The sequence below is a fragment of the Myotis yumanensis genome, unplaced genomic scaffold (assembly GCF_028538775.1).
Source record: "Myotis yumanensis isolate MYYU_CA2020_CCGP unplaced genomic scaffold, mMyoYum1.0.hap1 SCAF_7, whole genome shotgun sequence".
Lineage (NCBI taxonomy): Eukaryota > Metazoa > Chordata > Mammalia > Chiroptera > Vespertilionidae > Myotis > Myotis yumanensis.
In genome coordinates, this window is record NW_027223758.1 from 6876282 (window position 1) to 7018086 (window position 141805).

The window sequence follows — 141805 nt, forward strand, 5'->3', positions numbered from 1 at the left end:
TTACTAATTGTTCTCTATCAGCACAACAATTGATTTTCCTCACATGAAAGACTGAATCTGGCTTAGTTGGCAGATGGCATTTTTTTCATTTTCATTTCATGTGCTCTTTTGAGTCACAAGATAAAAAATAGACTTTATGATTAGTTAGCTCAGTGGTCGGCAAACCGCGGCTCATGAGCCACATGTGGCTCTTTGGCCCCTTGAGTGTGGCTCTTCCAAAAAATACCACGTGCGGGCGCGCATGTACAGTGCGATTGAAACTTCGTGGCTCATGCGCAGAAGTCGGTTTTCGGCCTGGGCGAGTCTATTTTGAAGAAGTGGCATTGGAAGAAGTGGGGGGTGTCGGTCAGTCGGTCGGGCGACGGGAGACGTGGCATGGGGGAAGCACGCGCGATTCATGCACGAATTGAGGATGGCAGAGTTGGAAGAGGTCGACCTCAGCGAACGTACCTCAAGCAGATTGAGGACGTTTTTAGCAAAGGCCAGCTTAGGAGTACCCTAATTAAGTTAATAACAATGTACTTACCTATATAGTTTAAGTTTAAAAAATTTGGCTCTCAAAAGAAATTTCAATCGTTGTACTGTTGATATTTGGCTCTGTTGACTAATGAGTTTGCCGACCACTGAGTTAGCTTATTAAGAGATGTCAGCATGAGTAATTATGGGAACACTCCTTAAGAGGCTGCTTCATCAGAAAGTCTAAACTCTTTCTTTTATTATGAAATTTTTCAGATATAGGAAACTGGAAAAATTATACAGTGAACACCCATATCCCATGGTCTAGGTTCTATAGTTAGCATTTTTCTAAACTTTGCTTTTGTCATATCTATCTTTCCATCATTCTCTCCACCCATCGCTCCATGTAATTTTTTTGGAATTATTTCAAAGTAATCTGCAGACATTAACATAAGGAAGTCCAAGTTTAAATGTTATTGTAAAAAGTTTTAGATAAATGCTGAAATTTACTAGGGTAGTAGATCAAGGTTCTATAGGATTAGGGTGGACAGTTATATCATTCACTCATTTATATTTTCTTCAATCCTCACTTGAGGATATGCTTATTGCTTTTTTTAAATTTAATTTTATTTTTTTTAATTAAATCTTTATTGTTCAGATTACATTTGTTCCTCTTCCCCCCCCCCCCCATAACTCCCCTCCTCCCAGTTCCCGCCCCACCCTCCGCAATCACTCCTCACCCATAGGTGCACAATTTTTGTCCAGTCTCTTCCTGCATCTCCCATTCCCCTTCCCCCCCCAAGAATAGTCTGTCCATTCCCTTTCTATGTCCCTGATTCATTATAATCACCAGTTTATTCTGTACATCAGATTATTTATTCACTTGATTTTTAGATTCACTTGTTGATAGATGCATGTTTGTTGTTCACAATTTGTATCTTTACCTTTTTCTTCTTCTTCCTCTTCTTAAAGGATACCTTTCAGCATTTCGTATAATACTGGTTTAGTGGTGATGAACTCCTTTAGCTTTTCCTTATCTGTGAAGCTCTTTATCTGACCTTCAACTCTGAATGATAGCTTTGCTGGATAAAGTACTCTTGGTTGTAGGTTCTTGGTATTCAGCACTTTGAATATTTCTTGCCATTCCCTTCTGGCCTGCAAAGTTTCTGTTGAGAAATCAGCTGACAGTCGTATGGGTATTCCCTTGTAGGTAATTGAGTCTCTTTCTCTTGCTGCTTTTAAGATTCTCTCTTTGTCTTTTGCTCTTGGCATTTTAATTATGATGTGTCTTGGTGTGGTCCTCTTTGGATTCCTTTTGTTTGGGGTTCTCTGCGCTTCTTGGACCTGTAAGTCCATTTCTTTCACCAGGTGGGGGAAGTTTTCTGCCATTATTTCTTCAAATAGGTTTTCAATATCTTGCTGTCTCTCATCTTCTGGCACCCCAATAATTCTGACATTAGTGCGCTTGAAGCTGTCCCAGAGGCTCCTTACACTATCTTCGTATTTTCGGATTCTTTTTTCATTTTGCTTTTCCGGTTGGGTGTTTTTTGCTTCTTCGAATTTCAAATCTTTGGCTTGATTCTTGCGCTCCTCTGGTCTGCTATTGGGTATAATATTCTTTATTTCAGTCCATGTATGCTTAATTTCTAGTTTCTTTATCGTAGCATCGAGGGTCTCATTAGTTTTTGTGAGGCTCTCCACAAGTTTATTGCAAGCCCTCAAAATTGCGTTTTTTAGCTCCATATCCTCCATTTCTGTCATGTTTTTTTGTCTCCGCATTTTTTCTGCTTTCTTGGTGTTCCCCCTTGTGGTCTTTGTGCGCAGTCTTGTTCTAGTTAAGCCTTGATTTTTTTAGTTAATACTGAGGGATTTGACCACCAGGCTGACTGGCTGTGAGAATCAGCTGTGTGGAAAACTTCTGTCCTCTGGGGAGGTGCTAATCTAGCCTTTGCCTGAGGCGATCCGGCAAATGGCTCTGCGCAGGGCTTGGGCGGGGCGGGTCGCACGGGATCAACAGGGCGGGCGGAGGGAGCAGTTATGGCTGCTCTCAGTCCCTTCCCAGAGGCTCTGCTTCTCAGAACCCCGGCATCCGCTGCAAACCTCGGAGAGAAAGCTGCCCTCAGATTCCAACTGATTCCGGACAATCCCGCTTCTCCCGTCTGAGTCTGAGTCCCTAGAGACTCGCCCGGAACTGGAGCCCAAAGTCTGAGACTCACTCCCGACCGAAAAATGACAACCGTGGCCCTCAGCCACCAGCCCGCTTTGCGCGCACACCTCGGTACCTTTGCATTTTCCACACTGCGCCTCCTCTGAGCCTCGGTTTGCTGTTCTCTTTCCTTCTAGTTGAAGAGTCTCTCCTCAGCCAGCTTTCCTGTGGTTCTGGGTGATGTCTCTTCCGTCTTTTAGTTGTATTTTTGAAGTGGTTGTTTGTGGCAGCAGTCTCCGGTGTTTACCTATGCCGCCATCTTGGTTCCTCCTATGCTTATTGCTTTTAGAGAGAGAGGAAAAGAGAGAGAGAGAGAGAGAGAGAGAGAGAGAGAGAGAGAAACATTGATGTGAGAGGGAAACATTGATCGGTTGCCTCCCATACACTCCCCAACTGGGAATCCAACCTGAAATCTAGGTATGTGCCCTGACTGGGAGTCGAACCTGAAACCTTTTCATGTATAGGATGATGCTCCAACCAACTGAGCTACCCCACCAGGGCTCTCTCACTTACATTTTTGTAAATGTGTTGTCATTGTCTTCTAGGACAAGTCTATATCCCAACTCGTCCAACAGCACATCTACCAGACTTTAGACACAGGAGTTGAAAGCATATGACAAAAATTGTCATTCACATTCATCGGTTCACTCGTTCACTCCTTCAGAAATACTGGCAGAAATGTGGTTCCCTTCAGGTGCCAGGCACTGTTTTAAGTACCAGCTGGCATCCCTGGACTTGAGCAGTTGAACAGTGTGTCGTATGCAGAAGATGCTTGATAAATACAGGGTGTCCCCCCAAAATGTATGTACACTTTGAATAAGTATTAACTTCGGTGGGTTAGATCTGAAAAGAAACATCAATTGAGCTATCAGATGTGAAAGTGTGTATTCATTTTTTTGGGACGCCCTGTATTTTTTGGACAAAATGAATCTCTGAAGAACTTGCATCAGTGACATGTTTGGATGTCAGTTGGTTTATTTATTGTTTTGTGTTGTGATGGTTTCAAAATATAATGAGTAGAAACTCCAGCTTTCACAATTTGTAAAAAGACTAACTTGTACAAAAAGATGTACACGTTACAAATTTGTAAATTCTGCCATTTACCATTTGCATGATTTGGATAAATTATTTAAATTTCTGAGCCTCAGGTTCTTCACTTATACTGTAAAGAGGGAATAATAACGTAATCCACAGGCTTGTTCAGGAGATAAAGCGAGCCTTATGAAGTGCTTTGCACACAGGCCTGCCTATAGACAGCCTGTGATAACACTCGCTTTAAATATACCTTATAAGAATAGATCCCGGAAACCAAGATGGCAGCATAGGTTAACGCCGGAGTTTGCAGCCTCGAACAACCACTTCAAAAATACAACTAAAAGACGGAACGGACATCATCCAGAACCACAGGAAGGCTGGCTGAATGGAAGTTCTACAACTAGGAGGAACCGAGAATCAGAGGAGGCGCAGTGCTAAAGTAAAATACTAAGGTGCGGAGTGCGCACGGCTTGGGCTGGTGGCTGAGGGCGTGGTTGTCTGTTTCAATCCAGAGGGAGCCTCACACTCAGAGCTCCAGATCCGGGTGAGTCTCTAGGGACCCAGACTCAAACAGGAGAAGCAAGACTGTCTGGCTGCGGTCCCTCCGAGGTTTGCAGCTGTTGCTGGGACAGAGAGGCAGAGCCCCTGGGGACAGACTGAGAGCAGCCATAACTGCTCCCTCCTCCGCCCTGTTGATCCCTGTGGGACCCGCCCTGCCCAAGCCCTGCACAGAGGCATTTGCCGGATAGCCTCAGGCAAAGGCTAGATTAGCACCTCCCTAGAGGACACAAGTTCTTCCACTGCAAACACAGCTGATTATCACAGCCAGTCGGCCTGGAGGTCAAATCCCTCTAGTATTAACTATAACAATCAAGGCTTAACTACAACAAGACTGCGCACAAAGACCACTAGGGGGTGTACCAAGAAAGCGTAAAAAAATGCGGAGACAAAGAAACAGGACAAAACTATCAAGGGAGGATATTGAGTTCAGAACCACACTTTTGAGATCTCTCAAGAGGCTTCTAGAGTCTGTCGATAAACTTGATGAGATGTACAGGAAATCTAATGAGACCCTCGATGGTGTGATAAAGGACCATCTAGAAAGTAAGCATACACTGACTGAAATAAAGAATATTATACAGACTCCCAACAGCAGACCAGAGGAGCGCAAGAATCAAGTCAAAGATTTGAAATGCGAAGAAGCGAGAAACACCCAACCGGAAAAGCAAAATGAAAAAAGAACCCAAAAATACGAAGATAGTGTAAGGAGCCTCTGGGACAGCTTCAAACATACCAACATCAGAATTATAGGGGTACCAGAAAATGAGAGAGAGCAAGATATTGAAAACCTATTTGAAGAAATAATGACGGAAAACTTCCCCTACCTGGTGAAAGAAATAGACTTACAGGTCCAGGAAATGCAGAGAACCCCAAACAAAAGGAATCCAAAGAGGACCACACCAAGACACATCATAATTAAAATGCCAAGAGCAAAAGACAAAGAGAGAATCTTAAAAGCAGCAAGAGAAAGAAACTCAGTTACCTATAAGGGAGTACCCATACGACTGTCAGCTGATTTCTCAACAGAAACTTTGCAGGCCAGAAGGGAGTGGCAAGAAATATTCAAAGTGATGAATGCCAAGAACCTACAACCAAGATTACTTTATCCAGCAAAGCTATCATTCAGAGTTGAAGGTCAGATAAAGAGCTTCACAGATAAGGAAAAGCTAAAGGAGTTCATCACCACCAAACCAGTATTATATGAAATGCTGAAAGGTATCCTTTAAGAAGAGGAAGAAGAAGAAAAAGGTAAAGATACAAATTATGAACAACAAATATGCATCTATCAACAAATGAATCTAAGAATCAAGTGAATAAATAATCTGATGTACAGAATGAACTGGTGATTATAATAGAATCAGGGACATAGAAAGGGAATGGACTGACTATTCTTGGGGGGAAAAGGGGTGTGGGAGATGTGGGCAGAGACTGGACAAAAATCGTGCACCTATGGATGAGGACAGTGGGTGGGGACTGAGGGCGGAGGGTGGGGTGGGAGCTGGAAGGAGGAGAGTTATAGGGGGGAAAAAGAGGAACAAATGTAATAATCTGAACAATAAAGATTTAATAAAAAAAATAGAAAAAAAAATAAATATACCTTATAGCCTGGACAGCTCTGTGCCATCTCATGAGTTCTGAATGGCTGGGAGAGAAAGTGTGTCGGAGGGAGAGGGAAGGAAAGGAAGATTATGACCCCTTTCACCTTCTGTCGCTGTCTGCTCTTTCCTCTCTCACCTTGAAGCAGCCGTATCCCAAGGTGGAAGAGCCTTGTTAGCTCAGAGCCCAAGTCTCCCTGGTCTGAGCAGCCAGTAGGCCTCTCTAGGTGGCCAGTGGGCGGACACAGGCACTGCAGGTCTTACTCCTTGCCTGCCTGCACCTCTGAATAGCAAAGCATATCCTAGCCCGGCCCACAGATCACCTGCGTCAAAGTCACACTTGATGCACCAAGGTTCCTTTTGCAGAGTACTGTGACAGCCCTTTCCAGGTCACTGCAGTGGAATTTGACCCTGGAGCCAGGCTCCCTCCTTTCCAGAGTCAGACTATTATACGGGTCATTCACCCCCTCTGAGCAGCTCAGTCTCTGCTGTCCTCTGAGGAATGCAGTTACGGCTGCTCTCAGGTCAGCGAGTCTTTATTATTATATTGTCCTTTTTAGATTACAGAAATCCCATATTCTCATTGGAAAAATATTGAAACATAAATGTAGAAAGAAAATCGCTTTTCCCAGAAATGAGTAGTTTGTGAAAATACCTTTAGAATTTTTTGGCATATCCTGACAGTATTTTTTAAACAAAAATGGAATAACTTTATGTATATTGTTTAATCTTTTTTTTTAACTTTAGGCACATCTTAAACATGATTTCAAATCAAGTCATTCTGTTCTAACACCTGCAAAGAGTCTGTTTATAGTACATTTCTCCTCCCCTGTGGGTAGATACCCAGGTTGTTTCTAATTCTTTGTTATTACACATACTTGTGCATATATTGCATAACACTTGAGGAATCGTAAATTAACATTGGAATTAGAAAAGTAGAATCACTGGGTCAAATAATAGATATGATATTAACCAAGCACTTACCAGGCCCCAGGCATTGTCTAAAGTGCTTTCCGCTTATTACTTAATATAATCCTAACAGCAATCTCTGGAACAGACAGTTATTCCAGTTTACAGGTGTGGAAACTGAGGCACAGAGGTGCAGTAATTGAGGTCACACAGCTGGTAAAAAGTGTGTTTTAAATTTTGAGTCATATTCCATTATTGACCTCTAGTAAGATGGGATCCACGCGCTCCTGCCCATGAGCCCCGTGTCCCTACTCTCCAACAGCAGGGGGCCAAGGACCAGAGCTCTTAGCCTCGGAGCCCTCACCTGTTGTAATCTTCACAACCTCCATGAGGCAGGAGCTCCTACTGCCCACTTTACTGATGGGGAAAACCAAGGCCCCATAGAGGTTAAATGCTTGCTTAAGATCACCAGCTGGTACAGGGGGATTGGGGATTTTGACATCTGTTTAATTTTCAAATGAAAGAAAATTTACATGGAAATGGTCTTAAGAATTCCATGGCCACCCAAGGGGTTCCTGGGCTGCTCAGGTGACCTTCTCCCCAGTCATTTCCTGCATATGTTGATGGTTGATTTGGTGTCAGCAGTGGATGGCAGTGACAGTGCCTTTGGAGGTCTGGGGGTGGGGGTGGGGTTGGCTGGGATGATCTGGGCACAGTGCTCAGCAGAGTTCCACCCACAGAAGGGCAAGACTCCTCAGGGTGAGGCTTTGATGTCCGTAGCAGGAAGGGGGTGGGGGCAGAGAATCCCTGCAAAGGTGAAGAAGCAAGATGGGAGTGACCCTTCCCCTTCCAGCTGACATCCAGGTGGGCCCCTCTGGCAGTTTCTAGCACTTCTAGAGCAGCCACCTTTGTGCCTCCCCATTGGGGTCCCCCCACTGCACACTGGCCTGGACTCCTCAGCCTCCCTTTGTGGCCTGAAGACACCCACCTCCAGGTGAGGCCTATCAGTGGTTCACATCTTAGTGTCAATTGCTTTACTCAGCCAATTAGATCAGCACCTTGTCTCCCAGATGCCCGGACTTCCCCTTGGGGCTTATCAGGAAGGAGACAAACTTGTTTCTGAGGGAAGGTAGCCCCAGGCAGAGTGGGGGTGACTAAGCGGTGAATGTAGAGACAGCTCCTTGGGGAACTCCCGGAGGAAAAGAGTGGACCTGAACCTGGGGGGAGGGATGATTTCCTGGCCACTTAGGAAGGTGGTTGGGATGATTGGGGGAATGAGAGGGGACCAGATGCTGGACTTGGGGGTGGCCTGGAGGAGTTGGGGGATGGCTTGCCCCTCTCCCCCCAGTGGCCTGTGAATCCCTCAAGTGACAAGGCCACTACCTTTACTACATCAGAAAGGCCTATGGCTGTCCCAGCTAGAATGTAACCCCACCCCTGGGAACGGGTCCTATGCACCCAGCTTTGTGGATTCTATGTGGCTCCTCTTGGGCACGTCTTCACCCACTGCCTGCCTACTCCCTCTCTACTCTCTTGGAGTGAAGACAGCAAGCTGTGGGGCCAGGCACCCCACGTCCCCTGCACCATTCAGTGCAAACTGCTTGCTCAGCACAGTGGACCTGGAGCCCACAAACCTTCCCCTCGTGCCTCCCCTCAAGTCCCCACACACCCCAGCTCCAGCTGCACTGCCGGCCTTGTCACTTGAGGGCTTAGGACAAGCTGTTCCTTCCTCCTGGAATACCTTTTCCCTGGGGATAAGGTAGGGCTACCCTTTCCTGTGGCCACATTCCCTGACTTACCCACTCACTCTGGGTGGAGCCCAGCTGCTGAATTTGTGAATTTGTAAAAGACGCCCTGCCGGGGGGGGGGGGGGGGGGGGGGCAGTGTGAGTGACAACCAGAACTCTACTGTTTTTGCAACTTTGATGCAACTCTAAAATTACTTCCAAATCAAGAAAAGGCACCCATTCCTCCCAGCAGAGCTAGTGGACTTGATTTCAGGCCCCACCTGCCCCATGGGTGGGGCAACCTGTGTGACCAGACCTACTGGTCCTGTGGGTCAAGGTGTCTCCTTTGTCAGTCCTCCAGCCCCGTGTGGCCCCACTAATGCAAGGCATGGCCTGTTGGAGAAGCTGCTCAAAAGGCACACAGGTTGACACGCTGATAACCCAAGTGTGGGCTTCTCAGAACTTGAGCACAATCAGTTTGCCCCTAACCTGCTGTTTGAAACCACTTTGCACAGTGTCTCTGTTAGCGTCCTCTGAAGCATGTGCCTGTGGTGCCTGTGTTTACTGAGGACGTGTGCCCAGCTGGACAGGGGCGGGAGGAAGCCAAGTTTGGGGGTGGCTTCAGGCACAACACCAGGCTCAGGATCCCGCAGGGAGCAAGGGACTGTGAATGGCACTCAGGTGGGGCGGGGCTTTCGGTCACTGGCTAAGGGCTGCGGCATCTGCATCCAGGTGCTCCCTGCTTCCTACTCCTGCGGGTGGAGCAGCAGCCCAGGGCCTCCTCTGAAAAGAGCAGCTGGGAGGAGAGCACAGAACAGAAAGGAGGCCTGGGCAACTGCTGGCACTTGCAGTTGAGAGGACTGGAGGACAGTAGTTGAGAAGGGAAGGTGGGTGTAAAGTGGGGGCAGCAGGAATGTGCTGGAACCCATGGGTCTGAGCTGGAGCCCACCAGGACACACTGGACCTGTGCCCACTCCTGTTCTCTCTGACCATGGTGACGAGGGTCCCGCAGCCACTGGGCGCTTCTCCAGGAGCTGAACACATGTTTTGTTTGGGAGTCAAAGCTGAAGGAGGAGCCAGGGGAGGGGTTAGTGGCAGGCCTGGTGGTCACCTGGTGCCAGAGCTGTGAGCCAGCAGGTGAGCGATGTATGTGAGCCACAGCATTCTGTGGCTCCACCTGCTCTCCAAATCTCACACAGGAATCTATCTTATGGGGCCCCCTATTATGGGTTGAGTTGTGCCCCCCAAAAGATACTTTGAAGCCCTAAGACCAGATCTCAGAGTGTGACTTCATTTAGGAATAAGTTGATGTGGATGCATGTAATTAGTAGAGGTGAAAAGATGAAGTCACATAAGAGGAGGGGCTCCTAGTTCATTAGGATTGGTGGCTTTAAAAGGAGAGGAAAGTTCGGACTCAGGCACATGGAAGGAAGACAAGGGATGTGGAAATGGAGGCAGAGACTGGAGTGATGCCATCATAAGCCAAGGAACACCTGGGGCCACCAGAAGCTGGAAGAGGTAGGAGCACAGCCCTGCCCAAACCTTCATGTTGGACTCCTGGCCTCCAGACTGTGAGAGAATACATTTCTGTCACTTTAAGCCCATCTTAGTCCTTGGTCCCCTGTTATAGCAGCCCCAGGAAATGAGTGCCACCCTCCTCGCACACCCACAGAGAAGGGGGTTCTGGGAAACGTGGCCTGGCCACATTGGTACAGAGAGTCCCCAGCCTCCTAGGTGAATGGCACCTCCTCACAGAGGACCCCTGGGCCAAGCTCTGCCCAGCCCCTTCCTGGGTGCTCACCATAGCACCATCCAGCCCTGTGCCGGTCACTGGCTCCCCTGGGAGCCCTTTCCCTCTGTGGAGATGAGGGTGCCACCATCTGGCTCCTTCTCTGTGGTTGCCCAGGTCTAGAGAAGTGCCTGCCACATGAGAGGCCTTTGTGTAACTGACAGAGAGGGCAGGGGGTGGCAGGAAGAGGGGAGTGCCCATCCTGGGGGTGGCACTGCAGCCAAGGTGGACAGGAGTGGGGGCCCAGTGGGTGGGAGCTGGGCCTCCTCTAACCAGACCGGCACTGGTGAGCAGACATTTCTCTGGGCTCAGGGAGAACCAGCTGTTCTTCCTCGCTCCTGTGGGACAGAGGCCCCAACCCTAGCTGACTGTTCATTTATCAAGACGCTAATAACCTCCGAGATGATTGACGGTTTGGAGGGACACCAGCCTGCAGTGGTGGAGCTGATAAGAGTTTATTACCTACTTAACCATTTAATTCAAACAAAAAGAAAAGCCTGGTTGCACAAAAGGTGATGAGTGTGTCTGTTAAAACCCTCTATTAAAATGATTCATTAACATGACACAGAGCCCCCTGGGTCTCCTGACCCAACTGAGGTTGGACTATCTCACCAGACCAGTGCTCTTGGGGGGGGGGTGGGGGGGGGGGCTGCAGGAATCCAGCATTTGCTTCTCCTCTGCTGGGGGGTGGGGCTGGGGGCATGTCTGCACAGGTTGCAGCTGGGCTGCTTGGTGGGATTTGGTGTGTTTTTTAAGAACCCTGACCCCTGTTCACTTCTGACAGCAACACCGCAGGCTGTATTGTGGAGGGAGTAGCGGTAGAAGAACCTCAGAGGTTTCCTCAAAGTCTTCTTATTAAATCATTTCTAAGCAGCAAAGGGGTCAGGGTTGTGCTGTCCAGTGGTGGTGTTAGGCCGCTCAGCAGTGGGCACAGAGGAGTGGATACTACACCTTTAGCAAATAGAAATGTGTCAGGAAGTGACTACAGTGGAGTGATGGACAGCTGGGCTGGGGAAGTGGAGAGGGCTCTGTGCACTGGCCTTAAAACTGAACCTGTTCCTAGAGTTGTGAAGGTTAAGTGAGAGAATCCTAGCAAAGTTCTTGGGTGAATTCATGGGCAGAGCTTGGCACACTGCCTGGCACAAAGCAAATGCCTGTAAAGTAAACCTGGGGCTATCTTCAGGCCGTGCCGAGAAATTCCTGTTTCAGTAAAGACACGTGGTGCTCTCCAGCACCAGCCAGCCTCTGCGGTTCCGCTGCCTTGTTACTGTTGTTGTTTTTTGTTTTTTTTTTAAATATATATTTTATTGATTTTTCACAGAGAGGAAGGGAGACGGATAGCGAGTCAGAAACATCGATGAGAGAGGAACATCGATCAGCTGCCTCCTGCACACCTCCCACTGGGGATGTGCCCGCAACCAAGGTACATGTTCTTGGCCGGGATCGAACCTGGGACCCTTCAGTCCCCAGGCCGACGCTCCATCCATTGAGCCAAACCAGTTAGGGCGGTTTGTTTGTTTTTTAAATATAGATAACATTTATCCAGTACTTCCTTGTCTTTCTCCCTTCTTTCTCACCACAGCCCCATGGGCATGCACTGCCATTAGCTCCATTTTCCAGATGAGGAAAGTTGAGACTCAGGGTTAAATGACTCATTTACGATCACATGACCAATAAGCAAGATGAGTGCTCAATATGAACCCTAATCTGTGTGAATTGTTTTTTTGTTGGCATCTAGAGATGTGTCTTGCCAGCTGGGAGAGGTGGAAAATGGGCAAATGTTTCCTAAGAAATCCCTTACCAGAATCTCATACCCTTTATCTCATTGAATCACTTCAAAGTAGGTATTTTGTTGGTCTTGATTTATAGCTGCTTGCTCAGAGTGTTAGTCCTCCGTACAAGGAGTGACTCTGGGGAGGCAGGCAGCTTTGGAGGCAAATCACATTTGGATTCAGCTTCACTAGGGAGCTGTGTGACCCAAGATAAGTGGCGTAACCTCTCTATGCCTCAGCTTCTCCCTCAGTAATCCTGACACCTGCCTCCTAGGGTGGTTTGAGTTTCATGACTTGGTGTCTCCATGAGGGGTTCACGGTCAGGGCTTGGTTCTTGTTTCCCATGAATATTTGGCAGCAGTGGCTTAATTTTGGCAATGCTAGTCTCTCTGCCATTGCTCAGTGCATTGCAATGGTCCACTGGAAACCGTCCACATTGGTCTGACCCCACTGATAACTACTCCCTGCAGCACACCTCCCAAGCCCTCTTTTATTTGAAGATGAAATTCATATTTATACTATCTACTAGAGGTGTGTCTGAGAGCAAACATTTTTTAGAAAGTACTTTAAAAGCCTGGAATTCAAAACCCTCCAATCTTTGAAGCTACAGCCAGCTGAAAAAATTGTAGTCAACCGTAGTCAGTCCTGTTTATCAGGGAGAGAAAAAAGATTCGCTCCAAACAAAGCCACTGACCAGGGAGAGGGAAAATATGAGAAGTATTTGGTCAAACGCTTCATTAGCTTTGAGCCTGCCTCTGAGCAGCTTAACCAGCAAGGCCTCTCACCCACTGGGGGCTCCGCTCCCCCCTCCCAGCAAGTTATTAAGTTGAAAATAATTAAGGTTGCTAAGCGATTTCACCCCTTGTGAAACTGCTAGAAAGGAATCCTGTCATTGTTTAATTAAAAAATGAAGAGAAAGAAGAGAAGGAAGGAAGGAAGAGAAGGAAGAGAAGGAAGGAAGGGAGGGAGGGAGGGAGGAAGGAAGGAAGGAAGGAAGGGAGGGAAGAAGGGAAGGGAAGGAGGGAGGGAGGGAAAGGGAGGGAGAGGGGACGAAGGGAGGGAGGGAGGGAGGAAGGAAGGAAGGAAGGGAGGGAAGAAGGGAAGGGAAGGAGGGAGGGAGGGAAGAATGGAAAACGTGTGATATGTTTGGAGGATGGGGTTCCCCTGGGGGCTAGGTAGGAACCTATCTTGTCACAGAAGGAGTTCATTTCCTGCTCAACTGGAAAGTGGTCCCTGCCATGGCCCTCCCCCTACTGCCCACCTTCTCCTTGCTGGCACCTCTGTTTTGGCAGATGCCTCCTTCCTGCACCCAGGGGAGAACAAAGGGATTCTGAAGTTCTCTTGGCATCATATGCCAACTTCTTTAAAGGCCCAAAATATCCCAGTTAGAACACTGAACAGAAGTTTTAGATTTAAGACTGGCTCCAGTGTTTCCTGGTTGTGTGGCCTGGGGATGGTCCCTGGCTTTTGCTTGACCATGATTTCACTTAGGTACAAGATCAGTAATATACTTGTCCTGCCTACCTATTTAGACCTATGAAACTGCCATTTTATTTTTTATTATTTATTTCAATTTTTATTAATTTCAGAAAGGAAGGGAAAGGGAGAGATAAAAACATCAAAGATGAGAGAATCATTGATCAGCTGCCTCCTGCATGCCCCCCACTGGGGATTGAGCCCACAACTTGGGCATGTGCTCTTGACTGGAATCGAACCTGGGACCTTTTAGTCCACAGGCCGATGCTCTATCCACTAAGCCAACCTGGCTAGGGCGAAACTGCCATTTTAGTAGGTCAGAAATTGTTGAGAATCATCTATATCAGGGGTCCTCAAACTTTTTAAACAGGGGCCAGTTCACTGTCCCTCAGACCGTTGGAGGGCAGGACTATAGTTTAAAAAAAAACAACTATGAACAAATTCCTATGCACACTGCACATTCTTATTTTGAAGTAAAAAAAACAAAACGGGAACAAATACAATATTTGTATTTGCATGTGGCTCGCGGGCTGTAGTTTGAGGACCCCTGATCTATATATATGAAAGGCTAATATGCTAAGTGTCCTACCGACCAGTTGCTATGACACACACTGACCACCAGGGTGTAGACGCTCAACGCAGGAGATGCCGTGACATGCACTGGCTATTTACAGAGAAACGGCACTCGGACCTGGCACCCACAAAGCAACACTTGCCTTCCCCCAAGTGGGACACAGGCCTCGCAACCACCCCGGAGCGACAGCTCACCAAATCACAGCCCACACTGCTGAGACCCCATGGTGCAAAATGTGGCCCACAGCCCAGCCCAGCCCAGAAACAGTCACTGTGGGTACTGGGTAATGATGTCATGTAGCAATGCCCGGCTTCCTCTCCCTAGCAGCTCGCCTCCTTGGAGTTTATTCAGCCCAGGAATACAACTTGCTTTATAGCCAGGTGCAAACATTTTACACTGTAACCAAATGTCTGTGAAGTGTTTTCTGTGCCTCATTTCATTTGATCCTCACAGAAGTCCTGGAGTAGGTAGATAGGAGACTCAGTGGAATCCATTTTCTTTTCATTAGCCAGAAAATGGATATTTAGAAAGCTTAGAAACTTGACCCAACTGAAAAGAAGTAAGACATGGTGGACCTTGAAAATGACTTTCGGTTTTCTCACTGCACAGAATATAATCAAACACTGCTGCAGTTAAATATTTTACCCTTTGTTCTCCCTGCGTGATCTACAATAATAATCTGCTTCATGTTGATATTTACTGCTGTGTTGCTGACAATTACCTGAAAGAGAAGTTGGGGTGCTTTACTAGGCTGGAAAAGGTTTAGCTAAATCAGAAAGCAGGTCTAATTAAGCAAGTTAATTCTCTATATATAAAAGGCTAAATTGACTCGCGCATGTGCAATACATATAAAGCAAAGCTCTTGCTTGTGCCAATCACACGCATGTGTTTCGATCTGTCATTGTTGATCTTGAATTTGATTGACACTTTTATTATAGAGAAAGGGTGAATGTCGATATTAAAATACTTTTCTAATTAATTTCCTTTCATTGTGCATGAATCTGTGCACCAGGACACTAGTAATCCCATAAGGTTCTTCTACTTGAATCAGTGGAAAGAATGTGGGAGTGTATTGAGTGATTGTTGTACTAATAAAAGACATTAACTCATTCTACAAGGAGTCACTGTCTCCAGGATGCTGGCCCTGGGCTAAGTTGACATGTCCTGTAGATACTGCTTCATTCTTGCAATAACATCCTTGAAAAACTGCCCTTATTTTTGTAGATAAGGAAACGGATGCTACATGGCTAAACTTACATACCCGAGCACATTTAACTAGAATGTGCAGCTATCAGGATTTGAGCCCAGGCACCCTGGCTTCAGAATTCAGACTCTTCACTGTTAATTAATCAGTAGTCAATTATTTAAATTAATCTATTCACTCAGTAAGTACTTACTTAGTTTTGTTTTAAATGAGCCATTCACTCTTCTAGGCATTAGGAATATAGCGATAAGGGAGATAAAGTCCGTGCTCCCATGGAAAGAAAAATACAGCACACAGCAGATGAGTAAAAGGTATTATAGATAATGGTGTTATCAGAAGGGAAGATAAGGGGGTGGAAAGGCTGTAATATAAGGAGAAATATATATTTGGTCTTTATCCCCCATTCCTGGCACAGAGCTCTTAAAACCTTTGGAATTTCCTGAGTAGTAGGGGTGATAGGAGCATCTTTTGTTCTAATATTTGGTCTTTGCCTCTGGTTCCTGACACAGAGCTTCTAAATCCTTTGGAATTTTGTGAGCGATAGGAAACTATTTTCTTCTAATGAGGCAACTCTTGGCAGATTCCTAAATAGCTTCATTATGGGGGTAGGTCATAGGAAAGACCAAATCTTGATTAGAAGCTTGGAACTTTAGTCCCAACCCCCAGTCTTAGTGAAGGAAAGGACCAGAGCTTGAGATAATAATTGATCATACCTACGTGATGAAACCTCTGTAAAAAACCCTGAATGATGATGTTCAGGGAGCTTCTTGGTTGGTGAACACATCACTTACTGGGGTGGTGATGCTCCCCAACTTTACAGAAACAGAAGCTTCTCATTTAGGTACCTTTTCTATGTACCTCTTCATCTGGCTGTTCATTTGTATTTTTTATAATATCCTTTGTAATAAACCAGTGAATGTGAGTAGCTCTTCCCCTGAGTTCTGTGAGCCATCATAGCAAATTATTGAACCTGAGGAAGGGTGGGGATCATGGAAACCCCCAATTAACAGCTAGTTGCTCAGAAGTACCAGAGGCCCAGGACTTGCAATTGGCATCTAATGTTGGGCAGTCTTTAGGGATGGAGCCCTTAACTTATGGGGTTTCTGTTAGCTCCTGGTAGTTAGTGTCAGAATTAAATTGGTATCCAGAGAGTTGGAGAATTGATCAGTGTGGGACAAAACCCACACAGATTTGAAGTAGAAACAGATCATAGTTGGTGTCAGAAGTGGGATTTGTTAGAACAGCCCTGGCTCATAGAAACATGTGACTTGAGAAGAGAAAGGATGAAAGGGAAGAACATGAGGGACTTTTGATTCTTGGGTGGCCATGTGGTCATCCCTGGTGGGGAGCAGCAGCTGTGCTGTGATCTTCTACAAAGATAAAGTTACCAGTGGGATTAAGGGCTGGATCCAACTCTTAGGGAGCTGGTTTACTAGATACATAAAGAAGTGCAGCCTGATAAGAAAATGAAAGCATCCTATCTAATAAAGAGGGAATATGCTAATTGACTGCCATGCCCTCAAAGATGGCGGTGCCCACAGCCACAAGATGGTGGCACCCAGTCCCCTCAGCCCTGCCGGGGTGGCAGGCTTGCCAGCCGCTCTGCGTGCCTGCCTCCGGAGACCCCCAGTCCCCTCAGCCCCCCAGCCGCCCAGGGCCGGCCCAAGGCACAGACAAGCCTCGGATGGCAGCTGCCCAGCCACCCAGGGCCGCCTGAGGCTCAGGTAACCGGGGCCGGCTGAGGCTTACGCTTCCCCTGATCACTGGGTCACCTCCCGCCCCTGAGGGCTCTCAGACTGTGAGAGGGGGCAGGCCGGGCTGAGGGACCCCATCTCCAGTGCATGAATTTTTATGCACTGGGCCTCTAGTAGTATATAATCCCTTGGTTCTTGTTATGTGTAATAGCTAAATGGTATTAAAAGGGAATGTTGGGTTGGACCTTGATGCTAGCTAGGTAAAGCACAGATTTCAGTCAGTCTGAGATTGGCCACTAGCCTCAAAGCCACCCATAAAGGGGGAAATAATGGGGGAACAACAGAGAGTATCCCTAAGACCTCTGATAACCAAAAAGCTACTCCATGTGAGAGGAGAGAAAAGCCAAGAACCTATGGAAACCAGGGGATATTATGTGATGGAGTGATCTCATTTTGTGGAGTGGTATCATCAGCTTCCTGAAGAGCCTTTACTAAAATGGATTTCGAGATTGACTAACTTGGGGGGCAGTGTCCTCAGTTTGTAATGCTGCAGAGTAGAAGGGGCTACTTTAATAGGGTGGTCTGGGGGGTGATGTCTGAGGAAGTAGCCAAGGTGGCTGGAACATCAGGGTAAGGGTCGCCAGAAAGGGGTCAATTGTGGACTGTGGCATGGGCTTCTGGGGAAGGCTGGTGGAGGTTGGGGGGACACAGCCGCCATTAGGCAGAGGTGATGCTGGCCTGGATTCAGGTGCAGGTGGGAGAACTGGGTAGGGTCTGACTCCATCTTGAAGGTACAGGTGGCGGGACCTACTGATAGATTAGGTGTGCAGAAGGGAAAGAGCTGCTTTTGTTACTCCAAGTCCACAGCTAGGAAGTTGTAGAGAAAGGACTAGAAATCCCAGCTCTTGACATTGATCAAATGTTCTCTTTGCCATTCATTCACTGCATAAACATTTATTGAGTGCTAACAGTGTGCCTGTGCCAGGCACTGAGACAGACCTGCTCTATACTCATGGAGCTTACATTCTTAAGAGGGAGACAAACTCCAATTCCTAATGTCATTAGAACCAATATAATCACATGGGTGCAGAGCATGAGGGTGCTCCAAAAACACATGGCAGGGAGACCGTATTATTCCAGGCTTTGTAGAACCTGCAGAGGGACAGAGCTGGACCATAAAGATAGCCAACATCTTCCCAGGTCCAGGCAGTGAGTGAGAGAGCAGTTTACATCCATGATTGCATTTCAGTCTTGGTAAGAATCCTAGGAGAAAGGAACTCTAATTATTTCCCTTTTACAAATGAGACAACCCAAGGTTCAGAGAAGGGAGTCAGGTTACTCAAGGTCACACAGCTGGCAGAGCCAAGACTCAAACCTTGGGACTTGGATCCCAAGTTTCACCCTCTTCTTCTCTGTTCAGAGTTCTCTATCAGCTCCTTCTCATTATTTCTTGGAGGAAAAGAAACATGACTAATAAATCAATATGTCAAATCATAAGCACGCTCTGCCTCCAGACAGTCCCCTGTGATAGAAGCAGGTGTGTTTTTTGGGAGGAGGTGCGCACGAGAGAGACGTGATGAAAGTCCACAATTTTCCCCATGAAGTCCTCATGACCTTTAATTACTTACAGATTTAATGGAATATCATTCCACATGATTTATTCCACTGAAAGATTGATTAGTAATACAACTTGAATTGTATTCCATTTCCCATGCAATTTAAGATGATTTAGTGCCAAATAAAGACTACCCAAAGCCCTTGCTTCAAAGAGCCGCAGTCCTCTTGCTGTTGTAATGCATCACGAAGAGAGAAACTATGCCTCCCTCCACCAGGCAGAAAGCAACTCCGTCTTTACTAACCTCCAACTGAATGAGCATCCAGTTGCTTCCAATCTGCAATGGGCGGGAACTCTACCGGGTTTCTCAACCTCAGCACTAGGACATTTGGGTCGGATCCTTCTCTGTTGTGTTCTGTGAGTTGTAGGATGTTGATCAGCACCCTTGGCCTCTACCCTCCAGATATGAATAGCACCCCCTCCCAAGTTGTGACAACTAAAAATGTCCTCGGATATTGACACATGTTCCCAGGGTGGCAGGATAGCCCCTGGCTGAGAACCCATGATGTAGACTTCCACTAATACGGGGGGACCAAAATGTGTTCTTTAGAAAAGAACAAATCAGCACATTTAAAAATCTCACTTGCATGTGTACAGTTAAAAGTGGGGGGGAACTTTCCCCAAGGGAAAAATTACAGCTTTTGTTTTCTTATCTCTTAATCCCTGTTGTTACCTGACAATATCCTACATGTGCCACCTGGGAGACCCTCAGAGGATGAACACTGTGGACGCCGGGTTTTTAACGGGTGTTGAGCAGGCAGCACGTTGTGCCCTATGACTTGTTGGTACATTTCAGTCCGTTTCTCCCTTCTGCCTTCCAGATTTGGCATGAACCAAAGGGGCTCCCGAGACTTCCAGATGAAAAGCAGAGTGGTCAGAAATGAGGCTCCCTTAATGCAGCCCAAGTTCTCGGGGCAGGGGAGCACACGTCATTCCATTTAGTGGATTTGCTTTACCAGCTTCTGGGTTTTCAGGTTTTAGGAACCCCTGTCCCTTCAGGATGATGTTGGATGTTACTCTGCATGCGTGCATGCGTGTGTGTGTGTGAGTGTGTGTGTGTGTGTGTGTCTAACACTTTGCAGGCACTAATTACGGAAATTTGTGGGACAGTCCTGCTCTGGCCCACACCTCCCTTTTCTATCTCAGACAACAAATAAAATAGCCCCGTTCTCCTTTGCGGCAGGACCACCAAGGCTGAGCAAAGGGCCGCCCGCCCCTCCCGAGGGTTCCCCTGTGCTCTGCTCCACTTGGCTCTTTCAAGGACGTCTCAATGAGTGGCCTTGTTGAGACTTCCACTAAGGCCCGGCCTAGAAGGGACCATTAAAAACAGTTTAATCCGAACAAAAGAAGTTCTGTTCTTATTGTCCCCCTGGTTGCCGGTTGGGTGCAGCAGCTGAAAATCTATCTGCACCAGCAGCAAACCTGGGCCCCGGGCTGCGCAGCTCACCCTCGCAGAGATTCTGGATGGATCCTTAGAGCAGATAATTTACAGCTGAAGCAAAACACAGAGAGAGGCCCTTCTCTTTGGCACAAATGTTTCCTATTAAAAGCCTTCGAAGCCCCTGGTAACTGGAGCTCTCTTCTTCCCGCACAAGCTCAAGGTGATGGTATTTACGCACACACAGTCCCTTAGAAGAACTCCTGGTCTGGGTGCTGGTCCCGTCTGCAAGGAACAGTGTGCAATTGGACTAAGAAAAAGCACACGGAGGCAGAAGCCTGTGAAAGGGGAGTGTCTTGGGGTTGATTTTAAATGCCTGCCCTGGAAGCTTGGCGGTTGGAGATTTTCTGCTGCTGAGAAGCTCCAAACAGGCAGGGGCATTTGTGGTGAACCTCCAGAACCTTCCAGAAACAAAGATAATCACCCCAAAGCAGAGCTGTTTGTGTGCCATGGAGGAAGGGACGTTGTGGCAATCTTTCTGGGACATCAAATGAGTTCAGTGCCATCGATTCTTTGGAATAGACCACCTAAAAGAAGTTATTTAAAAATGTTTTTTAAAAACCAGTTGTTTTTTTTTTGTTTGTTTGTTTTTCTGTATTGGCAAAGATGAAATTTCTAGGGATGGCTAGGTTCAGAAGCTCATTTGTTTGACCTCTGGCTTCCTCGGCCGGATTTCCAGAATGGTGCGCCCATGGGGCTGTGGGCTGTTGTTGTGTGGGGCCTAATGCAGTTCAGGACCATTTTCATTCAGACTCCTGAGTAGATCTAAACAAAAGCAGTCAAAGGAACAGGTTGGGGGGAATGTGCCTGCTGAGGCTCAAGGAGGCCCCTCACATGCAAACACCCAAGAACTAGCCAGAAAGCTCTATGGGAACAATTAGACAGAAGCATTACTGTGTTACAGCAAATAAAAGCCCCAGAGAGAATTTAGTCCCAGATTGATGTCACCAGTTTTCCTCTCCTGGTACCCAGCAACCAGGGGACGCCAGGAGCCTGTCTTCTTTATCCCCAGAGGAATTCGTAAGTGCCACCTGGGAAATGTAGATCATGAGGCTGACATGGAGACCAACACTAGAGATTAGCTACCATTTCTTAAGGAATTATATGGCACTTTCCACGGATTATCTCCTTGATTCTTCCTGGCAGCATGAGGGAGATAGCAGAGAAAGGATTCTGGCCATTTTCTAGGTGAGAAAATGGAAACTCAAGAAGGTTCTGTGGGTTGTGCATGCTCACCTGGTGGGTCAGTGTCAGGTTCTGCTCAGCATGCCTGGTGGCCTGAGATTCTGCCGCTGGTACTGCTGCTGCTGCTGCTGGTCCACCCTCTACACACGAGTGGTGCAGATGTAATGCAGGAGTCGGTGAAACATTTGCTGTGAAGAGTCAGATTGTAAATATTTTTGACTCTGCAGACTCTATGATCTCTGTCATAGCCATTTGGCTCTGCCATTGCTGAATGAGAGCAGCCATAGGTAACCTGGGAACAAGTGGCTGTTGCTGTGTCCAAGTAAACCTTATTAATTAATTAGATGACCGAATGTGGCCAGTGGCCATAAGTTGCTGAGCCCTGATCTAGTGGATACTAACTCTGTGCCTCACAAGGATGTTGGCAAGATGAATTGAATTAAGCCTGTGGTAGATATGCTGAGGCAGATACTGCTGGTGGTGATCCATTCTCCCCTCCTTCTTTCGTATCAAAATCAACATTGTTCCAGTTAAAAATTCCCACTGATTAGCCTCCCTTCAGCTAAGGGTGCCTAAGGTGACTGATGAGATATGTTGACATTAGGCAGGAAAGGCTATTGTTTCACCTTGTGCTTCCTCTTCCTTCCTTCATCCTGCCTAGAAGAAGCAGTGATGCCTGGAGCTGGAGCAGTCACACTGCAACTGCGAGGAAGCAGACTGCGGGCTAAGGACTGCAGAGCAGGGAGCTTAAGAGGAGAAAGGTGCTTGCATTCTTTTCTGAGAAGCTGCATTAGCCATGGACTTCCTACCTGTATACTTCCTGCACCATCCCCCCCGCCTACCCCCCACCCCCGCTTTGGTCAAGCTGTTATGGGCAAGTTTCTGTTACGTTAAAGCCAAACTCTATCCTACCAATTTAAATACTGAGTCCAGGGCTGGGCACCTACTGAGTACCTAATAAGTGATTATTACTTAGTGTTAGAAATGTAAGAAGTGAAATCTCCGACCTTCTTGGCCATCTTGGATGATGGGTAGCATGTCAAGGTGATATGTTTTGGCATGGAATCAATTTTAATGCCTATTTTCCCAGCAATTAGGAGGCTGGGCAAAGAAGTGAAAAGAGCAACATCTTAATACTTTTCTGCCATAGTATTTTTTCACACTGTCATAATTGTGGCTGTCTCTTCTTCCCCGAAAGACATAGATAACCTCTTATTTATCCCCATGCCCTGGTACCGGGACCTGAAATTCAGCCACCACACCCTTGGAGAGGCTTGGGGTGGAGCCTTCTCACCCCCTGTGATGGTTAATTTTGTGCCACCTTCGTCATATTCTATTGGTTGGAAGTAAGTCACAGGTCTCTCCCATGCTTAAGGGGGAGGGATGACATGGGTGTGAAGTCAGGAGGTGGGAATCTTAGGGGAATCATAGAGTCTCTGCCACAATGGCATTCAAAGCCCTCCGTGACATGGGTGCTGATCGGATCTCTGAGCTAAGACCCTAACTTTCCATCTCTTCTCTACTGCTCCAATCACAGGGACCTCAGGCTGCTCCTCAAACACCAAGCAGGTCCTGCCTCGGGGCCTTCGCACTTTCTGTTCCCATGACCTAGAATGCTTTCTCCAGTGACGTGAGCAGCCCCTCCCCACTGCCTCCAGGGGCCTTACCTGATCACAGTGGCTGAAGTAGCACCTTGTTTCTCTGAACCCCTGTCTGACAGCCCTGTTGGTACGGAAGCTCCACAGCCCATGTTGTTTGCTCCTATGCCCACCACTGTCAGAACAGTGCCTGCCTGGCATGTGGCGATGCTCAGTAAATACCTGTGGCATGAAGACAGGATGGACCTAGCAGGAGGAACCCTTCCTCTTGAAGACAGGAGTTTAGAATGAAGGGTAGGAACAAAGACAGGGAAAAACAAACCAAGACACAAGCAAAACCCTTTGGCAAATGACATCATTTCCTGACTCACCTCCTACTCCGTGCCAGGTGCTGTCGTGAGTGAATAAGGCAGGTGTGCTTGCCCATCAGCAGGCAGCCTTTAGTGAGGAGCTGGAGAGGAGACCAGGAACAGCACTGAAGTGACACAGTTAGGCTGTGAGAGGAGACGTGCAGGAAGACGTGTGGGGCTCTGCGAACTCCTGTCAACCAGGGATTTATTGAGCACTGACTGTGCAGAGTCCCGACACAGAGAGCATAGAACAGTGGCACAGAGCATTCTCTCTGGGACCTCCCAAACCAATGGGCACGTGGCATCCAGTGCTGAGGATCTGCCAACAGCCCAGCAAGGGTGGAGTTTGGAGGGTGGAGTGATAAGTGCTGGCTCCCAGGGCATCTGGCTGCAGAGCCCCAGCTCAGCTGGATGCCTGATCAGACTTGGTGCTGGCATCTGCTGGTGTGCCCACTCTGTATTCCCTCCCCCCACCTTTTTCTGTTGACAGCAATCCCCTGTTTTGGAGCTACTGCTCCTGCCCCACAACATGAGTCTCAGGTGTTCCATCCCTGGTCCAAGAAGTGAGCCAAGAGCTGGATGTCCTCTCTCAGGAGTGAGTGGAAGGAAGAAGTTCACCATCTCCCTCAGGGTCACCCCCTGACACTGTACGTCTGGAGCAGTCAGCCACCGAGTCCCCTTGTCCTGCAGAAGAAGCCTGTCCGTGGTGGGAAATAATGAAGCCAACATTCACACAGATGCCAAATTGAAAGGTGGAGACAGAGAGCACCAGAACCATGGAGAAGAGGTCACCCTGTGGGCCCTGGGGCCCAGCACTGCCAGATGGACCCCGCCTGAGGACTCCAGGCTGACTTGGGCTTGTATCGCTAGCACTGGAGAGGCCCCTGACTTAACTCTAATTAGAGACTGAGAAGTCCTGCCGGGAAGAAACCTGTTTAACTTTCTTGAGCTCATCACTTCTTAAACCTACTTGACCAGGAAGTCCTTTTTCCATGCAAACATTTTAATGACCAGGGAGAAAGAGAAAGGGCGTTCCAGGAGATGGATCAGCAGAGGCGTGGAGGTGATATTTGCAACATCAAACTCATCTAGAAAATGGGGCTTCGAGGAGGCTGCTTGACACCAGACATAGAGAACAGCGCAGATCCCCAACCCTTCCTGTCTGCTGGAGGGCTCGGCTCCTGCAGCAGATCTGTGTCCACATGGGGCCAGTTTCACAAATGACTTCTCTGAGTCACGTTCTGTTGTTTTATCTATACAAATTCTGCCTCGGAGACAGACCCGCTTTTTAAACACAGGCTGGTTTTATCTGCTTGGCCTGTTTACTGCTTGATGCCAAGAAGGCTTTCTGAAGTCCCAGATGCCTTGAACTAACCTCCAGGGAAGGGGGACCCACAGTGTGGCCACACTCAGTAGATTTTTTTCTTCTCCTTCAAAAATGGAAATGAAAGAACCAAATGTCTGCAAATTAAATTTCCTGGTTATAAAGAGGCTTTTGAACCCCTGTAAATCATCCTTTTGTTTTTCTGGTTCCCACCTCCCACCCCCAGCAAATTCCCATGAGGCATTCGAGAATCAAGAATATTACCCCACAAAAACAAAACCAGGGCCATAGTGCCAAAGATGTGGAGGGCCATGGGGAGCCACAGATTATGGCATTGGAGGAGGGGTCGGGGGAAGGTTGGCTTGAGGCGTTGGTAGCTTCTACCCTTCATTGGAGCCTTAAGGCAAAAAACCTCAGACTTGCTATCTGAACAGCAGCTACAGGAAGAGGTCTGGGACTGAGGTGACCGCACTCTTTGCAACCTCTTTGATGTCTGGGAACATTATACTTCCTGGTTTTGCAACTGCAGATAGTTTACTGGGAGCAGACTCTTTAGAGGTGGCTGGGGAAGGGTCTGACTGATGAGGACGCTGAGCTTCAGACCAGGAGAAATGGACCAGCACCCAGCAACACCCATTGTCTGGACTGCTCAGGGACAGGGGCCCAGGTTGGAAGTTTGGGCTGAGTTCTATTGGCTGTAAGAATTAGGTACCTCGTCAAGCCTCCCCAAGAAATGGGGTGGTATCATAAAGACGTCTGCATCCGGGGATCTGGGAACCATCAGGCCTCTGGAAAAGCTGGAGTTAGAAGGTCTAGTAGCTTAGGTGCCCTTGGGACTCACCTCAGGGCCTTTGCACTTGCCGATGCCTTCACTAAGAACACCTTTCTGTGTTTGTCACATGCCTGGCTTCTCAGATGTCATCTTTTCAGAGATGCCTCCCCACCTGCTGCTCTCAGCCTCTCTTGGCTTTCTTTTCCTCTGTGGTACTTGTTACTCATTCTTGTTTCTCATTTGTCTCCTCCACCTAGAACAGTGGTTCTCAACCTTCCTAATGCTGCGACCCTTTAATACAGTTCCTCATGTTGTGGTGACCCCCAACCATAAAATTATTTTCGTTGCTACTTCATAACTGTAATTTTGCTACTGTTATGAATCGTAATGTAAATATCTGATATGCAGGATGTATTTTCATTGTTACAAATTGAACATAATTAAAGCATAGTGATTAATCACAAAAACAGTATGTAATTATATATGTGTTTTTCGATGGTCTTAGGTGACCCCTGTGAAAGAGTCGTTCGACCCCCAAAGGGGTCGCGACCCACAGGTTGAGAACCGCTGACCTAAAACATAGGGATTTGGAATGTCTTTCCACCTCTGCTTCCTCAAGGTGTGCTAGACTGCTACATGGTAGAAACTAGGTAAATATATGTGAATGAATCAAGGAATAAATAAAAGCCCAGGCTTGCCAGGTACAGCTTCTCAGGGTGTACACTGCACAACTCCAAAGACCACCAATCTCAAAGGCTAGGGTGGGCATGGTGATGCAAGGGTTTGTAGAGCACAGTCTGTGACACTGGACTTTGTGGCCCTGAGCTGCCTTATAACCATCTTGCTCATCATCTATCATGGCCATGCTGGCTGCACTTTCTACCTCTTGACCCATCCTTACTCCAATTTTTCTCACAATGAGCCTCGTTTTCTCAGAATCTTCTACTTCAGATACCAAGAGAATGAGTGTGATAAATCTGGCTAGTTGTCTTGCTCTAAGCCATGTCATTGTCACTCTCACCAGCTTGAAATGGTGGCCTTCAGGTGACCTTCTTTAGTATAATCATCTCTGTCTCAGGAGGGGACTAGGTTGCCTATGGCAGGCACCCATGTTTATCACCTGTCCTGCCCAAGCCCATGAAGTACTTTACATGACATCCCAGCAAGGCAGCGCCACTGTTATACCTGTTTTACAGGTGAGGAAATGGGCTTGGAGACTGACATCCGGCTGTTTGTGTTCATATTTGACTCCATTGCTTTCTCATAGTGTAACCCTGGGAAAATTGCTTAATCTCTCTGAACCTCAGTTTCCTCATCTGTAAAATGGGCATAAAGATAATGACTTCAAATGAGTTATGAGGATTAAATGGGGTCATGAAGACAGCTGCCTGGAGACCTAGAGTATTAGCTATGTTGATATCATGTCTGCAAGTGTGTTTTCCTTCACAGAAAAAGTACTTGACATCGAAGCTTGCACACATTCTAAGCAATAGATAAAAATGGGAAAAGCTGGCTTTTAGGGTTTGTGTCCCTGGGACTTGTAGTCTGGGGGCATGAGTCCTTGAGGAAGAAAAGGAAACCACACTTGAATACTTGAACAGTGGCCATTCTAGTCTGTATCCAACTGTCAAGGCCGTCATGCCACCTGATCTCCCCAGTGAGGTGGGGCTATGTGATGAGCCGTCACTCAGCACCTCGATGACAGGGTGCCAGTGACAATCCCAGCTCCTGATTCTGAGTCAGACAGAAACCACGGTGTCTGTCAGGGAGTTCACTCAGCAAGTATTTGTTGAGTGTCTACTACATACTAGATACTATTCTGGGCTCTATTTACAGTAGTGAACAAAGCAGATCAAGATCCATGCCTGCATTGCAGTGGGGCAGCGAGACAATGAACAATAAACACGAAACTAGGTGACATTTCAGGTGGTGGTACGTGTTAGAAAAAGGTAACATGGCCAGGAGGGTAGGAAAGGGAGGGTGGGGGACGTTGAGATTTCGGTAGGGTGGCTAGAGAAGGCTTCAATGGTGAAATGACATTTGAGCAAAGATTTGGAGGGAGTCATGTGGATATCAGCAGATGAGCCTTCCAGGCAGATGGAAGAGCAAGTGCAAAGGCTCTAAGGTGGGCATTTAACTACAAGGCAGAACCTAGGACCAAGGTGATGATTCTTGCTTCACTCAGAAGAGCCCTTTAGTGTAGGAGTGCCAGGTATAAAATACAGGGTGCCCAGTTAAATTCACATTTCAGATAAACAATGACTAATTTTTAAATACAAGTGTGTCTCAAGTGGGGGACAATTAGTCATTGTTTATCTGAAATTCGAATTTAACTGGGTGTTCTGTATTTTTATTTGCTAATTCTGGCAACCTTACTCAGTGGTCAGTCATCATGTGAGCTCTGGAAATAAAAGCTGTGGGCAGGCTTTATGGAAAGGTGTGGCTGGAAGGAACAAGGGAGTCAGAATCAGGTTGCCCAGGCTCTGAAGGTTGGCGTTTCCTCCCTTAGCTCTGTTGTCTTGGCCAAGTTCTTTGACCTCCGTGCCTCCATCTCTTCATCTGTAAAATGGGAGACATATTAGGGCTGCTGGACCATTCAAGATACCCTGCAATGTGCTCAATAGCAGAGAGCGTTCATTCATGCTAACCTAACTCTTATCGATCTTCCCATCCTATGTAAGATGAGCCAAATCTATTCTACTTCCCCCAATTTTTTTTTTTACATGAGTTAGGACTAACCTATTTAATGAGATTTTCCTAAGGGGGAGACAATAAAGATAAAACCCAAAGTAAAACAAGGGATAATTTTTTTTAAAGGGCATTAACACATGAGGGAAGCAAGAGAAGAATTAGGGTCCAATTTTGCGGGGCGGAGGCTGGTCTTTTCAACCTGTCACTCAGTGATCCTTTCATAGTGAATTAAATGAAAATGTGTGAAGGGCACCAACCTCGGAGCTTCTTTGGTTCTGGTCAGGGAAGGCCGAAGTATCCTCCAAACCCATCAGAGCCCTCTGTAAGGCCGGGGTAAACCCATTTCACAGAATCTGACTGGTAGATGGGTTTTCTTTGGTTTGATGGTTAAAAAACAAACTGAGTGATTTGCCAACAAATACACATTGAAAGCTGTCACACACAAACCCGGATTCCCAGCTTCTCTTGAAAATTAGAACTGTCTGGTGACATTGGCATCCAATTCCTAAAGGGCAGCACCCATAGGAAGGTGGTTTCTGGCCCCCCCACCCCCACACCCCGGTCCCTATGTTTCCATATCGTATCTGGGCCTCGTGTCCCTCCCACCTGTCATTGTGTCAGTGTTCAAGGTCCCCATTAGTGGAATTAATATGAAGGCTATTCCTTGGGCCTCCTGTCTCGGGTCCTGTGTCTCTGTATGTTACCTGGCTAGTGCCTGTAGACACTTTAAGTGCATAAAGAAGGAATTAAAGAGGAGCTCAGAGGTACTCTGGGGACTTATCAATACTCCTCTGCTGGCCCTGGGAAATACAGATAGGACCAAGACAAACCCTCTCTTTTGGTGTGCACCTGGGTTTATGGACTCAGGCCCTTGGACCAGACAGTCTGCATTAGAATTCTGATTTCACCACTCAGTCTCCAGCAGTGTGGCTATGAGCAGGTTCCTTCACATATGTGAGTTTCAAGTTCCTCATCTGTAAACTGGGGGTTAATAATAATGAATATTTTACAGGACCATCACTTGGAATAGTAGCTGGCAGATAGTTAAGCTGTAAGTTGGAGCCTCAATCAATTGGTTGTAACTTCAGGAATGTAGAGCCTTGCTCTTCCACAGCCAGTCCTTGGACCAGCAGCATCCACACCTCTGGACCTGGGTCAAAGTGCAGAATTGTAAACCCCTCTCAACCGGCTGTGGGGAAAGCTGCATTTTGACAGCTCCCCGGGAATTCACCTGCATAGTCAGGATGGAGAAGTATTGCCTTAGGATCAAATAAATGGGAAAAGGTCTTCTCCCAGGCTACTAAACCACCAGATGGCTGAGAGCCTGGACTGTATGGACGGATGTGGCTTGGGATAACGGTTTCATCAGAGATGAGCTGTGCGGCTTTGAGCATGTCACTCTCCGAATCTCAGGTTCCTTCTCTGTGGCGCAAAAAGCAGAACAGGCTCCTGCACGCTGGAGGGTGATGTGGGCTAAGGTTGCACGGGGCTTGGCAGGTGCCGAGTGGACAGGAAATGCTTTGGACTCGTCAGCCACCCTCATTCAGGTCTGGGAAGGAGGAAAGGGCTCCCTCCAAAGCTGAACCAGGAGTAGTAATGCTCAAAATCAAACCAGATTTCCTCCAGTCAAGGAAGAAAGGACAGTAGTAAACAAAACCGCAGCTTCTCCCCAGCCTGGGCCATGCAAATCCCGCCTCGGCCATCAGCTTGCTCTGGAGTGTGTGTGTGTGTGTGTGCGTGTGTGCGTGCGTGCGTGCGTGCATGTGTGTGTGTGTCTGTGTTTTCCATTTGGAACTGTGGCTACTGCCACGTGTACTTGAGACTGATTGAAGCTGTTTAGTATCCTACTCCTCTGTTTAAAAAAATGTGCAAAGAAAGCCCCAGAGTGAACAAGCAAGCAGCCTGCATCTGCAGTACAGTGAAAGATTTGCCCGGAGAGCACCATTTCATTACAGGTGTGCTAAAACCATTTCCTCTCCAGGGTGGATCTCTTTGCAGACAAGGGTTTTAAAGTCTGTGTGTGAGGAGGCTGCTGGCTCCCTATTCCCTGCTGGGGTCTGAGGCCCAGGTCAGCAGGCCTCGGCCAGGTGGTGGACAGAGGGGCAGCCCACGGGGTTCCTCCGCTGTGCGGGTACCTCTGGGGAGCCCCAGGCCAGCTGAGCTTTCTCCGGGCAGATGGTATAAGAGTTCTGCTGATGAAGATGAGGTCCCTGCCTCCTGCTGAATGTGTGTGTCAGCAGAATTCTTTTCTTCTTTTTATTGCCTTTGAGACATATGCTGACTTGGTCAAAATCGCTTAGGCAAGATGTGACTGATGATGTATGAAATGAAAACTCCTTGCCCAGTGCTGGGAGGCCAGCGAGAGAGGGGTGCGGACACTCCCCCAGGGCGGGCCAGACACAATAACGCCCCTCACATTTCCAGGCCATCTTTCATCCAGGGGAGCGGGCCCCAGGTGTGGAGCAGACTGGGGCAGATCCGGTTACAGCCCAGGAGTCCAGCACTGGGTGCCTGTGCTTGGGGAACCACAACTGGGGGTGAGTGGATGGGTGGGAGACTGGCTGCTGGGGGAAATGGGATAGGCCCCGGGGAGCTCCTGGGCCCTGGATGGCATGGGGGTGGGGGAGTGGCTGGGGGACAATGAGAGGACGGAATGGAAGGATTTTCCTTTCACCTCTCATTCCACTTGCCTGCTCTGCCCGCTCGCTCACTCAAGCTGGATCTCCCAGAGTCAGGATAAATGTGCTTTTCTCTGCTTGGCCAAAAAGCAGACCATATGAAACATTTGTTGTTATTCTTAAACTTAGGAGGCTTTCCTGTTAACATATTTTCCTTTTCTTACTGATGCTGGCTAACGTTTATCAAGTGCTTTCTCTGTGCCCCAGGCCCTTACAAAGTCCTTTACGCGTAATGAATTAAGTTCTGAATCCTCACGCCAATCCTAGGAGACAGGCAGTATTACCACCACCTCCCCCCCCCCCCCCCCCAATTATACAGACGGGGGAACTGAGGCACGCAATTGCAAGTGGCATGGCTGGAGTGTGAAACAGGTGGGAAGGCTGCTGTCTCCCACCCAAGACTTTCTCTAAACAATTGTGAAGCCTTTGCTATGGCCTCAGCTCTCAGAGCAGCATCTGATGTAATCCCAGCCAGATATTTCCTGCCTGCACGTTTGCATTCATTCATTCATTCAGCAAGCATTCACTGAGGGGTTGGTGATTTCTTGGGGACTCCTTTCGGGCAGAAAGAAGGGAAAATAAAGAGCCCACCCCTTCCCCAGCATGGGTCACAGGAAAGATAAGGCTAAATAGGGGGGCTGTGGGAGTTCAGAGGAAACCTTATCTCTTCCAGATCTCAGGTATGGAGAGCATGTTGTCTCTTCATCTTGTGTGAGAAAAGATGGCTTCTCAGAGGAAGGATGGTGGGGCAAGGGGACTGGGAGATGCCTTAGTCTGGCACCTGCACAGTCAGCCCTCAGTCCACCATGCTCTTAAGTACTGGCTGTGCTTATTACTATTCATTCAGCAGGTACTTATTGAGCACTTCTGTGTTCCAGACTCATGTGGGCTCGGGTGAGATGCACAGAGGGGTAGACTATAATCCTTCCTTCAGGGCCTTCACAGGGTTGAAGGGGAACAGGACAGATGCTGACCAATCAGCTATCATATGCAAATTGGTAGTAACAATACCTGGCACCCTCACCCCAGCCTCACTTGCTGGTTAAAATCTCCCCAAAAGATTTGATACTGGATTCAAAGCAGAGAAGGCTGCTGCAGAAGCGTAGCATTTTAGACTTTGAAAGAAGCAAGCACCTTCATCCCAGCTGGCATTGGAGGTGGCCAGGCAGTGGCGTCAGCTTTGCCCCTGGAAGGCCAGCCCTGGGAGGTACCGGCAGCTCGGTGGCCTGGTTTCTGCTGCTTGCTCTGCAGGGCCTGTGCACCTGCTGGTCACTCTGCTTGGGATGCCTTCCCGGGGAAAGCTTTCTCTTTCTCATCTTCCTGGGACTCGGGTCAATGGCAACTCTTCCAGGAGATCCTGTTCCCACCTCCTACCATGTCACCTTGTTTATTTCATCCTGTCACTTACCACAGGCTGAAATGGTCTGGGTTGCACACTCTCCAATGAACACCGCACGCCAGCCGGCACTCTTCCACCTGCCTCAGTAGGCCTCATCGTCCACACTGCCTACCCTTGACCCTCCTGCGTGCCCCACTCCCCCGGGCTCCAGCAGTTAAGCACAGCGCCCCCTTTTCTGAGAGAATCCATGGACAAGCACAGCCTCCTGTCCTACCCCAAACTGTACTTAGGTTCTTGCTTTGTCTCCCCTGGCCTGAAAGCCAGCTCTGTGATGAAGGCCACTATGTGGACTCACTGCTGCACTCTCCAACCCAGCACTGTGCCTGGCACCAGGATGGTCCGCATGACTTCCAGGGTCCAGTACAAAATGAAAGGGGGGAGGGGGGGCTTTGTTCATAGGTTATAAAGAATTGTAACATGGCAACAGCAGAGCATTAAGCCCAGTGTGGAGTCCTTCTGATTGTCGGGGCCTGGGCACCTACAAGGGTTGCAAACTCATGAAGCCCACCCTGCCTGACACCCAGGAAGTGCTCAACAAACTGTGCTGAGGGAAAGAGTGATGGATGAAGGGCAGGTGAAGGGTGCCTTTCAGAGTGCTTTGACTGACAGGTGGGCAGAAGCTCAGCCCTGGGCGTTGGATTCAGGGTTCCTTCTATCTCAGCCTGGGTGGGCCTGTGCAGCAGGGCCTGCCTGTGGGATATGAATGGCTAGGACCTGCAGCCTTGCCTACTCTTCTCTTTGCCTGGCTCTGGCCTCTCCTATGTCCACCCATGTGGGCCGGCAGGCTGCCATCTTTTCCAAAAGTCCCAAAGGGATTCCTGGCAGAAGCACCTCTGCTCCAGAAAAGAGACAAGACCAGGTTCCTTCGTACCAGCTCTTGGAGCTCTCTGCTGCCCAAGGTGAGGCTTAGCCGGACACCCTCCCAAAGGAAACCCCATCCCCAAATTCAGCCCTTCACCCTTCATCCCAAATGCCCTGAGCTGACATCTAGCCCCTCACATGGACACCACTAGTTTGTAGGTTTGCCTCTGGGGCAGCCCCAGGAGGGAAGGAGGCAAGCTGAACTTTGCCCCACATTTCTCACTGCCACTCTGGGCAAAGAGTTACATACAGTAGGTCCTCCTGTTTCGTCGGAGATCCGTTCCTACGGTGCAACCTAACGCGATTTTCCCGTAAGTCAGAACCCACCTATATAAGCACCTACGTCACTCACATAGAGTACATGAACAGCAGTAATGAAGTGAAACATTAAAAATATTAAAAGAAAGATAATTCCTGACCTTTACTTGTGGTAAATAAATAATAAAAAAGCACATATGTACACACATCGAAATGACAGAACTTTTTTTTTAAATAAATAAATGGGAGATGGCAACGTAACCACGAAACGACATACATCGAGTCCAACGTAAGGAGGACTGTCTGTATTTTGATCCCATATTTATTGATCAAGAAACCAAGGCTCTGAAGAGCATCAATTCACTTAAAGTCCCATGGCAGGTTCTGAGTTGTCTGGGGAGCCTGTTCCCGTGGGAACCTGCCTCTCAGTGGGTGGCTCACTGTAGTGTTTGTGGGATGAACAAATGGGGGGGGGAGGGCGCGGCGAGGGAGACCAGTGAGATCCAGGCATAGACCCTCAGAGGTGAACTTGATGCAAACTGGATGCCAGGCAGGGGCTGAGGGGAAGGCTGGACAGTGGTGGGCCGGGTACCTGGTCTCAGGCTGAGGTATGGCTAGAAGCAAACAGAGCCCAAAGCGGGAGGAGTCCTCCAGCTCACACAATTTCACTTATTCATTTAACAAATGAATGTGCAGCCACAGTGGCTGCCGGGCCCTAAGTTCAAGGTACTGTGGGTACAGGGCCACCAAGAAAAGCACCAGCCTGGGCCCCCAGAGTGATTCATTTCCAGTCAGGGAGGCAAGACAATAAAGAAAGCATGAATAACTCAGTCATTCCAGATGGTGGGAGGAGTTAAAGAAAATAAAACAAGTGTGTGGGAATGAGCAGGGCAGTGACCTTAGCTATCTGTGCTGGTCTCGGGGAGGAAGTGGCACCTGAGTGGCACCTGGAGGAGGGCCAGCTAAGTACTGATGAAGGTAGTGGGGGAGGAATCAGGGTAGGAGGGAATTCTAGGCAGAGGGAATGGCAAGAGCAAAGACAAACGTGACCAGTTGGAGAGACACCTGAGGGGTCAGAGTGGAGTTCATGGGACAGAGCATCTAAGGGGCTGGCGGATCCCCCTGGGGAGCCTTCACTGACCAGCGCACCATCCACACTCCCCCAGCTGCTTCCACCGCGGTCTGAATCCCACGGTCCCGCTCAGACTGCCAGTGCGGCGGGGAGGGCCAGCCTGGATTCTTTCCTCCGCACCCCGTGGCGCCGGGCCGGGCGCTGGGCACCCCGGGGGCACTCAGTAAATATTTGTAGAGCGCTCCAGAAGGAATGAATGAACCCATTGGGCGCAGCTGGGGGGGAGGGCGGGGCCGAGGGCAGGTGGGAGGCCGCGGGCGCGGGAGGGGCCCCTGGAAGCCCGTCCTCCTCCACCTCCTCCTCCTCTCAGGCCCCAGCGCGTACCACTCTGGGGCTCCCGAGGCGGCTTCTCGAGCGATCAAGGGCACGCCAGCTCTGGAGAGCGACCTGGGGCCCCTGCTCTCGGCGCTGGAGTTGGAAAGAGGGTGGTTCGCCACCGCCCGAGGGCTAGAGCGCAAGAGGAGCGGGAAAAGGAGCGCTCGCCCGCCGCCTCCCCGGCGCTCACTCACCCGGCTCCTAGGGTTGCTGGCTGCTCCTCCCACCCGCGCCCGCCTCCTTGCTCGCTCCTCGCTTGAGCCGGTTTCCAAGCCGTTCGGTGTGCCCGGGCGAGTGCGGGGCGAGGGGCCCCAGGGCCAGCACCGAGCCGGGGGAGGGGATCCGGGCAGAGAACAGGGGGGCGGGGAGGGGCCATGTCCGGCGCGGGCGCCGCGGGACCCGTCTGCTGCAAGTGACCGAGCGGCGTGGACCGCCGCCTGCTCCCCTCCGCCACCTGGGGCGGCGCGGGCCCCGGTGCCGGGTGCCCGGAGCCCCGGTCGCGCGTAGAGCCGGCGCGATGCACGTGCGCTCGCTGCGCGCCGCGGCGCCTCACAGCTTCGTGGCGCTCTGGGCGCCCCTGTTCTTGCTGCGCTCCGCCCTGGCCGACTTCAGCCTAGACAACGAGGTGCACTCCAGCTTCATCCACCGGAGCCTCCGCAGCCAGGAGCGGCGGGAGATGCAGCGCGAGATCCTCTCCATCTTGGGCTTGCCCCATCGCCCGCGCCCCCACCTCCAGGGCAAGCACAACTCGGCGCCCATGTTCATGCTGGACCTATACAATGCCATGGCGGTGGAGGAGGGCGGCGGGCCCGACGGCCAGGGCTTCTCCTATCCCTACAAGGCGGTCTTCAGCACACAGGGCCCCCCTCTAGCCAGCCTGCAAGATAGCCACTTCCTCACCGACGCCGACATGGTCATGAGCTTCGTCAACCTAGGTGAGTGAGAGCAGGACGGTCAGAAGGCGTTTTGGAACTGGGAGGAGAGGGGGTCACTTCTTACATCCACCCCACCCATCTTTCCACCCTGGCCTTTTGCAAATCGTAGTTCCTGGCCAAGGTTCTCCTACCCCGGGGTCCTTGTAGACCCCCGCTGTGCGCGCCAGGTGGGGCGAGCCAGGCTCTTTTGGCCTGTGGGAGTTTTGGGGGTGAGACGGACTGGTCCGAAGGCCCCTCCGGGTTCAGTTGGCGGCCGTACCTCTGGGGCTGGAGGCGCCAGGCGGGCCGCGGCGCAGTTCAAAGCGCGGGGCTCGGTCATGTGAGCTGTGCCGGGCCGGCGCGTCCCGCGCTACCTGTATTTAAAGGGCCCTGCTCGGCGAAGCTGCCCTCCCGCCCTCTCTGGGCCCCTCTCAGCCCTGCCTGGCCCTGGCATCGCGGGCGTCGCGCCCCCTGCCTCGCCTTGGCGAGTCCTACCCTACCTGTCCGCTCGCGGTGCGCCCGCCCTACCACGCTGCGCGCCCTGAGCGCCTCGGGGCCCTTCTCCCCGCCGCCAGGCGCTCCCTCGCTTTCAGTTCTGGCTGGAGCTGGGGAAGAAACGTTGCCATTGCGAGCTTTCTATTTTAAATATTTAATGATAGGTCCCGGGCGGGCAGAATCCATTTTCAGCGTTTATCACATGTGGTGTGCAAACCACGGCTTTTGGCGATTGGATGGCGCGGGATCTCCGAGCAGACGCTGCCCGGGGCGGCTGGGGGACCCGGCTCCGGACTGGAGCCGCGAGGGCCGGGGAGACCCGAGGCTGGAGCTGAGGCTGCGGCGGGGTGCCGCCTCCTCCATCTGTGCACGCACACTCCCCAGACTTGCTCAAACTCACCCCCGGCAGCGCTCTGTAGGGCTGATGATCAAATATTTGGTTTCCGAGATAACACGCCCCGAGAGCGCTGTTTCCTGAGCCGCTTTCATTCTACACGTGTAACTTGCTGTGAAAATCCGAACCGAGTCAAGACAGCAAACTCACGCCCAGGGGCGCTGTGTCAACATGGAAATAATGATACTCAAGCCCCCCGCCGGGCACTGGGGGCGTGGATGGAGGGCTCAGGGAAGCCCGGTTCAATCTTAATGCTTCCCCCTTTAGATAAGGTCCCCGGGGTTCCCGGAATACCATTGTCTGTCCTAAATAACAGCCAAAAGTCAAATAGTGAAACGAGTCTCAGCCAGCAAGGGGTGGGAGGTTTGGATGCCAAAATAATTTCAAGAAAGTTTAAATTCTATTAGGCAGCCTGTTAGAATGCGGCAGCTGCATATGTCCTAATTTAAGACAACTTCCAAGATGTATGAGGTGGAAAAAAGCAAGGTGCAGATGAGTGGGGTTACATAATGTGCTTGTATATCATCCCTTCCCACTGGAAGAAGACGCCAGGAACTAGAGAGTTCCCTAGTAATGGATTTACTGGGTCGGGGTGTTGGGGGGGGGGGGGGGGCAGGACTGGGGCTGGGGCTTAGGGAGTATGAGCTGAGGTTTGATCTTTCATTGTCTGCACTTGTGTCTGTGTGATTTTTTAAAAATGTGTATTTATGACCTATACCAGAAACTAAAGAAGAAATTCCAAATACAAGTAAATAAGTAAATGAAAGCAGAGCTCTGTAGCTGTTCTGAGGTTGGGGTTAACCAGGCCCCTTGCTCTGGCTGGGATTTATGGCATCCCACTCTGTGTTCTGTTGGGTACCCGTGACTCCCAGTGAACACAGCAGGTCCCAGCGGCTGCCTTCAGAGCCTGGCTAAGGTCATTAAAAAGGTATTTGTAAGCCCTGGCTTTGCAAATGCCATGCAAAAAGTACTCAGTAGCAGGGCCAGACCTGGGCACCCCACCCCCTTCATTGGAGAAGGACTAGGTTGCCAACTGGGTGCCCCTGGGGATCTTGGGGCAGGGCTGTTTGCTCCCCTTGAAGGTGGGAGCAAGCCGGAGCTTGTTTGGGAAGGCCAGGCCTGGGTGGTTTTCCTCCTCTGCTTGTGCACACACCTTTCAACCCCCTTAGTCCCATTTCTTTCATCTTGAAAGGACAAAGACCGGCTTGTCTGAGCCTCCTAATCGTCCGGCTGGCTTTGGGGTTTGTGGGACAGTGCTGACTTTCTCAGGTCCTGCTTTCGGGAACGTCACTCCAGATTAGATGGCAGCGTAGCTTTTTAACAGGGTGCACTGACCTTGTTTTCTTTCTCTCTCTGTCCCTAAAACTTGAGGACATTAGTTGAGTGAAGACCCGGACTGCAGTTTGGCAAGACTCTTCTGTCCATGCTTCTAAGGTTGACCTATTTCTGCTCAGCACAGGAATAAACTGCCCTTCCATTCTGTTGTGGTCCTGGAATTCCTCCCCAGGAGACGCTTGGGGGTGGTAGTGGGGGTGGGGAGGGGGGCAGCATGTAGGAAATGTGCCTGGAAGCTGAGTTTGCTGAGAAAGCACATGATTTCCCTTGGATTGCAAATCATATTGATCGGTAACCTACAAAGTTTTCTAAAGGTGTGTTTAGTCTCACACTTCACCTAAGAGTGAGAAAATGTCACATCCATATCAAACTTCTGCTGGTTACCATGCAGGGGACCTGGGGGCTTGGGAGGCCGTTGGTGGAGATGGTGAGGGGAGGCTGACTCCTCACCGCCCTCCTCCCTGCACTGATCCCTCGCTGTCCTGCAGGGCCCCGAGACCTCTGCCTGGATGCTGAAGGCTTTTGCAGACCTGGTGCATTTGTTCTTCCTTCTCTCTGTAGCCAAACTGGCTTTTGTTCCTATAAGTCCTCGGAATTCAAGCTCTTTGCCAGGCTGATTGGGATCTAAACTAGAGAGGGAACTAGAGGAGAATTTATGACAAAACCAGGTGCTAAGAATGAGGACTTCAGACCGCACCTTATGACAAAGACCAGCCTGAACAATAAAGCCCAATAATGCCCAGTGCGATGCTGGTTGAGCCGACGGACTGAGACTCCCATCTTCCCAACCTGGGCCCCTTAAGTTCAAAGGCGAGATTTGTAAACTGGTTTGGATTAACAAGCCCCCAGCCCCTCTGTGTAGACTTAATTTTTGGAATTCAAAACAGGCTACCCTCTCTTAAATAGTCCCCAGGCAATGTGAACTCTCTAGACAAATCCCCAGATATCTTGGCCCCTCCCCCCAACCCCTTTCTTTCTTTGGAGAAATCCAGCAGCTTCTTCTGGAATCTTCTAAAGAAGCCGGCTGGCATGAGGGGTGTGCAATGCATGTTTATCTCTGGTTCCAGCCTATGAAGCAACCAACTTCGTTTAATCTTTGAAGCTAAGTTAAAAAAAAAAAAAAGAGAAAGTTGGAAACCTATCATTATCGGACCCCATGTATAAAAGTGGCTTTTGTGAATGCAGCCGAAGAGCAGCAAGAGGCCTTGCTGTTTGACTTTTCCTTTGTACCATCTGGCTATCCTTTTTGTTGACAAGTGTTTGGCATTAAGATCTCTCCTTTTGCCCCTTAAGAACAGGCCCTACCACTGTAGAGTATTAGAAAAAGATTCTGTTACAGTTTAAAAATTTCCTTCAGGGAGTGCTCCGGGAAGGGAGCAGGCTGCAGGCTGTGCAGCTGTAACCTGGCTTGTGTTAAGATTTGGAAGGGGCTGTTCCACATTCCAGCACTCGGAGCGCCGGCCCTCACTGGGAAGCAGCCAGAGGTTAATATAGATGTCACCCAGGCTTTCCCTTCCTTCATTCTTTCTTTCTGCAGAGAGTCTTCACTCGAGGAGTGCACCAACAGCTGTGTTTTTAGTAACCCTTTCAAAATCACTTCTTTTAAACCTCATTTTCCTGCTTCTATAAATCAAAGATCTTTCCCCCCTCCCTTCTCCCTAGGATATATGTGACCCAGATTTGAACTTTTTTTGATCTTTGTATTTCTCTTCTGGAACCGAAGCAGGTTAAGGCAGAGCCCTGGATGCCAGCTTGGGTGGCTATTTTTAGTTTTTATTCCAGGCTTGTCATTCGGTCGGGGAGTGGCCCGCGGAAGGGGTAAAGGAGGTGGCCCCAGATACAAACGGATTCCCGGGCAGCCCAGGGATGATGCTCTGAATGCACGGAGAGAAGAAACTGCTTCTGGGATGCAGCTCCTGCGAGCCCCAGCTCGGGGCCTTCTGTCGGGGAGCAGGCGCTCAGCCTCCGCTGAGATAAACACAGCTGGCGCTCGGGCCCTGACCACCGGCATGCCTGCGCCGTGAGCGCGCATCACATGGCCGTGAACTCAGAGACAAGTGATGACTTCATTCCAGGGAGAGTCCATCTGAGTTGATTGATCACCCCTATTACTTTAATTTTCTCCCCCTATTGGGTAAGGTCATTTTTGGCCCATGGCAAGAATCAGAGTGTCCTGACACTCCCCAGCCCCCACCCTTCCCCAGCCTGCCCATCCGTTTAACCAGCTGCGTATTTTGAATGGAGAGTCCTTTGCACCAAATGTTTCGCCACGTTCATTTTTTCACAATCACTCTTCAGACCTGGCTGGGGGCTGTTTTTTTGGCGAGTCGCTGCCACGCTTCTGCTTAATGCATTCTGGCAGTGTCACCGGGGTTAGGGCACAGGCAGGGATGTGTGGGACCTGTCATGTATTGTCAGAAGGAATGTGAGGATTAGCCTTTAAAGTGTGGTGGTGGGAGAGCCTTGCAGCTGTGTACACTTATTATAAAAGATCTAAGTCCCACTGGTAAAATCAATATATTGAATTGCATGACCCTCTGCTTTTAATTAGTTTAAACCAAACGTGCCGGTGTCATTTGCCTCCTCTCGCCTTCATGGGGTGAGGAAATACCAATATTTACATAGAAACTGTTAATGTGTGGTGAAAATGATAACACATTTAGCTTTACACACCCAAATTGCCTCGACTTGATGGATCCCAGATCAGCACGGAGTTGTGGGGTGAGGTCACAGGGCCAGGGAGCAGGGCGGTGGGTGACATCAGGGAGGGCGGCTTAGAGCCTGGATGCGGATGCAGGTGGGTATGGCTGCGGGTGAAGCGCCTGAGGATGCTAGTCTTTCAAGAAACTAGCCGACTCTTTCATTGTCAGCCAGACACGCTGAGAGTCACTCGCGCTGTATCTAAAATCTTTTCCCTTAAGCGTTCTTGCAAAATGGGGAAGCGGGCCCTCGCCTCTCCGGTGGTTTGGAGTCTGTCCTCCCGGCCCGCTGGGTCCGTGGCACGGGCAGCTCAAGGCACAGGGCTTCATTTATATGCGAGCTTCAGATGCCTTGCTCCCCAGTTGCAGGAACAGGTTATAGGAAGGGTTCCCGCACCGCACACCACCGCACACCATCCCACGCCCGACTGCGCGGATTACGTGAACCGCCCAGTACGAGCCGTGTGCTCAGCTCCACATTCTGGGTTTTGCAGCAAATGGCATTTGACAAATAATATCGGACAAATATGTGATTTGGTATTTCTTAATATGGAACAGATATTTCATAGCTAACCTTCACCAGTGAGAAATTGCGAGGACCCAGTGGAAAATGGCAGCGCGGTGAATACCAGGGCTGAGCCCGTGCTGTCCGCTCCCCAGCGGGCGTGTTGATGACTGGGGGGACGTGGGGAGCGCAGGGAGTTTGACACTTACTTATGTGAAACCCCGAGTAGCATGTGCGATGCCGTCTTTTCAACATTTGCATTGGAAGGCATTGTGGGGAGCCGCGCAAAGCCTTTGCTGATCCGCGTGGAGTGGATTGAATTAATGACAACTCAGAGAGCACCAGTTTTAGGGTAATTGCTTTATTGTTTTGGAGCCAGGGTGCTTATAATCCGGTTCCTGTACAAACATGTTTAACGTGTGTTAATGCATTTCCAAACCAGAGCCTCTCAGCACAGCCCTGCTTTTCATTAATTGATGTCGGTAGCATGGTACAGTATTTCAAAGGGCTGGCCAAGTCTAAACTGTGTTTCCAATTTCCTTCCTTTCCTGTGTTTGGAATGCCAATGTTAATTTGTTCCCATGCCGGCGCGGGGCTGCCAACTGCGGCTTTCTATAAAGGGCTTCACAGTGAAGGCTTCCAGCCCTTGCTGATGCTTGGGGCTGCCTGGCCAAGTTTCCTGACACTTTGCAGCTAATTCTGTATGATATATGGAGTGGGGGGTTGGGGGGCTTTACTGCCGTGTAACGGAAGTTCTCGGTGACAGCAGAGGGTGTGACTTGGCAAGGGAGAATGGCACGGCATCCACAGCGATTTTCTTTCGACGCAGCTTAAACCCATGTGTCTGTTTCCACTAGGGTTGCCTGTTGCCTGTGTGACCTTGAGCAAGTTACTTAACATCTCTGAGTTTGTGTCCTTGTTTTTTATTGTTGTTTTGTTAATCCTCACCCGAGGATATTTTTCCATTGACTTTTAGAGGGAGTGTAAGGGAGAGGGAGACACAGTGAGAGAAATGTCTATGTGAGGGAGATACATCGATTGGTTGCCTCCTGCATGGGCCCCGACCAGGGCTGGGGATTGAGCCTGCAACTGAGATATGTGTGCCCTTGACCAGAATGGAACCCGGGACCCTTCTGTCCATTGAACCAACCAGCTAGGGCCAAATTTCACTTTTTAAGTACTTAATCTTATAACAAATACCAAGATCAAGCCACCCCTGTTATCTTAAAGATGTCAAGAGGATGGCCCCAAATGAATGCACATTTCCCTCCTCTTTCAGGGACCAGTAAGATTTGAATGAGCACATCAAACTTATATGAGGATAAGGAGAATGTAATGCTAGCTCTTTCTCTCCATTTTAGCATCTATGGCTATTTAAAATTTTTACTACTTGGGAAACTGAAACTTGAGTGAGTGCTGACCATAAAGGAACTCTTTGTACTGTCTTGCAACTTTTCTCTAAATCAAAAATTATTCCAAAATAAAAAGCTTTAATTTCAAAAAACCACATTACTGAAGTATTTCTTCCCACCCCTTTCTGGAAAATGGTCAAAGTACAAATTGTCTTTTCCTTCAAGGGAGTGACAAGCCCAAAGCATTCATTAACGGAACAGCACAACTTCCCCACTTTTTATGGCAGCAGGTGCAAGGCTGCCCCTCCCCCAGCTGTGGTCAGGCTGTGACAAAGCCCTGTATGGGTTCAGTGCCTCTAGAAGCCTCTGGAGACCAGAGGATGCAGAGCCCTCCTCCAGGGCCTGAGACGAGGGGTGGCCTTTCTCACTCAAGGCTCCCCATAAATTCCCTCCAGCTCCTTCTATACTGTTTGAAAAACTGACTTAGCGAGTATTAGGTTTCCCTGCATCTTTGAGGTCACGTGTTATTCTCTCACATCTTTATCTCCCCAGAGTAGCTTTCAAGTTTCCATCTTTTGTTGTCAGGCTTAATTAAATTTGGCTGTGAATAAAAAATTGCACTGTTTCCAAAATCGAGGACTTGCATGTTTTTAAGCATTGGAGTTAGGCCTGTACTGTCTTGTAACACCAGCCTCTGTCTTGCTTTCATGTAGTTAAAAAAAAAAATCTAAGCATGTAGCATGACAGGCGGCCTCCGATGGTCCTTTAATGGTCCCCGTGCTCATCTGCCCAGCAGTTTAACACACACACAAAGGCAGGCGAGTTACTCTGTGGTTTCCATGACTTGTGTTTTGGCCTTTGATAAAGGACGTTTTTCTTGACTGTTTTTACAGACATTGTTAGTCGCCTGCCCTAGCACTGCCTCGCAGGATTCTCAGGGAGAGGAGAGGCCCAAACAGTGGCTGCGTGTGTATGTGAATGAGGTGAAAATGTTCTAAGAAACATTTGCCAAATATTTTTAACTTGCATCCCCACTAACAAATGTTTTAAAATATAATTTGCTTTTTAAAATATAATTTACTTAAAAATTTTTTTATTGACTGTAGAGAGTGAGAGGAAGGGGGGGGGAGAGAGAGAGAGAGAGAGAGAGAGAGAGAGCGGGGAGGCATCAATCTGTTGTTACACTTATTCATGCATTTATTGGTTGATTCTTGTATGTGTCCTGACTAGGGATTGAACTCAAAACCTTGGCTTATCTGGACGATATTCTAACCAACTGAGTTACCCAGCCAGGTCCCCACTAATAAATTTTTAAGTGCATACCCTAAATAGGAATAAATCATGTAACTATTGGTTTAGGATAGTTTGTACTATATAAAACAAAGATTGAAACAGAAATTTAACTAGGAGGCACTAAGGATAAAAACAATCCAAAATTATTTTTTAATTGAATTTATTGGGGTGATTCTGCTTAACAAAACTATACATAATTCTACAACACCTCATGTATACACTGTAATTGTGTACCACCCCAAGTCAAATCTCCATCCATCACCATTTTTCCCCTCCTACCCAGCAATCCAAAATTCTCATGTTACCTAATATACATTTTAACTAACTGATCATTAACACAAATATTTTGATTTTGGTTAATGAGACAAATTTAACTAATTTTGCTATCACTAAAATTTTCTGTGTGATGTAATTTGATCTTCATGGTTCAGCAGTTTGGGATCAGTGAGCTAAAGGTCTGGTCCCAAGTTTTGATCATTTTAATCCTTCATTTATCTAGTCAACATAAATAGATGTATTATGTCATAACAAAGAACCCCACCATCTCAGGAGTTTAAAACTTAGTAGGTTTGTTGTTCTCTTATATTAAGTTATGGCTCCAAGCTTCCCAGGTTGATGGAGCTGTCACTCTTTTGAATGTCATTGTACTGCGCCAGAGGAAAAAGATTATGTGAGTTGTGCCTGTGGTTTTAAAATCTCCACCAGCAAGTGACCCAGCACTTGTGCTCTCATTTCATTGGTCAGAGCTAGTCACATGGTCAAACCTGACCCAAGGTGAGGAGGTTACAATTCCACCCCTTGCTTGGAGAGGGGAGCACCAGAAAGAGCCTGGGAAATGGCGCTAGTGACCACCACCCATCACAGGTGAAGGCTGCCTCACTGGATAAAGACGTGGACATGGAACAAGTGAGTTGTTGGCTGCGTTACTGAAAGAAGATCCTTATCTTTAATCTCATCCTCTAGGTATGCAGATTGTTGTTGAGGCTCAGCTAGTGCATTTCCCTCCTCCCTGATGTCCATCAGTTGTTGAAATCTACTTAGTTGTAGTTGTAATGTCCGTCCCCCCCCTCCCCCCATATCCTGATAGATCCCTCTTGCCCTCCCAAGTGCTTGCACCCCATTTTGGAGACCAGTGTTTGTAGAAGCTTCCGCGTCACTGAGGTATTCACGAGGTTCAGCAAGAATAACCACTTCTCTCCAGTCGCACTTGTAAAATGACTCACCTCTTGAGGATTTGTCTTTCAGCAAAAGCAAGCTTTAGCTTTAGTTCGCGGGGTTCACTACCCAGAGAACTACGGAGCCTGACTCTGGTCCTGGCTGGAGAGGTGCTGGGCCCGGCTGGCGCGTATGTGGCCAAAGCCTCGCCCTGAATGGGAGAGCTGCGCTTCTTCCTGGGCCTCAGAGGTGCTCCTGGTCCAGCAGGACCATGCATGGCTGAATCTAGAGACTGAATGCAGAGACTCCTTCAGTATCTGAATGCCTCGCGGGAATAAGTCCCAGTGGTAAAGTGGGAGGGTTGGTTGAGTTGAGACCTTTCTGTAGTAGTAACGGTGGGTTGGCCTTTGAACCCAGCTCTTGCTGAAAGAAGAAAGGCATCACTCTCTCCTCCTGCCCTGTGGGGGTATGCGAATGGGGTAGGGGCCACAGGAGAGTAGTCTTGAGACCCAAACAGAGCTGAGCCCTTGATCTCAATTTTGTGGTTTGGAGCTCTGACGAGTAAGATAAAGATGAGCAGGTCAGACCTTTCCATTTTGTTATCCACCTGCTTCTGATAACCGCCCTCTCCTTGGTCTCTGGGGCTTAAACATCATGGTCAGGGCAGAGGGCCCCGAGTGCCATGTACTGGGGCTCCCACACGGGGAAATTCCAGAGGCAGCCAGAGATGGATATTTTAACAGCCAGACCTCAAGACACTGTGCCACCTGTACCAGAATAAGTATTGCATGTTGTTTGTAATAGCACAAAATCGCCAACAGTCAGGGGACTGGAGAAATAAATTTGTAATAAATTCACTTCTCCATTTGTAATAAACCAGAAGGAAATGCAAGGACTTTTTTTTAATGTATTAACATAGACTCAAACAGAGTGTCCAGGGAGAAAGCAATTTGCAGAAGGATGTTTAGGGTCTGAACACACACACACACACACACACACACACACACACAGGGGCCCCACATAATACTGGGTATGGTTTGTGGGTTCATACAGATGAACCCATGGAAGCGTGGGCAGCAGGACTCACCCCAGCTGCCTGCAGGAGGCAGGAAAGGGATGGGGTGGGGGAGACATTTGAAATAAACTCCGACTGTTCCTGTCAAGTTCTCTCTAACAACAAGAAACCATTGGGAAGTGCAGGGTAGGAGCCTGGACAAGAACATCAGTGGAAAGCTGGGGCAATCCGAAAAAATCCAGATTTGGTTAATAGTGACGCGCCGATTTTAATATCTTAGCTTTGGCAAGGCTCCCCAGGGTACACTGGGGAGAACTGGGCAAGAGTGAACTCTGTACTATCTTTGCAGTTTTTCTGTAAATCTGAAGTTATACTAAAATAAGGTTTATTTAGAAGAAAGGAAAAAAGCACCCACTCTTAGGAACTTTTGTTCATTCTTAGCTGTGGTACATGGTTGTTTGTTACAGTTCTCTCTGTTCTTTGTGATGACATTTCCCCAAGTCCCAGCGAACCAGACAACCTCCTGCTGAGGGGAGGTGGCTGTCGGTGGGGCCCTGCTTCTGAGCTGGGGTCCCAGTGCCAGTCCTAGAGTGTGTTCAGGGTGCCGTACCCCAAAGGCCAGTCACATATCAGTCCACGGCCTGCCGACATGCCCGGGCCGCAGCCGGCCAGCCCACTCGACAGCGCCCTGAGACCTTTAAAACCCCATGTCTGTTCAGAAGAAGCCCCGTATAAAGCAGTCATTGGTTTATGGGCATGAAAGAGGGGGCCGGGGGTCGTTGTAGGCCTTTCAGTTTTCCTCTTGGTCCTGAACTTCGTAAAATGCCCCCCACCATGTTCCCCCTTCTCAGGTTCCATTTTCTGCCGGATTTGACCTAACATTTGTTGAGAGAGAAGCCCTTAAAAATGGCAGTGGGGCCTCCAAACCTTCCAGGGCTAGTAAATGTTTATAGGGTAGAAGCCCCGGTTGGTCATTTCCTTTAGGAGGAAACAATAAATGAAGCTACTTGCATATACCTAGTCAAGCCCTGAGCACCTCGTTGTCTTAATACAGTATATTGGGGGGAGGGGGTCCAGAAGTCACTGGGTGTCTTGTGACTCACACCCCAGAGCTTGAAGTGCCCCTTTTAGGTGGTTTAGCACAGGGGTTCCCAGCCCCACCACTCCTGACGCTCAGCCAGCCAGTTCTCTGCTGTGGGCCTTCCTGTGTATTTGGGGATGGTAAGCGGCATCCTGGCCTCTGCCCACCAGATGCCAGTGGCGCCCTCCCTCAAGCTGTGGCAGCCACAATGTTGCCAGACAGGGCCAAATGTCCCCCTGGGCGCCCGTTCTGCCCCCACAGCCCCTCGTGGAAAACCACTGGTTTAGGGTAACTTCTCTCCAACTCGGAAACTGATTTGAGAGCCTTTGCTCAGACCCACTGGCCCATGGCGGCGAGCGGAGAAAGCAGCGTTTGTAGAATGAGGGGTTGTTTTCCGGTTGAGAGGAAGCGAGATTGCAATCAAAATGTGAGTCCTCTTCTGGGAACTGAGCTCTGCCTGCCTTGGAAACTCCCTGGAGACAAAAATGGAGGCAAATCTAAAGATCGGCATCATCTCCTGGGAATCAAAGCATTTCTACAGCGCCTTTCGCCCCAGGACGCCAAAAGACTACCAAACACACTCTGAAAACTGGGCCCTCTTTTTTATCCTCCCCCAACTTCCCTCAGGAGGAAATAGGGGAAAAACCCCTCTCTTACCTGCTCCCCTCTCTGGGCAGGTAACTTGTTGGGGCGAAGGGGATGGGTGGGCAGAGAAGCTGCTTAGAGCCGGGGAGCCCGGGCTGGTCCAGCCTGCTGTCTATTTCTGTACAGCCTGTGAGAGAGAGAGTGTTTTTACATCTTTTTAAGGATGGCAGATAATCAAAAGAAATACATTTCATAACATGTGAAAATGAGATGAAATGCCAGTTTCAGGTTCTGTAAAGCTTTATGGAACACGTGCATCGTTTGTGTAGTCTCTGGGCGCTTTCACACGTCAAGGACAGGTGAGTTGTCCCAAAGGCACATATTCCGTATGTGGTCCAGCATCGAGGTTGGCCGACCCCTGCTTTTGGTGGCCTAAGCCCTCTACCTGGGGAAGGGGGCTTCATCTGCCCCCTCTGCCCCTCTGCAGTGACACGCACATGCCCTCTGTCCTCCTGCATGTCCACAGAAGCTTCCAGTCTGAGGAAACTGATTTAAACAGAAACCTCCTCTGAGACATCTCTGCGCCTGTAACGTGGGGCGTGTGCTATGGACCCCGCGGAGACCATGGAGCACTTTGCACGGCTGGCTCTTCCTCATCTGGCTTCGTCCCAGCAGCCCCCACCCATGTTGTGTTTGCAAAACATTCTCCTGAAGCATGTCAGGTGGTAGTTAAGACTGGCTCGGGTCAGACCATGGAGTCTACATCCCACCTCTGCTCCTTGTCAGCTTCGTGGCCTGGGGCAGGTTAGTGAGCTCTGGGTGCCATTTCCTCCTCCGATTCATTTCCGTGCCTGCCTCCTGGGCTTCTGGGAGGATCCCCTGTGCAGAGGCAGGAGGAGAGCTGAGCACAGTGCCCGCAGGGCATCAGGCTGCTGGCAGAGACACTGTCACTTGCCAGGCCCAAACGTGGGCCACTGAAGCTGGCCTGCCCATGTGGGTCCCCAGTGCAGCTGTTGGCATCCTGGGGTGGGGGGTGGGATGCGCTGCCCACTTACTCCGGGACCAGAGCAGGGATTTGGGTCAGGCTGATACCCCTGCTGAAGTGGGAAGCCTGGCTGTGTTGACTGGGCTCGCGACAAAGCAGGAAGCTGGTTTTCTTATTACGAATCCTGCCCTTCTAGAATGCTGCCTCATGCTGCTGAGCGTCCGTGTTCATCAACGCAGGGTTTAAGGAAACAGCCCACCGTCAGGACCTCTGTGTGCCTGCCAGATCAGAGCACAGACAACCCCGCAGATTCAGACACTTGACTGTGGGCGGCCTACTTTTAAAAACAATCCATCAGTCACAGTGACTTGTTTTCTGTCTCTCTCTTTCCTGAACTCTGATGGTCAGACTTCATAGGGTAGCATTTCCGACGCCCTGCTCCGCCCCCCCCCCCCCCCGCCCCCGCCCACACTGTTTTCATATGGACAACTGACATTTCCTCATGTTAATCGAGGACCCACCCATGCCAGTCATTCATCAAATAGCGTGATTCCCACATTTGTTGTTACGTGTGAGGAAACCGAGACTCAGAGATGACATGTCACTTGCCCAGTTTTGTGGACATCAGGTCTAGCTTTGAGTCCCAGGTCACTGGTGCGTGACCTCAGGCAAGTCACTGCAGGTTCCTAAATGCTCTGGGCCTCGGTCAGTCGGCTTACACTGCTGTAACAAAATACCCTTGCTGGGGTGGACTAACCAACAGACATCTATTTCTCGCCATTCTGGGGGCTGGAAGTCCAAGATCTGGGTCCCAGCAGCCAGTTCCATTTCTCTCCCTGGCTTGCAGACACCTTGCATGTGTTCTCACATGAGAGAGGGGAGACTCTAGTCTCCTCCTCTTCTTATAAGGGCACTAATTCCATCCTGGAGGGTCCACCCTCATGACCTCATCTCATCCCAGGCCTCATCTCCAAATGCTATCATGTCGGGGAATAGGGCTTCAACACGTGCATTTGGGGAGGACATAATTCAGCCACAGAAATTTCCCTCTAATGTGGAGTGGTCAGGGCAGCTGGGATTAATGAGATAATGGTAGGGGCGCTCGTAAATGGAGGCTCCCTTTGGGGCCCCATCTGGCTGCAGAGTCTTCTCTAGGCCCTTCTGTGATCGTGACAATGACTCTTGCCTGATGTCCCGATAGTGTGCCAGTTGCAAATCACTGGAGATGCCCGTAAGTCCCTCCCCAGTCCGTTTTGGGCCTATCCATTTCCCTAAGTAGCTTTGCATTAAAGAATTACGTTTATGTTACTTCCTCAGCTCCTATGATAAATTTTGACAAGAGGCCTGGGCACTTGAAAAAAAAAAGTGTGATGTGCAGTTGTCCCTTCTGTGGGGGTAGGACAGAAAATGGGGACAGTGAAAAGTGCCTTCGACATCCCTTAGGATGCTGTCCTGTTGGGCATAGACACTTCCTGTCTCTGATGGTAAGTCCTTGTAGCTGGTTTCTCTTCCAGCATTGGGGCAGATTACTGCTGCTTCCACTGCATGTGAGATTAAATAATTGGCTTACATTTAGGGCCCATATTATACCACAACATTTATCTTTAAGCACTAGCACCACCCTCAGGGACAGGAGATGCTGCTAGATATATACCTCCTAAGGCCTGCTCCCGCTTCTGTGGAGAGGGATGATGCCTCATTTAGAACTTGTTCTCAGTCACAGAACACCTGCCTAAGCACTAAAAATGTGTCATTCTCTCTCACAGCGAGTCTTCAGGGAGGTAATTTCCAGCTTGGCTTAGCAGCCCAGTGATACCATCCAGGTATCCATGACCTTTCCATCTTCCCTCCATCATGCTGCAATTCCTCATGGTTGCAAGGTGGCTGCCACAGCCCCAGACATCACTTCCTCATACAGTCTCAAAATTAAGGCCAGAGAAAGGGGAAGGGTCCAATGAACTCTCTATGCTTGACTATCTCTTGGTTTCCTAGAAGTTCTTTAGAAGACTTCTCCTTAAGTCCCAAACTGGTTCATAAGGCCAGGTCTTGCTGCAAGGAAAGATGGGAAGGTTTGGAACTGTCCTATGGCCATGGCAGTGGGAGGTGGGTGAGGGAAAGTGTGCTGGGAGTGGTTGCTGGGCAGCCACATTCAGATGGTACATTGTTCCCCTCTCTCTTTGTTGTTGTCCTCTACGTGGTCTGTAGCTGGATTTATAGAAGTTATTTGCACATGTGATTTGGCTCAACTATACGCCCAGATAAATAGAGTCCCTATTCCAGTTCCCAAAGTGTCCAGAGAAGTGTGCCACTGTGAATGTGTGAGGAGGTCGGTGGCGTGCCCTCTGCAGTCCACGCAGAGACTTTAGTTTCTCTAAGCTCAAACCTGTAAGAAGTTACAACTTTAACCCTAACTTTGAAGCATTGGGACTCCAGCCAAGGGCCAATTGTTTGCTGAAAACAAACTGTATTTTATCTATAGAACCCTCCTGATCGCCATAGATAAGAGACAGAAGTTCTTGGAAATGACCCGAGGTCAGGAATCATTGTCCCCTGGGAGGAAGCAGAGGCCCGGGTGGGACGTGGTCTGAGTTCTGCTTGTGGGACAGGTGGCTCCTGTTTCCCCGTGGGTAGAGGATAAACAGATCAAGATACTCAAGGCATTTTAAGAATCTGTGTCATTGCTCGCCAAGGGTGGAGAGCCGCTTGGCGGAAAGGCCTGCCCTGGTGGCGCCTTGCAGGTGCCCTGACAGCTGGGAGCACTTTCCCAGTGAGCGGTCCTGGGCACGTGGGTTACCTAGGCCTGTTTGCAAGAGACACTCAAGTGGGAGCGTCTGCTTCTCCTTAGGCCCACTGGTTGGAAGAGGTGGTAGTGGAGGTGGTGGGGAGGGGGCGGAGAAGCTGTTCTCAGTGGTTGTGTCTGGGCAGTGTGAGTTTGGTGTGAACCAAAGTACATGTAGCAGAATTCTTTGGTTGTAGGCCAAAGAAATATGTTCAAACTAGTTTAAGGAGGAAAAACAAAAGGGAATCAACGCATCCCAAGCCTTGGGAAAGGACTCATCAGCAACTAGACGGTCCTTAGGGAATCCACGTTATTCTCTCCACATCCCTCAACTCGGTACTGACAGCTTCCCTCTTAGCTCTAGCTTCGCTGGCTCCTCCGCTGCCCTGCCTGTTGGGAGAAAGGTGGCCGTCCACACCCACTTAGTTACACTGGCTGGCTGGCCACAGACTCGCTTTCCCAGCTTCCCTAGCAGGTTGGGATGACCACAGCTGCTGTTCCAACCAGTGAGACACTAGAGGGAGTCTGCTAGGAGTAGAAGGGGGTGGGAGGTGGTTCTGAAAAATATGTTGCTTCCTGGAGAGTGACAGCTAAGCAAACAGAACTCTCTATCCTTTCCCCCTTTCCTGCCTTGACTGTGGTTCTGTGATGTTTGGAGCCATGGCAGGCATCTTGGGACCAGGAGGCAGCAAGCCTAAGGGTTAAATGTCAATGTGCGGACAATAACAGAGCAAAAAGGTAGAAGAAACTTGAGTTTTTGATGACATGGTTGAGCTACTGTACCCAACTAGAGTTCCTGGAGAGAGACTCTTAGGCAGCTCAAATCACACGCTCACTCGTGAGTCAGCTGGGTCGAAGGGAAATCATGCTACATAAACAAGGTTGCTGGAAGTCAGCCTCCGGCCCCTGGTAGCTGGGTTGGGGGGCGGGGGGGGGGGGGGCTATACTTACTATTCAATTATAGCTATGTTAGCCATTATAATGATAACTAGAGGCCCAGTGCATGAAATTTGTGCACTTGTGGGGGTCCCCTCAGCACGGCCTGCACCCTCTCATAGTCTGGGAGCCCTCGGGGGATGTCCGACTGCCAGCTTAGGCCTGCTCCCCGCGACATCCTTAGCGCTGCCCTGCCACCGCCGCTGCGCTCGCCAGCCGTGAGCCCAGCTTCTGGCTGAGCGGCACTCTCCCTGTGGGAGCGCACTGACCACCAGGGGGCAGCTCCTGTGTTGAGCATCTGCCCCTTAGGGGTCACTGCTCATCATAGCAACCAGTTGTTCTGCTGTTCGGTTGATTTGCATATTAGCCTTTTATTATATAGGATAATAATAATTTCCATGACAACCATTCAGGTGGGAGCTATTATCACCCCCCCCCCTCCATTTTATAGACCAGAAGACAGAGCACAGAGATGTGAGTAGCTGGCCCAGAGTAGCTGGCCAGAGAATGTATTTGAATTTGGAGGTTTAGTTACTGATCCCTCCCTCTTAGTCTTGATCCTGAACTGCTCCTCAGCGAGAATGGGTTTGGAGCAGGTGAGTAAACAGCCTCTAATGAGGGCAGCGGAAGCCTCCTAAAGGTTTGACAGCTATGTGCTTTGAGCACAACATCCCATTTCTTTGACTGTCAGTGTTTCTGAACCCAAGATGTCTTAAAATTGATAAGGTGGTGGCGTCTCTCCCACAAAGGGATTGCACCTGCTATGAAAGAGGAACCGTGGCGACAAAGATGCCTTGGGTAGGACCGGACATGGAGAAAGCCAGCCAAGATTCATCGTTAATAAAACTGTTTATTAAAGCGCAATGTATGTACAAGTCATGCACGAATCAAGAACGGTTAGGGATTTTTGCAAAGTGCACACATCTGGGTAACCAGTGCCTGGATCAAGAAACAGAGCATGACCAGCTCCCAGAACCCCCTCACCACCTCACCCGAGGGCGACCGTTGTCCCATCTTCTAATGGCATAGATCAGTCTCCCCTGTTTTCAACTTTATGTAAGTTTCCTTGTACAGGAATTCTCTTAAATCACTAATCACTTCCAATGATTCAGAAAGATGACCTCATTTAGAACCAGAAGTCAGCTTGCAACTCTACTAGTGACATTCAGCAGGGGACCAGAATGTAATTTCAAAACAAATCGTTGGCTTGATCTCGGATTCTGCTTCCTCTACCAGAAGCAGGTTCGAAGGACAACAGAGCAGTTTTGAGGGTGTTTTGGTAGTCACCTTGGGAGTTTGAAGTGCAGGTTGTTAAAATGTGAACGTGAAATGAACGAGGCTCTTGAAGACTCTTACTTTGAAAGGGAGACAGGAGCCCGATATGAAGGAAATGCAGAACAGTCTCCTCCTTTGCTGCACCTGCACCGCCAAGGCCTAATGAGTTTAGGTTGATGGAACCCAGACCCCAGGAAGGATTATAAATTCTCATTTGATTTGATTTGCCTCTAAAGTACCTTAAACCAGCTGCGCCTGCCCAGCTGACCGAGGCCGCTCTGGCTGCTTTGGGGAGAGGTCTGGGCAGGCACCCTCCTGTCCTACTCCCCACCCCCTGGCTGCTCCCAGGGCCCATGAGTGCTAGCCTCTGTCTCCTTAAATCCTCACAATAGCCCCATTGCCTGGGGCCTATTAATGCCCCCATTTTATTGGGGGAGGGGCCTGAGCCTCCCAGAGGTGGGTTACCTTGTCCTGAGTCACTGGTGGTAATTGGCAGAGGCTGTGTTCAAACCCAGGCTGTAGGGTCCCCGCCACCGCCCCCCCCCCCCCCCCCCCCCCCCCCGTTCATCTCTGCCCCATTGTTACTACTTCTGGAACTGAGTGAGGCCAAGATGGAGTTTTGTCCTCCTGCGGGAGCCCATAGGGTATGTTTCCAAAGTCTCTTCACTAAGTGCTTGAGAACCTGCCCAGTGCCAGGCAAGGGGAGTGTGTGTCGATGGTGTGGTGGAGAACAACACAGCAATAGTCACCATCATTCTGGACCTTCTGTGTGCCAGCATGCCACAGGCCTCCTCGATGCTGGCATTCTCAAGGTGGGGTTCCGGACTGGCCCCGCCCTCCTGAATTGGAAACGCTGGGAGACAACCCGCCAAAGTCAGTATTGTTATCCTCCTCCTCCCGTTTACGGATGAGAGCAACTCGTTAGCACCATGGGCAGTCGGGTGGGGACCCACACCCCAGCCTGTGTTTGTGCCCTCGTTCAGGTCTTACTCTCTTGGAGTTAAAGCCTAGAAGACAGTTAATACACAGGTCAACGGCCCAATCACCAAAGTAATGAGAGCGTTACGTTCTAGGAAGGAAATGAAAGGGGCTGTGACCTCTGAGCTGTGCCCGGCTCAGCCCTGGGAAGGGGCCACGGTGGCCTGACCGAGAGCAAAGCCCCGCCCTGCACTCCTGACCTTGTCGGGTCTGATGATTACCCAGCGTGATGTCACTCCCCTGGTGGCCAGCTCCGACGTGGCCCTGTGACTGAGCAGGGCGCCTCATGCCTGTCAGAACCCAGAGCCACAGAGCCAGCAGTGTCCACCCCAGGCACAGGCCGGAATGAGCTTCTCCTTTCTTCTGTGGACTTTCTCTCTCAGAGGAAAAAGCTGCTCGTCGGTGCCTGAGAACATCTTCGAGAGGCTCGTTGGCAATAAGGCTTTTATGTCATCTTTATGTCAGTGCATTTCTTCATGTCAGTGCGTTGACTTCGTAGAGCAGGGCTGAAAGGCAGGACTTTCTGTGATGCAGAAAGTGCTCCGCATCTGCTGTCCAGGACGGGAGCCACTGGCCACATGCGGCCACTTCGCTTTAAATTAATTACGCGGAAATAGATGTGGATGTCGAGTTCCCAGCCACACCGGCCACATTTCCAGTGCTCAGGAGACACATGTGGTTAGTGGCTGCTGTGGTGGACAGCACAGATGTAGGATTCAAATTTAGAAGTATTCAGTTGAACCATATGTAGGTCAGAATTGGTAGGATCTTGGCAACTTTATAAGGTACAGCCCTAATAGAAGAGAAAGGGGACTTCAGACCAATTCAACCCATCCCTCTGTTATAGGAGGAAAAACTGAAGGCCAGTGAGCCTGTGGTTCCACCCTGCTAGCTGAGAGCCCAGATGGGGCCAAAACCCAGGGTTGCGGACTCCCTTGAGGTTTGTCTGTGAGCTCAGGGATTCCCATCTCGGCGTGGCTGACAGTGGTGCTGTCCTATGCAGGGCAGGCATTTAGCAGTGTCTCTGGCCTCTGCCCACAGCAGCCAGGAGCACACATGAAATGAATCCAGGCATTATCCCATGTCCCCTGGTGGGAGAGGGGAGGAAAAATTGCCCCTGGTTGACAATTGCTAGTTTAGCTGAAAATAGTAACTAGTTTCATTCTTTTCCCTCATTTTCAATTAGCCAAGGATGGGATTGGGACCCAGAGATGCCTAGGGGCAGAGTTCCTCCCTCTGAGCAGATGGGGCGCCCATGGGTGAAGGGTGGCACCCTCAGTTTATGTCGGAAACATTGACATACACTTACAGCCCATTTTTCTTTTCAGCTCTGCGAGCGTCTGGGTCTTTTTAGGCAAACAACTGGCTTCAGCCCTGGAGATAATTAAACCCATCTTTCCTCCCTCTCCCCACCCCATCGCCTAAACCCTTTGGTCCGTTCAGTTCACAATGATAACATTGTTCGAGCAATACTGCACACATGTTGACACTGAAGTGTTTAATCTTGCGGTACAGTAATGCTCTCTGCCCCTCCCCCATCTGTGCGGCCTGCAGAGCTGAGGACAAAAAGCCCGGCTGCCAGGGGTCTGGCCTACGCACCTGCATCTCAGGACTCAGCCCCCGCCTCTGACAAGGACGCCGTGTCTCTGAAGACCCTCTCGCTGGGACTCCAGGTGGTCTTGCTGGCAGCCCAAGCATTTGGTGGAAAGTTCGAGAGTTGAAGCGGCAGTTCAGGGGCCTGGGAGACAATGCCTCTTGTGTGCCCTCCGCCAGGCAGAGCCCTGCCCCCCTGATTTGGGGGGCTAGGGAGGTGTGATGGGGAGGTGGGCTAATGCTACAGAATCTTCAAACTGTCAGCCTCGCTCAAGGGTGACTCTGGTGTTGGGCCAGAGCAACAGTTACACACCAGAGAGGGACCTGAGTGCGATGCAGTCTGCAGTCTCTGGGTTCGGTTTTTAAGGAGATTAATGTTGTGACCACGGCCCTGGCCCATGTGGGTCAGTTGGCTGGAGTTTTGTCCCATGCATCCAGGGTTGTGGGTTTGATTTCTGGTCAGGGCATGTACCCAAGTTGGGGCTTCAATCCTCAGTTGGGGCATGTGCAGGAGGCAGCTGATCAATGTTTCTCTCTCAGATCGATATTTCTCTCTCAGATCGATGTTTCTCTCTCTCCCTCTCCCCCTCTTTCTCAAATCAATAAAAACATACCCTCAGGTGAAGATTTAAAAAGTGTTGTGACTATGTTGTGTGTGCCAAGAGTTTGGTATACTTCAGAGCTATCCTTATTTAATTGTCTTTATAGCTACAAGGTCAAGGTGGTTCCCAGTTTGAGGGAGAGAGTGTGGCCAAGAGCTGCAAACCATACAGGTATTCAGAGCAGCTGTATGGTTGCGGGCAAGTGACTTTATCTCTCCTAGTCTCAATGTTCTCATCTGCAAAATGGACACGATGCGTGTGCTACCTCTTAGCGGGGTGTTATAAAGATTAGATGAGATGATGTGTGTGACATGGGATATGGCTTCCAGGCCCGTGGGAAGGCTTCTGACGTGGGGGCTGTCCACCTCTCACCCATTCGGATGGCTGCTATCAGAAGAAAACATGAGAGAATAACAAGTGTAGGTCAGGGTGCAGAGCACTTGTGTGCTGTTGGTGGGCATATAAAATGAAGCCGCCTCCATGGAAAACAGTATGATAGTTCCTCAAAAAATTAAAAATAGAATGACCACATAACCTAGCAATTCCACTGGATCTATATCAGCAGTTCTCAACCTGTGGGTCACGACCCTTTCACAGGGGTTGCCTAAGACCATCGGAAAACACATATATAATTACATATTGTTTTTTGTGATTAATCACTATGCTTTAATTATGTTCAATTTGTAACAATCAAAATACATTCTGCATATCAGATATTTACATTACAATTCATAACAGTAGCAAAATTACAGTTATGAAGTAGCAACGAAAATAATTTTATGGTTGGGGTTCACCACAACATGAGGAACTGTATTAAAGGGTTGCAGCATTAGGAAGGTTGAGAACCACTGATCTATATCCAAAAGAACTAAAAGTAGGCTTTCAAAGAGATATTTGCACACCCATGTTCATAGCAGCGCTATTCACAGTAGCCAATAGGTGGGAGCCACCCCAGGGTCCATGGATCCATGGCTGGATGGACGAAGCATGGTCCATCCACAAATGGAATAGTGTTCAGCTTTGGAAAGGAATTCTGATACATGCTAACACCTGGGTGAACCTTGAAGACATTATGCTGAGTGAAATAAGTCAGCCACAAAAGAACAAATATTGTATGATTCCATTTACATGAGGCACTCTGAGTAATCAACCCCATAGAGATGGAAAGGAGAATGATGGTTCCTGGGGCCGGGGTGACGGGGAATGGGGACTTGTTTAATGGGGACAGACTTTCAGTTTTGCAAGAGTAAGAGTTCTGGATATTGGTTGCACCACACCGTGAATGTACGTGACGCTACTGAACTGAACGCTTCAGAATGGTTAAGACAGTTGATTTGGTTTGGGGGTTAGATAGGTAACTGCTGTCATCTAACGGCTTTTCACCAGCTTCTGTCCTATATCAGAACAGCTGGGGGTCCCCCCACACCCACCATGGGGAGCTCCAGAAATACCCGTTGATTGGGTACACAGGGTGCAAGGAGACATGAAGGATTTGCTTGGCAGCATCTATCGTTTTAGACTTGTATGCGACGCTCCCTTCTCTGGGCTCTGGGCCGACGCCCCTCCTGCAGGAGCTACTGTGCACGGGGCGCATCCACGTCGTGTCGTGGAGATATTTCCTCTGCGAGGAGCTATGTCTGCTCTGTTCCGAGAGCGCCTACTTCATGGCGGGGCTGGCCGCCTTTCATACTCCTTCCTCCTGCCGCCTAAACCTGTGAGTGAGTGAAGAGCCATCGTCCAATTTCACATCCCAGAGCCTCGGGCCAAACATCACCTCCCCAGCAGCCTTGTGACATCAGCTCCTGTGAATTCCTGCGAGTGCCAGAACCTTCTGGATGAATCGTGTTCCTGTAGGAAAAAGGGAGGAGTCTGGATGGGAAGAGTCAGAGTGAAATGGGGGTTGGGGGTCTCAGCAGTCAGGGGTCCTTCAGAACTCATGTGCAGCTCCTGGTTGTGCTGTGGGCTCCGGTGGTTCTCCTGGTTCCCAGAGCTTCGTTCTCACCGAAGGGATTCAGGGTGTGTCCCAGCCACAGCCGGGGCCTCGGTCCAGGCTGAGCTCACGGAGACCAGACTCCGAGTGAGGAGCCGAGCGCGAACGCTGGACTTGCAGTTCTTACCTGGAAAGCGTGCCTGTGCTCATAAAATACTTGGTGCCATCTCATAGCTTAGCGGCATCTTTGGGGGCAGACCACATGTCCGGAGGTTAACCAGGCCTTTTCTGAAAACCACACAGTTTTGGAAGGAGCTGCTGGGCGATGAAGCTGGTTATTTAACCATTTATCAACTCTCCCTCGCCGCGGCCAGAAGAGCGGCTCTGTGTTCTGGCTGTTCCCCTTCTACACTCCAGGCCTCTCGTCCACAAGTGGCCGCGTCTTGCTCTTCAGGTGTCTTTTCTGCCCGGAGGTCCCCAGGGGGGCTACTGCCTGAGGTCTGCGAGCTGCCAATGACCAATCCAGTGACTGGTCTCCTGGCCCTTTATGTCTGAATCTGGCCGCCATCCGGTCATCTTACTTTGCTGTCCGCAGTCCTGCTCCTTCCCCGGCCAAGTTCTTCCGGTGGCGTGTTCTCTCCTCCCATGCAGCCCTCGAGGTCAGGCCATGGCTGTGCTTGTCTTTCTCATTGGGCATGTTTTTCCATAAAACTTGACCATAAGCCCAGTTCCGTAGCCCCAAACTTGAACTTTCTTGCCAGGGTTTCAGACCTCTCTCTTCTCAAGTGTTCAGTTTTTTACTTGGGTTGCTCACAGGTCACTCAAGTCTAACCTTCTGCAACTACCCATGTTTTCTTCCCTCCTACTTGCCCTGCAGAGCTGTTCCTGCAATATTTACATCTACTGGGGGCATTACTGCCTACTAGGCATTCCAGCTAGCAGGGTACGTCCCTTCTCTAGTCCTCGCCCTTCAAACGCTTGCGTCTGATCAGTGTTGTCTTCTGTCCATCCCCCTAACTTCATTTCCTGTCCATTCCGTCTCTGTAGTCCGGAGCAGGGATGAAAAGCATGCCATTTTCTCAGGCAGCCAGGATTTGTAGTGGCTGCCCCAGTACCAGGTGGAAGCAAAGAGTGCTGTGACTGTTTAATGATGCCTATCTTGGGTGCAGGAAAGGAGAGAGGATATACATGTTGGACATGCATCATCGATAGCCCAGACCCTCCTCTGAGCTCCCTGTCTATGTTCTCACCTCTGTTCTCACAGTATTGCCAGTCCTCTCGCTAAAATAGTTTTGATGAAGGCTCCATCCAGCACAACAATGAACCAAACCAATCATAATTGAGGGGGGTCAATGATTGACTCCTTAGCATGGCATCCAAGAACCTTCTCGATGAGGAACTAACTTGCCTGTTTCTTGTTATTCCCAGCAGTCTTCTTACCACTCAACACGCTGTCTCTCAGGCCTTCAAGCATGCTGTTCCCTCTGTCTGCCATGCCCTTCTTGTTCTCTGGGGTTGGCCAACCTCAATTCTTCCTTAACTTCCTGAACATTCTTCCATTCCACACCTTTCCTGGGAAGAATTCCTACCTCCCTCATACCAGGTACCTAGACAAAGGCACCAGGATATACTAAAACTAACGAAAGCCAACCGTCTCTTTAGGATGACGTCTCACTTGGCTCCGTAGCCTGTTACCCCCAGATTCTTGCCATGGAGACAGTGAGAGGCACATACTAAAGCTGAGCACTCAGCCCTCGGACCCAGCAATCCCGCTTCTTGGAGTTTACCCAGTAGAAATGTGTTCGCCAAAAGGCGCGTGCACGAATGCCCATCATAGCACAACCTGTAGTGTCCCAAACTCGAAACTACCCAAGCGTCCATCACAAAATAAATGGAGGCCTTTTTGCACAATGAGGTCCTACTCAGCAGTGGAAATGCATGAGCTACCACCACAAGCAGCCACATGGGGTGATGGGGGTGCAGGTGAGCGGAGGCAGCAGATGCAGAAGGGGAAGTGCCAAGCAGGCCAAGTGAGGCTGGGTGCTGGGTGTTAGGGTGGCTGTCACCCCTGGGGAGGAGGGACTGCTAGTGATGAAATGCTGTGTCCTGTTCTGGGTGTGTTTACGTCTAGAAAGTTTGCCGAACATCATGACCACTTCTGATTTGTGTGCTTCACTGGATGTATAGTATGAATATAATCGCTTACTTATAGACCAGACAGGAACTATGCCAGGAATAATGTATTCAGTCCGCTAGACCTACGGAGCCTTACTGACTGCCAGGCTGTGCTGGACACTGGGGGTTCAAGAGGGAGATAGTCATTGTCCCTGTTCCTAGGGGTTTAGGGGCCATCTGTACTCGGAAATTATGCCAATCTAAATACAGCAGCTTTCATGGCAAATGGCCACCTGGGGATAACCACTGTCCATCCCCTTCCTGGCATGAGAATCACTGGGCTCATGATTGCTTTGCTCAGAGCTGCCTTGGTTGCAAGGGCAGCGACCCAACTCCAGCTTAAGGGGACTTGTTTGAAGGATGTCCACGTACTCACAGGTCGGTAGAACTGGGGAGCAGGCTGGACTTGCATGTGGCACAGAAGCCATCCCTGAGTGTCAGGGTCCTGAGAGCCGACATCTGGCGCGGGGCTTCCTGTCCCACCGGCCCCTCTGCTTTATTGACATCCTGCGACGCAGAATCCCCCCTCCACGGCCAGCTTTAGGGTTCTTGTTTCAGGCTTTTATGAAAGGACTCTAGGATCTGCTTTGGGGACAGTCATGAGGCTGGTTGCTGTCAGGATGGTGTTTTCTGGAATCTACTTTCTTTGGACTTACCGTTTGGTCTCAGGGATTTGAGCCCTTTTGATCTTTTCAAGATGAAAGTCTTGGTGAAAGCCTGTGAGCTCCCGTAGCTGGCGGGGGGCTGGAATGTAAAGGGCAGCAGGCGAAAGCTGGGTTTCCAGGCTCCGGGTTTTCTTAGAAAGCCCAGTGATACACATAAAGTTCCTTTATGGGCACAGGAGACAGCAATGCCAGACACTGATTGTAAAGTGCAGGTCTTGGGTAATCGCCTGAGGTTTAAAAAGCTGGTGTAAAGATGTGTTTTCTGTCTAAAAGTGCATACAAGCTCCCATCTAGACCTTAGTGGTGCCAATTAAATTGTCGATCCCAGAAAGACTGCTGTGGAGTCATGCTATGGCGGGGTTCCCACGTGAAGCCGAAACCTCGGGAAGACGTGACTTGGTATTTGGGTTGGACATTGACTTTTTTAAAAAAATGACCATTCTTTCTTTGATAAATCACAACATTATTTCAGAACATATGATGTGGGTTTCAGGAAGAACAGAATGACAACGTGGCTCATGCCTCTCGTTGTCTTAAAATAATCAAAGAAGGAAATTCACTCAGAAAGCCAAACCGAAGAGCCTGCAAGTTTTGCAAGAAGTTTACTTGGATACTTGATTCCTTTGCCATTTTTAAAAAAGAAGCTTTATAACCTTATTATCTTTTTAAAAATATATATTTTATTGATTTTTTACAGAGAGGAAGGGAGAGGGATAGAGAGCTAGAAACATCGATCAGCTGCCCTCTGCACACCCCCTAATGGGGATGTGCCCGCAACCAATGTACATGCCCCCAACCGGAATCGAACCTGGGACCCTTCAGTCCGCAGGTCAATGCTCTAGCCACTGAGCCAAACCGGTTAGGGTGTAACCTCATTATCTTAACTGTCTGATATCTTCAGTGTCTTAACAGTTAAGATACATTTAATCTTATATGTTAAAAAAGTTACATATACACCCGTTACAGTGAACTTTATATTTATGATTAATTATGTATCAATGTTTTCTTTCTTCACTGGGTGTGTGGCTTTAGTAATTGTACCTGTGTCGATGTCATGCTTATTAAACGTGTCTGTATTGTTTGCTCTATTGCACTTTTCCCCCAGATAAAGTTATCTTGGCTGAACTATGTAAATACTCCCCCTCCCCCCCACATACACACACACACACACACACTGCTTCTTCTGCACTGATGGCCGTTCTCTCAGTTCATTGTTTAGAGCTTCTGTGACAATGGCCAGCACAAATTGCTGGGCACTTTCTGTTATAAGTGCCGGCCCCTATGGCCTCCCAACAGCAGTGCGAGAAAGGGCCAATATTATTACCCTGGAGGAAGGGGGCACACACACAGGGGAATGGGCTGGCTTAGCCACACAGCTGGTAAGTGGCACAGCTGAAAGGGGAACTCAGGCCACCTGGCTGCAGAGAATGCCAAGGTCAAGAGTGGATTTTGGAGTTCAGCCACTCGCCTAACTTGTGACCTTGGGCAAATTACTTGACTCCCTGAGCCTCAGTTTCCTCATCTGTAAAATGGGGATCCATCCCGCCTCACGGGGTCTATCAGACTGGCACAGGCTCCTCTGTGTGAGACCATCACAGAGCAAGCACTCGTAAACATGCTTTCTCTTTTTCACTTCTGGGTTCTTCATCCATCATTATTGTAAACTGACCAGGGCTCCCAACCCCCCATTCTCTGCTTGGTTGGTCACTGCCTGCTGATAGGAGCTGTTGGGGGTGTGGTCTATCCCGGCACTGGGAGCAGGGAAACTGGGGGGTGTGGGAGTCTGACTGTGTTCCAGGCATCGTGCTGGGCTCCTCTGCTGAATGTCGCAGCACCGCAGCACCGTGGGCCTTTCTGGCCTTTGGAGGGTGGGCTCTGCTGGGGGAGGCGGCTGGAAACGGAGGCTTTATCTGTGCCATCTGTCAGCATGGGGGCGGGGACTGGCCTGTGGAATGCTGTCCTGATGTCCCTCAGGACCATGCTAACTCCTAATTGGGAATGTCTGAGGGCGTGTTTCCAGGGGTGGCCAGAGTGGTGGGGTGGGGTGGGGCACCTGAGCGGTCACAGTGCAGGGAGCCACAGGAAGGCAAGTTCAGGAAGCAGGAAGGGCCCAGTGTCGAATGCTGCTCATGGAGGTCCGGCAAGAGGATGACTGTGGGCATCCTTCTCATTTAGCTAAGGGATGGTCTTTGACTTCACATTGGGCGCCTGGGGCACTGTGAGGTGCGTTCCCTGGGAGCTCCCTCACAGGGGCCCAGGGTGGGGGCTGTGTGGATGCACCTGACTGCTTACTGAGGGCACAGGATTCACTCCAGGGGGTGTGGCCTCACCCCCGCCCCCCTCCTTCCCAGCCCCTGCAGAAAAAAGCACTGAGGAGGCCCCCAGTGTCCCTAGCCTCTGCCCATGACTTCCTAGCCAGGCTGCTACTCCTCGGGCACCCTTAGGCATTCTCAGGTACGGCCCTCCGGGAGAACAGCGTGGCAGTGACCAAGCTGAACACGCACAGTCCACTTCCTGTGTGCCCACCCAGACTCGCCCAAATGCAGGTGCCCGAGGGCTCCTAGCAGCACTGCTCTCTGAGCCCGGATTGCAGATCCCCAGGCGCCTGTGAACGGTAGAAGGGACGTGGCCATGGGGCAGTCAGGCTGTGGGCTGGTCACAGCAGTGAGGGTGTGTGAGCGTCCAAAGAGATGAGGATGCATCACAGTAACCCTGGGGAGGGGAGGAGCCAGGCGCAGGAGAAGGTACCGTGTTACCCCTGTGGCTGGAGAGGGGCCTAGGAGGGGCGCTGGTCACGGCTGTTTCTTGATCTGGGAGAAGCTTCCCTGGGTGGGTTCACATCTGGCAGGCGTACAGACCGTGCGCTGTGATACGATGAAAAGGTTCTGACACCAGCAGAGCAGCTCCCTTCCCAGCTGTCAGCACTGCCACGGGGATGCTCGGCCACGGCCTCCGGTGGGGGTGCACCTGGCTTTGAGTCCCGGCTCTGACTCTGCACAGGCAACTCAACATCTCGTGGGCATCAGGTGCATCCCCTACCCACGTGCAGGGGTGCATGAGCTTGAGGGGTGGCAGAGGACTGGCCCAGGGCATTTCCACAGCGACAGAGTGGAGGCTACTTGCCATGCCCCCTCTCCCCCCATCCCCATGTCCTGGTCTCCTAGCTTCCTGGAAGCTGCCACAAAAGACCCCTCCCTCCCTCTCCGCCTTCATAGATCAGAGTCCCCATGACCATGTCTTTTATTTATATACTAGAGGCCCGGTGCACAAAAATGTGTGCACTTGGGGGGGAAGGGAGGGGTCCCTCAGCCCGGCCTGTGCCCTCTCGAAGTCTGGGACCCCTCAGGAGATAATGACCTGCTGGCTTAGGCCTGCTCCCGGGTGGCAGAGGGCACGCCCAATCCCTAGGTGCAGCCCCTGGTCGGGCTCAGAGCAGGGCCGATTGGGGAGTTGGGGCACCGCCTCCTGTCATGCACAGAGCAGGGCGGATCGGGAGGTTGCGATGCCACCCTCAGTCATGCTCAGGGTAGGGCCGATTGGGGGGTTGGGGCACCGCCCCCTGTCACACTCAAGGCAGGGTCGATGGGGAGGTTTCGGCGCCACCCCCTGTCACGCACAGAGCAGGGCCAATCAGGGGGTTGGGCCCCTGCCCCCTGTCACGCACAGAGCAGGGCCCATCAGGGGGGTTGGGGCTCCGTACCCTGTCACGCACAGAGCAGGGCCAATCAGGGGGTTGGGAAGCTCCCCCCTGTCATGCACAGAGCAGGGCCCATCAGGGTGTTGGGGAGCTCCCCCCTGTCACGCACAGAGCAGGGTCGATCAGGGGGTTGAGGAGCTCCCCCCTGTCACTCACAGAGCAGGGCCGATCAGGGGGTTGGGGAGCTCCCCCCTGTCACACTCAGGGCAGGGCCAATGGGGAGGTTATTGCTCTACCCCATCACACACAGAGCAGGGCCCGTGGGGGGGGGGGGGTTGGGGCGCTGCCCTCTATCACCCACAGAGCAGGGCCGATCAGGGGGTTGGGGCGCCGTCACTGTCACACTCAGGGCAGGGCCGATGGGGAGGTTATGGCTCTACCCTGTCACACACAGAGCAGGGCCTGGGGGGGGGGGGGGGGGTTGGGGCGCCTCACCCTGTCACACACAGAGCCGCAGGGCGATCAGGGGGTTTGGGCGCTGCCCCCGTCACGCTGATCCAGTGCCAGGAGGCCTCGCGGCTCCGCTGATCCTGGTGCTGGGAGGCATATTACCCTTTTACTATATAGGATAGAGGCCTGGGGGCCAGCTGGTTTTCCCTGAAGGGTGTCCTGGATCAGGGTGGGGGTCCCCACTGGGGTGCCTGGCCAGCCTGGATGAGGTGATGATTGCTGTTTGCAGCTGGTCACACACCCTTCAGGGTGGGGATCCCCACTGGGGTGCCTGGCCAGTCTGGGTGAGGGGCTGAGGGCTGCTTTCAGGCTGGCGATTGACTGAAGCACCCAACCTCTCCTTTTTTTCTTTTTTTTTTTATATTCTGGGCCAGCTTTAGCTCTGGCTCTAGCTCTGAGGCTTCCGCTGCTGAAAGCTGGTATCTGGTTTGTTTGCGTTCTATAATCGAAACAATGTATAACTCCAGCTCTGAGATCCCAGTGGCTGAAAGCTGGTTTCTGGGGTTTTGTTCAGCTTCTATATTTGTTACAAAGTTTCAAACTGCCAGGTCAGAGGCCGGCAGCGGCAGGCGAGGAACGTTGGAGTCTGCCAGTCACTGGAGCAAGCAAGCCTCATGTTCGCTTCAGTGCATGGCTGCCGGCCACCATCTTGGCTGACAGTTAATTTGCATATACTCACTGATTAGCCAATGGGAAGGGTAGCGGTCGTACACTAATTACCATGTTTCTCTTTTATTAGTGTAGATATATATATATATATATTTATATATATAAATTTATATATATTATATATTTATATATAAAATATATATTTGTATATATTTTATATATATTATATATGTGTGTATATATATATATATATTATATATATATATTTTCCTGATTTTAGAGAAGAAGGAAGAGGGAGAGAGAGATGGAAACATCAATGATGAGAGAGAATTATTGATCGGCTGCCTTATGCACACCCACTACTGGGGATAGAACCCACAACCCAGTCATGTGCCCTGACTGGGAATCGAACCGTGACCTACTGGTTCATAGGTCCATGCTCAACCACTGAGCCACGCTGGCTGGGCCCCGTGGCCATGTTTTGCCATCAGATTCAGCCTTGCCTTTTTCTTGGACCGGGTAGAAGAGAGGTCCTCCTGTGAGTGTGAAGGGGTGGGGGGAGGGGGTGGCTGAGGACAGCTGCCATCGGTTCTGGAGAGCCCTTCCCTCTGGCCAGCTCTCCCATGGAGCCCGGGGTTCCAGAGGCTGCGGTCCAGACGCAGGGCCACTCTGTGCCCAGCCGGAATCCCCTGCCTCGAGATGTCACCTGCCTCCTCAGCCCAGGAGGGAGCAGCCCGAGAGATGGCTCATTCCCCAGGGCCCCTGCCCTCATCCCAGTGTCTTCCTAATGGAGCCCTGGGGCTGCTGGTGCGGGTGCCTCCTTCATCAAGCATCCCGTCCTTAGCTGCAGTAGCCCGAGCCTGGCCCGGCAGCTCTCGGGCCCACTGAGCTGCAGCACGCTGGTCCTGCTTCTCCTCTCCTCTGCCACGCTGTTCCCCACCCCTACAGGAGGTGCAGCGGGGACTGTCCCCTGGAGATGACAGATGCTGCAAACCCTCCGGAACCTGGCCTGCATCTTCCCGAACTTGTTACTCCCAGCTCCATCCCTGCTCCACTTGGGCCCAGAGGATGCAGGGCCCCCAGGAACCGCGGTGCAACCCCAGGACCAGTCCTTGGGCTTATATCATCTTGGTGTTTATCCCCTGCGAAGGGGGCATGCTCTCCTGGTCTGGTCTCACTGCCCGAGTCAGGGAGAAGCGCTGAGGTCCTTCACTTTATTTTGTCCTGAAGTCATTTTCCAAAGCCCCCGGCCATGCCATCTCTTAGAAGTCTAAGTCTGTGGTTGTAAACCTGGCTGCTATGAAAAACGTCTGGGTGCTTTACAAAGTACCGGGTTCTGAACCCTCCCCCAGTGACACCCTGCAGTTGGTTCAGAGGGGAGAGAGAGCAGCGGCTGCTGGAGCCAGTGTGCCATCTCCCCGGCCCACTGGGGAAGCTGAGATCTGCGAGATGGAAATTGGCCAGCACTACAGACAGGGTCCCAGAGAGCCAGTTAGGAAACGTTTACCAGCCCAGCCGTGGGCCAGGGCACCCCTGTGTTTTCAAAGCTCCCACAGTGGTTCTCACGTGCAGCCGGCTGAGCACCAGGTGCTGAGGGACCCGGAGAGGCAGAGCGAGGTCGATGTTGACTAATAACAGCTCGCAGTCGTCTGGCCCTACCAGATGTTAAGCTACTTAGTGAATTAGATCACTTACCTCCGACAACAACAAAAGAAAGAGGATTATTCTCCCCATATTTTTAGATGGAGAAACTGAAGGTACTTGGTACTTTGTCCAGGCCATTCAGCTAGTTAGTAGCAGAGCTTGGTTGCAGACCCAGACCTGCTCTCCGGGAACCTGAGCCTCAGGGCTGCTAGGACCGCTGTGGTCACTGCCACCTCTCCCCGGCAGGTGGATGCAGAGTCACCGCCCTTGCTCCCCAAGGGGACTTCAGCCCACAGCAGGTGGCGTGGGCTGAGCCGTCACCACCGGGGTCGCTTGCAATGGGCTTAGCCAGATGCTGGCCTCTGAGCCAGGAGCGTGCGGCCAGTTACTAACGAGCTGCTGGTGCCCGTGTGTGTTATTCCCTTTGCAGTGGAACATGACAAGGAGTTTTTCCACCCGCGCTACCACCATCGAGAGTTCCGGTTTGATCTCTCCAAGATCCCGGAAGGGGAGGCCGTGACTGCAGCCGAGTTCCGGATCTACAAGGACTACATCCGGGAGCGCTTCGACAACCAGACCTTTCGGATCAGCGTTTACCAGGTGCTGCAGGAGCACTTGGGCAGGTGGGTGCTGCGCTGATGCCGGGGAGGGACTCGAGCTTCCTCCAACTGCAGAGGAAGTGGTGGCGGCCAGAGGGTGGGGCCAGGTCCGCAGGGTCAGTCCTGGCTGCTTCCACCATGTGCAGGCCCTGGGCTGGGTCTCTTTTTTAAAGAGGTGTATGTTGTTTTGTTTTGTTTTAATGTCACTGTTTCTTAAAACTATCACCATCCAAGAATCCTGTGAGGAACAGGGGATGGCCAGTGAGCCTGAGGTTGTGTGACCCCAAGTGGGTATTTAGGGGTGGTCTGGGTCTGGCCTGTGTTTAGGGGCCTGCAAGGTAGGGGACAGAGAAGAGGAAGAAACGTTTTTGAAGGTCTACCCCTCTCCCATTTGTCACTCTGAAACGCAGCACATGATGTCAGGTGACCAACCAAAGTGGCCATTTGTAATCATCTTAGGGGACAGACACCCCCAAACCCCAAATAAACAGGCAGAGAACTCTCAGCCTTCCAATGTTCAGGAGGCTAGGAACCGAAAGCAGGTGTTGAAAGACTTTAATTTCTTGAGACCCTTTAGTTTCCAGCTCTTCTGGGAGGTAAGACGGCTGAGAGAACGGGCTGGGACGTCTGGCAAGTCCACTCTGCCGCCCCGAGGTGCCGAGCCAGGGTTACAGACTACCCGCTGGCTGGGTTTCTGGGTGTCTCAGGTCTCAGACTTCTACCCGCCTCCCCGCATACTGTTTCTTGGTAATCAGTAGAAGGAAGGTGGGTGGGCAGCTCCTTCGATGGGCAGTCTAGCATCTTCAGTTGGAATGGGGACCGTTATCACATCAGGGACTTAGGGACCATTACCACCTCGTTTGCCAAGCATGTCCCTTTTGGAGGTAGTCTTCTGAGAAAACCAAACTGTTCTTGATGCTTCTGATGTCTTGCACTCGTTACCTGATTTCATACGCTGTACGCACACCAGCCCCCTAAGAGAGCCCCCACACAGGGACCCTGATGGGTTTTAATTGCTGTCCATGGAGGCTCTATCCGTTTATATTCCCAGAAGCCACATAGGGAAGGCCTGTTTCCCCCTATACTCACCAACATGGTCTCTTATTAAACTGTTTGATCTTTGTCGGTCTGATGGACCAATGGTATCTCAGTGTGGATTAAATTTGCATTTAGAGCCCCCATTCGAATGCAGTGCCCTAAGGTACAGGGCGTGGGCGTGGTGCAGCGGAGGCGGCAGACAGCCTTGGCAGTCACCCCCGAGTCTCCCTAAAGTACCCAGGTGCCCCTGTTCCCCCCGGTCGGCCGTGCCCTGGCTCCAGGCCCAGGCACAAGAAGCAGCACTGAGTTCCTTCTCGGGGTGGCGTGTGTTTGCTGTTCTCTGACGGATCTCCCAGGGCTCTTGAACAAGAACACGCTTGACTTTTCTCATGAAGACACACTGGGGTGAGGCAGGTGCCGAGAGGCTGTTTGTCAGTAGCACTCCATCAGCCCACTTGTGCAAAGGCTGCCGGCAGCTGCTCATCCTTCTGCCTGTGTCAACCTGCTGGCACTGCGGTCCCATCATGGTGTGAGGTGGCGGCCTCCTCGACCCTGCCTTAGATCCACAGGGTGGGAGGAAGGCCCCGGGGAGAGGAGAGGGCCTGACTCACTGTGGTTGGAAGAGGTACGGGTGGGGCAGCTGTCCGAGGCTCCTTGGCAGCCAGCCAGGGCAGGTGTTCCAGGTTGCCCCCCACAAGCAGCGTGGCCACAGGTGATCTCTGGGGATGCCCAGCCTGGCTTTGGGTTCCTGCCTCTGAGGGCTGTGGCTTGCTGGGAGGCCAAGTCCCTTGCCAGCGAATGTTTGCGCACCGGCTGTGTGCCGTGTGCAGGCGGAAGTCAGCAGACCCCAGGCTCTGCTCTCCAGGAGCTCACGGTGGAGCAGAGGAAGTGACGTGACAGGTGCAGAGTATGAAGGAGGGCAGGTGGGGGAGTGAGGCGGTGGGAGTGGAGGAAGGGGCTGCTCTCTGTAGATTTCTAACTTTCCTTTCTTCACCGGAAAGAAGGAATCTAGTCTCTCATTCTCCAGAAGTTAATGCGGAAGCAAAACAATCCTATTATGTCGTTCCCCAGGTGGGATGACTAGCTATGAAGAGTGTGGATTTGAACCCCAACACTATATACCCGTGTGGTCTTGGGAGTCTTACCTCTGGGAGCTTGTTTCCTCCTCGATACAATGGGACTCATGATAGCATTTACCTCTCAGAGTTGTAAGGATAAAGGAGATTAACATGCTTACTTATAACATAGTAAATGCTCAGTAAAGTTTTATTAATATTAGTATCATCACCATCACCATCACCACCATCACCATCCTCACCATCACTATCACCATCACTATCACCATTACCATCATCACCATCACCATCACCATCATCATCACCACCATCACCATCCTCACCATCACTATCACCATCACCATCACCATTACCATCACCATCACCATCACCATCACCACCATCACCATCCTCACCATCACTATCACCATCACTATCACCATCACCATTACCATCCTTACCATCACCACCATCACCATCCTCACCATCACCATCAATATCACCACCTTCACCGTCCTCACCATCACTGTCACCATCATCCTCACCATCACTATCACCACCATCACCATCCTCACCATCACCATCACCATCACCACCATCACCATCCTCACCATCACTATCACCACCACCACCATCCTCACCATCACCATCCTCACCATCACCATCACCATCCTCCCTCTCCCTCCCCCGCACCATCATCGGAGGGAATGCAGAGCCTTCTTAGGAAGATGCCGAGCTCCAGATGTGGCTTTCCCTCTGCTGAATCTCTGAGTGTTCAGTCTTCATGGGGATACAGGCCTGAGCTGGTGCGGGGGTGGGCCTGGTTGGCATTTCCTCAATCTGGGGCAGGCACTTTCTTTAGGCTGAAGGCCTGTGGCTGATCTGATTCCCTGAGAGGATCCTACCCGGCCGCCCTGCTGTGTGGCCAGCCTGCTCCTTCCAAGGAGCCGTGGCCTCACTGCTGCCGGCCGCCCAGCTGTGCGGAGCCGGGACATCTGGCTCACTGGCCAGCCTCGGCCTGAGCTCCAGGACAGCCCTGGGGGCCGGAGATGAGCCGGCTTGGGTTGGCCTCGGCGTCCCTCCCCTTGTGACAGCCACTTTCCACCGAGGCCTCTTGATCGCGCGGAATCCAGATTAAGTTCCGATCCTGAGCCAAGCTGGAGGCCTTCCACGGGCCTCGGCCTGCTTGCAGCGTGGCCCCGGCAGCTGGAAAGGCAGGCTGGACCGCCCCTGGCAGGCTGTTGGCCGAGTCGGGCTGAGCAGCAGGTCTGGGTCAGTGGCCTTGGCCGCATTTGCTGGGAGCAGTGGGGGCCAGGGCGTCTGAGTCTTGCCCTCCTTTTCTGGACCCCCAAGCCCAGGGCCCGACCCGCTGTAGCCCTGTTGGCTCAGAGTCCAGTTCCAGCTAAAGGTGAGGGTGTTTGGGGTGGGGGGTTGCACTAGTTCACAACAGGTTTCATTCATGGAAACTAGACTGAGCATTTCCCATCCCCCTGCCCCCCTCAGGCCCTAGGCTTATCCTTGAAGTGCTGCTCTGTCTGTAGGGGATGTGGGCGCTCTGTGTGAGACCTGGGGGGTAGAGGGGGGAAGGGGGCGCAGGCCGGTCAGGGCAACCCAACCCGTTCAAAGAGCACCAGTCACTGCCTGGGTCTACATGATGTTGGCAGCGGGATGAAAATGTCCCTTGGTCCGTCTCAGGGACTTTGGCTACCAGGAGGGTGACCTCAGCCTGGTCTCCAGGGCCAAGCCTGAGTACTCGGAGGAAGAGGGAGCTGTCCCTGCAGTGGCCCGGAGAGGGCGGCTTGCCAGCTCCCTTCCGCCGAGGCAGCCTCCAGACAGTGAGGAGGGAGGAGGCAAGCCCTGTGCTCCCCAGCATCCTCCCCAGGGCGCCCCAGCTCTCAGCTCCCCACAAGGAGGAGGTGTCACCGTGTCCCCGGCAGTGCCCCCACCTGTCCAGGCTCTCATGCCCCTGTCTCGGGTCTCAGCTTTTCCTCTGAGAAGGACGAGGCCCCCCGACCCCGGTCCAGTGGCATCCTTGCCCCTTAGCAGCTCAGCTCAGCTGCACGGCTCCCGGGGACCAGGTGAGGATGCAGTTCCGGGTCAGCTGGCTGGGGTGCACCTGAGCCTCGGCATTTCTGACCTCCCCCCAGGGATGTCCTTATGGTGAAGTCCAAGGAGAAGTTGTGTGAGTGCTGGAGAGCATTGCCGTCCCCGCACCCCAGGGTGGCTCCCGGGCGGCAGTGCTCGGGTCCTCCTGGTTTCATCGGGCTGGGTAGGGTGAAGGGCTTGGTAACAAGACTGACTTTTTCTGACTTCAGCCGCCATGAGCCCCTCTGGGCAGGGGGACAGGGTCACCCTCCAGAGCACATCCACGCCTGCTCCAGTTTTATCATCATTTGTCGTGATGGACGCTCACTGTGGTGCGTACCTTGTACATGATCCTACGGAGACTTGTCTTCCCCACTCGCAGGTGTAGAGACTGCTCGGAGAGGGAAGTAACTCACCTGAGGTCGGGCGGCGAGGAAGTGGCAGAGTTGGACTGGACCTCACAGTCTGGGCTCACAGTCTTGGCCAAGACAGCGACATGGTGCTTCCTGCTTGTACTGATGTCCTCGCCTGGGGCTCGGGCAGGGCGCGTGCATCCAAGCTGTGGGCCTAGCCTTGGCCACACACGAGACTCTCATGGGCTTTTATAACCCGGGCTTGCAGAGGCTGGCGAGGGGCTGGGCACCGGTGGTTTCCTGTGTGGCCAGGGCTGTGGGCAGGTGGCTCAGAGCCCTCCCTCTCCTCTGGGAGCCATCCATGCCCACGGGACGGAAGCAGAGAGACTCCTCCTGATACAGCCCCTCGGTGGCCTCTTGCCCGATCTCTTAAAGGCGACTGAGCCCCAAGTGAGGTCCAGGCCCTGAGCCTGGATGGCACAGGAAAGTAGCTGGCTGAGGGTGCAGATCCCTGTGGGCTCTGGCGCTGGAGGCTTCCAGAAGCTTCTGGAGCCTTCTTGCTGCTGCTGAAGGCCTACGTGCCTGATCCCATGTCTCCCGGCTTCTATCTCTCACCACTATACCTCAGCCCCGGGGCGTGAGCTCGGATTTGGAGCCACTTTCTCAGGAGTTTCCGGTTCAGCTCCCCAGTAGCCTGGTCAAGAGAAAGGTGGGAGCAGCCGGCTACCAGGCCGCACTGGACCGTCTGGAGGTCAGAGGGGAGCACGGCCAGGAGCAGCCTGGTCAGGGAGCCTCCGCGCTCATCCTTGTCACCTTTCTCCAGGCGCGCTCCAGACCCCAGCTCGGCTCGGCTTGAGCAGGAGACCAGGGCCATTCACCTCTTTGGGTTCCCCATGGCGTCCTCCCGCCTGTCCAGGGCCAACGCTCTGGGAGAAGCCTGTGTCTGTGGCCCTCCCTGGCAGAGATGGAGACGCTGTGCCAGTCCAGTTGGTGCTGGTCATGGCAGCCGGCCTGTCCTTGGCATCCTGGAGCCAACTGGCCCCCGGCTCCCTGTCCCGTGGCCCGAGGCCATCTGGTGGGCCTCGGTGGGTGTTTTGACCTTTGTACCTTTCGTTTCCTTCCACAATCCATCCCAAACCTGGCTTCTCAGGGAGACTGTGAGCGGTGGGCGGAGTCAGTGGGGACAGACCTCATTTGTTGAGTGTTCTCGATGGGTCAGGCTGGCTCGGGGCAGGTGGTAGGCGATGTCGCATTCTAACAGTCACCTGAGAAGTCCGTTTTCTCCCATTTTGTGGATGAGGTCACGGGCGCAGAGCAGTCAGGTAATAGATAAAACTTGGGGAGCTGGGGCCCCACCTTTAGAATTCTGATGTAATGGTCCTGGTGTTACGTTGGCCCTGAGGCACTGAGGATTTTTAAAACTCCCCAGTGTGGGCGTGTTTCCTGCTCAGTCTGTCCCTTTGAGGATCTGGGGCCTCGGAAGAGTCACCGCCCCATCTGATGGGGGTGGAGACGCCTGTCCTACCCCCTTCTCGGGAGTGGTGGACATGCTGGGGGGGGGGCAGCTGCGACTCCCCACAGAGAACGGATGGGGGGCCGCATGTCTTTCAGGGAGAGGGAGGAACTGGATGACCCCCAGGAGCAGCTCCGAGTCACTTCCTCTGTGTCTGTTCTGTCCCCATCCCTCCACGTGGACTTGACACTTAACTATGATGGGCAAGTTGGTCCCCTTGCAGACCTGCCTTGTGGAAAGGGCTGCTCCTTTTACCTCTCAATCAATTTGGCTGTCGCCTCCCCAACTCACCATGTAACCTTTGCCCCCTCTTTTTTTTGGCAATGTCTCCCTTAACTGGGAGATGCGAGGGCTGCCTCCGGGAGCACCGATGAAGACTAAGGTGATTGTAGTGAGCGCTTACTATGCCGCAGGCACCCTTAGTCCTTCCCTCGTAGCCCCGAGGGAGCACCTTCACCCACCACACAAGGCAGTGGGCACAGCACCACGTTAGGTCCAAGGAAAGGGAGCAACCGCTACCTCTGTCCCTTCTGCTTCTCTCCCTGGCCTGGGGCACACATTTTCCTTTCCCTTCATGGCAATCCAGGATCCGTAATCATGGGGAAATGTACTTTCCACCCAAGGAACCTGAGGCAGAGAAGACAGAAGACCTGCCCTGCTGGTCCCAGCGGTGCCGACGCATCTTTTGTCCCTAGAGCCTGGCATATAGAAGGCACTGAGCAAAACACAGGGGCCTGCATGGGTGAAAGGAGCTGGCCTTCTCGGGTGTGGGCTTCCTGATTTGACAGACCATCCGCACGGAGGCACGTCCATGCCCAGCACCGTGCAGGGCCTGGGACATGCCCAGCACATACCCATCGGCTGAGCGAGTGCCCGCCCATGAGCGCTCGGCCCTGCCTCTCGCCCTCCCCACACCTCCAGCCTGGGCCAGTCCATCCCAGCAAACTTCCTAGTGTTCTCTTGTCCCGAGCTGAAGCCCGAGAGTGCCTTGTTTGCAGTCTTTCTCCAGCATCTGAGCCCGATTTCCAAAAAGTGAAAACTGCCTGTAATTATATGACTTTTCGATCTCAGGGCATTTTCCCTGTGGTGATTATAATTCTGTTATGTAGAGCTGGCGTGCCAGTGGGTGCCCGAGGCTGGGTTGGTGCTGGTCTGAAAGGACATGCTGTGTGTGTGCGCGTGGCCCCGGGCTCCCGGCCCCGGAGTGGACGTGGGAGCAGGCGTCAGTCTCGAGGGCCGGCCGCATAACTTGATCCGGGGCTTTACTCCCAAAAGCACTTCATACTTGGATCTCTGCTCGCCTATAGGAGCCTATTTTTCCAAATGTATTAACATCTGTGTTTCATATCAGGGCCTGTAATTGCTTTAGCCTTTTTGGCAGGAGACAAAGAGAATTAATATTTTTCAGTTTGGTCATGAGCGGTCATCTGTAGCTGGGAAGGAAAGTGCCTGCTGGACTATGGACTCAGCACGGATGGGGGTGCAGGCTCACCAGGAGGTAATGTTTTACAAGAGTCAACCATGGTTGAGGAAGTCCTCGGTTATTTCATGTTCAGGGCAGAAGTAGGCCTCAGGGCAAATGCTCAAGGCTCTTCCAAACACCAGCTTCCTTTGTCTCCCTTCCACCATCCCTCTAGGGAGCCCCCTCCACAATACCCAGGGCTTTCCATGTTGCCCATCCAAGGATGGCAGGCGGAAAGCTGACACCTGGCCCGCATTCCAGCACGCAAGCCCTCACGGCCCATCTGGGACCCGAGGCAGGCATTGCTAATGGATTGCAGCACTCCTTCCTGCCAAACCTGGACCCGGCCTGAACCCTAATGAGCTCCATGGCGCGAGGCAGCGCTGATAGTTGCGTGACGTTGCTGGTCTCAGGTTGGGTTTCCCTGAAGATGACCCTGGGACGAGGCTTGTTTGTGAAACTGAATGATGAGGAAATGTTTCTCGATCAGGTCAGAGCATGGGGAAGTGTGCCGGGAGAGGCAGGCAGCCAGGCAAGGGGGCCGTGCCGCTCAGAGACCCCGGGAGTGCTGTAGGCTCCCTCCTTCTGCACCCTCGCTCCAGCCAGGAGTCAAGGAGCTGACGTGTGTCTACCTCCCCATCCACCAGCATTTAAGCAGGGGTCCCGACATTTAGGGGCCGTCCTGTGCCCTGTAGGGTGTTTAGCAGCATCCCTGGCCTCCACCCACAAGGTAACAGCCAGTTTTGACAACTCAAGATGTCTCCAGACATTGTCAAAACCGCTCCTGGTTGAGAAGCACTGGGTGGAGGAAGGGGTGTCCATCCCTGATGCTCACAGGTGAAGGGGGGCTGGCACCCGGGCGCCAGGTGGCAGAATTGAGATGTGCACTTCTGGACGAGCCCCTGTGGAGGCTGCTGGCCCTGACCAGGTTCACCTTCCAGTCTTCTTGTTGGACTGCTCACCGCTCTCCACCTGCTAAACCATCGCTCCACCCAGCCCTGCACCTGCTCGCAGGCTCCTGTGGGTCCTGTGGTCAGGGCGGTGGGCTTGAGTGGATCCTGGATGTAAGTGCCTGTGGAGGGACAGGACCTTTTCTCTGGCTCTTCCTCGGCGTCTGGTTGGGGCTCTTTAAAGAAGATACTTGGGCCCACAGGAGGCTTCTATTTCCCCTCAATGTTGTGAGTTGGATGTGGGCTCAACCTTTGTGTCTGAGGTGAGGCCCACAGTTCAGGGGAGTGGGAGGGAGGCCCGGGGAGTGGGAGTGAGCTTTGCATATGGGCTGAGTGAGAAAGAGGAGCCCCCGGGAACCGCGTCCTCGGATGTTACCCGTGCACGGGCCCTGACCCCTAGGGGAGGGCTCTGTGAGGCCCGGAGTCGTGATTCCTGAGCATGGAGGGACCCGCTTCGCCTCATCGCTGACTCTTCTGCAGGCACCACCCGCAGGTCACCCGGTGAGGTCCCTGCACTGTCCTCGTGTCCCGGGAAGCAGCCCGCTGAGCTGTGCCATGCGGCCGAGGGGCCGTGGTGTGGGCCCTGGTCCTACAGCGTCCTGTTTTGTCTTTTTTTCCAGCCCTCCCTCTGGCTGGCGGTTCTTGGGGTCACTTCTCGGACAAAGGACTTGCATTCAAGTCCTTCACTCACAATCTGTTCCTGGCGGTCCCCGAAATGTGGTGGAAGACGAGTGTCCGCCTGAGTCAGTGGCCTGAGGCACGCGTGGCACTTGGCACAGTTCACTGAGTGGGCCGTGTCCTCAGCCCCCTTCCTGGCCGCCACTCTTGGGTTTAAGGGCCCCCAGTTAGACCCCCTGTCGCTCTGCATCGAGTTGCTTGGCTCTGCCCTTTGCTCTCGGAAACCTTGAATCCAGTCATTGCGACACATGCTCCTGTCTGCAGGCTCCACTGTGAAGTTCATTTCCTCGCCCCGTCTGCCCACACACTCCACTCTTCTGCCTCTGGTTTGGAATCTTAAAACGGCCTGTGGTTCTTTAAAAAAAAAAAAAGGTGGGAAAGATGACCCAGCAGGATAAGTGTGCTTGTGTTGGTTTGTTTATTCCTTGAATGTGCATGAAGGGGCGAGTTTACCTCCTTCTATTTTGGTCAGGAGCTGGAGGAGGAGGAAGTGGGGCACCAGGGAGCGTCTGGGAAGATGAGGCTCCCGTCCTCGGCACCACCGCCCACCTCCACCGCCGACCACACAGCTGCCCAGCAGCCTGGGATTCCGCCGTCTCAGAGCTGTGGGTGCTCCCACAGGCCTGGCTTTCCGGGGTCCCCAGAGGCCTTTCTGTGTCACGGCAGGTCTGTCCCAGCACTGCCATCTCCAGCGTGACTCATCTCTTGTCCCTTGGGAGGTGGAAGAGAATGATGGTCTCCAGTTTCCGGAAATTCTGGGGCCAAACCCTGGAATTGTAAGCAAGGGAACAAGAGTTGGTTCAAAAGTAAACCCGAGGTTGGCTTTCTTCCCCAGCTGTTTGTGTCCTCTTGGTTCCTCTGGACATGGACCGATGAAGGAGCTGGCCCTGAGGAAGGCATGGCCCGAAATGGCCGAGGCGAACCCCAAACATCCAGCAGCTTCCAACTGGGGGTCTCCTGGGGGTGATGATTACACAGGCAGGCCCGTGGGAGGCGGTTTGTGGGTGTGCCTGGGAGCTGACCCGTGTCTGTGGCCAGTGGGCTCAGGGTGGGCAGTGGGCTGAGGCCCTTGGGAATTGGAGGCAAATCCATTTCTGGAGACACTGAGTAAGTTGGAAAAACATTCATTCTTCCCCTTTTACTAAACAAGCTACAGAAAGTGACACCAGAAAGCCCCCTTGGCTGGTAAGAGTACTCTGAGGACAGCAGCACATCCGGTCAGCGTACACCTGGCAGCCGCTGTGGGCTGTGCTGTTTGCTAGGTGCTGGGCTACAACAGCAGCGAGCAAAGCAGGACTGGGTCTTGCCCCCGAGGCGCTGAAAATCTGGTGGGGTGAGCGGAAAACCCAGAGAACCGTGAAGCAAATTTAAACACCAGCCTGAACGGTAAAAAAAGAGGGCCTTAGAGGGCGTCTAATGAGGATTCACCATCGGGGCGTCGGTGGAAGCTTCCTGGAAGCTGAAGGATGAACAGGTGTGATGGAGGTAAAAGGTAGCGGGAACACATGTGGAAAGCCTGTGGCAGGCTGGAGTGGGACAGCTGCCAGCCTGACAGGAAGCCAGAGCACTGGGGGCCAGGTGGGAGGAGAGGGGAGTGAGAGGCGGTGTCAGGGGGGACCGACCGCCAGGCCTTATAGGCAGGATGACTGTGCACCCCACGTGCACATCTGGAGTTATAATTGTGCCTCCTTTATCTCAGTTTCCCAGTTTGGACCTTCCGTTCTGCAGTCTCCCTTATTGTGGAAGACATTAGGGATTGGGCTTTTTATCCTAAGAGTAATGAGGATTAAGGCAGGGCAGTTGTCTGTTTGGATTTGAGGTTCTGGAAGCCTGTGAGGCTGCTGGGGATGGGGAGCATGAGGCAGGCAGTGGGGGCAGCTCTCTCTCCATTGGGGAGACATTTGTAGGCTTCCATGAACCTCAGTGATGGGAGCATAGCACCGCCCTCCCAGGCATCATGGGCTTCAGCGAGCCCGGCTTGTTGTAAGATGTTGTATCTTGAACGAGATCGGAACGATATGGTTGTGAGAGCCTTAGAGGAGAGCGGGGGCAGCTTAGCTCCAGGGCAGAAGGCTCACAGACACTGAGGTCTGTTCCTACCCGGAGCCTGGAGCCTCTGGCTCTGTGTTGGCACCTTGACTGTAGCATCCCATTTAACCCCCAGTCCTCACCGCACCTCCACTTACAAACAACCTTAAGGAGAGCTTGGCTTGCCCGGGATCGCTCCGCTGGGATTACACGGTAACTTCCCCAGGACCCAGAGCCTGGTGTTGTGGTGCCCACATCTCCCACATCCCTGACCACCCAGAGTGTGAACCAAGGGCCACCCTGGGGACTTCATCACAAAGAGGATCTTGTGATCCACTCAGACCTCCTGATTGTTTCCTCCTGCTGGTAGGGGCATCCCTGGTGGGGGAGAACCTTCCATTTCTCGCTGTGTTCCTCCTCCCTCCACCTCCAGCCCGTGTGCTGCACATGTACACACAAGTTCAGGAGCCTCTTTATCGCATGCCGTTGCCGGAGTAGACATGCCTTTGCAGCAGGACTTCTCAGGGTCTTTAAAGAGCTACTGTGCGTTATGAATCTCTACGGAGCAATATCCTGTGGCACGTTCCAACCTCATTTAAGTCAGAGCCTCTTTATTTTCATTTTTGACCCTCTCCTTTTCCTCTGTTGGATATCCTATTAATGGGAGGCAGTTTTTGAGACCTTTATCAACTCCAAACCCCTCAGACGAGGAACCCGAAACCGAGACCTTATGGCTGCTGATCTGCTTCCTGACTTTGACCACATGGGGCTTCCTGGGCTCAGGACAGGAGTGTACTTGACTTGACCCTCCTGTGAATGCCTGGTGCTGGCCGTAGAAGGGAGGAGGGAGAGAGACAGACAGACAGGGTCATGGGGCGGGAGGCCGTGGGCTGGTGACTCGTGCTCCGGCTGTGGGAGGAGGGTACCCTGCTCCTGTGTGTATTTTTCCACCTTTCTCCCAAATGACTTAATTTCAGTCTTCCTGGATGTGCAGTCCTAAAGTGTGTTTAAAAACAGCTCCGACCTCCCTGACTTCATCTCCCGCCCCCGGGGCACCAAGGACTGTTTGGGGCCTTGGTAGAAAGGCAGGGCACTCCCTGAAGCCCGAGGTGGGGTGCTGGGACCAGGGCTGGGTCCTCTCCAGCCTGGGGCTCAGGAGGGGCCCCCCCGGACCTGAAGCCTCGCAGCTGCCACACCCCACTTCCTCGTGTCTCCTTTGATCCCCTTCCCGGCTTTCCTGCAGGGCTGGTGTTTGCATGCTGGTCCGACTCCAGGTGCGTGGAGCTGGCTTCCCGGCCTGACTCATCCTTAGCAGCAGCACGCCTGTGTCCTCCATGACATCATGGTAGCCTGGGAGCGCTCTGGCTTCTCCATTGCTCTCTCGCTTTCTGAGGCATATCCTCCAGGCCCGGCCGCAGTTCACAACACGTAGGGCTTTGAAGTGTCCAGCTGGTGGTTTTCCAGAGAACCACAGGTGAGGGTGGGGGTGAGGGGTCCGAGCAGCAGGGAGGGAGAGTCCTCCAATCACCGTGAGGGGTGAAGCCGAAGATTTCCAGCCCAGAATGCCCTCTCCAGCCTTCCAGCCTCCCAGGACCAGCAGCTTCCCGGGGCAGCGGCCTTGCAGGCTCCGGCCACCGCCCACCTCCTGCTCTTCATGCGCCTGCCCCTCTCCTTGCCACCCTCTCATCCCGCTCTGCATTCTGTCCCCTCTGCCCGAAGGCCCTCCCTGCCCTCCTGGCTGCAGTAGCCCTATTTGTCCCTGTGACGTTCCTCGGGGAGCACTGCCCATGGAATGTTCTCCCTGGACATCCTCACGCCCCATATCCATCTGCTCGCCCAGAGGATGCCTCCTTCCCCTTCCTGCCCCCGAATTCGGGCTTCATGACCCTCATGGTGCAGTGTACTCACAGCCCCCGGACCCAGAGCTCCGGCTCCGGCTTCCACGGCACCTCTGGCTCTAGCTGAGCGCCAGGAGTGAACCCCATTCGTCCCCTCTGGCTGCTGTAACAAGTTACCACACTTAGTGGCTTCAGGCACCCCAAGTGGACTCTGTTTTGGAGGATCCTCCCGGCTAATATCAAGGTGTCCCCAGAGCTGTGCTCCCCAGCTGCTAGGGGTGCCCATTCCTTGGCTCCTGGCCCCGCTAGCAATCTCATCACCCAGACTCTGCTGCTGTCCTCGCATCTCCTTCTCTGAGCCCGTGTCCCTGTGGTCACAGGGGCCCACCGAGTAGCGCTGGAGCATCTTCTGTCTCAGAAACCCTCACCTGAATCACCTCTCCAAGTCCCTTTGCCGTGGAAAGCAACGGACTCCTGGTTCTGGGAGTAGAACGGACATCTTGGGGTGGGCTTATTATTCTGCCGCGGAAGCTGAAGTGCATGTCCCTCTCTTTGATGGGGGCCTCTGGGCACTGGGTCTGTCCCATTCTGTTGGATTCTCCCTGGGGAGACTTCCTGGCTGGGGCCACCCAGGTGTCAGGTGGCTCCATAGCCTCATGTCACTTTCCCTCTGGGCATCCTGCTCACTGACGGAGGATGCTTCCTTAACTCCTCAGCCTCGATGGTCTCATCTATAAAGTGGAGCTTGTGAGGGTATGCAGCTCGTTGAGAGAGAAGTGTTAGGTGAGAGACTGTCACCAAAGGCTTGCTGCACAGTAGGTGCCCAGGACGTGGTGCCTGGACCACGTGGTGCCGAGGCCCCGCCAGTAGCCACGCCTCCTGAAGGGACCTTGGGTGACTCTGAATGTGGCCCTTCCAAAGCCCGGCTTGCGTCTGCTCCCGAGGTGACGGGCTATGTCTGAGGGCGCAGGGGGAGTCACGCCAGGTGGGGGCTGTGACAGAAAGTGCTTCCATCGCCACCCCCCTCGATGGAGGCCAGATTCTCACACAGCCACCAGCGGCCGGTGTTCGAGCCGAGAAGCAGCGAGGGCAGACTTTGAAGGCCTGGCTGGCTGTGAAGGCCTGGACCACTGGGACCCACTGGCTGGTCAAAGGGGTCATCCCCACAGTTGTGCAGCATAGGAGGGAGGAAGAATGAAACCAGGCCCTGACACTACAGGGACTGTCCCAGGTGTGAGGCAGTGCGCACTGGGTGGCCCAGGTGGATTGTGTTTCTTGTGGCTCCTGCTCTTGCCTGGAGAGCCCCAGGCCAGCGGAATCCCCCACTTCTGGGAGTCTCAGCCAGGGAACCCCGCACTTCCGGGAGTCTGAGCCCAGGGAATCCCCCAATTCCCTGAGTCTCAGCCCAGAGAACCCCCCACTTCCGGGAGTCTGAGCCCAGAGAATCCCCCACTTCTGGGAGTCTCAGCCAGGGAACCCCCCACTTCCCTGAATCTCAGCCCAGGGAACCCCCCACTTCTGGGAGTCTCAGCCCAGGGAATTCCCCACTTCCCTGAGTCTCAGCCCCCCTCTGCCAGTTTCAGGCTGGATTCCCTGAGCTGGGTGTGTCCAAGGGGTGCCATCCTGCCTCCCATGTGGGGATCTTACTGCCAGGGGAGTAAGGCCCTGAGATCACAGCCTCTAAATAGTCTCTAAAGAGCCAGAGGGAGGGAAAGAAAGGACTTTCCACCTTCCCACACTGGAGATTTAAAAATACCCACTTTCCATTGTGGTAGAACTTTCCAGGGGAAGGTGGGCTGAGAGACGCTGATGGAAATAGCTCTGGGGTGTGTGTGGCTCCTCCTCCTCCCCACGGTCCTCCTGGGTGTCTCTGGGAGGAGGAGCCCGCAAGCCCCAGCAGCACTCTATCCCCAAGCTGGTGGTTAAATATGAACATCCCCCGCCTCACAGAGTGGGGGTCACCAGTGGTTTGTGCCTCACAGAGAGCAGGGCTTGGGGGAACCTGGGTTTCAGGCAGGAAGAAGTGGACCTTCTGGGTCTCCCTGCTGTTTGAAGAAGGCAGGAACGCCAAGTGTGTATCCCTGCTCGCTGCCTCTGTCAGCCTGGAGGAGGGGGCAAGAGCCAGGACCTACACTTGCCCAGGTTTGTTCCACAGACCCAGCAGAACATGGAAATATGTTGCTCCCAAATGGATCTTGCTTTTTGCAGAAATAGAACTGTGCTCGCTAATTGAGACAATGTTGAATAGAGTGAATTGTTGCTGAAACTCTGTAGTTAGGGCATGTAGGCTTTTCATGTATAGATGTGTAAAACTTAAAAATATTATTAGTGCACCCAGCTGGTGTGGTTCAGTGGTTGAGCGTCAACTTACGAACCAAGAGGTCACTGGTTCCATTCCTGGTCAGGGTACATGCCCAGCTTGCAGGCTCAATCCCCAGTAGGGGGCATGCAGGAGACAGCCAATTGATGATGTCTCTCTCTCATCGATGTTTCTATCTCTCTGTCCCTCTCCCTTCCTCTCCCCCTAAAGTCAATTAAAACTTATTAAAGTATTCTAATATATAAAAAGCCAGGGGCCGTCACGACCAAAACAACTGGACAGATGACCGAGCAGCAGGCTGCATGGGGCAACCAGGCTGGCGGGGCGGGGGGGGGGGGGGGGGGGGGGGGAGCAGTTGGGGGTGACCAGGCTGGCATGGGGGGGGCAGTAAGGGCCAACCAGGCCAGTAGAGGGGGGTGGTTGGGGGTGACCAGGCCAGCAGGGGGGACAATAAGGGGCGACCAGGTTGGCGGGGTGGGGGGCGCAGTTAGGGGCGACCAGGTTGGCAGGGGTGGGCAGTTAGGGGCGACCAGGTTGGCAGGAGGAGAGAGTTAGGGGCGACCAGGCCGGCAGAGGTGGGCGGTTGGGGTGACCAGGCCAACAGGGGGGGCAGTAAGGGACGACCAGGTCGGCAGGGGAGGGGGCAGTTAGGGGCAATCAGGCCAGCAGAGGGAGGCAATTAGGGGCGACCAGGCCAGCAGGGGGGGGCAGTTGGGGGCAACCAGATTGGCAGGGGGCGCAATTAGGGGCGATCAGGCAGGCAGGCAGGTGAGCAGTTAGGAGCCAGCGGTCCCTGATTGTGAGAGGGATGTCCGACTGCTGGTTTAGGCCCTATCCCCGGGATCAGGCCTAAACCGGCAGTCAGACATCCCCTGAGGGTTCCCGGATTGGAGAGGGTACAGGCTGGGCTTAGGGGTCCCCCCGCCCCCTGTGCACAAATTTTGTGCACCCGGCCCCGGCCTCTAGTTATTAATATAATGACATCAGGCTCTATATTTTGGACTCTGTATGTTGTCTTTGTCCATTTTAAAAAATATGTAGCTTTATCGAGATATATACTTGTAAAGTATACAATTCAGTAGTTTTTAGTATGTTCAGAGCTGTGCAGCAAATACCACTATTCAAAGTTAGAATGTTTCCATCACCTCCAAAGGGAACTCTACACCCATTAACAGCCACCCTCCCCCATGTCCCTCTTCCCTGTCAGCAACTACTCATCTTTGTGTGGATCTGCCTCTTCTGGACACTTGTGTCATGGCATCATACAACATGTGGTCCTTTGTGGTCTGACTTCTTTACTAAGATTTCAGAGTTCATGCAGGTTGCAGGATGTGTCAGGGGTTCCTTGTTGTAACGAAACTATATTCCATCTTAGGGATTTGCCATATTTTGTTTATTCATTCATCAGGTGGTGGGTATTTGAGTTGTTGGACTATTCTGAGTAATGCTGCTATGAATATTCACGAATAGGATTTTTACTTCTCTTGGGTAGTAAAATTACTGAGTCATATTGTAACTCTATGTTTTACCTGTTGAAAAACTGCTGTACTGTTTCCAAAGTAGCTGCACCATTTTATTTTCCTACCCACAGGGTATGAGGGTTCCAGTTTCTCCCCATCCTTGCCAACACTTATTATTATCTGTGTTTTTGGTTTTAGCCATGCTAGTGGGTATGAAGTTCTATCTTATTGTGGCTTTCATTTGCATTTCCCTAAGGTGTTGATTATCTTTTCTTGTGTTCACTGGCCATTTGTATGTCTTTGGAGAAATGTCTGTTCACTTTGGCTTTACCCATTTTTGGAATCAATAGCATGCTAGTATTATGATACTAGCTTTGCAATTTGCCCTCTTCCATTTTCTTGATCAATTTACATAAGAAGAAATTATCTGTTGCTAATTTGGTAAATTTGGTAAAAAAAAAAAAATACAGTATAAAACCATCTGGAGTGTAGGGATGGGAAAGGTCTTTGATTCCTATTCCAATTTTGTAATGTATGTTGGATGACTCAAATTTTCAGTGCCCCTTTCACCAATTTTAGCATTTTGTATTTTCCCGGAAATGTACATACGACACATGCTGCTTTATAACCCTGTTTTCTTAGTTGCACATTTCTCCCCTTGATTCAGCTATGTGTACGTGCGTAGTGTTTGGACAGCCCCGCTGTGGAGATGGTTTTCTGTTTTCCTGTTATAAACAGTGGGACTGTTGCTTGGGTTCCACCTCCGCCGGGGACAAACCACCCACAACACAGTGGCTGCAACAACAGTTATTTTATTGCTCAGGAATTCGGGCAGAGCTCAGCCGGGCGGTTCTACTCTGTAGTGTCTGCTGCGTCACTGACGAAGCGGGGAGCTTGGCTGGGCTGGGACGCCCACAGTGGCACCCCATCCAGGGGCCGGTTCCTCTCATAGACCTTCCTCCCCCACGGCCTCCGACCCCCACCCCCTCCTAGGACCTGTCTCTTCAGCAGGCTAGTCCGATTTCTTGATCTAGCGGCCGGCTTCCCAGAGAGAACTGCTAAGCCTCTTCCATTCCAGCCCTGGACCTGGCGGGCCTCCCTTCCACTGGTCCTGTATGGGCAGCCCAGACCGCAGAGGAGGGGCAAACGGCACCCATTTGTGGTAGAGCTGCCTGTGGTGTGGTGGTAGGAGGAACTGTTAGTGGTCACACTGGCAGAAGCTCTGCAACTGTGAACATGCGGATGCACTTGTCTGATGAGTGTTGAAGTCAAGTGACCATCCTTGAACGGACGTATGGTCTGTATGGAAAGAAGTCACGTAACGCCTGGGCCAAGGCAGAGAGAGCCCCCAGAATTCCCTGAGTCTCTTGGGGAATGACTGGTAGTAACTTTAGAGGTGCCCCTGGACCTTGGCAGCTTTTCCCACGCTGGTCTTCACTGGGCTCTCACCAGTCTCTGAAGACGGTGGTGTGACCCTCACTTGACAGAGAGGGAAACTGAGGCTCAGGAGTTAGCTGGCCTGACCCACTTGCCTTCGCCACTCCCCACCAGCTCGATCTTCCCCATGCAGGACTGTGAGAATAACATGCACCATGTGGGAGTCAGCAGCTTCCAGAGCCTCTTGTCCCCGGGTGAGAGGGTGCGTCCAGGAGGTGATGGCTTCAGGGCTCGAGTTTGAGGTCACTGATATGGTCTATCAATGTGGACTGTAGGCTTCGCCTCGGAGCCTCACTTTGCTCATTTGTAAAATGGGAACAATAATCTTACTGTTGGGGAGAGACCGAGGCCGGAGCAAGGAAAGCCCCTAGAATTTCCGCAGCGGGAGAGAGAGGACGCACCTGGTTTCCTCGGGGCCCTTCACCCAAGCCTCTCCCACCTATGCTCTCGGCGGGGCTGGGGCGGGGAGGCCATATGTTCAAGGTACATAACTGTGTCTCAAAGGGCTTGTCGGTCCTCCTGCGTGTGAGAGCCACTGTGCTCTAATGAGATGCTCCAGGTGGCAGCGAGGAATTCCCACTTCCCACCTGTCTGCCCAGACTCGGCTGTCCGGCTGTTGCACGTGGTTGTGCTCCTGTGGGATGACTCATGCCTGGCCTTCCCTCCACCAGCAGAGCCTGGGCTAGTGTCTCACTCTTCCCACCTCCACAGGCTCTTCCCAGTGTACCTGGGACAAAGTGCAGAGTGTGGCTGGAGGAGGGAGCTGAGCGCTCACATGGCGTCAGGGCGAGTCAGCGCTGGCCGGCAGCACAGGCCCTCGGGGTCCTGCCAGCAGCAGGAGAAGCTGTGTCGCTTGGCGAGGCCTGCACTCATCGAAGGCCCAGTTCCGTCCCTTAAGTCACCATTTGTTCTCCTCGCCATAAGGGCCCATCCCGATAGCTGGTGACATTTTCCTACAAAGAGCAATTCTCTAGCACAGTTGCCACCCAAGCCTGTGACTTCCGTGCTGTGGTGCGGGGGTCCCCACAGGGCCCCGGGAGCCTGCCATAGGCGGGGAATTGTTTGGGTTCAGAGTGGTTTTCTTCTCTCATGGAGTTGTTGACGTCCCTCAAAGGACTCAAAACATTGAAACTTTGAATCTTTATAATTAAAAAGAGATGTTATGATACTTTATATACTCGAATCTTACTATCTAAGAATGTAAAATCCATCCACCCACCCACCCACCCATCCATCCACACATCCATCCTCCATCCCCTACAAGGCCAGTGTGGTCTTACCCATTTGGTTACTGCAACATGAGGAAGAGAGAATGAGAGGGCCTCACCTCCTAACACCTGGTGGCTCCTGAAGATGCTGCGTCGCCGGGAAATGAGGAGTGTCTACTGGAGCCCAATTGCCTGGGCTCAAGCCCCAACTTGGCAGCTTCCTGGCTAAATGACCTGGGCGAGTCATGGTGTTACCATGTGTTCAATGGAGTTGATGATGTCCCTAGGACTCAGGGTTGGGAGAACTGGATGAGACAATGTGTGTAAAACCTTGGGACAGTGCCTGGCAAAGGGGAAGTCACCCAGCAAATGTGAACTTCATGCCGTCTCTGAGACGCCCAGCGACATGGGGGTGGTGTCATTTCTGCCTTGCTGGACTGCCCCACTGGCATCCCTCTAACAACTGTGAAGGGCGAGCTTGGCTCCCAGCACCCTGTCTCCTGTGGGCCTCTCTTCACACCTCTCTCGCACCCCCCTTTTCCACCATGGCTACGAAGGGGTCTCCATGCGTGGACCTTGGTCTGATGCATCCACTTTTGGGAAACAACAGATGTCCTCCCGCCTCCCCCTCCCCACACAGTCCTCTTCCCCATCGGTGTCTGGCTGGATCACCGGGTGGCTGAGCCTGCGTCTCCTCCTCTCTCGCAGGGAGTCGGACCTGTTCCTGCTTGACAGCCGCACCCTCTGGGCGTCGGAGGAGGGCTGGCTGGTGTTCGACATCACGGCCACCAGCAACCACTGGGTGGTCAACCCTCGGCACAACCTGGGCCTGCAGCTCTCCGTGGAGACCTTGGATGGTGAGTCGCAGCCACTGCCCAGGTGGTCCTGATGCAGCAGGTACAGCGGGACTGACGGAGGCTCTCCGCCAAGCCCATGCTTGTCATCAAGGGAGCTTCGCTGCCCCCTCCCCACCAGTCCTCAGTGTCCAGCTGGTCCGTCTCGACAGGAAGCAGCTGCTAGCGCCTGCGCGCGAGATGAGCACACAGCGGCTGCTGCCGGGTTGGGCCAGGCTCTGCTCTGAGTGCGATCCACAGCAGAGGGTCGGAGCCACAGACTCCGGTCCTGTCCCAGGGCCGCTGCATCCGGACCTGCACCTTGACGAGCGCCCGGGGAGCTGGCTGAGCACCTAGTCTGAAACGCCTGGCCCTACCCACCCAATGCTCATAGCTCCTCCCAGTTGTAACATCCAAAAATATCTCCAGACATTTCCAAATGCCCCCTGCTGAGCACAGTTGCCCTGGTAAGGACCACTGCCCAGGGTGGTGCAAGGCATTCAGCCCCTTCCAAGGAACCCCAACTGGGGTCCTGGTCGCAGACACTCAGAGGACCCGCTGTTGGCCTGCCTCTCCCCCAGCACCTTTCACTGCCCCCCTCCCCCCACTTGTTCTCCAAGGTGGGCAGACAGGAAGGCGTGTGGGGAGCTAGGGTGGGCCTAACAGTGCCCATTTCTTCTTCCCCCAAAGTGTGTTTCTTTTTTTTTTGATAAACTTTTATTGATTTCAGAGAAGGGAGAGAGAGAGAAACATCAATGATAAGAGAGAATCATTGATCGGCTGCCTCCTGCATGTCCCCCAGTGGGGATCGAGCCCACAACCGGGGCATGTGCCCCAACTGGGAATCGAACCGTGACCTTCTGGTTCATAGGTTGGCGCTCAACCACTGAGCCACGTCAGCCAGGCCACAGTGTATTTCTTATTAAGTGCAGATGGTTTGGGGGTGTTGTAGCTTCTTCCTGCACCAGTTTTAAGAAAAACCAAAACCATTTATTGTAAAATAGGTAATACGTGCTCATGGCTCAGCCTTCAGAGGTTGCAGGTGTGTGCACAGTGAAGCGCCCCGTGGGCTGCCTCCCCCACCGCCCAGTTCCCCTCCCAGAGGCCCTGCTGCTCTCCTGCGATTGGATCTCTCTCCAGAGGTGCTGCCCTGGTACCTAAGAATTACACGTGGGTTCTGCTCTCCTTTTCCGTTTTCCTCCCACTGAATGTGGCAGTGCTCAGGGTCTTCACCTTGCCCATTTCACAACTTCTCTTGGATGTTGGTCCTTCCAGTGATCGGAGAGCTCCCTTGGTATTCGAAGGCGGTGGTGTGTTTGTGTGTATGTGGCGTCACTGCTTCAGAGCCTCAGCCCCTCCCCCCAGCGTGCAGGTAACGGGAGGGCCTGGCCATTGGATTGTTCCCAGGTTAATTGAGTTCATAGAGAAAGGGTTTTAAGATGTGCCTTCACATGCATTGGAACCCTGGGCCTCTTGTTACAATACACGCTCATCAGCAGCGGGGCAGACCCTGGGAACCTGCATTTCCAACCGGCCCCCAGACCACGGGGGCTGCTGGTCCCTGGGCGGGGCGGTGAGTATGGAGGGCTGAGAACAGGACCTGCTCCCAGGACACACCCAGGATGAGAGCTGGTGTTATCACTCTTGTCACTGCTATCGGAAGTCTTGCCCAGCCCCTGGCAGGGATGTCTGGGTGTTTTCTGGTCTTTTGCTCCGACAAACGGGGCTGCTGTGGAAAACCTCAGTGTAAATGCCATGGTCCCCCGAGTGAATGCAGCTCGAGGACCAGTGCCTGACAGTGACCCTGTGTGTGGATTTGAGAGAGAGGGTTAATTTGCCCTTCATGGGTCATTCCATCGGCACCCCAGCAGCGGTTCACAAGGGCACCTGCTTCCCCGTCTTTGTCAGCACAAGTTCTCAAACTCCTCCCTCCCTGCTAATCCCACGGATGACGGACGGGATCCTGGAGTTTGCTTAGCCATCCTCTGCCGTGTGCCTGGCCTTCCCTCTGCCGTGTGCCTGGCCTTCCCTCTGCCGTGTGCCTGGCCCTCCCTCTGCCGTGTGCCTGGCCTTCCCTCTGCCGTGTGCCTGGCCCTCCCTCTGCCGTGTGCCTGGCCCTCCCTCTGCCGTGTGCCTGGCCTTCCCTCTGCCGTGTGCCTGGCCTTCCCTCTGCCGTGTGCCTGGCCTTCCCTCTGCCGTGTGCCTGGCCCTCCCTCTGCCGTGTGCCTGGCCTTCCCTCTGCCGTGTGCCTGGCCTTCCCTCTGCCGTGTGCCTGGCCCTCCCTCTGCCGTGTGCCTGGCCCTCCCTCTGCCGTGTGCCTGGCCTTCCCTCTGCCGTGTGCCTGGCCTTCCCTCTGCCGTGTGCCTGGCCCTCCCTCTGAAGTACGCTGCTCACACCCTCTGCCCACTGTGCTCATCAGGCGTTGGTCTTTCTCCTCTTTATGTTTTAGAGACGTTTGGCCCTTTGTGATTTGAGCTGCAAATGGTTTCCCAGTTCGTAGCTTTTCTTCTGACTGTGGTGAATACTGGGTATTGCTGAGTGGATGTAGACAACGTGGCTGAATTTGATAAGTGTGTCCTTTATCGATCCCTAGGCCACCACTTGGGCCTGGAGCTGCCCCCTCTGCCTCAGCTTCAGGAAACCAGTCCCTCTCCTAAGGCCATGAGCCCAGGGAGGGGCCACAGAGTTTAGGACCACTCACTCCTGTTTTGTTTCCAGGCTCTTCCTTCTACTGATGGTCCCCTGACCTTTCCGGCCTTCCTCCCACTGTCCACACCTGACACGTAAAAGTGGGTCCTCCCAGGCATTGGGTTTTCCATCCTTTGACATGGGGTCGGCTCACTGTCAGCTGGGTCAGGTGCAGCCTGTGGCTTGTTTCTGTGTGGCCTGTGAGCTAAGAGTAGCTCCCTCCCGCCTTTTTAAATGGTTGAGAAAAATCAAAAGAAGGCTATTTGGGTGACATGTGAAATTATGTGAGACTTCTTCCGCAGTTAGCACATTGGTTTAGGTAGTCTAGGGTTGCTTTCGTGCTCAAACAGCAGAGTAGAGTCGTTAGAACAGAGAGTCTACGGCACAGAAAGCTGAAAATATTTATTTTCAGAAATATAACAGAAAAACTTTCTAACCCCTGCTGAGGATCACAGTCAGGTAAGTGTGGACCTTCCAGATGAGGGACATGGAGCAACTCACCTGGGGTCACGTGGTAGGAACAGCAGAGCTGGGATTTGAACAAAACAGATTTCCCTGCACAACTTACCAGAGCTCTTACTTTGCTGATGTCCATTGTGCACCTCCTGCCGGGGAATACAGCACAGAGGAATGCCGCACTTCTTTGGCAATGAGATCATTTAGCTTTGCTTTCTCCTTCCAAGCCTCTGTGGCGCTTACTGGGGACGAGGTAAAGTGAGGCAAAGGGAGACTTGCTTTCTCCCTTCAGGGTGAGCATCTCCCTGGACTGTGGAGATTGGCGAGACCTTCCAGCTGCACCCCAGTGGGTCATGAGCCTCTAGGTTTGGTTTTTCTCCTGAGTGACACTCAGTTCAGTTCCCCTAGTGTCAGGGGTGCCATCCTCTTTCTCCCCGAGCCAGGGTCTCTGTGGCCCGTGCCCCCAGCCCTGCTCCCCCGTTGGCTGTGGAAGAGGCTCAGCACTGTCGAGGCGGCACAGCTGATGGTCAGAGTGTGGGCTCCAGAGCTGGTAGACTCCCCAGGTTCATATCCCAGCTCTGCTGTTTCTACCACGTGACCCAGGTGAGTCACTCCACGTCCCTCATCTGGAAAGTGGGGTTCATAAGAGTTTTCGCCTCCCCCGTGGTTGTGGAGGATTAGGTGAGCTCATGCAGGTGCAGAGCTTAATTGCTCAACCTGTGGTCGCGCCTCTGCTCAGCACCAAGCAAGCGCTTTATGCCATTCATTGTCTCCAGTCATCCTCACCGTTCCCCAGGGAGCTGGGTGCTGCCACCGCCACCCCTAAGATGTGGCAGGCTCTCCATCCCAGCAGCTGCCCAGGGCCCCTCTCCATCTGGGGAATGTGGCCTAGTGGTCACAAGATGCTGCCTACCGTCAGCAAGGATGAGATGCCCTGTGCCCTGTCTCCTTCCCCCCAGATGGGCACTCAGGGGTAGGCATGGGTGCCGTCGCCCTGGGGCTCGGCCGCTTAGTGTGGTTGCCTGGGTCAGGGAAGGGGCAGAGTTTACCAATGGGCCAGTTTGGCCAATTAGACATGTGAATTTTTGGAACTTTTGGGAGTGAGATAAGAAGCACGTGAGCCCAGCATTTCAAAGACCACAGGCGCCTGGCTGCGAGGTTCTTTTTACCCCTGACATGGAATTTGCCCAGCACTAGGGGGGCACCGTGAATATACAGATTCCTGGGCTCCGCCCAGGCCCCCCGGTGGCCAATCCCCGAGGGTGGGTCTGGGAATCTGCCTTTTCTCACAAGCTCCTTGGGTAACTTGCGGCCTGGATCAGCAATAACACTGTGGAAAAGTTGTGCCCTGTGTTTTGGGGTTCCCTCATTAATGAGATGCTACCCGGCCGATTGGCTTCCTTTACAATGTGGGTCTAAGCCTTTTCCTGTTAGATGTCTGCACTGGGTAAGACCAGCAGGGTCTTCTGGGGAGACTGTGGATTCTGGAGTTCATTTGTTGGGCAGCCTGGTGCCCACCTACTGTGTGCCAGCCTGAATTGCCTGTAGAGACAGCCTGGTCCCTGCCCTGGGACCTCTCACCAGCATTAACATAACTCCATGAGCACCGCTGCCTGGGACAGCACCTGGACAGGCTGAGTCCCTGGGTGGTGGCACCCATGCCCAGCTCCCAGTCCCCCATCAGGGACCAGAGGAGACGGGGCACTGAGTCAGGGGTATAGCATCTAATCCTTGTCCAGACCTAGACAGCATCCTGCAGCCACTAGGCAGCGTCTAGAATAGAGCCCCACCACCTATCAGGGCCTCAGTTTCCCCACCCATACAATGGGCATGTTAGTGACTGTGATGTGGGCGAGCTTGTTTTCATCCTAAGGAGGCCCAGGCATCACAAACCTTTTCTCAGAAGCCTTATGTTTGGCACGAGGTGAGCCCCTGGCCTCTAAATGCGGCCTCGGACCACCCAGGCAGCCTGTGCCTGTTCCCTCTTCCTCCAGCCATGGCCCTCTTGTTAGTCACCCCTAGGAACGGCGCAGCTGGGCCCCGCTCTGGCGGTGGGGGTTGGGGGGAGACACGTGTCTGGGGGGAAGAAGCCCACAAACTCCCGGGCACCTGTGGCTCATGGGGAGCCAACTGGGAGCCTTCGCTCATCTCCAGGATGGGACCCTGCAGGAAGGAGGCTGCGTCTGCTTGTCTTTACCTTTTATGGGGGGGAGGGAGGGGCCGGGAGAGGGTAATGCTCATTCCCAGCACACAGGCTGCACCCCCCAAATGGGTGGGTGGGAGAGGAGAGGAGGAGGGGCACCCTGAGTGGAGGGGTTCTGACACATGTGGCCCCACTGGGGTGGGCAGCTGGCCCCTGCGAAGAGGACGTTCAGGCGGGGCTGGGGCAGCCGAGCCCTCACTGCAGGCCAGGCCCCAGGCCCGGCTCCTGCGCAGGACCAGCGGCGGCACAGCCTGGGGCCTGCAGACGCCAGGGCTCCTCCAGACAGCCTCTCGGCGCCTGGTCCCTCCATCGGTTCCAGGGGCTTCCTAACGGTTGGGAGGAAGACAAGAGTGAGTTCATGCTGAGTGCTGAGCCCTGGGCCTGGCACCCTGTCTGTGCTTGTGTGAGGTATTATTATTTTTTAAATCTGACTTTATTGTTGAAATTATGATAGGTGTCCCCTTTCCCCCCATTGCCCTCCTCGACCTACATACTATTGTTGGTGGCGGTGTGTTTAATTTCACAGTGACCCTGCCCACGTTATTGCCAGCATCTGACAGAGGAGAAACCAAGGCCAAGAAAACCAAGCAGCTTGGCCAAAGTCACTCAGCTCTAGGTACGCCTGTATGTCACCGTGGCGTCTGACTCGCTCTTGGCTGAAGAGCCTTCTGAGGAATGTAGTCACCAGGGACCGGACTAGGGGGCCTGTGTGGTCAGTGTGCCCTCGCTGGGCACACGCTGGGCTGAGCAGATAGAACCGGGGACCCTGCAGCATCCTGGCCTCCGCCCGGCTGTTCTCGGCACCTCCCCTCTCCTGGGAGGAGAGAGTTGGAAAGAGAACCCAGGAGACAGTGGGCTCCCTATAGGACAGACTGAAGGAGCACACGACACAGAGGTGGCCGGCGCTGCCTCTGACTTTCGTGGGCTCCCCCTTCCACAAAAATATTAAAAATCATGTTTTATGACCATGTTGGTATGACCATGTTAGGGTCCATTTTCTCGGACTCTAAACGGCTCATATTTTGTCTTCTGATTTTTAAGAGACATTAAAACATTTTCATGGGCCCCTAAAAGTGCCGTGGGCCCGTGCACCGCGCCTGAAGGACACGCTGGCCCTTGGCCCCGCATCCCTGCTGAGCTTCCCTGCCCAGCACCTACCCGTGCACACAGCCTCCTGCAGTCAGCAGCTCCTCGCCTGCACAGGAAGCACATCGGTCCTACACTGTGTCAGGGACTGTGACCGGCACGGGCTGCGGAGGACAGAGCAAGCCTTTCGCTGTCGTGTGGCTCGCGTCCTGATAGGAAGAAGCCGAGTGTGAAGGCACCGTCTGCTGGAGGTCGGGGCCCAGGCCTGAGGACGCTGCAGGAGGGCTTCTGGCTGCTTGCCAGGACACTGGGCTTCCCCGGCTGCCTTCCGTCCCAAGCCCACGGGGAGATGAAGACTGCCGTGGGCTGGGTCTCTTCCTCCTTACAGATGTGGAAGCATCTAGTCATTGGTTCCCAAGAGGAGGACTCCAGCATCCTCTCCTAGTTTGTGGGGTTCCCCTCCTCTCCCTCAGCCACAGAAGAAATAACTTGGAGGCTCAGGAGGGCAGTGTGGACTAGCCTTACCTCTCTGATCCCAGAGGATGATCTGATAGCCTTGTTGCGCGGACTCACACTTCCTCCTGATGGTCCTCCAGCTGCTGCCCGCCACGCCCTGAGCTCCAGGACCAGGAGGCCACTTTTGCTCCCACCCTGCCCACCCCTGCCTCCTGGAATCAGCTATGAGGGTGCCCTGGTATCCGTGTGCAAAGAGCCTTTGGCTCCTCGCTCCAGGCGTGGGGCACATGTGCCTCTCCCTGATCCTCCCAGATGGCATCGGATGGGATTGCCAGACATTTAAGGGACTGAGAGCATATGCTTGATGCTCAGGCCGCAGCTGCTGCGGACAGCCTGGGAGGCGAGCCATTTGCCCGCAGCGGCCGCGGAGGATAAGCCCTGCAAAGCCAGGTTGGTGAGCAACCCGCCCCCAGCGCAGCTGCCTCCGTGGTGCCTGCTCCCTGGTGATTGCTTCACATCCTGTTTGTCCAGCAGCTGGAGCGAGAGAGGAAAGAAGAGGCCTGATGTCCCAGAGGCTGGGATGGGTTCGGGCGGAGCGGGCAGTGGTGGTGGGGACGGGATTGGGCAATCGAGGCCAAGCAGATGTCACAAGTGTTAACGATGAACTTGCTTGTCACTAGGGCCTTGGTCCATCAGGAGAAGTGGCTGGAATTAATGTGTTTTGCACCATTAACGAGGAACATTCTTACGCTGTGGGCCTCCTCAGGGCAGCTGATGGCCTTGGGCCTGGAAAACAAAGATGCCACAAGAAAACCAAGATGCCGCCCTGTCTGTGGGCGGTTGTGTCCCCTCCTTTCCTGAGAGGCCCCGTTTGTGCCTGGAGCCTGCTGGGTTAGGCCTGCTGATTCTGCTCTTGCCACTGGTCCCTGTTCCCAGCTCACAGTCCTGCGTCCCTGCGACCCCCCTCCCACCCAGCTCGCCTCTTGGGAGGCCTTACTTCCGGTGCCTTGGAGCCTTCCTGCCCTGGAGGCCCCGCAGGTGCCCATCCAGGCCCAGCTGATCCCTCTTCTGTGTTTCCCAAGACACCTGCTGGCCTCGGCGGCAGGTCGAGATTAAGTGCTCAGGCTCGGGTCAGCTGGACCAGGGTGTGGTCCCTGTCTCTGCCTCCTTGGTGGCGGGTCCAGGGTAGATGGCTTCGTGCCTGTGACCTCACTTGACTCATCTGTAAATACGGGATCAAGGGTCCTGCCCACAGAATGGGCTCAGCACAGTGCCGGGCTCAGAGCAAATGCTCTCAAATGGTTGTTTCTTACCTGTTGAGAACCGGTGACGGAGGGAAGCAGCTCCATCAGGAATGCTGTCATGGTGATGCATAGGCAATGGGTGGCTCCCCTTGTGGGGACATGCGGGTTTTCTTGACAAGTCTGGAAGCAAGTGGAGCAGGGGGTCAGCAAACACTGTCCGTACCAGCCAGTCAGCGTGCTGGGCTTGGCGGGTCAGACCTTTTCTGTCGAGGATCCTCAGCTCTGCGATGCAGTGTGAACGCAGACAGACAGAGTGGATGGATGCCCGGCTGCGGTCCAGTGAGACCGTCTGCGGTCCAGAGAACAGCCGGTGGGCCGGATGGGCCCGGGGCTGCAGTGTCTGGACCCTGGGCCAGAGCATCAACAGCAGGGAAGACTTTCCTCTTGGTTTCGCATGTTGCGTGTGTTGGCGTTGGGGCCGGAGGCTTGTCACATCACAGTTGGCAAGACGGCTGCCTCCACGCCCGAGCGTGCAGGAAGGAAGCAGGTGGCTGGATAAAGGGCGCTCTCTTTTTAGGGCGGAAGACATTTCCAAGGAGCCTGCAGCAGCCATCCTAGACGGAGCTGCCAGTGAGGCTGGGAACGGGCTGATGGGCCACCTCCTGGAGTGGAGGAGGACCAGGGCCACGGGCTGGGCAGGGCGTGGGGCTGCACCCACGGCCTCTGCCTCACTGGGGCTCCCAGGGCTGGCTCCTCTCCACGCAGCTCCGAGTGGGAGCAGAGCGTGCGCAGACAGCCTCCCTGGCTCTCCAGGCAGCAGGTGTGATGGTCCCGGAGCAGATGGGCACCTGAGCGTGCAGACTGGGACGTGGACCCCACAACAAACATCACTCTGCTTCAGGCGCAGAAATGGAAACGTAGGCCACGAGCACTCCTGTGCTGGATGCTCCTCCTGACCTGCATGGAGCGCCCTGCGGTCCCGCTCCCGGGAGGGGTCAGCAACCTCAGCGTCCACGCCAGGGGATACTCTCGCTCAGCAGCGAAGGCGTGAGCGCTGACACCTGCAACCTCGTGGGGGAACCTCAAGGACACGCAGACGGAAGGAAACCAACGCAAAAGACCGGGAGTCCAGGTGCATGAAAAGCCTGGAAGACGCAGAGCTAGGGAGAGAGCAGGTCAGGCCGGAGTGGGGGGAGGGCGTGACAGGCAGTTTGTCCCCCTCGGCACTGCTGACATTTTGGATTGTCTTTCTCTGTTGTGGTGCCGTCCTGTGCACTGTAGGGCAGTGAGCAGCACCCCCGCCTCCACCCCCGCGATGCCAGAAGCACCTGCCCCCAGGCTGCGGAAAACAGATGCCCTGGGGAGCAGAACGACCTTGACCTCCGGTTCCTCACACTGAGATAAAGGCGGCAGGAGGGAGTGCTTTGGGGGCTGCTGGGCTGCTCTGTACCCCGATAGAAGTGGTGATTACAGGGATCCATACATGGGTTGGAGTGTCGTCTGGTCCTGGCTGGCTGGGTTGGTTGGAGTGTTGTCTTGTGCACCAAAAAAAAAAAAAAAGGTTCAATTCCCGGTCAGGGTTCAAGTCAGAGGCAACTAATCGAAGTTTCTCCCTCTCTCTCTCTTCCTCTCTCTAAATAATCAATAAAAACATATCCTCGGGTGAGCATTAAAAGAAAAAACCCTATCAATATTACTGTAAGTTAAAACTAAAATTTAAAACACACACACACACACACACACACACACACATAACCAAGCAAAACACCAGAGAGAGGCAAACCATCTACCAAAGAAGAAACCAGCTAATTCATTGCTCTGGGCCCTCTTACCGGCCAGTCAGTAGGCCAGACACCTCTCCATCACTTTCCTCCTCGTGTAGGAGGTATACAGCTGGTAAACCTTTCCGTCCTAACTTAAGGATCACCTCTTGGCAGATAAAAGCCCCGTTGAACTCGAATGTCAGGTAAACAACTGATAATTGCTTCATATAAGTATGTCCCCCATATTGCAAGCATTAGTCACTTATCTGAGATTCAAAATTAGCAGGGCATCTGTATTGTTATTTGCAAAATCTGACAACTCTATAATTGGAGAAATCTTCAGGGTTTTAAAAAGAGATGTTATTGGTTTTCTGAGAGAAGGGAAGAGGGAGAGAGAGATAGAAACATCAATGATGAGAGAGAATTGTTGATCAGCTGCCTCCTGCACGCCCCCTACTGGGGATCAAGCCCCAACCAGGCATGTGCCCTGATCAGGAATCAAACCTTGACCATCTGGTTCATGGGTCAACACTCAACTACTGAGCACACCAGCCGGGCAGTTTTTGTTTGTTTGTTGTTTTTAATCTATTAACCATTAGCTACAATATAAGTGTTTTTCAACTTTCCTAAAGATACAGACCTATGCTAAAATAGAGTGTATGTCTTTTTTTTTTTTCATTTATTCAGCCACCTCAATCTGTCTGCCTGATTCATTCAGCTTGGCTCCCTACTCAGTTTGACTTGCCGCAGGCATTTGAAAACAAATACTCGAAACGAACACTTGCACATGCGAAGTAGAGCCTGTGTATGTAACTTCATGAAATGAAAATGAGCTCCTTCGCAGCCGACCCGCAGGTCTTCGCCCCTGACATACTCTCCTGCCCTTCCCGCGGGTATTGACATAAAATGAACTTTACGGGTGAACCTAACCTCATGTTCCGTCTTCCCTCCCACTGTAGTCACGCTGGCTCACCTTGGGTCTCCCCCTCAGGGCTGATCGGAGGGGCCCTTCCTCCGTTGGTCTCCTTCCCAGTGGGACCCCCAGGGCGCATAGCATCGCTGGCCCGGACACCACGCAGGAATACTTGTAAAGAGATGCATGCCTTGTTTAGGTGGCTGGTCGCTACTTCGTGCCACCCCTGAATTTAATGATCTTGTCTGATAATGCCCCCCAGGGTCTCTCAGGTCTGCAGCTAAAGGCTCGACTGCAGTGACTTGTCTGCATGACGGTCGGGGAGGGTGTATGCATGGCCCCCGCTCTCCACCTGGGACGTTTTGCCTCCCAGGGGCACTGGGATACGTTTTGGGAGCAGCCAGTGATGCTCCTAAACACCCTACAATACCCACGCAGTCCCCGAAGGGCACATTCAGCTCCAACCCACGAGCCGGGTGGAGAAGCCCCTGTGTCTCCAGTGGCCCGTTTGGTGACCAATTCTGGGCCCAGCATGCAGGCCAGCGTGGCCCTCACAGGCCGTTCCGCGGCAGGTGCGGGTGCAGAACCCCCAGAGACCCTCCTCTTTCTGCTCCATCGCCCATTTCCCTGGCCCTGGCTGTCCTGAGGGCCCAGGAGGAGGCCAGCCCACCGTCCGCCATCGCGGGAAACGTAGGGTTACTGTATCGGGCCACGTCGCGTTTCCAGGCATTTTTATTTTGCCCTTAAAAACCTTCCAGGGGGGAACGCAAATCCTAGGAGCTTGGCTTTAATGGCTCCTTTTACAGAACTGCTCCAATTATAGATGGTGAACTCCGGGAAACCCCGCTAAAGAATGCAGGAGAGCGAACGTTAAAGGGGTTAATTTAGGGGGAAATAGTGGCGGATGGGGAGCTTGGTCTTTGAAACGCCCTCGTTGTTAAAAAACCAAAGCAAACCCCTGGTGCTGGCCTGGTCCTTGGGAGGCAGTTTCCTGCCTTCGCCGTCTGGAGGGCTCCAGGTGAAGTTAATTCCAGATGCGGATGGGCCAAGGCTCCCAGAACAAGGGTTCCTCTGGCCTCTGACCCCGCACCCAGTGTGGGGTCACGTCTGTTGTGGTTGCGCAACCTGAGCTGGCCAGGGTTTGCCCCTCGCTTCCACGCCGGGGTCCTCGGGCGGGGCATTCGGTCTCTGGGATCGGCTCTCTTTGTCCGCCTCTTGCTTTGTCTTTCTTTGGAACACCATCACCACCAGCATGACACTATATACGTACATGTTGGCCACTGGCTTCATGGTTGCCAGAGCCGAGAGATCGCCCGTTTTCCCATCATCCCCACCCACTGGCAGAACACAGGACATGGCGACTGCTCCATCCGCTTCCTCCCCTGGGTCCCCGGGATCCCATACCCTCCTGGTGCCCTTCCTCCTGTCCAAACTGCTCCCAGATCCTTCCTTCCCGGCACTCCCGCACAGCCTCTGCCCCGGGCCCTGATCTCTCAGTGGTGGAGATGGGCACCTAGAGGCAGCCCGCACATGGCGTGTCCAGCTACACACTCTCCCCAGGGATCTCGTCCAGTCTCCACGCCGCCTGGCCGCAGCCCCGAGCCAGCATTTACCAAGCGCCTTTGAGGTGCAGAGCTCTGCTCTGAGGGGCAGCTGTGTGGAGTGCCAGGGCCGGGGCTTGAACTCAGGGAGGCTGGCACTGGGCCGGAGCGGGTCTTGGTCCCCAGTCTGTGTCTCCCCCAGATCAGGAGCCAAACCCAAGCTGTGATGTCCTGCTGCCACCTTCCACCCTCCCTGTTCTCTATGTCTCCCCTGCTCCTACCTTGTTTTCCCACCTCAGTAAATGGCCCCTCCCTTCTCCCAGGTGCTCAGGCCCAGAGTGAGGAAGTCCCGTGTCTTCTGACCTTTTACATCCGCTCCCTCAGCACTTCCCTCGGTTTCCCTCTCAGGGCAGAGCCAGGCTGGGCCGTTCCCGGTCGATGCGCTGTATTCTAGTTACGTGCCCCTTTGGTGAACTGGGTGAAAGGTACATGGGGCCTCCCTGAAGTCTTTTTTTGTGTGTGTGTGCAACTTCCTGTGAGTCAGTAATTATTTATAAACAAGACATTAAAATTAAAATAAATTCTAAAGGTGGATTTAAAAATGAACTGAAGACCTGTCCCGGCCCACCTCCCCCTGGTCTCTGGCTCCGGTCCTCGGCCCCACAGTGCAGTCTCCAGGGGCAGCCCGGGCCATCTTTTGCAAACAACTCAAGTTGTCCACTGCTCAGCTCTCGAACCCATGGTTTCCACTTCGAGCAGATCATGAGGCTCCTGGGGCTTCAGTAACAAAACACCACAAACCGGGGGGCTTAGGACAACAGGACTTTAGTCTCTCCAGTCGGAGCTCAAAGTCCAAAGTCAAGGTGCCCAGGGCTGTGCTCCTTCCACAGGCCCAGGGAAGGGTCCTACCGTGCCCCCCGCTCCTGGTGGCTCCGGCGCTCCTCAATGCCCTTAGGCCATCCTGTGTGTGTGTGTGTGTGTGTGTGTGTGTGTGTGTACCTGCCTTCACATGGCCTTCTTCTCAGGACGCCAGTCATCGGGTTAGAGCCCTTCCTAATCCAGTATGACCTTATCTTAACCGATTTCATAGGCACAGACGCTATTTCCAAAGGTTACCTCCTGAGGTTCTGGGGACATGAACTTGGGGGGACACTATTCAACACAGTAAACAGAGTAAGGCAGAGTGCTCGCTGGTGCCTCACGGTCCCCACCACTTTCCTCCTGACTGCCCCCTTCTGCCCCCTCACCCTCAGGCTCTGCTCCAGCCCGGCGGCCAGGCTCCTGAACACGTCCATCTGGCTCCCGCCTCCGGGCATTTGCCTTGGCAGTGCCCTCTGCCTGGAATGCCCTCTCCCCAAATATCCTCATGGCTCTCCTCCTCCCTGCTACCCGGTTCTGTGCTCAGATGGCCCCTCTGTGCACAGGGTGGTAGACATGAGGGCGGCTTGCAACCATCCCACCTTCCCTGGCCCTGAGCAGGATTGCCCCACCTCTTGAGATTAGATGGATCACGTGACCTGCTGTGCCCAAGGAAATGTGAGTGGAGCTTCCCCTAGCCCGGCTGTGCCCCCTCCCGCTTCAGCTCTTACCCTGGGATAGCTGTCCGCCTGCCCCACCAGGTTGCCTGCCCAGGGGACAGTTTTCTCGGCGTGGTTCCTCACTGTGCTCTCCGCTCCCAACACAACCTGGCACAGAGCCAGCGCTGAATAATATAGGCCGGTGGACGATGCAAATGCGTGAGTGAACTGTGAGGCATGCATGCAGCCCCCCCAACCGCCTCTCCTGTAACCGTCTCCTATGTGTTTGGCTGCTTCCGATCTAGGGCAGAGCATCAACCCCAAGTTGGCGGGCCTGATCGGGCGGCACGGGCCCCAGAACAAGCAGCCCTTCATGGTGGCCTTCTTCAAGGCCACCGAGGTCCACCTTCGCAGCGCCCGCTCCACAGGGAGCCGGCAGCGCGGCCAGAACCGCTCCAAGACGCCTAAGAACCAGGAGGCCCTGCGGATGGCCAACGTCGCAGGTACGCCGGGGGCGGGAGGGTCCACACACAGACCCTGGGACCCACGCACGGGGCCCAGCGAGGAGCAGCTGGGGAGCCACGTGCTCCACCGGTGGTTGTGGAGCCTGTGCTGTGGAGCCCACAGCCCTCCTGACAGCTCACCCCTTGGCTGTCCGCCTCACAGTGGCACTCAAATGCAAGTGCCAAACTCTAGTATAACAAGAGGCCAGCCATGCAAGTTCCTAAACAGACAAAACAGTGGCTACAGCACGTGAAGGGAAGCTCTGAAAACCTGTGGGGAGATGCCACACCCGCTTCCCAGGGAGGCTACTGCCCGGGGAGCGGGGAGGATGAACAGTGGGGGACTTTGCTGCATCTTTAATTTTATTTCTTTTTTTAAAAAAATATATTTTATTGGTATTTTTACAGAGAGGAAGGGAGAGGGATAGAGAGCTAGAAACATGGATTAGAGAGAGAAACATTGATCAGCTGCCTCCTGCACACCCCCTACTGGGGATGTGCCTGCAACCAAGGTACATGCCCTTGACCGGAATTGAACCTGGGACCCTTCAGTCCGCAGGCCGATGCTCTAGCCACTGAGCCAAACCGGTCAGGGCTATTTCTTAAAGTGAAAAGTATATGAAACTCCTAACAAATTTGCGTATTGGTTAAGTGCGGGTCTCCCCTCCGGTGTCACTCTCCCAGCACTCTGTGCTGGGCCCGAGGCAGCGCCCAGTCCGCGGGCGGCCCTGTCGGAGCTCCTAGCTGAGCTCAGCGGTCCTGCTCCTGGGCCTGGGGTTGGTCACAGGAAGGACAGGGGCACATGGGTGTTCCGAATATGCAAAGCAGCCACATCCCCAAGTCAGCCTTATCTCGTCAACAGCTGGTTTTGCCTCGCCCAGCTGATTCTGGACTTTCTGTTCAGTTTCCTTTTCGAGGACGAAGGGCAGTACCGGTGCTGTGGTTGGTGAAGGTTTTAGGCACAGGCTTCCCGAGCCCACAGGCCCGGATGGACCGTGCTGGGTGTGGTGGCTCCCGAGTTTGTGCACAGGGTTTTGCAGGGCTTGTGTTCTGCCAGGTGCATCATCCTCTTCTCAAAGGGGTCTGTGATCCCCCACATTAAAAACCAGCGGAACCCCTGAATTTGTGTAGGGAACCCCCATGCCGTGCTCTTGGGGGCTGGGGGTCCACGGTGAAAGCCAACCGTGGTCTGCCCCAAGGACTCTGGTACCTCAAAGTCCTCCACACTCAGTTTCCCCCACCACATCCCCTTCGGGTCTCCACTTACATAACCCCCAGGACGGGGCTCTCACTACCTCACATGCAGCTATTCTTTCTTGCCTGGAACCTGTCTCCTTCCTGTGGATTTCTTGGCCCTGTTGGAAGTTCAGCTACACTCTGCTTGGAAGTTTGATAAGAAAAGAAATACCGAGACCTGGGCCCCACCGCAGGCTTAGTAAACCAGAATCTGTGTGTGGGTGTGCGAGTGTGCGTGCACGTGCCCTGGGGGTGCTTCGCCTCTTGTGCCGGCTGGGAGTCCTGCTGCAGGGCCACACAAGTTGGCCTCTTGCAGCAGGCAGCCCCTTGTGCGCCGGAAGGAGACGTGCTCCAGCATGCTGCCTGCTGCCCTGCCGGCCGGCCGGAAGCTCTTTCCTGCAGGCTAGCCTGCCCCCAGGCCTTGCGCTGCTCTTCACAGGCTGTGGTTTGGGGATGAGAGACTGGGGTCGCTGCCTTCCCTCCACACCCTTCTCCCCACCCACGTTTGGACCCAGCTCCCTGGTAATTAGCCACTCTTGGCAGATGACCCGGGGGGGGGGGGGGGGCTGAGCCCCAGCACCGGTCCTAACTCATTAGCTACTCAGGCGGTGGAAGAAGCAGCGTGCCTCCTGCTCCTGCTGGCTGTTGGGGTGGGAGCGGCAGGACTGGAAGGGCAGCGGGGCTGGGGCCTACTTCTTGAGCGTCCCTTTTCTTCCCTTTCTGCACCAACATTGCCAGCTGCTTGGGTCTGAAGCCATAGGAGGGCTCCGTGAGAAGAAAGTGCCACGATTGATTAGCCACGTCTGCCGTGAGCAGAGGAAGGACAAGTAGCAGCCTGGGTGCCACTTTCCAACCCCGTCTTAAAGCAAAGCAATGATATTTGGCTTCATGTTGAAACCCAAGGCCCGACAGACCAAGGCCACGAGCAGCTCATGGAGCTAGTGTGGACAGGCAGCTGTGGAGGGGGGCGGGGAGCGGGGTGTGCATGTGCGTGAGCGAGAGTGTGGATCAGACAGAGAGAGAAAGATCTCGATGTGTTTACAAGTCCTGAATCCGTACCCACATGCCTGCAAAGCTCACGCACTCCTGGAAAGCCCCAGTGCATCATTCCACTCCTCAGAGAAACCTCAGAGGCTTTTGCTGGAAGATCAGTGTGGTTTGACTTCCTGCCTCTTGTTTCTTCCTGGTGGGGGTGGTGATGGGGGCTTTGTCCCAGGCCCTGTCGTTACCCTCCGGCTGGCCTCTGTGGCGAGGCTGGTGGAAGCAGGGCCCTCGGGCAGCCTCCTGCAGCAGCCTCCTGTCGGGCATGATGGGCTTTGACTCCTTTATGGAACCCGGGCAGATGTGAGCGTCTAAACCCCACCTGGGTATACAAGACACCGGAGTTGTCGGAAGGATCCAGACTGCAGTGATGGCGAACCTCTTGAGCTCAGCGTGTCAGCGTTTTGAAAAACCCTAACTTAACTCTGGTGCCGTGTCACATATAGAAATTTTTTGATATTTTCAACCATAGTAAAACAAAGACATATTTTTGATATTTATTTTATATATTTAAATGCCATTTAACAAAGAAAAATCAACCAAAAAAATGAGTTCGCGTGTCACCTCTGACACGCGTGTCATAGGTTCACCATCACTGATCCAGAGGGTGCTGTGAGCTTGGACTGTGAGAGCAGGAGAGCTTGGCGCCTCCGTGCGGGACTGTCGGCCGGGGGTGGAAGTGAGTTTGCAGGCCATGGGTCCTCCAGCAGCGTTTATGTCAGAAAAGCCACCCTGCAGCGCCACACCTGCCTAACGCGTGTGCTGCCATTCCTCCCCGCGTTCCGCTCGCCCGCAGAGAACAGCAGCACTGACCAGAGGCAGGCCTGCAAGAAGCATGAGCTGTACGTCAGCTTCCGCGACCTGGGCTGGCAGGTAAGGGTGGCCCCGGGGCTCCCCGATCGGGTTTCTCTTCTGCATCGATTAAGACCATGGTTTCAAGTGTCCAACCAGGGCAGAGGATTTAGGGGACGGGATGGGGTGCCTCCAGAAACCCCAGAGTAGAAATGGGGCTGTGACTCCAGCTGGAGCAGCAGCCCTAGCACTTTGGACACTGGACCCCATTCTGCGTGTGAAGCCCGTTTCCATCTGTGCTGGCTGCTCAGGGTGCCAGGACCCAGCTGCCCTCCTTCCCCTCCCGCGACTCACATTCCCAGGGAAGAGACCGATGGGCCCCGCTCGGGTCCAGCACCTGTCCCTGACCCAGCGAGCTCTGCCAGGGTGGGGTCGTGCTATAGGAACATGGCTGCCCCCCTGGAGCCAGACGGATGGAGGGAGGTGAAGGGCAGGGGATGAGTCCCAGCCGCTCAGGGTGTCTTTGACTTGGGAGCCCCGCAGTCTGGCCCACAGGAGGAGGGTTTTGACCTGCCCACATTTCCACGGGCCCTGGACACGGCCCTCCTGGCCCCACACTCCTCTCCCCGCAGGACTGGATCATCGCGCCCGAGGGCTACGCCGCCTACTACTGCGAGGGGGAGTGCGCCTTCCCTCTGAACTCCTACATGAACGCCACCAACCACGCCATCGTGCAGACACTGGTGAGTGTGGCCTGACACCAGCGGGTGGGCCGGGGCAGCGGGGCAGCGGGTCCTCCCGGGCTCCGCCAGGCTGGGGCGAGAGCAGGTCTCTGCCCAAGGCCACACCATGACTTTCAAGGGCCCCATTCCCTGTAAAACAAGGTTCTATTTCACTACTGTGCTGACATAAAGATATGTTTAACCTTTGACCCTCACGTTGACTTACTTCTCCTAAATTCAAAAGAAATGAGAAGTTTTGTGAGTTCCTAAAGGTACAGTGGGCAACAGTTGCTGTGCCTGGTGGAGAGGTGGCTGTGGCCCCGCCTCTGTCTGGGGGCTGCCGTCCTGGTGCTCCACAGTGTCCGGTCCCCCCACAGTCCCTGGTCCCCCCACAGTGCCGGGTCCCCCCCCACAGTGCCTGGTCCCCACACAGTGCCCGGTTCCCCCCACAGTGTCCGGTCCCCCCACAGTGCCCGGCCCCCCCTACAGTACCCAGTCCCCCCCACAGTGTCCAGCCCCCCCTACAGTGCCCGGTCCCCCCACAGTGCCCGGCCCCCCCTACAGTGCCGGGTCCCCCCCACAGTGCCCGGCCCACCCTACAGTGCCCGGTCCCCCCCACAGTGTCCGGTCTCCCCACAGTGCCTGGTCCCCCCCACAGTGTCCGGTCCCCTCCACAGTGCCCGGTCCCTCCACAGTGCCTGGTCCCCCCAATAGTGTCCGGTCCCCCCATAGTGCCCCGTCCCCCACACAGTGCCCGGTCCCCCCACAGTGCCCGGTCCCCCCATAGTGCCTCGTCCCCCCACAGTGCCCGGTCCCCCCCACAGTGCCCGGTCCCCCCACAGTGCCCGGTCCCCTCCACAGTGCCCGGTCCCTCCACAGTGCCTGGTCCCCCCAATAGTGTCCGGTCCCCCCATAGTGCCCAGTCCCCCCACAGTGCCTGGTCCCCCCATAGTGTCCGGTCCCCCATAGTGTCCGGTCCCCCCATAGTGCCTGGTCCCCCCACAGTGCCTGGTCCCCCCACAGTGTCCGGTCCCCCCCACAGAGCCCGGTCTCCCCACAGTGCCCGGTCCCCCCACAGTGCCCGGTCCCCCCCATAGTGCCCGGTCCCCCCACAGTGCCTGGTCCCCACCACAGTGCCCGGTCCCCCCCATAGTGCCCGGTCCCCCCACAGTGCCTGGTCCCCCCCATAGTGTCCGGTCCCCCCATAGTGTCCGGTCCCCCCATAGTGCCCGGTCCCCCACAGTGCCTGGTCCCCCCCATAGTGGCCGGTCCCCCCACAGTGCCCGGTCCCCCCACAGTGGCCGGTCCCCCCATAGTGCCCGGTCCCCCCCACAGTGCCCGGTCCCTCCACAGTGCCTGGTCCCCCCCATAGTGTCCGGTCCCCCCACAGTGCCCGGTCCCCCCACAGTGCCTGGTCCCCCCCATAGTGTCCGGTCCCCCCATAGTGCCCGGTCCCCCCCACAGTGCCCGGTCCCCCCCACAGTGCCTGGTCCACCCCATAGTGTCCGGTCCCCCCCACAGTGCCCGGTCCCCCCACAGTGTCCGGTCCCCCCCACAGTGCCTGGTCATCCCCCCACAGTGCCCGGTCCCCCCACAGTGCCTGGTCCCCCCCACAGTGTCCGGTCCCCCCATAGTGCCCGGTCCCCCCACAGTGTCCGGTCCCCCCCACAGTGCCCGGTCCCCCACAGTGCCTGGTCATCCCCCCACAGTGCCCGGTCCCCCCACAGTGCCTGGTCCCCCCCATAGTGCCCGGTCCCCCCACAGTGCCTGGTCCCCCCACAGTGCCTGGTCCCCCCCATAGTGCCCTGTCCCCCCACAGTGCCTGGTCCCCCCACAGTGTCCGGTCCCCCCCACAGTGCCTGGTCCCCCCACAGTGCCCGGTCCCCCCACAGTGCCTGGTCCCCCCACAGTGTCCGGTCCCCCCCACAGTGCCTGGTCCCCCCACAGTGCCCGGTCCCCCCACAGTGCCCAGTCCCCCCACAGTGCCCGGTCCCCCCCACAGTGCCCAGTCCCCCCACAGTGTCCGGTCCCCCCCACAGTGCCCGGTCCCCCCACAGTGTCCAGTCCCCTTCACAGTGCCCGGTCCCCCCACAGTGCCTGGTCCCCCGACAGTGTCCGGTCCCCCCCATAGTGCCCGGTCCCCCCACAGTGCCTGTTCCCCCCACAGTGCCCGGTCCCCCCCACAGTGCCCAGTCCCCCACAGTGCCCGGCCCCCCCCACAGTGCCCGGTCCCCCACAGTGCCTGCCCCGCTCCCCCCCCACACACACAGTGCCTCTTCCCCTGGGTCATGGGCTGAGAGTTTGTCGCTTCCCACAGCTCACATCCACCTCCTGGCTTTGAACTTCGCAGTCAGTCACTCAGGGAATTTACTGTTTGTTGAGGGTCTACTGTCTGTGGCCCCTGCAGGGGGAGCTGGGGACCCCGCGGGGCCAGCGGGGCCTCGCGTCGTCCAGGGGAGGGAACAACCAGGAAGCAAATGAGCAAAGGCCAGAGGGAGGACGTGGCAGGAAGATGGCCCACCAGGAGATTAGGATAATGAGATGGGCTGGGGAGCCAAGGCCTCTTTCAGGCTGACCTTCCATGGGGTCATGGAGGATGCTGTGATAATGAGATTCTTAACAAGGTGCCCAGCACCGATGACACAGATTACACGTTACTTTTGCTACCCTACCAACAGCAACAGCAATGAGTTAGGGACTCTGTTCGTTAGCTTGGAATCAGGGGTTCAAGGACCTTGGTTGTCTAGCTCCCTGCCCTGAACGTTGTCTGGGCCTTTCCTGACAGCTGCTCACCTTCCCTGGCTTGAATGCTCCTGATGACAGACAGCTCACTACCCAGGGCCATCCCTCTCCCACAGCTCTGTTTGTTATGGAGCTTTGTGCCTCTTTTGTTTAGTGTTGGCCTCCCTCTTCCCTTGTCCCATCCCTTTCGCTGGGACCAGGCTCTGTCCTTAGGGGGACAGCCTGTTTAGGATTGAAAGTCCCTGCGCTGGAGATGAACAGGCCCCCAGCCTACTCTGTGGCCTGGACCTGCGCCCCCACCCCCTGAGGTCCTGCTCCAAGGACCCAGAGGTGATGGGAGTGTCCCAGACTGGCAGGGGCACACCTCTACCCTCCGGCCCTGCCTTTGTGGCCCTGTGACCACCCACTCAGTCCTTGTTTCATCAGAGACCTCAGGCTCAGATGGACCCTCCAATTAATCTGAAACGAGGGTTATGTTTTCAAAGGGGCCAAATCCTTGTCTTCCAGGAGCCCTAGTGAGAAACAGACAGAGCGAGCTGAGATCTGGGATTTGCTTTAAAGTGATTCCCGGGTGGAAAAGATGGGGGAAGATTCAGATTTTAAGGCTGTGAGCAGTCCACAGTGCTGTCACTCGTGGTGTGTCGGAAACCTGGAATTTCCCCTAAAAACAAACAGAACCGAATCTCCAGCCTGTCCCGACTGTTGGCATATCTGACTGCGCTGCTTTGGTTGCTGCAGTCAGTTTGGGGCCTGAGAGGAGAGGTGTTCAGTTTTCCCCAGTCCTCACTATTCCTTATTGTCTCACTCCTGGCCTCAGTCACTCACCAGTGACACTCCTGTGGAAATGTAGGGGTTTGAGTTTGTTTACCCCCTGACCTCGTCGGTCCCACCTTCTGGACGGCCTGCTTTCTTGTTGATGTCCGTCCACCCAGGTGTTTGCCCAAATTCCTTGCCTCTTACTTTTATTGCTCAAGAGGCAAAATAGTCCAGTGCGGCCTAGCCCTGCACCATGCAATACAGTCCTATGTTACGTGCAGCTCCTGAGCACTTGACGTGCGCCCAGTCGGGGTTTTGAAGACTTGGTACAAAAAAAGTAAAATATCTCATTAGTGACTTTTTAATGTTAAGTATATCTTGAAACAATAATATTTTTGAAATACCAGGTTAAATTAAACATGTTATTTAAATTAACTTTACCTGTTTCTTTCCCGTCTTTTTAAATGTGGCTGCGAGAACTTTTAAAATGACAGGTGTGACTCGAATAGGACAGATCTAGCTCAGAGGTCAGCAACCTTTTCCTGAAAAGTGCCAGACGGTAAAGGGTTTTTACTTTGAGAGTCACAAGTTGCCATTGCTCCACTCTGCCCTCATCGTGAGAAAGCAGCCAGAGAGGCTTTGTAAATGAATGGGCGGGGATGGGTGCCAATAAAACTTTAGTCCCAAAACCAGTCGGCTGGGCAGGACTTGGCCTGTGGGCTGAGCCTGGTCCAGCTCAGTGGTTCTCAACTTGGGGCGGTTTTGCCCCCCAGGATATTTAATGTCTAGCGACATGTGGATGTCATGATTGGGGGTGGGTGCCGCTGACCCTCGAGCCCAGGGGTGCTGTTAAAGTCCCCCAGTGCACAGGACAGCCCCACAAGAGAGAGAGCCATGTGGCCCCAAGTGTCTGATCTGGCCGCCGACTTCCCCTTGTGCGCTGCGCAAGCCTCCGTTCGGGCACGTGGGTCCCTCACCTGGGAAGCAGGGATGATTACAGAACCAAGTTAGTGACGCAGAATGTGCTCAGAACCGGGCACGCTCGGTGAGTGTCCCCTCGGTCATTTTGCCCAGGCGGCGTGTGTCCCTGACACACATAGGAGGCCAGAGAGCAGGGCCTGGCGCCTTCTCACCACGGCCCACGTCTCGCTGTGCGTTGCAGGTCCACTTCATCAACCCGGACACAGTGCCCAAGCCCTGCTGCGCCCCCACCCAGCTGAACGCCATCTCGGTGCTCTACTTCGACGACAGCTCCAACGTCATCCTGAAGAAATACAGGAACATGGTTGTCCGGGCCTGTGGCTGCCACTAGCCTCCTGGAAGGCAGGCCCTTTGGGGCCACCTTTTCTGGATCCTGCGACTCACCACCCAGGCCCCCGGCCCACCGTGGCAAGGAGCCAGGGGACCGGCCGCCCTGTGCGAGGCCTTCCCGTCCCCCTCCCCAACTTTAATGGTATAAGAGCGTTAAGGATTTGAGAGGCAAATGGCTTTTGATCAGTTTTTCGTTGTCATCCTATGGACAAGATCCTATAAGCTGCTGCAAGCAAAACCTAACAGGAAGAAAATTATATAAAGAAAAACTGCCCGGCCATGGTCGTGCGCTGACTCGTTCCCAGGGCAATTAGGAGCGCCCCTCGCCCAGGACCCAGCGGTGGGAGGAAGGGACGCAGGGAGGGGTGGGCGTGTCGTGTCTGTGCTGAAGGAATGATGCGGAAGTGCCTGTAATACATGTCCCAATAAAACGAATGAATGAAAATGGTTAGGATGTTACAGATATATTTTCCTAAACAATCTGTCCACATTTCTTGGTTTCCCCTGATTTCATAAACAGAGGCTGTGGCCGGCGGAGGGCGGGGAGGCCCCTCTTCATTCCATTTGGGTTTCGTCTGAGGTTTCCAGAGACCCAGGTTACGTAGACTTGCCCAAACCCAAGATTTGGCTGGGAGGGGGAAGGGCAAATTCTGCTCAGAGGAAGGGGCGTGCTGATCTCCAAGGAAAAATGCCTTCCGTCATTCAGCTGGGCGTGTGATGGCCCTGCGGCCCAGCAGATGTTCACAAGTGCTCGTCCAGTTCCCCGGCTAGGACATCTGTGTGGAGCAGAGTGGAGGACAGCAGCGTTAGCACAGAGCCGGCGGCTTGACCCTGAACTCTGGCCAATGTGACCCTGTTTAAAGAAGCCCCCAGGAAGCCTAGCTCTCCATAGGGTTACTCCCCATCCCCCAAGTAGGCTTGTCTGTCGTGCAGTGACCACCGCGTTCTGAAGTGTGCGTTCAGTCTGGGCCTCGGGCCCCTCTTCTCATTGGCAGACCCCTGCTGAGGGCTCTGCAAACAGTCGGCTCCTGGAAGCCCAGCGGGAGCTCTGCTGGGCGTTGGGTGAGCAGGGCCAGATCTCCAGGGGAAGGACCTAGAGCCGTGGTCAGCAAACTGCGGCTCACGAGCCACATGCGGCTTTTTGGCCCCTTGAGTGTGGCTCTTCCTAAGCCTTAGGAGTACCCTAATTAAGTTAATAACAATGTACCTACCTATATAGGTTAAGTTTAAAAAATGTGGCTCTCAAAAGAAATTTCAGTCGTTGTACTGTTGATATTTGGCTCTGTTGACCAATGAGTTTGCCGACCACTGACCTAGAGCCTTGGAGAGTGACGTCCTCACTGAGTGTCCCGATTGGAATGGCTCCTGGTGAGGGCCTTCCTCGCCTTGGCCGGGGGGGCCCCCTAAACTGTGCACCGCCTCCCGCTGCAGCCTAGGGCTGGGGGGCACAGGCTCTCTGTGCACAAAGACCAGCGTTACCCAGAGGCCCTGGGACAGGCTCTGGTGGGACCGTTCCTCTGTCGTGATGAAGTTTGTTGCTGGAAACTTGGAGAAAACTTTGTTTTTTACTTTCTTTTGCTTTTTCTTCTTCAGTAGCTTGGGCTGCAGCGGAAGAGTCGCTGTTTCTGTTACATTTTATTTCCTCTGTTGGCAGATATGGGGGTTTTTGTGTGACCCCCTCTTGGTGCAAGTTTTCTCACCTCTGGTTCGCATTATTTGTACATCGAAACGTGTAAATAGTTGCTACAGAACAAATTATTTATGTCCATCAGACGCTCCTTTTAGACCCTCTTCCAGTCGCTTGTTTGAGCTTGCTTCCTCCAACCTGCTTGTTTTCTTATTTAAGACTATTTATTAACGGTCGGACCAATGTACCTTCAGCTGTTGCGTAGAGCAGTCCTCAGCGAAAATTCTGTGTAAATAGACAAAATAAAAAGGGTTTTGACTTCACAATAAAAGGAGACATTCGGTTCTGGTTCCTGGGCCTGTGTATGTCTGTGTGTGCTGGTTTTTTTTCTCTGAACTCTGGTCACTGGCGTCCCCTTGGTCTGCTAGGAGCTCTCTGCCTGGCCTCCGCCATTCACACACTGTTTATCCTCCAGGCCCTGGGAGGAAGGGGCACTCCCCAATATCTGGTGCAGCTGTGTGGGGCGCTGGGCAGGAGAGATGGAGCCCAACAACAAATGTGAACTTGGTAGGCTCGACTACAAAGATCCTTCCCTGAGTTACATGCAGCACAGCTGTCAGCAGCTGTTTCAAAGAGGCAGGGGGTAAATTAGCTGTGTTTACTGCTAACATAGTTGAAAGGTTTAGTCATCCCAATAAAATAGAGGCACAAGAAAGAAAGGAAAAAAAAAAAGGTGGGAGGGGCGTGTACACCCAAAAGTTTGGGGCAGCACAGGCTGCAGAGCCCACATTGTCCGGTGGTTTGGGGGCTGCTGCCAGTTCCAGGCCCCAGCTGTGGGCGGCCCACCTCAGGCCTGTGAAGCAGCCAGGGGCCGCTGCCCAAACCCGCACAGAGCAGCCACACGCGTGGGACAGCCTCCTGGGTTCCTTTTCGCTTTGAAGTGCAAGTTCAGGTCACCCGATGGGTATTGGAATCCCGGCCATCACTCGGCCAGGCTGCTGTCTCTTCCCTGGTGCCTCAAACAAGCGGCAGCTTTTAACAAGTTCCAGGCCCTGTGATTGCCCAACCCCTTGTCATTGTCCTGATGCTCATTTGAGCTCTTGGTCTGTTTCCAGGCTCAAGACCAAAGTTGCAGACCAGGGGCCAGATGTGGCCTGCAGACGTGTCTCATTCCCTGCGTGGTGTTTATGCTTTTTTTTTTTTTAAGTGAGTTCATTTCCAACATGTTTTAGGAAATCAGAAAATTGGGGTGAGGAAAAAAAATCCCGAATTCTGGCTTCTCCTTGAGAAACTGGCAGGTCTGGCCTTTCTCCTTCCTGTGTAGAAGCTCTTGGCTGGAGGCAAAGAGCAGTTGTTGCCACAGTCTCCACTACTCCCTATTACCTCTCTTGCAAAGATGCACATGTCAGTTGCTGTGTTAAAAATTGTAGATACCTATTTATTGGTCTCTATTAAGAGTAGGAAAGTAAGAGCCACACACTTCAGGAAGAGCTGACGACAAACCTTTCGTTCATCCCTGGCTCATTTCCCCCATTTCACACCCAGTCAGGCTCCCACAGGCTGGTGTGTATGTGTGTGTGTGTGTGTGTGTGTGTGTGTGTGTGTGTGTGTGGCTGCAGCGCCACAGAGGGCCTCATCTTTTGCCCTCCCCTCCTCCTCCCCCTCTCCTGGTTTCTATCTCCTGCTCATTTCCATCTTAGGGCATTTTCCGTTGCTGCTACTCCCCATCCTGCTCACAGAGCACCTGCATCAGGTGATGCTGCTCACACCACAGGGCCTGACGTCACTGCCGGGCATGCTGAGAGGGACAAAGAGGTGAAGAAATTACTCAACACCCCCAGCTAATCACTGCTGGATCCTAGGATTTGACATTTGAACCCGAAGCCTGCGCTTACACAGAATAAAAGTTTATTTTCTCTCCCTTAAAAGAAGTCTGAAGGTCAGCCATCCGAGATCAGGTGGCAGCTCAGCGGTGCCATTTGGGATCTAGTCCCTTCCCATCTTCGCCTCATGATCCAGCGTGGCTGCTGGAGCCCCAGCCATCATATCTATAGTCCACCCTGTATGTGCCCTTTAAGCAGCCATCCCAAAGGGTAGCCACACAATATCCACGCCTCACTAGCAAGCACAGTCATATGGCCACACCTAGATGCAGGGGAGCCTGGGAACAGCAGTCTTTATTCTGGGTGGCAATGTACGTAGCCAAAAATCAGCAGCCAGGGTCCTATTACTTTGTGGAATTTGTGAAAGCGAAGAGGTTAGCAATTAGCTATGTGTAGGAGTTTTCTATGACTGCATAGCAATCACCACAAACTGGCTGGCTTGAATCACCAGCTATTCATTACCCTTCACCCGTGCGGGTCAGCAGTGTGGGTGAGGTGTGGCTGGGTTCTCTGGTCATGAGCTCACAAGGCTGCCATGATGGTGTCAGCAACTGCATTGTCTTTCAAGCCCATTCAGGTTGTTGGCCAAATCTCATTCCTCGCAGATGTAGGACTGAGGTCCCCAATTCCTTGCTGGCTCTCAGCCCCGGGCCCTGTCAGCTTCTAGAGGGCATTCTCACATCCTTTCCACGTGGTCCTCTCACATATGGCAGCTTGATTCTTCAGAGCCAGGAGACTCGCCTCCTTCTGTTACGGCTCACCTGATTAGGGCAGGCCCACCCAGGCTAATCTCCCTTGGATGAGCTCCAAGTCCATCAATTAGGGGCCTTCATTGCATCTGTGACATCCCTTCCCGTTTGGGAGTGAAGATTGTATATTGGGCAGGAATCTTGGGGTCATCTTTGGATTCTGCTTGCACAGCAGCTAAGCTGCACTTCACAGTGAGGGGGACCTGAGGGAGAGTGGACCCTGTGTCCCGGCCCCGGCCCCAGCCCTGTGCGCAGGCAGGAACACACCCATCCTCCGAGGATCCTCAGGGTTACCTCATGCAGACATCTTCCCCTCGCCTGTGGGCCGGTTCCTCCTGGCTCAGACCCCTTCAGGACTCTGGCACCAGCCTCTCTTGGTCTTAGATGTGAGGAAATAAAAATAGAAGAGGGAAAACACAGACCTCTCCCAAGCCTTTGGAGTTGTGACAGCTGTTTGGACAGAGGCAATGTGCACCTGGGCTGGGAACACAGCGCTTCCTCCACTGGCTCTGGGTCTTGCCACCCGTCCCCGTCTCAGACACCCACCCCACCATGCAAGGCCCCATCCCATCTCATGCACCCACCCCACCATGCAAGGCCCCGCCCCGTCTCATGCACCCACCTCACCATGCATGTCCCCACCCCGTCTCAGACACCCACCCCACCACGCAAGGCCCCATCCTGTCTCAGACACCCAACCCACCATGCAAGGCCCCACCCCCGTCTCATGCACCCACCTCACCATGCATGTCCCCGCCCCGTCTCAGACACCCACCCCACCATGAAAGTCCCCGCCCCGGCTCATGCACCCACCCCACCATGCAAGGCCCCATCCCATCTCATGCACCCACCCCACCACGCAAGGCCCCGCCCTGTCTCAGACACCCACCCCACCATGCAAGGCCCCGCCCCGTCTCAGACACCCACCTCACCATGCAAGGCTGGGAGCTCCTCAGCCTGTGCTAAGTGCCTGAGCCCTGAGGCATGGCCTCGGGTCATGTCACAACACCAGAACCAGAACGAGGCTGCAGGACTGAGCAGACAAGCCCTGGGCACAGCCAGCTTCCCAGGCAGCCTGAGTACCACTCAGGGCCCAGGCTCTGAGCAGCCTGGGTCTGGGTGAACGCCAGCTATTGCAGCCCCAGATTCCGAATCTTTCGAACAAGCCCCATGACTTCATTTTGCTCTGAGCCCCTCGAGTCCACTGGGGCCTGTGCCCAGTGGACAGAGCAAGGACTTTTGTGCCAGGCTCAGGGTCCGAGTGGGCCTGGGCCAGTCACCATTCAACACGTGCACTGTGGGCACCTGCGCTCTGCAGATGGGTTCTGGGTGCAGAACACACGCTGTCACCTTGGGTGCACATCCAACCACAGGCAGAGCAGGTGAGCAGGTGAGCAGTCCGGGAAGCGGGACCACGTGGAGCTGGGGGAAGGTGGCCCAGGGCCCAGGAGGAGACGGAGGCACCCCAGTCAGGGCCCAGGAGGAGATGGAGGCACCCAATCAGGGCAGGGAGGAGGATGTGGAAGGGAGCAAGGCGGACCAGAGAGTCCCGTGTACTCCCAGGCCTGCAGGGCTGAGGGCAGAAGTCTTGGGGTTCTGCTTGCACAGTAGCTAAGCTGCACCTCACAACGCGGTTAGAGAGGGTTAGCGACACACATGGCACAGAGCAGGCAAGGGGCAGGGCCAGCAGGAGACCTGGGACCAGCAAAGGCTGCTCAGTCAGAGGGGTTCTCAGACGGGACACTGACATTTGGGGCCAGATACATCTCCATGTGAGAGGTGCCCCATGCCATGTAGGGGCATACAGCCTCCCCAGCTTCTACCCACTCGATGCCAGTAGCGCCCCTCGAACCACCTGGTCCCCAGACCTTGCCACGTGTCCCCTGGGGGCGAGCTCAAGCCAATGGGGCAGGCGCTCTCACTCATCCTCCTGCACCCCAGCCCTCTCCTCCCCCACACGCTGCTCCAGCGGCACCCCTCCTCCCCCCGGGCCTCCTCCCTCGGGGCCTCTGCACTGCTCTGCCCGGCCAGGAGAGCCCTCCCTCAGCCACGGCAGGTCCTGTCCCCACACCCCCGGGCCCCTGTTGGCCACGGCGGTCTCCACCTGGCCCTCCCTATCCTTGTCCCTCTGCTTCTTTCTCCATAATGCTCATTGCCACCCAAAAAGCGGAATGTTTTACTTAATGGTGTGGCTGTTGTCTTCTCACCCTCTGGAGAGCAGGGGTTTTGGTCTGCGTGGGTCACTGTGGGTGTCCCCAGTGCCCAGCCCAGGGCTTGGCACACGGCAGAGCTTCCTGGACAAGTTTGATGACTAAGGGTCATTACTGTTATTAACAGGCCCTGCCCCAGTAGCTGATGACCTGGGAGAGGCCTTCCCCCCTGTGCCTCCCTCCTCCGGCTCTGTCGGCTCCTCTGGGCAGCGCCTTGGCAGCTGGGCCGCCGTGGGGGGTCACCAGGCCATGTTTCCCAGTTGCCCAGCAGTGAGTGCTCGCTGCCTCTCACCGAGCCCGGCAGCTCTCTGCCCTCCGCTCCGGGGAAGGGGCGGCTGGGGGAGATGGGAACGAGGAGCTGGCCTTGCATCCTGCTCTCTTTCCCAAACTCATGTCATCATTCGATGCCACAAGCACATCACTTAGCAACATGCTGATTCCCAGGAGAAGTCTGTGCGTCGGGTGGGGGTGAAGGTGGCGGCGGGCGGGGCTGCAGACGCTGGCTGCCCTTTGCCCAGAGGCCCAGACCCTCGTAGGTGACCCTCGATGGCGCACGTCCTAATTAAGTTATAGAAATGCTGAATAAAAGTGGTTTCAGTTGCTAAGGCCAGCAGAGAAATGGCATACTTGAGCCCTGACCCTTTCTAAGCGGATCCAGACCCAGGATCTCTCCATTTTAGGAGGTTTTAGCAGAAGTCGTCTTGCCCACTCCGCCCAGCCCAGAGTTGGAGCGCCACGGCCTGGCCCCTTTCCTGGCACCACACCTCGCCTGTGGCGGGCGGTCACCCAGAGGTGCCCTGAGCACCCTCCTTCCCAGCCGCCCTTGGGGGGGCGGTTTTCCGGCTCGATGGCGCCTCTCCAGCCCCCCAGGCAAGCCCTGGCCTTCGTTCGGCCCTTGTTGAGCGAGTCGATGAGGGAAAGGCTGACAGATGGCCGGGGCCCATCCCATCCGGTCCTTCTGAGCGGTCCCTAAGAAAACACCATTAGTGGGGCCCAGCGGAGGCTCCTTATCTTCGCAGCGGGCCTGCTGATAGCGCTGGCGGTGCTCGCAAAGCCTGGGCCAGACCGGGTGGCCACCGCAGGGTCTTTGCCTCCCATCAGCCTGGTGACCTTCGGGTATAAATAGTCGCGCGGCTCGAGGCCGATGGGCAGGTGTGTGTCAGGGGCGGAGCTGTCGTGCCTGGTCCTGGACACCCCCTGACACTGTGCGCAGACCTGCCGCTGCCGGGCCCTCAGCCGGTGGGGGCGTGTGAGCAGTGGGGTCGCCCAGCAGACTCGCACCGTGTGGCTTTCCGGCTTCACCAGCTGCAACCACTCGTCCCTGCCGCCGGCTATGGGGCGCTCACCTTAGATGTCCTGCCCAAGCCTTTGTCGGCTGCCTATGGCTCACCATCCCAATGCCGCCCTGGCTGTAACATTGATTATTCCTCCTCCCGGATTCGGAAATTAGGAACGCCAACAGGGGAAGGTGAGGAAGAGCCCAGAAGCCCCACCCGGGCCCCCGATGGAAACACCACACACGTGCACCCTCCCATGTCTTGCAGGTAAATGTCTGCCTGGGCCTCTCTGCACTCGGACTCACTCTCCGTCTGTGCCCGGTGCTGTGCCGGAAGCAGGACACGGGCAGGAACAAAGCCAGACAGAGAGGACACAACCCGCCGTGGAACCAAGCAGGCACGCGACACGCGCCAAGCAGAGAACATGGCAACAGCAGCGACAGCAGCCAGGGACGCGGGGGAGTCGCTGAGGGCGTGGCACTGCCAGGGCTGCTTCAGGATGGCTCTCCAGACACGGCGCCTCCAAGAAGGTGACCTTTCAGCTGGGACAGGACGACAAGGGGAGTCACCGTCAGCCCAGCCCCCACGGCCCCGGAACCAGGGAAACGGGATCAGAACTGTGTGGCCCTTCCCCGTTTTCTACTGAGCTCTGAGCGGCGGCAGGAAGGCGCACACTCGGCGAGTGGCCATTCAGAGTGATGGTCTCTGCACCTGGACAAACCCACAAACAGCATCACAGTCCCCTGCGCCCCTATCCAGCCATCACCCTGCCCCAGGGTGACCTTGGCCTGGAAGCCTCACTGTAGATTAAGCATGTCAAACTCGCGGCCGTGGAACCAAGCAGGCACGCGACACGCGCCAAGCAGAGAACATGGCAACAGCAGCGACAGCAGCCAGGGACGCGGGGGAGTCGCTGAGGGCGTGGCACTGCCAGGGCTGCAGCCCAGCCAATATAACGGTATGTAAGAAAAGTTTTAATAAAAATTTTGTAACTTAATCTTCACAATACCCTATTATACATAATTATTAATAACGAACTATGTTCACTAATGACCGATGACTGTAATCGTGTTGCATTCATTTCCCTTACTCGCCTTACGCGCAGGCGCACCATTTCTCTCCACTAATACCAGCAGCGAATATTTTAGCAGCCGATGGCCACGTCATTAGTCTTGGACTGACGTGTTTGGTGTGCACAACAGGAGATAGTTCGCTTTCGGAGAACAAGAAAAATAGGTTTATTTGCATGACGCTTATTAATTTGTGCAGTTATTCGGTGTCTGGCAAGTTAATGTTCAAGAAAAAATATTAATTTTATTAAAATGTTCTATTATTTTGTGTTAACGATTACTCAATTATTTCAGCCCTTTGTATTCAGCATGTCTCTATCGAAATAAACCTACATTTCTATGAAAATTGAAGCTTTTGTTTCTTGCGGCCCACATAAACTGAAACCTTATTTATTTGGCCCATGTTAGCCTTTGAGTTTGACATGCTTGCTGTAGATTGTTGTCTGTTTTAGAAAGTTATGCAACCAAAACAGTATGACACGAGTTCTTGTGGGTGTGGCCACTGCTCCTCACATTATGTTTGTGAGGTTCCCTCCTGGTGGGTTTCATTGTACTTCACTCGTTTTCATTGCTGTAAACATTCCATTATGTAAATGTAGCAACTGTGTTGGTCCATTCTCCGTCGGGCATTCGGTGGTTTCCACTTCCTGTCTATGAGGGAACGCTGCCGTGCACGTCCATGCACATGTCCTGGTGGACACACGAAGGTGGCCCTGTGGGCTCCACTCCGTGGGCCGGGCAGCATGGCCTGGGGCACAGGATTGGTGAGCTGCCAAACTGTTCTGTGAGGCGGTCGAACCTACATCCTCACCTTCTGAGAAAGGCCGTTTGCCCCGCGTCCTCCCAGCCTTGATCCTGTCTGTCTTTTTTTCTCTCGTGTATTCTGGTGAGTTATTCCATTTTGTAATTTAATTTAATTTTTTTGAGGAGGATCCACAACCATACAAAAGTATCTGGGGACAAGGTCGGGACCAGACAGACAAGAGGAAAGCTCTTGGCCTGTTGCTGGTCCCTGCATGGCTGCCCCTGAGGGCTGGGCGCTGCTCTGGGAGTTTCCATCATCCTGGAAGGGAGATGCTGTGATCGGCACCTAAGCTCTGTGAGGGCCACCCGTACCCAGAGGCCAGCTCTCCCCACCCACACAGAGGCTCCGGCAGGCGTAGCGACGGCCCAGGGGACGGGAATTTGGCCAGAGAGGGTGACTGGTTAGGTGCAGGGCCCCGGTTCCCCCCACTCCACCCTCGCTCCTATCCCTGGTGCTATTTCGCCCACGAGGGTGCTCACCCCTCCCCCAAGTTAGGGGAGACCGGGATGGCTGGACTGCGGCAGACCAGCGATCGTCTCCTGTGTCTTGGCTCTGCCCCAGGCCTTGAGCATCACCAGGGGGCACCACCACCTGAGAACCAGGCAAACAGCCTCTTGCCCCACCAAACCTACGTGGATGAATGAAAACAAAATCAAGTGAGCTCATTGGTCACCTACCGAGCACAGCCTGAGAGAGGACGTAGCAATTGCCTCGCTCATGGGCCACTCCAGCCGGCCGAGCCGCCTGATGGTTCAGGTGAGGAATTCCCTCGCTCCGCTCCGTGGGTCCCGGCTCACCTGGCCCGGCAGCTCTCCGCCAAGCCGCCAACGCCAGGCAGCTGTGGAGAGGACCGCGACGTATGGATGTATTTAGGATTTATATATAGATGGGCTGCTTCCCAAAAAAGGTCTTGTGGGAGACTTAGCAAAAAACTGAAACGCATGGAAAAGAGGAAGATTAAAAATAAAATTGGAGGGAGAGATTTTCCAGAGGCGCAAGGAGGTGAGTGGTGGCGGTCACCTGGGCTGGGACACCACGTACATGTTCCAGGGCTGGTGGGGATCTGAGGACGATGCTGACTCGGGGGAGGGGGGGGGGGGAGGGGGGCTGGCCAGAGAGAAAAGAACTGGCCCCTTGCTAGGGACCAACCGTCTGGTTTGCCCGAGACCGACGGGTTTCCTCGGCACGCGCACATTTCTGTGCCGACGCTGAGTAAGTCCCGGGCCACCTGGGTCGCCCTCGCCCTCGGTGACATCACTTGAGCTGCTGAATCCAGCTGTACTGAACGCAGGCCACGGATCCCTTTAATTATTATACTAATGAATTCCTTTCATTATCCGTCTCCCCCCCCCCCCCCCATAGAAAACTGTCCTTTTGTTACCATTTAGCTTCAATCTTTATTTGTTCAGAGGCAAATAGTAAGTTAAACTGTAATACAAGACTCATAGTAGAAAGCAGGTGCTCAACTCTCTCCAGCACTGGGCTGACCCTCCGTCCACGTCCAGGTCGGTCTCTGTCATTTGAAATGTATTGTACTGGGCACTTGTGGGCGCTTTAATCTGGGCGCTAGTGCCTCTAGAACAGCGGTTCCCAACCTGTGGGTTGCGACCCCTTTGGCGGTCGAACGACCCTTTCACAGGGGTCGCCTAAGACCATCCTGCATATCAGATATTTACATGACGATTCATAACAGTAGCAACATGACAGTTATGAAGTAGCAACGGAAATAATTTTATGGTTGGGTCACAACAGGAGGAACTGTATTTAAAGGGCCAGAAGGTTGAGAACCACTGCTCTAGAAGAAACCACTTTTCTTTTTACCTTTTTAGCTCTTTCTTCTACTTCAAAATCGCATGCCCCGATTACTCTTTCTTGATTTCCCATTTTAGACACTATTCATAGTCCTCTCCTACAGAAAGTGAGGGCTGGGAACCTTACCCTGCCTCCATATGCAGATGTGTCCTCCCAGCAGCTCTGAATCCATTGGTCCTGAGCTGTGCTGGGATTATTACTTAGTGTTTACACTTGATGGCCATTTAGGGCCAGTCACCTCTCCATCAGGCAGTATCTACTGTGGCATCATTTCCTTTCTTGTCTGACCTTTCGTTTTTCCTGGAGTTTGTGATTGCCTTTAGAAAATACTCTGCTTCATTTTCTCTGTATTCACCATAGTCTTTGTTCAATTCTCCAAAAAAGCCCTAAATTTTTTCTCATTGCAAACATATTAGGTAATCCCGTGGATGCTTTTCTAGGTTTGTTTTGGTTTGGTGTTTAAGTTATTCCTCCCACTTCCTTCTCAGTGGCTTCCAGGCCTGCTGCGCCTCGGGCGGCCCCCTCACACCCTCCTGGAAGTTGTGGGTCGCCATTCCTGGGCCCCACGCCTTCCTCTCATGGGTTATGCGGTTGTGTGGCAGGTCTCCGGGAGCTGCCTGGGATGAGCTCCACGGGAGGCAGCTGTGTGAACCTTCTAATGCCCGAGAACATCATTATTCTATCTCCAGCCTTCACTGGTCAGCCCAATACCGAATCCGAGTCGAGAGGCATGTTCCTGCCAAGGCTTGGCGGCTCCCCAGGCTTGGCTCGGGCTCCCAGAGCTGCCGTATTCCCACTATTGCGGTTAAGAAGTTCTGATTCCTGCTCACAAGTGTATGACTTTCCCCCCTTCTCTCTCTCTCTCTGAACACTTGGCGTGTCTTTTTCAACTCCAGTTTCTGTCAGTTGTGGAATGCTATGCTAACTTCTCCCTCCGTTCGATTTCCTCTTTCGAAAAAGCCTGCCAGTTGGAAGAGGTGACCCAGGATGGAACCTCTAATTTTCTTATCTCTCCCTTCTAGTTTTTCATCTGCAGGTTTTTATGCCAAGTTTAGGGATATTTTTTCACCTTTATCTCAATGATGCTACTGACTCTCTCGTTACAGTTTTATAAGGGCACATTCTTGCTTCTGGAAGGCTCCTCTTTATTTTAAAACATCGCATTTTCTTCTCACTTCTCAAGTGTAGTCTCTTATCGCTGTGAGGCTACTCACCACACTTTTGTTATTGCTTTTCCTTCTGTGTGTCTTCTCTCTGCGTTGACCTCGCTGCCTGTTGCTGTGGTTTCTGCCCGGTGCTCTGGTTTCTGGCTTGGCCGTGGAGGCGGTTACCAGGGACGGAGGGTGAGGCCTCCCTGCGGCCCTTGGACAGAGGCGTCCTGTCCTCACGGCCGGCATCCCCAGCTCTGCAGGGCTCAGGGGGTGGGGTAGGGAGCCTATTTCCCAGGCCTGTGTGGCCCCCACATCCATGCTTCTCAAAGGCCCCCTGTCACTGGGCTCAGCGATTGTCCCATCCACTTCGTTTACCGGCTTCGGTCTGTGGGGCCTTCACCCGCCTTCACCTGCTGGTGTCCGCTCTTCTATTCCTATTGTTCTAGGGCTTTTTCCTTTAAAAACTCTGTTCGTTACCTTTTCATAGGCATGTCCAGATGGAGCAAAGAAAAACTCCACCTTCCACTCCCTAGGTCCCCAGGAATAGGGGGCCGACTCGTCTCGTCCTGGTTTGTCCAGGACTTTCTCGGTTTTAAAACGGAAGTCCTGCTTCCCAGGAAACCCCTGTCCTGCCCACTCTGTCTCCTTCACCCGTGGACTGTCTGACCATCTGAGTGCGGAGTCCCTGAGCTGCCTGGCCTGGGAGCGCGTCCCCGCAGCCTCAGCGAGGATGCAGACACAGTCGCTCCGGACACAGGCGCTCCGAGTGTCTGGAAAGCCCCGTATTTCTGGAAACCCCGAGGATAAACGGTGTGCATGACTGTCATTACCGAAATTGCTGGCTGCAGCAGAGACGTGCGTGGCCGACGGCCTCCCCGGCTGCAGCCCCCGCCTGCACAACCTCTGTAATTATAAGAAAGCATTTTAAATGGTTCCAGTCCAAACAAGACCTGGACGTGCAGGGAGCAGGCGGGTCGTTAGGGCTGGAGATGAACGGCCGCCACGGAAGAGCCTGGAAGGACTTGCTCCCGGCCCGGGCGGGGCTGCAGGTGATGTTCTCACCGCCTCTGCTGCAGCAGGCTTTGTAGGCGGGAGGGAGTCCGCAGGCCTCCCTCGGCACCCCTGTCCGCCCCGGGAATGGGCATAAGGGAGGTGCCCTTGGATTCGGGTGACGTTTCTCCACGTTCCACCAATTAGGCGGCATCTGGATGAACGAGCACTAATATAAAAAGACACCTGTTTTTAGGGTGCGCTGAGCTCCGCAGTCACTCACATGTCAGGATAACTTAATCTACACCAACAGGGAGGGGAGCCCAGGACGAGGCAGTCGCAGGAGGGCAGGGGGGAGGGGTCAGCACCGGAGGAGCTGGACCGGATGCTGGCCTCAGGGGAAGTCCCAGCTCCCCTCATTTGTTGCCTGTGTCATTTGGCCTCCCTGAGCCTCAATTTCCTTATCAGTAAAATGGGTATAATGATAGCACGGACTTCACAGGGCTGTTGTGAAGAATAAAAAGAAATAGCATGTGCTCAGCGCATTATGATAACAGGGAACACAATAAGCTCGCAACTGTACTCGTGCTGCTGATTTAATCATCAGGCTTGTTTTGCCATTTTTCAAGGGACCCACCTGACTATCAGGGGGAAGGATCCCCACCCTCACGTGGGTGGCCGCCTCCTGGCAGCTCCTCCACCTGCCGCCATTCCTCCAGGCGAGGCTCCCAGCACCGCGGGACACAGGTGCTGAAGGGAAGTCTGTCAGGCTCCCTGGGCCTGACCGTGAGGGGAGCCCGACCAGGGTCACACAGTCTCACCGCGAGTCCCACATCTGGGGTCATGGAGGAAGGCGATCAGGAACGTTCCTTATCTCCATCTGCTCTGGTCCAGAGATCCAGATAAACCGAGCTCTTCCCAGTCAGGCCTTTCCTTGGTGCCTCCAGGTGCAGCGCCTGCGTGACCCCGGTCCTCCAGGGACTCGGGGAGCTCACCATCTCGGGGGGAGACAAGTACAAGCAGTGAAACCACAGTCTGATGAGCCCCTTGTTCTTGTTGAAATGAGGGAGGAAATCAATGGGGAGCAAGAGGATGAATGAATGATGAACGAATGATGAGTGAATGAATGAATGAACTAAAACACTGATATGGGGGGGGGGTCAGTGCAAGTTCGGTGGAAGCTTACAGGGCTGAGCCAGTCCCTCCCTCTCTCCCTCCTGCTCACCAATCCCTCTGCTCCATCAATCCTCCCACTTCTATTTCACAAAATCCCGGGAACAACCTGGTGTTTTCAGAGCATGAACAAAGGGAGAACACTGAGCAGGCGACTGTCACATCCTTCCGCGGTGGTGATCCTGGGTAGTTGGGTAGGAGAAGGAGCGTTCAAACATTTATCGATTTGTGTCTCTGTCACAAATACCTGGCAAAGTACTTTGAGGTGTTGGTTAATGTTCCTCTGCATGCCCCCATGTCTGGAACGTGGGCGTGATGTCTGGAGGTGCAGCCACTGTGCTGCAGCCATGAAGTGGTAAACAAGGAGATAAAGGGAGAAACGGGGAGAGGTGCAGAGAGACCAGAGGGTCAGAGAGGGACACACACACACACACACACACACACTGAGGGCGAGAGAAAAAGGGAGAGAGAGGGAGTGAGAGGGGGGAGAAGAGATGGCCCCACGTTGGTCCCACAACTTTCTTTGAATGTTGGCTGCTCTGGGAAGCCCCCATCAGGGCACTGCAGCCCCAGGCCCTCGGTCATCGGCCGCCTTCAGCTCCTGGCCAGGCCAGAAAGCTGTCCCTGTCCTGGGGAGGGCCCAAGGGGCCACGGCGTATGCTGTCCCACCAGGGCTCCTCTGACCTGTTCTGCTGTGGAATGCAGGACTGAGTGCACAGCACGAGGGAGGGCTCCCCAGCCAGTGTGTTTACTCGGAGCCTCTCCCCAGAGGACTTGGCAGAGGTTGTGTTTTCCCAAAGATGAAGAATAAACAGGGAGAAGCCAGCAGGGCAGGACCACGTGTGTGTGTGTGTGTGTGTGTGTGTGTGTGTGTTAGCATGTCCATGAAAGTGCCTGTGCCTGTGAGCCTGTGCGTTCATGAATGTGAGCGTGAGCGTAAGCACGTGAGTGTGCACGTCTGTGTGTGGTGGTGGAGCGCTGTGCTGTGGCCATCACCACAGCCTCTGTCGAGCACTTTGGAATTTGCAAAGACCCTTTGCAAACAGGTAATATCCATACAACTCACGCACTTAAGGGATACAGTTCAATGTGTTCTGTATGTTCTCAGAGTTGCACAACCATCACCACAGTCATTTTTGAAAAAATATATTTTCATTGAGTTTAGAGAGAGAGAGAGAGAGAGAGAAACATTGACCAGTTGCCTCCCATACACACCCTGACTGGGGTCCAAACCCACAACCCCGGGCAGGTGCCCTGATTGGGAATTGAACCGGCGACCTTTTGGTGCATGGGAGGATGCTCCACCAACGGAGCCACACCAGCCAGGACACCACAGCCACTTTTAGAACATTTCCATCACCCTCCAAAGAAACCTCAACCTCATTAGTAGTCATTCCCCACCCACCTCCAGCCCCTGGCAACTACCAACCTACTTTGTGAGTCCATGGATTTTACCATTCTGGGCATCCTATATAATAAAAGCCTAATATGCAAGTCAACCAAACAGTGCAACAACTGGTGGAACGACAGGTCACTATGATGCGCACTGACCACCAGGGGCAGACGCTCAATGCAGGAGCTGCCCCAGCCCGCAGGCCCCAGGCCGGCAGAGGGAGGCGACCTGAGGTGGTGGCAGGGGGCGGGGCCGGCGAGCGGGCAGCGCCAGGCCAGCCAAGGCAGGTGCCAGCCCCGGCCCCTGATCGCCCCACCGGTGGCCCCACAGATCGGCTCTGATCGCAGGCCAGGCCTAGGGAACCTTACCCATGCATGAATTTGTGCATCGGGCCTCTAAGTCGAATCATATAATCTGTGGTCTATGTCTGGCTTCTTTCACTCAGTATCGTGTTTTTGAGGTCCACCCAGGCTGTAGCAGGAGACACTACTTCACTCCTTTTCGTGGCTGAATAATATTCCACTGCCTGGATAGACTGTGTTTGTTTATTCATTCATCAGACGATGCAATTGGGTTGCTTCCGCTTTGGGCTACTGTGAGTCATGCTGCTCTAAATATTCATGCACAAGTTTTGTGTGGACATAGCTTTTCGTCTCTCTTGGATACACACTGAGTAGAGTCCCTGGGTCCTATAGCAGCTGCGTGTTCTAGCTCTTGAGGGCCGGCCAGACTTTTCCAAGTGGGGGCACCATTTTACATTCCTCACAGCAGCCTACGCGGTTCTGATTTCTCCACGTCCTCACCAACACTTGCCATACTCCCCCGTTTTTGTTCAGGCCATTGCAATGGGTACAGAGTGCTATCTCATTTGATTTTGCATTTTTCTGATGAGTAATGATGTTAGGCATCTTTTCATGTGCTTATTGGCCACTCATACATCTTTTTGGAGAAAGATCTATTCAGAATGTTTGTCTGTGGTTTTTGTTGTTGTTGTTAATACTCACCAAAGGATTTTTTTTTCCATTGATTTTTAGAGGGAGTAGAAAGGAGGGGGAGAGGGAGGGGAGAGAGAGAGAGAGAGAGAGAGAGAAACATCAATGTGAGAGAGACATCGATTAGTTGCACCCTTCGCCCACCCAGACCAGGGCTGAGGATTGAACCTGCAACCCAGGTACATGCCGTTGACCAGGAAATGAACCTGCAACCCCTTCAGTGTGTGGGCCAGCACTCTATTCACTGAGCCACACTGGCCAGGGCTGCCTGTGTTTTAATTGGGTTCTTTGTCTTTTTATTAGCAAAGCACTTCTATAGGCACACACCCTGCTGCTCATCACTGCGCCTGGCCAGGTGCCAGCTTCCCTGTGTTGTCATCCCATCTTACAGACGATGTGCCGGCCCCGTGCACAGTGGAAATGTGGGCTCTTTGTTCAGGAAGCATGAAACAGGTGAGGACGCTGTGTACACCCAGCTCTCTCACCCGGAACGCCACCCCAGTCTCATCGACTGTAGTAGCAACAGCTAACATTTGGCTCCTGGTTGCTATGTGCAGGGCTTCGCTAGACCTTGGACCTGCAGAAGGAACACGAGCGTGGCTGCCGTCACATACTTTACTGAGAAACGGAGGCTCAGGGCCTGCATGGCTAGCGGTGCTGGGACAGGAGCAAGGCAGCTCCCAGAGGGACAGCTCTGAGCCCATCTTGGTGGGGACCCTGGGGACAGTGTGTAGCTGGCACTTCAGAGAGGCGAGGGACCTTACCCAGCAGCTCTGTCCAGAGCAGCGCGGGCGCTCTGGGGCGCGAACTCCCGGGATGCTCGCTATGTGCCATGTGTCCTGTTAAACACATTCGATCCTTCCAACCTGAAGGTAGGCACCATTACTCTAATGATAGATGAGGAAGCTGAGGCCTTGGGAGGCTTAAGAACTTGCAAAAGGTTATAACTCTTGTGACTGGTTGAGCTGGGATTCGAACCCAGGCCCACTGGGTCCAGATGGCTGACGTGGCCCCGCTGGCTGACGCCCCAAGTTCTCTGCTCTGAGACTCAGGGAACACACGTTCTCAGCGCCATCTCAGACCTGGGCCGCTCAGCACCGCCTCCACCACCCTCCCTGGCCCAGGCCCCGTGCCTGCGAAGGCGGTGGCTCTGTGCGGCCTGGGTTTTTATCACGGCGCTGTACATGCCCTGGGTCCCCTCCCACTCCGGCCTGGGCGCCCACCACTTTGATGTGGTTCCCGCTTCCCGTCCTGCATCTGGCCTGCACATGGAGGGTGGATCTGAGCCTCCCCCTCCTCCCCCCTGCCATATGCCCCCACCCGCCCTGTCCCCTCTGCTGTCCTCCACAGCCGCCCTGATCCCAACATCTTCCAGGTTCTGCCATCCTGCTCCGGCCTCTGCCTTCAGAGGGGCTGGGAGTCAGGGCTTGGAGGCAGCTCCTGAGGTCCCGGCACCAGCCTGCTCTCCAGGGGAAGAACAGAGAGCCCCTGAGCGCCCCACCCAGTGCCCCACACGCTCCCCACTGCCCACAAGCCAGCATCTAAAGGGCAGCATCCCCACAGCGGGACCGCCAGAGCCCGGCTCTAACTGTGTGTTACATATTTTGGAAAGCACCCTGCAAATGTGGGGCGGGAAGGGGGACATGAGTCTCTAGGGACAACTGAGGCTCACACCCAGGCATCCACAGATCGCAGGTCACTGGCCCTCTCTCCATGTCATGGGGCCAGTGGTGGAGGCACCCAGAGATCCCACAAGAGGGCTGGGCGACTGTGGGTGGTCCGCATGGGTGCATTCTGGACACCCAACTGTCTGGTTTGAGCCCAGCCCACACTCGCAGGCTGCAAGACCATACCCCTCGGAGTCTTCCACTCTGAATATGTCTAGGGCACAGGTGGCCTCAGAGGACTGCTTGAAGATTAAATTCAACTTCTGTTCCAAGCACCCAGACATAGTCAACACTCAGGAAATGTAGTATTATATATAAATCTAAAACAAACATGGGCCTCTGGGCTGATTTGTGACTTACTTTTTAAACTGAACTAATGGAGTTTTATAAATGGCTTGGATTGCAAACTCCAGCCTTGGCAATTGGGAGCTGTGTGACCTTGGGCAAGTCACTTAGCCTCTCTGTGGCTCAGTCTCCACATCTATGAAAAGGGAATAAAAACAGTACGTAGATCAAAGGGTTGTTGTGAGAATTAAATCAGTTAATAGAAAATGCTTTGCTCAGTTTCTGGCATAAAATAAGCTCTTTGAACAAGTTGATTATTTTCTTCACTAGAGGCCCAGTACACGGATTCATGCAACAGTGGGGTCCCTCTGCCTGGCCTGTGCCCTCTCGCAATCTGAGACCCCTCAGGGTATATCAGACTGCTGGTTTCAGCCCGATCCCTGCAGGCCAGGCCGAGGAACCCCACTGGTGAGCAAATCCGTGCACCAGGCCTCTAGTATGCATATAAGATCTTTGGTTAATCTCTTCCTGATCTCCCCCTCCCCCCTCCCTCTGAGATTCATCAGTCTGTTCCATGTTTCCATGCCTGTGTGTTGAGTGTCTGCCCTCTGGTGGTCAGTGCATGTCATAGCTACCAGTTGAACAGTTGCTTAGGCTTTTATATACTATATTAGAGGCCTGGTGCACGAAATTCATGCACTGGAGGCGGGGTGCCCCTCAGCCCTGCACACTCTCCAATCTGGTACCCCTTGGGGGATATCTGACTGCCGGTTTAGGCCCGATTCCACAGGATCCGGCCTAAACCGGCAGTTGGACATCCCTCTCACAATCCGGGATGGCTGGCTCCCAACCGCTCGCCTGCCTGCCTGCCTGATTGCCCCTGACTGCTTCTGCCTGCCAGCCTGATCACCCCCTAACCACTCCCCTGCCAGGCTGATCGATGCCTAACTGCCCCCCTGCTGGCCCGATCGCCCCCAACTGCCCTCCCTTGCCAGCCTGGTCCCCCCCCCAACTGCCCTCCACTGCAGGCCTGGTCACCCCCAACTGCCCTCCCCTGCAGGCCTGGTTGCCCCCAACTACCCTCCCCTGCCAGCCGTCTTGTGACCACTGGGGGTGGCCATCTTGTGTGAGGGTGTTACAGTCAATTTGCATATTACCTCTTTATGATATAGGATAGATGATTTCTCCATGGAATGAATATGCAATTTATTTAGTTCAATTTTCACTAAATAGCTTGCCCAGAGCTGGGATTTAAAATCAAGGCCTGTCTGTATAACACCAATGCCCAGCAGCTAATCAAGGTGAGGTCTGGATGCTTTTCAGGTTGGGACAAAAACCTAGGAGAAACACACTTTACAAACATCGGAATTCCTAGCAATGAAGAGCCTCAGATATGGCATCTGAGTTCTAGCCCGGCTCCACCTTTAGCCAAATGATCTCAGTTCAATCACTCCAAGTCTCTGAACCTCAGTTTCCTTATCTACAAAATGGGGATAAGGAAAATATCTACTCATAGGATTATTGTGGATTAAATGGATATGGATATGAAAGCAAAGAGTATATGGTAAATAAACCTCTCTGAGGTCAGAAAGAGCTGGCGTGGACACCCCAGTCAGCCACTTCCTTGCTAACCAGCAAGTCAGTTCACCTATGGGCCTCAGTTTCCTCATCTAAAAACTGGGAAGTGTCCTGGCCGGCGTGGCTCAGTTGGTCGAGGGTCATCCATGCACCCTCAGGAAGTCACTGGTTCAATTCCCAGTGAGGGCACATGCCCAGGTTATGGGCTTGATCCCCAGTAGGGGGCGTGCAGGAGGCAGCCAATCGATTTTCTCTCCCTTTCCCCCCTTCTCTCTGAAATCAGTAAAATAAACAACATAAAAATAAATTAAAAATGGGAGGCAAAAGGCAGTTTTCCTGAGAATTAAACATAAGCCAGATGGTGTTGCCTTAGCCTGGAAGCTGATGTCCTTGGCTCAGGGCCGCCATCACCGCTGGCCAAGCCTCAGCACCTGCCGAGGGCACGAAGCCTCCTCGGATGCTCAGCCCCACCCTCAGAGCCCCACACTGCTGTCTGGGGAGCTGCACAGCCCTAGGCCGTGAGGACCAGCCCCTCCTTTCCACACTGATGGAGCCTGCGTGTCGCTTGGTTGGTGTGTTGTGCCACCCCTGCCTGAACTGATGAAAATCACCCAGAGGTAAGACCTGCTTAAAGCCCGTGAGCCATGACCATGTGTGCGTGTTTTAATACACTCGCTTTAAAAAACAACTTGGCACGCTGCCAGGAGCACACATTACTTTTGTAATGAAATAAAATTAAGCCGAGAAAAGATGTATAAAAGGAATGTGATTGTGGGCAAGTTTACACAGTGACTCAGTTTTCTCATCTGAAAAGTGGGCTGGAAACCCTGACACAGTTACCTTGTGACCCAGGGATGCCCCTCCTGGAAAGTACACCCAAGAGAACTGACAGTGTTCAAACAAAAGCGCGTACACGAGCGCTCGTAGCAGCCTTAGTCACCACAGCCACCGAGTGGAAACAGCCCGAAAGCGAAACAGATGGACAGCACTGCCTGGCCCATCCACATGACGGAATATTATTCAGCCAGAAAAACGAAGGGAGTCAGACACTTGTTGCAACGTGAGGAACCTTCACACCGTGATGCCCAGTGAAGGAAGCCAGACACGAAAGGCCACATACTGTGCGATTCCGTTTACAGGAAATGTCCAGAACTGCCAAATCCAGAGAGACAGGAAATACACGCGTGCTGCCGGGGCTGGGGGAGGGGCGGGGAGGGGCTCCTAATGGGCATGAGGGTTGGTGTTTGTGAGAGATAGTGGTGTTGGTTGTGCGGCATCATGAATGCATTAAAGGCCACTGCGTTGCACACTTTTAAATGGCTTAAGTGGTGAATTTTGTTCTACGGATTTTATCTTAATAAAAAACAAACAATACCTGCCCCGAGGAGTCAGGCCTGGCATGTAACAAGAACCAGTGGTGTTTACGGGAAGTGCGTGCTGAGGCCTGCTCGATTCTAGAACGGCCTCCTCGCCTGAGCCTGAACTCCCGGTCCAGCCAGTGCGCTGCGGCCAGCCGGGCTGGGGAGCTGCAGAAGCCTCTCCCTGAACCCCCAGCCCGCTTTACGCGGCACCTGAGGACCAAAGGGAAGTGAGGGCCAAACGGGGACACTGTAGGAAACGGGGGAGCCTGGAGCAGCCTGCGCCTCCTTTCTCCATGAAGACCAGCTTGGGGAAAATAAAAGTCACGTGCGGCATTTCCCCCCATTTAATGATGCAAGTCGTTAAAGTGTGTCCCATGGAAAATAGAGAATCCCACAGCGCAGACCACATACCCTTAGAGAGGGTGGGCTTGGGAACCAGATCGCTGGGCGTCAATGCCTCTGATGAATAAAGTCCATTTTTCAGATAAAGAAACTGATCCCTAACTCTCCCCAAGGCTCCGAATGAGTTCACTCCAGACTAATTCAGGGAGAGCCCCTGTCCCAGCTGGTCAGCGGGGCTTCTCTCTGAGGCTCCTGTCCCCCATCACTCGGCTCCGCACCCTCAATCTGGCTGTGATTACGAGTGGCTGCCACCCACCCACAGTCTAGCAAACGTGGAACAGCTGTGCCACAGGAAATCGCCTCCAGCTCAACCCCGATGCCGCGGGGATGTCTCTCGTTAACGTCAATAGGCTTTTAACATTCATTTTTTTCTCTTTGTGCAAAATACCTATCATTAATTCTGACTTGCGAGATCAAACAGTTAACAACGTGTTGATCCTAGCTTGCTTTCAAGTGATGTATTGTACCGTTTGGGAGACTTATGGGCGGTTGCTACTTTTTTTGACAAACACATCCCAGTCCACGAGAGGGGGGCGCACAGCGTCCCGGGGAAGGAAGCAATTAACAGCCCCACACCGAGGGGTCCGCGCACCATTGCGTCATACGTTTTATTGAACACTGCCTTTTTCTTGTGTGTTCTGGTGGATTATTTTTTTTTTCAACCAAAGGAAATGAGCCTCTCTAATCCATCACTCTGAGCAGCATCAGAGGCAGAGTGGAAAATAAAAAGGCTTCATTGAGCATCACTGAGCTTTGCCTCCCCTGCCTGTTGCCATGACTGCAGGCTGTTTTGTGAATGGACTTTTCTTCCTTTAGGTTGTGGCCCCTGCCTTTCCAGGGAGGAGCCCATGGCTTCTCAGCACACGTCTGCCAGACAGCAATCTCCCAGGCAAGGATACATGCTCCATGTGTCCATGCTCCAAATGGGAATATAAGTCAGCGACACCGTCAGGTATAAGACACAAGGAGCGCCGGCTGGTGTGCTCAGTGGTTGGAGCATTGTCCCGTGCATTGAAGGGGTGCAGGTTCGATTCCCGGTCAGGGCGGGTTCAATATCTAGGTGGGGTGCTTGTGTGAGGCATCCAATCAAGGTTTCTCTCTCTCTCCCTCTCTCTCTCAGTAGAATCAATGAAAAAACATATCCTGGAGTGAGGATTTTTTTTTAAAAAGACACTAAAGAGTGGTGGGGACTGTGGCAAACTGCAGAACCCATGCCCCGGCCTGCAGCGGCTGCCGCTACTCAGAGCCACACAATGGCTACTTTGGGACCATTTTCAAGAGAAGCTGGAAGTGTGTGTGTGTGTGTGTGTGTGTGTGAACTTAAAAATACTACACACGCCGAAACCGGTTTGGCTCAGTGGATAGAGCGTCGGCCTGCGGACTGGGGGGTCCCGGGTTCGATTCCGGTCAAGGGCATGTACCTGGGTTGCGGGCACATCCCCAGTGGGGGATGTGCAGGAGGCGGCTGATCGATGTTCCTCTCTCATCGATGTTTCTGACTCTCTGTCTCTCTCCCTTCCTCTCTGTAAAAAATCAATAAAATATATTTAAAAAAAAAAAAAAAAAGAAACTATAAAAAAAAAAAAAAAAATACTACACAGGCCAAAAGGTCACCAGTTTAAAAGCCGTGCTCTCTGGCTGAGCCTCCTAAACCAGATCATGTTTAGCCTCTAGAACAAATCAGTGGGTGAAGGAGTCGAGTCCCAGAAGAAATGAGGTGCATCCTTGGGGGACGTTCATTTTATTAGAACTTTTTTTGGGGGGGGCGGGAAAGTTCGTGGAATTTCACTGATAGACCATTAAAAACATCATGTTTATATTAAAACCAACTGAGGTATAGAGCAGAGTGTAAAAAACATATCAACATTAAAAATCCCGGAACTTCAAAGAAATTTTGCTTTTGCAGCAGATGGATTTGGGAAGCCCCCACTCCCCAAATCCCCACTTCATATGCTCCCTTTATCCTATGCTCAGGAGCATTTTGATGGAAAAGGTTGAGATACCCAAGAGACTTGATTTTCTCATCTGTGAAATGGGTATAATAATTGAATCCACCTTGTGGGGTCATTTTGAAGAATGGATGAGCTAATGCGTATGAGGTTTCTGGTCTCTCCAACCTGCCACCCTTCCTTCCAATCCTCTCTCTGAAGATGCCACTCAGTCCCTTCACTGTCGCCCACTACCCTCCACAGGCAGAGCAGGACATGCCACTCAAAGCTTATCCTGGATTTGCTCTTCTGTCTCCGTGAGAAATTTGTGATTTCAAACTGCCTTAGACCGCATGGGCCCTTGTCCTGTGTCTCACAATCTTCGTGGCTGGTTTCCTGTATCTGAGCATCTTCTGTTTCCAGCTGTTGCAGTTCTGGCTTCCTCTGGGATGTAGACGCATACGTCCGCAGCTCCCCTCGGCTCCTTCCAGGCTTAGGTGTAGGCTGACACACAGTAGGAGCTCATCGAAATTTGGTGGGAATAAAAGCATGCCAAATGAGCTCCCCAAACAGGCCATCTGCTTTAGTGAAATCATTTCTGGCAGAATTTTGATGAGATTCAAGGATGTTGAGTGATTTATGGAGCTGTTAAACATACCCTAAATCAATCTCGCTCTTTTTTTTTTAAAGGGTGGGGGTGGAGAAGTGACATCCTTTGGGGAAAAATAAAGTCTCTGAGCTCGAATTTGCAACCTGGGGCCTGACATTGCACAGAAAACGGCCAGGGCTGTAACGCGAAGCCAGCCAGTCGACTGGAGTATGACAGTTTTAATGTTCCCCAAACCTTGCAAAATGTGCATCCAATTAACCACTACTGAAGGGCCTTATTTATAAAATAATACTTTTGTGGTCAGGTTGCACTTTTTCCATTCATTTCTGGAGCGTGGGGCTCAAGTTGCAGCCTCCTCCTGTGATTAATAGGCAAACGTGGGGTTCCCGCTGCAGCCGCGGCGCTGGGTGCGGTCGGTCAGAGCACATTTCCACGGGGAACCCAAACCCGGAGACTTCTCTTCTCCTAGCGGCCTCTCGGTGACACGGGGTGAGGGGGTTGTAAGAAGTGCTTTGCGGGGGGGAGTTAGGGGGGCTGGTGAAAGGAAGAGGAAAAGTCAGAGGAATGAATGGGCTCAGGGCGTGTGATCCGGGCGCCAACACAGCCCTCGGCGCGCTGCAGGGACCTCTGACGGATGCTGTGGCCTGCGGGAAACAGCTCGCTGGCCCACTCTAGGGTCTGGTTTCCTCTCATAAAGCCCACTTTATCCCTGTTCATGCACGTGCAGCCTCACGATAGTGGCAGCGAGTCTGGTGGGTGGAGAGTTAGAATCTGGAGCCGTAGGAAAGTCAGGGGTGGTCAGGAGCAGGCGTTGACACGCGTTCTTTGCCAAGGGCCAGGCTAAGAATATGTTTACCTCCCTCCTGCCTTTGCAGCTGTGGACAGCGTGTAAACAAACAGGCTTGGCTACGTTCCAATAAAACTTCATTTACACAAATGGACAATGGGTCAGATTGGGCCCTGGGCCTGCGTTTGCCAGTCCTGGTTCAGCCCACTGGGAACCCAGACACCCCAAACTGAAGCCAGCTGCTCCTCAGGCGCACCTGGGGAGTGTAGGCAGGTGCTGGCATGGGAGTGTGAAGACCAGGGGGTTGGGGGGGGGGGGGGCCTGGAAGCACTTTCTGGAGTCGTCTTCATGAATCCCTCCACCACCTCCCTTTGGACATAGACAGTTTTCCAGGTCAGTGAACACACAGTATTAGCATCCGTTTACATGGTGCAGACATGGCCCTTGAAGGCCGCGAGCCGTGCCGTTCGACGTGCATCTCCTGCTTGCCTCCGTCACAGGGAGACCTGCAGTGTCTGTATCTTACCGGTTCCTGAAAGTTCCTAGCCGCTCAGAATGCCATGGAGGTTCTCTCCCGCCCCGGCTGAGGGAGTGTGCTCTGCCCTCCCTGCTCCTCTGCTCCTGTGAGTGCAGCCTGCACAGAAACTGGAAGCCCAGCCCCTGGGAGAGGGGCTGCACTCACGGGGAGGGAGCAGCCGGCATGTCCTTGCAGGGAAGGGCCCTGTGGCTCTGGGAACTGCTCCTCTCTGGTCGGAAGGGGACATGTGCACAGAGTTTTCCCAAAGCACAGTGTAATGCCTTTGCTTTTCCGGGTGGGAGTGAAAGTGACCCCACGAAGCTCACAGCTCTCCTCAGGCCTGGAATATGTGTGGCCTTGGGCAGGACTGGGAATGTCCGCCCTGGGCGGATAGGGCCGAGAAATCGTTCCGTCTGGCCCTGCCAAGGCATGAGGGTGAGTTAGTTCAATGTTTGCCCAAATATAGCAGGCTCATTTCTAAGCTGATAATTTTGTATGGCCCTCGAATGACATCATAAGTACCCAATGGCCCTTGTCCTGCTCTAGGGGGATGACCGAGAGAGAGTGTTTGAGGGAATAACAATGCCTTTGGGGTAAAGGTTGGCACCAGTCTTCCTTGTGCTGGTGTCATTAAGAGTCCTTGATGGGTGTGGAGCTGACATCTCCCTGTGAGCGTGCCCTGTGTGTGCCCCGCCTTGAACCTCCCAGGACAAAATCCTGGTCCTCCTGCTCCCGCCTGCTCGGCACAGCTTCCCAGGACTGCAGAGAAAGAGCCCCTGGGCCCCTGGAAGTTCCTCTCTTCCCTCCCTCCTTCCTCCCTTCCTTCCCTCCCTCCTTCCTTCCTTCCTCCCTTCCCTCCCTCCTTCCTTCCTTCCTTCTTCCCTTCCCTCCCTCCTTCCTTCCTTCCTCCCTTTCTTCCTCCCTTCCCTCCTTCCTTCCTCCCTCCCTCCCTCCCTTCCTTCCTTCCTTCCTCCCTTCCTCCCTTCCTCCCTTCCTTCCTTCCTTCCTTCCTTCCGTCCTTTCTTCCTTCCTGCCTTCCTTCCTTCTCTCCTTTTTCCTTCCTTCCTTACTCCCTTCCTTCCCTCCTTTTTTCCTTCCTTCCCTCCTTTTTTCCTTCCTTCTTCCCTTCCTTCCTTCCTCCCTCCCTCCCTTCCTCCATTCCCTAATTTCCATGATGCCAAGTTCGCTGGTGACCCTGGGTGTCCCAAGTCCAAGGTGGAAGTTGTTCTGCCTGCTCACTCATTCAGTCGATCAGTACTTGATTGGTTATGTGCTGGGTGCATCTCAGCGGCTGGGGGCTGCAGAGGAGTGGAGCCGACTGCACGGCAGCCATGACCTCCTGGGCCAGGGGGCAGAGGACACAGAATCTGCCTCCAGCACAATATTCAAGGTGATGTAGCCAATAACCAGGACGGTGGGTCCGAGGGCAGCGGGAGGGGCAGGGTTTATTTTAGGAAGGGTGGTCAGTCTGGGAAGGAGCCGGGGAGCCCCACCCTTCCGATGGCTTTCCTCATCCCCACGTGCTTCTGAGCAGCCACTCCGCCAGGCACCCTGAGGTCAGCACGGCGCACCCAGAAAAAGACTGTGCGGCATGGAGCTGCTCTTCCAGAGCAGGGGTTCCGACTCGGGGGCCGGTGGTTCTCTGGGGGAAAGTCCCATGCATTGGAGGTGTTTAGGGGCATCCCTGGCCTCTACCCACCAGATGTGACTGCAGCATCCACTTCCGGGCTGTGACAGCCAACATGTCCGCAGACGTCGCCACCTGCGCCCTGGGTGGGGGATAGACACCCCAGGAGCACCTGCTCTAGGCCGTGATGGCCTCCCTCAAACTTGCAGGAAGCCTTAGGTTTCTGAGCAGGCGATCTGCCTGGGGGAGGCCCTGGGAGACCATGTACAGGGAGCGAGGGCGGCAGATGGGATGAGGACCCCTGGTGATGTGGAGCAGCAGGGACTCCGATGGGCCCAGGGGGCTCTGCAGCCGGGATGCTCTGGCCGAGGGTCCTGCCCGGAGCAAGGGCTGGCCTGTGAGCCCCACCACCTGCGCAGCGGGCCCACGCAGCAGCGCCCTGAGCTGGGGGGATGGAGGAGTGACTGCTTTCATCCAAGGGCAAGTCCCAGAGGGACTCCGTGAGAGCTGAGGCCACTGAGTCCTCCAGCAGCCAGGGACGAAGGCCCGGCCTGGCCGGAGGGGGCGGGGGGGACGGGGGGGAGCATCACGGCATTGGACAGCGACTGTCTAGGCACTGACTGTGCCGTGGGCGCCTGGGTTGGCACAGGGAGGCCTTTTGCGTGCAAGCAGAGCACCAGGGACTCCCATTTCATCTCAGGGCTACTTCGGAGCATCCTGGCCTCAAAACAGCCCCGACAATTCTGCACTGGGAGGTGATGTACTTTTTAAAAGTGGGGGTGGAGCCTGGCCGGGGTGGCTCAGCTGGTGGAGCGTCATCCGGTCACTGAAAGGTTACCAGCTCCATCCCTGGTCAGGGCACATGCCTGGGTTCTGGGTTTGACACCTGGTTGGGGCAGGGAAGGTAACGGATTGACGTTTCTCTCACATCAATGTTTTTCTCTCCCTTCCTCTCTCTAAGCATGTCCTTGGATGAGGTTCCAAAAAATGGAGACAAAATTCACGTAACATAAATGAACCATTGTAAAGCGTGTGATTCAGTGGCATTTAGTAGATGAACAACGTTGAGCAAACATCACCTCTATCAAGTTCCAGACATTTCCATCACCCCCGAAGGAAACCGGCCCGGGAAGCAGGCAGGCTAACCCCTCCACCTGCCCAGCCCCCGGCCTGCTTCCTGTCTGTGCGGACTGGCCTCGCCTGGACACTTCACATGAGCGGGATCACACGCCCTGTGCCTGTGTGGCTCTGTGCGCCGATGTAGATGTGAGTGCTGCCAGGAAGGTAGTGCAGCGTCAGCTGACGGGTGTTGGGCCTTTGCTGGAGAGCAGGAATCCCCGTCCCCACTTTCCCTTCCAACGGATTCTGCGCATGGGCTTCCTGAGGACCCGTCCCAGCATCTCTGGTCATTCCTCACATGCAACCCTGAGGATGCCCCCGGGCTAAGAAGTTCTGAACAACGGCTTTATTTTGTAGCCCATCGGCTAATTTGACACTTTATTTTTTTATGCATTCGATGAAACCACGGTTTTGGAAGCTACCTAATCCCGGCAGGAGGAAGGCCCCCCAGGTGGTGGGATGTCAGACAGGTTCTCCCAACAGTGAGAGCTACTCAGCTAGCAGACCTGCCTGAAGCAGGCCCTCCCACTTGTAGACCAGCTTCTAAATGACAGGTTTCAAATTTCCCTTCCCCACTTGGGGATGGGGGAGGACTAGTCACTTTTACAACCGTGGAACACGAATAATGTTTCTCTTGGAGGATTTTCTCATTCCCAAGACCATTTCCCTGAGATCCAAGTTCAAAGAATTGTATTTCTTAAATCTGCAGAGCCCACTTAATGTTCACTTGCGCCTGAGGGCTCCCCCTTTTACTCTTCCTGGTTTGGAGCGTTCCCTCCCCACCCCCACAGCCACTGCAGCTCCCTGTTCCCTTGTTTCTCTCTTTGGATCATCCCAATTAAACGGATTCTGGGTCGTGGACTGGCTTTCTCTCCTTTGTGTGAAAGCTGGTCTCTCTCTCTCTCTCTCTCTCTCTCGTCTGTGTGCCATTGAAACACCTTTGCCTACGTTTTTTTCTGCATTGGCTGCAATCTTTAGTGTTTTACAAAGTTCTGATATGTGAATGCCCGTGGTTTGTTTAAGAATCAGATTTTTAAAAACAGGGTTTGCCCATGATCAGGTCCTACTGACATAGTGGACATCTATGAAGTCTAAATCGAATATTATGATAGTGGTTATTTCAGGCACAGCTCTGGGACAGGCTGTAAGTTGAATGACCTTGGATAAGTTATTGAATCTTCCTGAGCCTCAAATTCACCCCAAAATAAGGA

At 53.2% G+C, this 141805-nt stretch overlaps 1 protein-coding gene across 1 annotated transcript; it reads left to right on the forward strand.

Annotated features, from left to right (window-relative positions):
• The first annotated feature begins 34990 nt into the window (after positions 1 to 34990).
• Positions 34991 to 113559, forward strand: BMP7 (bone morphogenetic protein 7). The gene is made up of 7 exons (XM_070419719.1): positions 34991 to 35548; positions 68185 to 68377; positions 88487 to 88635; positions 102784 to 102981; positions 106055 to 106131; positions 106683 to 106793; positions 111433 to 113559. The coding sequence occupies exons 1-7, from the start codon at positions 35131 to 35133 to the stop codon at positions 111580 to 111582; spliced, it is 1296 nt and encodes a 431-aa protein (XP_070275820.1). The 5' UTR covers positions 34991 to 35130; the 3' UTR covers positions 111583 to 113559.
• Positions 113560 to 141805: the final 28246 nt, after the last annotated feature.

Excerpts from the sequence above, each read along its gene's own strand:
- BMP7 (XM_070419719.1), top strand. The coding sequence starts at position 35,131 with ATGCACGTGCGCTCGCTGCGCGCCGCGGCGCCTCACAGCTTCGTGGCG. Across the intron at positions 68,378-88,486 it reads CTGCAGGAGCACTTGGGCAG|GGAGTCGGACCTGTTCCTGC; the intron begins GTGGGTGCTGCG and ends CCTCTCTCGCAG. Across the intron at positions 102,982-106,054 it reads GCGGATGGCCAACGTCGCAG|AGAACAGCAGCACTGACCAG; the intron begins GTACGCCGGGGG and ends GCTCGCCCGCAG.